The sequence below is a fragment of the Sturnira hondurensis genome, unplaced genomic scaffold, assembly GCF_014824575.4.
Source record: "Sturnira hondurensis isolate 20B ecotype Veracruz unplaced genomic scaffold, ASM1482457v3 Scaffold0004322, whole genome shotgun sequence".
Classification (NCBI taxonomy): domain Eukaryota; kingdom Metazoa; phylum Chordata; class Mammalia; order Chiroptera; family Phyllostomidae; genus Sturnira; species Sturnira hondurensis.
The window spans coordinates 3,939,540-4,065,461 of record NW_028076953.1 but is presented as its reverse complement, the minus strand read 5'-3'; the positions used below and the strand labels follow the sequence as shown (position 1 = coordinate 4,065,461).

Here is a 125,922-nt window from a genome sequence, read left to right as displayed (position 1 = left end):
CTAAGTGTTGGCCAGGAAACATGGGAGCCTAGGTAGCCCTCATACATAATCTGTAGGTGTGCAAAAACGCTACAATCACTCTGGCTGGAGAATGTGGCATCATCCTTTAAAACTGGATAGAAATACAACCCCAACCCAGCAATTCCACCCCTAGGTAGATCTCAGAGAAACTCTCCTGTCCACACTCACACGGATGTGCAGGGCCTTACTGTTTAAACAGCTGACCCTTGAGCAACACGGAGGTTAGGAGCACCCACCTCCCTTGCAGTCGCAAGTTTACACATAATTTTTGACTCCTCCTTGCAAGTGACTGGAAGCCTTACTGATGACATAAACTACAGAAAGAACATTATGAAAATCAGGAGAAAATACATTTACAGTACTGTACTACATTTATCAATAACTAAGTTCACATCATGTTTATGAGATGTGCATTGTCTTATATGATAAAAACACAGTAGATGGTATACTTATTACTAACACTAAATCAAAAATGAAAAGATAATGTGAAAAAGAAATTCATATTTATTTACAGGTACAGCAATTCATGCACTAATAATGAAGCAGCAGCAATATGGTTGCTTTACAGTAGTCCAGTATAATTCGCAGGAGGGCTTCATGGTAGCCTGGCCTATACCCTAATGACTGAATCATTATAAAACTTTTATGGTATACAGTATTACAGTCACATTCATAATACAGTATTGGAAACTGTTACTTAAAAAAAAAAAAAACGTGATGGTAGGCTAATGTGCAGTACCTCCAATTAGGAGACGGGCACATGGTAACCTAATTCTTTGAAAGCAAACTTAGGAAACTAGAAGAAAACTAATACATTATTAATTCTATATTAAATATTACTCACCTTATACATATATTAAGCTACCACTTGCAAAATGTATTGCACATGATATACTACACAATACTTAAGTGATCTGACACCAAAACATCTCGCCAGTTTTTGCCATGTAGTTATTAGATTGCCACGTGAAGACACACACAAACAAAACACGTAAGTTTATTGACTGTACAGCATGGTGATTATTTACTCTTCATTCAGTGGAAGTGGATCTCCATGAAGGTTTTCATCCTCATTGTCTCCACACGGAGTAGGCTGAGGGGGGAAGAGGTGGGTCTTGCTGTCTCAGGGGTGCAGAGGGGGAGGGGATGGAGTGGGTGGGAGGCAGACACACTCAGTGTAACTTTATGGGAATATATCATAATTTGTCTTTTTTTGCTTTTTCTATATGGTACAAAGTACTATACGGTACAAAGTTCTATATGGTACAAATATGGTACTATAGTACTATAGTACTATATGAAAAGTACTATATGGTACAAATCCCTTTTCTGTTTGCTTTAGCTTGTCTATATCACAGAAGGGTCCATGTCGTCAGAAAGTCAAAAGTAGCGTTGAATAACTAGAACCTTCTTCCAAATTGTCTAATGTCAATTTGTTTCCTGGCAGTGCTTCTTCTGTCTCCTCCCTCAACATTTGGCACAAGATGGGAAGCACTCATGTTCTGTTCATTTCTCCGGTGCGGTGCCATTAGCTCTTGCATATTTCCAAGACCCTCATCTTGAAACTCTTCACACACACACACACACACACATACCTTTTTTAGTTACTGTTTTGCCATATCCACAATCTTTCATGATTTCCCTAATTGGCTGTTGTAAATCCTGTGAAGTCGTGCACATCTGCATAGTTTTCTCCAACAAGGATTTGCTTCTTCAGGCTTGATGGCTTTCATAGCTTTTTCTGGAACTACAATGGCATCCTCAGTGGTGTAATCCTTCCTACTTTCATGATGTTCTATCGGTTCTCTTCTGTGGTGCTAACAATCTTTTCTGGAGTACCATGGGTAATGAACCTTAAAGGTCCCTATGACTCCCTATCTTGAAAAACTGAATAAAAACATTGTTTGAGGCCAAGCAGAGCACTTGGACATCTTTGGCGTTGAATTCATAAAATTCCGGGTAGCCAAGAGCACTGTCCAGTATCAAAAGAACTTGAAAAGGCAATCCCTTATTGGGAAGTACTTCCTGACTTCAGGGACAAAGTATTGATGGAACCAATCCAGGAAAAGGGTTCTCGTTGTTCAGGTCTTACTGTTTAGAACCAAAAGACTGGCAGCTGGTGTTTATCTTTTCCATTCAAGGCTCAGAGGTCTCCAGCTTATAGATAAGGGCAGTTCTGATTATAAACCAGACTGCATTTGCACAAAACAGTAGTGTTAGCCTATCCCTTCCTACCTTAGACCTTGGAGCTTGCTTCTTACTTACCAGTAATAAAATCCCTTTGTGTCTTCCCGCCCACCCACCCCCACCGCCCGAATAGGGCACTTCCACCCGCAATTAAAAACCTGTTCAGGCAGATAGTCTTTCTCCTTAATTACTTTCTTAATGGCATCTGGGAACTTTGCTCCCTGTTCATCAGCAGAAGCTTCTTCTTCTGTTACCTTGATGTTTTTGAAAGTCAAGCCTCTTTCTAAAATAATCAAACCATCGTTTGCTGGCATTAAATTCTTCAGCCTTAGATCCGACACCTTCCTTTCGTATCAGTTGCCATATAATGACTTCATTTTTTCACAAATAATACTAAAGTCCGAGCAGCTTGGTCTGCCCAGGTGAGTGAAGGGAAAGGTACACGGGTGGAGGTGAAGTGGACAACTTCGATACTCCCATCTGGAGACCAGCCAAGGGAAGAGGGTGGAGAACACAGTGGGAGTTGTGCCGTCACTTGCTGGAGAGCACACTCTGCTGAGTATTCAAACAGTCCTGGTAGGATCCTTCTCCTCACATCTCTTCAATGTACAAGACAGACCACCCTCAACCACAGAATAAGTTGCTAAATAAAGCAAAAGTTTAAAAAGCAGCTAAAAAGCCATTACTACACAGGGGGCTGTGTCCTCAAATACCTGTGTCTACCCACACCCTCTTCCAGCACCCCCTAGAGCAGGATAAGGCATTTATTTGGAGGATGAACAGGGGGTTCCCTCAGCTTGGTTACCCAGGTCCCTCTTCAACTCAAGGGCTTACAAAACCAAAGGCTGCTGAACCTGAAATACTAGCAAATCTCTAGTTAAGCCCTTCAGCTTTTGTCCTCAGTGCTCCAATGAGAACTGCATCGCAGGCTGTCACATGTGGATTCTGAGATAAACCATATGTATAAGAACTTATACATATGGTTTTACTACTTTCTGGATTCACTGTTCACCAACCAGTACGGAAATATTTCAATATTTAACATTACCTATGGCTGTATCACTGTGCACGGCTGAGTATCAGCCCTGTTCATACAGAGTATGACACAGTCTTTACTGAGCTCAAAAACATAGTAAGTTAACCAGGGTTAGGAAAAAATACCCATGTGGAAAAACTGATAAAACCAAAACAATAAAGATAAAATCCAGGATTAATGGTTATACTTGAAGGAGGAGATGGTAATTTTCTTTTTCTTAAGTTGGGTGATAGATTTATTTCATTATGGTGCATCACACACACACACACACACACACTCTCTCTCTCTCTCTCTCTCTCTCATTTTCCACAAAAAGTTCTCAGGGTGGACATCATGGGTTTACTAAACCAGCTTACTGCAACCCGCCTATTCTCTACAATGAGATCACCATTTTACTCACAAAAATGAGCAAGAAATCATGTCAAATATTAAAACTGTGCTGAAATCAAGACAATTATATCTGTAGTTTCTTGATTGTACTTAAAGAAATAAATAAACGAGGCTAATCTTATGTTACTTATTCTTAGAACCTAGGTCATTTGTCCATTACATTTCCTCCTAAACGCTGACAAAATTACCCAGTACTTTTAAGAGCTACTGAATTTACCTGAATGTACTCTTCAACCCCCAATCTTTCAGCATCTCTTATACTTGTTATAGTTTCTTAGGTTACTAACAGTGATTATACTTAGGAATATATTTGATTTCAAGTGTATGACCTTACTGAAATAGGTTTGGTGTTTATCCTTTTTCACCTAATACCTTTTTCACAAAGAAAATCTATCCTTTTCACCAATCCAAAGAGATTTTTGCTTTCATTAATATTATTGTGAGAGGACTTTAACAGGAAGTTAAACAACAAAACAAACAAGCAAGCAAAATACAACCAAAGACACTAAAATAGAGAACAGGTAGACAGGGACCAGAGGGGAGAGGGGAGGGAATTTCAGGGGGAAAGGGGAAGGATTTACAGGAACAAGTATAAAGGACACATGGACAACAACTAAGAGGAGTGGAAATGGGAGGGAGGTGGGGAGCACTGGCGGGGGGTGGGGGGGTGGGCTGGGATGGGAGTAAAAGTCAGAAAACTGTACTTGAACAACAATTAAATTAAAAAAATATTATTGTGAGGATGTTATCTTTCCTCAACAAGTAGGATCTGACTTCCCTGATCTTAGTTCAGATAGGAAAAGCCCTTTAGTTTGTTGACACTCTTTGCCTGCTGTTTTGTGTGTGTCCCCACATCCAGCTTGGCATGGACCTCTAAGCTTTCATCTTAACAGTCACAGTCCCTCATTGTCCAGGATCAAGTAGCTACTCATAGTTTTACACAAGCCCTTTTAAAAAGTTGAATCTTCTGAAATTAAGACTTGCTAAAATGACAGGTACGATACTACTTACGACAAACAGAAGACAAGGGTGCTCCCTCTAACTGATTAGAAATTCAGGCGGAAGCACAGGAAGTGCCGACCAGCGTGTGGCTAGATTAAACTACGTGCTCCAGGGAGAGTTCTCATGGACGCAGAGGATCAGGCAGTGCAAAAGGGAAGTCCCTGCAATGCAGCTACTGTAGAACAAAGGTTTTAAAATCCTAAAATGCAAAATTATTACACTCAACTTATATTCACAGTAAAGAAATACTAACTTTTTTCCTTCAGGAAAGCTTCAATGCAACGAAACACTAGAATAAAATTTCCAGAACTGCTTTTCAAAAAAGACTGCTCAAAACAGATGTCAAAACAGATGCTCCCACTTATGTAACTTGCCATCTACTTTGTATTATCTGGAACTTAGCACATTCAGGAACGAAATCTTTAATTTACATAGCAATAGCAATAAGAGATAACACACTGTATACCTTAACTGACCATGAAAAGATTGTTTTATTCCATGAAAATATTCTCACCAGAGAACACTATCTTAAACAAAGCATTTACCGTCAATAAATCAACATGTGCACAAAGAGCAAAAATTATTGAAAAAAACTGAAGTTTTGACAATTCACGTTTAAAATTTAAGAATGACATAAGAATGATTTAAACTGTGCACGTACAAGTGTCCCTCCTATGATAATAATCCATTTACAGGTTGCACTATTCCACATGAAGGAACTTGCCTCCTACGGAAGCAAATCCTGCTTTTAGAAAAACAAACAGTAGCTTGAAAAGAACAGTTAGTCCTTACAAGAAAACCTTAAACTTTGCCCTCTGTGGCAGCTGGCCAAAAAAACACAAGCACTTCAGGCTTTGTACAGAAGACAAACACAGCCAGATCACATTTCCTCCTCATAGCTAACCTTTAAAATACAAATAGCACTAGGATTTAAAACTACTTTATGTAGTCTGTCAGTATTGAATAATGTCACATTATATAAATAACCCTGTAACAAGATTCAAAATCTAAACTTTATAGTTTACTAGCCTCAAAAGTAACACACTACATGTCGGCTGTGTACAAGGGCATACTTGATCTTATGAAGGCATTAACTTTCACACAACTGTCATTTAGCTTTAGTATAACTGGTAGTACAATTCAAATAACACTGGGCAAAAGTTATTAAAGCAGTCAACACAACTTCTAAAATATTGCTTAAAATCCAACAATACACAGACCATTTCACATTCTCTTTCTTCCCTCAAAATAGTGAAGAACCAAATTAATGAAGCTTCCATTGTTAGAAATAACCTCCCACCCCCGCTCATTTCTCTATTAAACACCACTAAGAAATTAGTTCAGATACAAGTCATTAACAGAAGCACAAATTCGAGGCAGGACAACAGGAGCAATAGGGCACTAACGACAATTATATTTACAAGTATAAACATACAGAAATTTCCATTTTACAAGTAAAAGTGCACATAAATCATTACGAAGTTTCACTAACTTTTATCTGGTTCAAACAAAATCATCACTTGGAAACAGACAATCACTGTAATAATCAAATGAGAACATGGTAACCCCAAATTAAAAGACCATGGAGGGTCTATAAAACATCTCATAAAAACACCGAGTACAGTCAAATGGACTCGAACGCGTCTTTAGTCTGACGCGTAAAGGTGAAGATGCACCATCAAACATGGTAGAGCTCTAAAAGCCATGTACCGAGGCTGCGCCGGCAGCTGCAGCAGCCCCACAGAGTTAAAAGAGGTCACACTGAGCTGACACACAAGCCCTTTGTGGGATACTGTAGTGGTAGTGTTGGCAATCAACAGGTTTAGGCACTCTAGTTTAAGGCAGCATTTGAATGGAAGCAGCTGACTTCTGACAACAGTCCTTTGTCTTGAGGTGGTGAGTTATCTTCTGTGTTTATTATGCCAGGATTTCAGTGCTGACTATAGATTCTTCCCAGACTGAGGTGCTGAAGATGTATCACGCTTCAAAAAGTTCTTTCAACTGGGCTGTAGGCTAGAGCAGAGATGTTTTTCTTTTTCTTATCATAAATACTTCAGGTTCACAAACTACTTCTTCGTAATGCCAAAACTGGAATGTTTTGCAGTGGAGAAGTTATAGCAGCATACACAAACACTAGGATGGAAACATTAGTGCTGGAGATGTCTGACAAAGTGATTTGCACTACAAATGTAAGACAAAACTAAAGCTTTGACAAGAACAAGGGCTTATAACAACATGCCTGAAAAATCTAGCCCAATCACTCTAGACATGCGACAGGATGTTAAGCAAACACAGAAGTGGCGCAAGCTGACACTGACAAATGGTGAGAGCTCCGACAGACAACAGATCTAAAAGCCAATTAAAACAGAGCTGGGACAGAAACGGTCCTGATGGGACAGCCAAATGAAGACAAATTTAATGACAGCTCTGCATTCTTTCTGATATGGACATCAGTAAAATAAATGGAAAAATGTTAGCCACTGTTGCTTCCCCCACCCCTTCATGTGAATAACTGTGAATGAGGAATTTAAGGACTCACAATGATTTTTTAAAACAATGTATGGAAATGCTAATGAAGTTAGTAAAAATAACAATGTCTGCATGCAGTCATGCAACTTGCTTCTCTCACTCTCTGAGCCTGACAACTCTGACACCCTCCCCCCAAAAAAGCAGCTGCATGTAACCTCCTTCAACATCTTGCCCATTTCCTCAGAAACCCTCTTCAGGAACCTGCAGTCCAGGAGGAAAAAGAAAAGAACAATTACTGAAGACCTTTGGTAAGACCAAAAGGGGTGTTCAGTTTAAAGTGTCCGTCCCAAATGTCCCTAAGTTCATTTTATAGTCAGCTACTGAAAACACCAGAAAAATTTGGAACATGAGCAAAATTAATAACCAGTCTCGTAGCTGCGTCCTCACTTAATTGGAAAAAAATCTATCCTAATAATTGATGATTTAGCTAAAATGAGGAAATGCTCTAAATGGCGGTACAGATATCTTCCGCCAACCCAGTTAGTCGAAAAAACTGTTTTCCTCTTCAAAGTCAGATGTGCCAGCACATCTCCATTCAAGATTTCCCCTCTACCTTAGCTCATGTGAAGTCTATTTTCCTACTCAACTGCTAAATGCTAAATAATCACTAAAATGGTATTTCTTTCCCAAAGATATTTTCCAAATAAAAATACAAGCATTAGACTAATTTGGAAGGGAGCTTGTATATTACTAAAAATTACTAGTAAACCTGAAAATATTTTCAGGTCTCAAAAGAAAGCCATTTTGGGCTTTCTAGAGCTAGACCAGGTTATTTTGTAGGTCTCTTGATTAACCTACTACTAGGACAGATTTTGTGCTAAGCAGTTATTCCTTCTTTTAGGAAATCAAAGTTAAGAATAAGGAGGAAAGTGAAAATGGTTATATTCTTATTTTATCCAATTAGACAACTATCATTACTTGTCTTCCTGGAGACTATAGCTAAAGTCGAACTCCTACACCAAACCGCTCTTTTGGGAGGTAGCTTTCCACAGCACTTCAGAGCAGTTTCACATGTTTGGATTCACTACAGTCACTGTGTTTTCTGAAGCCAAGTGTGTGTATGTGTGTGCGCTGAGGGGAGCTTTTATTTATGGATTCCTGCCCAAGGTCAAAATCTATGATTTATAAGGCAGAAACACACAAATCCTTCACACAGACTCAAGCAGGACATAAAGCAAAAGGCACCAATTAAGCTTCACACCAACATCACTCAAATGGTAAAGCATCAACAAGAACAGCTTCTTGTGGTAATATTCACATCTTTAAGATCGAGCCTACATTCAGCTCACGTAGTGAACAATAAATCTTGGATGCCTTTAAGTTTTCTTATATTTTCCCACCCATTGAATGTGTTTTCATTTTAAGTTATCATTCCTAGTCATACATATCACAAAGCTGCCTGGTTAGTTTAGATGTAAGTTACTGCACCTTTACTGTTTTTCTCTAGAGTTACATCTATGTATGATGTAGGAACGTAGCCTTCTTCGCCGTTCTGTCGCCGAGCTCTTGTCCATCCATCACCTTTGTCCTCCTCAATAATGTATAGAACTTCACCTTCTTTCATTGCCAGAGTACCTTCATTATGTCCTAGATGAGAGTTTTCACAGTACAAGCATAATTTAAGCACAGTAATAATTTCAAATACAACTCACACAACAACATGATGAAGCCCTACTAGATTTCAATGCACCGAGGCCCACTGACTCTCATTAGCAACATCTCTTTGATACTTCGTAGTCTATCCAACACCTCCTTACACACTGTCTCATTTGCAAGCACGATAACCCCATGAGGCTGGCGTTAATATCCCCCCTAGTAACCGATGAAGTACCAGCCGCGATGATACTGATGATTTGCAAGGGTACTCTAACTCCTGTTTCACTACTCCAACAAACTCAAATGGTGTTGTTATGTAGAAAATCCATGAGATGTGGGTCAGGAAAATAATAACAAGATAGTGAGAGGGTGAAAAATATAGTTTGAAGAGAGAGCAGAGAGAAAAAACACAGGCTCAACTTTAGTGATCCTTCCCTATTCTCTAGATTACATTGTAGCAAGATCTTATTTAACATTATTTTCTCAGAATGAGGAGTAACTAAAGACTTTACTCAATTTTAAAACCAATATTATGGATGGTGCCTTAAATCATATACCATTTTACAACTGATTTGTAAAGGTGTTACTGTGCTCCTCTGTGATTTGAAGATTTTTCACAGTCCTTTTCCCAGAAGAAAGGGAAGGTGACTGAAAATCTGCAGGGGAGGACCACTGTGACTTCCTCCCCTCACCCAGTTTGTCACCCAACTATCACAGAGGAAAATGTGGCCAACTCGCAAGTCACCATATTGTCTCCTCCTCTCATCTGACAATGTGGCCTACAGAGTCAGGACACAGTGGTGGAAATTCAGGTATGCCATCTGCCTTGTACCCGTCTCCCACTGTTAGCAAGTTATAGGAAAAGCTTGAAGTGACATCTACCAGCCTTCCACTTTCTGGGTCGGGCTACATGCTCGAACTGCTTCAACTTTAATGAGTACATGTAGCATTAGTAAGACCTCTGGGGGAAATTCTGTACTAGGATGCTGATAACATAGATAATTTTCTTTCAAATGTATGCATGGAAGGTAAATCTCTGTATTTGTGATATGGTAGAATAAAAATATCCATACTACTGAACCAGGCAGATAACCATCTGACAATGTATTATTTAGCTGAGGACACTAAAGTACGTAACTCCTGTATGTAGACATTAAGGAACAGATTTTGTCATATACATTAGAAAAATCATACCATCAAAAGGGTAAATAGCTTTGCAGTGTCCGATAGCAGGCAAGGGGTCATCATCTTCAAATTCATCGTCAAACTCATTGTGGTGACCATGCTGTTCGGGTGGTCCACGAACTTCTTGGTTTGCATCATCAGTGTAACTCCCCTCAGGACTATAAAACATAAAATTAACCCTGATCAAGTATCACAAACATGGGAATTTTTGTACTATCTACAAGTTGATCTCAGGATCAATTCAGAAAATTAAGTATTAATTACATAGCTCCATATTAAACCTTTATTTTCTTAACTCTGGCTATGTATATGTATTTATTGCTTCTTCAATTTCCTAAATTTAAAAGACTACAATGTTCTAGAAACATAGCATTGTGTTAATAAATGTCTCACTATCGCCAGGTCCAGAGAAATTGTCAAGATGTACTCGATGCTTGTTTTTCCTCATCCTGGATTCATCACTCCCTCTTTCATCAAGAGGACCCTAAAATTCCTTACAGGACCTACCCAAATCCATGTTCAGTTAACAGGTTTCAGGTGGAATCTTTCTGTCCTGGCTCCAGAGGGCCTATTTTAGCACAGCAATCATATGGTCAGAGGGAAGAGTTCACAAGTAGGCCTGTAACCCAATCAGATATGAGAGATGCACAGAGCCCTTTTCTTGGAACTGTTGAAAGAAAAGCTCCCTTCCTTTTCCACTTGACTTGAATCTGAAAAGATATGAGCCTAAAGCTTTGAAAGATTACCATATGAAGCCTTAAAATTAAGCCCATACGGTGGAAGGCAGAACCATGAGGTGGAGAGAAACTGAGTCCTGAGATATATTATCTGAACTCCTAGATTAATTTAAGCTCTCCCTAAAGTCAGCTAATAATATCTTTTTAGTTTAAGCCAGTGTGGGTGGAATACTTTATTCTGTCACTAAAACCCAAAGACTCCTAGTAAAGTTAATTTCCAATTAATTATGTTATCTCCTAAATTAGTAACTTAGAAAATCCCCAAAAGTAGGTAATCCAAAGGCACTATTTCTTTAAAAGATTTTAAATCAGAGAGAAAAATGTTAATAATTTTTGCTGACAAATCAAATACTTAAGTATGATTTTAATAATGGGGAAATCTACATGATTAAATTAGGAGCATTTTCTGCATGTTCTTAAATAAGAAGATACGTTCTTAAATAACACAAGCAAAATAGACTGAATAATTAAAATCTAGGTTTTAACAAAACCCAGTGTATTTTAGGATACCTCTTGATATAATGAAGATATATACTCTTTCAAAAAATAATGGAGGAAAAAAAGGAATATTTGTTAAGATCATACCACTACCAGGTATTTTACTACTACGTGTTTTATGTAAATTACTTCATTTATTACTAATAATCCTGGTATAAGGGGTATTTTAACCTTTTTTTAATGTCTGAGGAAACAGACTCAGAACATTAAAAATGAACTTGCTCAAATTACTGTGTAAATTTAAGGAGTAAACCAAGATTTCTCTAAGGTGAGGTCCAATTTGTTGCACTTTATCATTAAAGAGAAAAAGATATATATATTACAAAGGAGAAAGTGCCAAACACGGTATGGAAACTTGGCAAAATGCCTTTTGGAAGCTCTGGTCCAAACTAACAATATACAGTTTTTTCCTTTACAAAACTTTGAGCAAGATGAGTTACATTTTTCTTTGGCATCAGCTACGGAATTCCACCTACTTTAAGGGAACCTCCCCAGGCCTAAGGAGCCTATGCCTCCAGACTGCAGCTCCAGCACTTGCCTATGCTCCTACCTCTGTTTCTACACACGTGACGAACTAGCACTGAGCAGCGATCTGAAATGTCCTACTTCACCTACAGCTATTGTAAAGAAACAGAAAATTACTTGAATTCAAGACTGATGTTATTAAAAGCCAAACTTGTTAAATGAGAGAAGAAGAAAAAATTTATATGAAGTTCAGAAAAAAAAAGTGAGAAAAGTTCGGGGGAAAAGAAGATACAAATAAAATATAAAAAATGACCTTTCTCGTCCCTGTGTTACAAGATGGTTTATGTCACTGCTATGTCTTCTGTCTCCTCTCCCACCTGTTTTGCCTTCAACTTCAGAGAGCCATGCCTTAGGGAAAAAATAGGTAAAACTGAGCTTAATAAAGATTTTTAAAAGCTCATAAAATAGTCTACATTTAAAATGTGCTTTCAGTTTTTATGATTATGTAATTCTTAGAGAAGGGAAATCTTTATTCCAATTTGGTCAATGATCTACTTTATGGCTAATAAAAAATAGTTTAAGCCCTGGCTGGTGTAGCTCAGTGGACTGAGCACGGGCCTGCAAACAGGACGATCGCGGCTCAATTCCCAGTCAGGGCACATGCCTGGGTTGCAGGCCACTTAGTTCCCAGCAGGGGACACACCAGAGGCAACCATACATTGATATTTCTCTCCCTCTCTCCTTCCCTTCCCCTCTAAAGATAAATAAATAAAATCTTTAAAAAATAGTTTAAATGTTTAGTTTTATATAATGTTTTAAATTAAAAAATCTTCAACAAAAACTAAACATTAGATACCATATGATGCCTTACTTTCAGATCATGAACCCTAAAATTAAATAAATATTTGAAGATAATTCTAGCAAAAACCAATCTATGATAATGAAGTTTATACACATGAATTTATCTCAGACAACTGCTAGATACCAAATCTACCTCATTCTTGTGGATTTCCATTCTCAGGCGGTCGATATTATTCATGGTCTCTGCTAATTTAGGCTGCAAACTCCCCGGATCCCCCATTTGTGGGTTTTTCTCATATACATCTTTCATTTTGTTGAGTGCCTCTCTGAAAACAAAAAGGAAACCACAACACTAAATATGCACTCTGTATGCTCCCAGATAAAAGAATTCCATGTACTCTTGGGGACTCACAGCCTAATCTGAAAAGATTCACATCTCTTTCAGTTAAATATTACCTGATTAAAGATAATCTGACAAAGTATATACAATTTGTAATTTATGTAGATAGTCCTTTAAATCATTTGAAATATCAAACACAAAATATTTAATTTCTCATTTCTTGCTTCCTAAATGAAAACATATATATTATATAAAATATGTTTCATCAAAGGCTGGGAAATACTTCTCAGTACTCTTAAATTCATCATATCCCAAATCCAACCCATCATGATCCCACCCAGACACATCACGCCACCTTTTCTTAGCTCACAGCATCACTGTCCTCCCACCCATCTTTGCTAGAAATAGAAGTGCAACTTTAACTTGCCCTTCTACCTCTAAATTCAGTTTTGGCTCAGTCAGCTCTCCTGACTCTAACTTCTGACATTATTGACTTATACTTCTTAATCCTCTTTTCCTTCTTGATCTCCTGAAGGATAATTTTCTTTTTGTTCCTCCTCATCTCTCCTGTTTCATAATCCTCTCTAGCTCCTTCACACACAATGACACAAGTTTCTTCTCATCACATCCTATACTCCTTCTTCAGAAGGATCTTGTTTTGTTTTTCCAGTTTTATTAAGATTTAATTGACTTGCTGCTTTAATATCACCTACCTTCAGATGATACTCAAATATATATCTTTAGCCCTTCTCTCCTAACTTCCAGATTTAATTCAAAATACAACTAGATCTCTCAACATCTCTCGCCTGGAGTATTATAAAGTCCTCCAATTGGTCTTCCTGCTGCCAATGTCTTTCCTATACAATCTACTCTTCATATAGTTTTCAATTATCTTTCTTTGAAATATAAAGGTGATAGTATCACCCACTCTCTCAACAACTTTTGGAGACTCTCCAATACCTACAGAATTCTACAAAAAAGCATTTAAGACTCTATATAATTCATCCTATACCTTTTCAGCCTCATCTTCTGCTATTACACTCCACACAACTTCTAATCAAGTCTCCCTGACCTAGAGCTAATTCCATGCCCTGCAAAAACATTTGCATTTCTGTGTTTTTATTCTTGTTTCCCCCTCTTCCTTAAATGCTCCTGCTCCCTGCTCCTTGTCTAATTTCTTGTCTAACTGACAAAATCCTATTCTCCCATCAAGGTCTAATTCCAGTGTTCTGGAAGCAAATCACTAGTGTTTGGATGCCAACTCCGACATTTACTAGGGACCTAATCTTAGACACACTATGAATTTGATACTCAGTTTCTCCATCTATATAACAGGAACAACTTCAAAGGGCTATTTTGAGGAATTCAATGACATATTCCACGTAAAATGCAGGACTCACTTCCTAACACATAATAATCCCCCAATAAACATTAGTTTCCTATACACCACCCTTCCTCTTCCCCCTAAATATCCCCAGTTAAGCTTTTATTAATTATTCCAGTAAGAAGTCATTATTTTTTTCCTCTCGTTTCCCCAAGAACTTTAAATCTCTGTTAGCAGCTATCATGTGCCAGCTTGTACAGAATCTGAATAGCTTGAGTCCTATCTTTCCCGACTAAAGTGTGAGTCTGTTATATCAGGAACTATGCTTCGTTCATTTTTATATCTTCTACAGTCCTGGCAGTCTATTACATATAGGAAGCCCTAAGTATTACATTATATGTTATAATTTCCCAGAGACCATTTATGTGTTCCTCTAGTAATATTTTAATATTTAAAAATTATTTTATATGAATATAATGTATAGAATGGTGACTACAGTTAATACTATACTGTATATCTGAAAGTTGCTAGGAGAGTAGATACTCATCATGAGAAAAAAATTTTTTTGTTAGTATGGACAGTGACAGACACTAAATAAACTTGTGGTGGGAATCGTTTTGTAGCATATACAAAGACAGTCATGCTGTATATAAGAAACTAACGATGTATATGTCAAATATACCTCAATTAAAAATTTATACTAATACAACTGATCCTCATTATTTGCAGATTCCATGTTTATGAATTGCGCATTTGCTAAAATTTATTTGTAACTTCAAAAGAAAGACTCATGGCACTTTCATGGTCATTAGACATGACGGAGTGGAGAAAAATTTGAGTTATTTGATGCATGTGCACATTCTCAGCTGAGGTCAAACAAGGAGATGCTCTAACTTCTTGTTTCTGCTCTAACACTCTAAACAAGTGACCGCTTTGTGCTCATCGTTGGTGATTTTTCTGTTTCAGATAGGCCGTAAGAGTAGTACTGAAGTGCTATCTAGTGTTTTTAAGAGCAAGAAGGGTGTGAGGTGCCTTATGAAGAAAATACATGTTATATAAACTTTGTTCAGGCATGAGCTACCATGCCATTAGCCCCGAGTTCAAAGTTAGTGAATCAATAATATACATTAAATAACGTGTCTTCAAACAGAAACATGTATAAAACAAGGTTATGAAGAGATCAGTTGATAAAAATGTTGTGACCAGAGGCCACAAATAATGAGAATCTGTTGTAATGCCATATTTAATTTATGATTAAGCATCCAATCACGTGTGCTGTACAATTCTTCACAATCTCTTTAATCACTCATTCCAGAACTTTAAGCTCCAATTTTATCTTCAGTATAAAGCACAGTCACCAAATCGTTGTAACAACCCTTTATTCATCAAAACTCTTTAATGCTCATTAAAGCAAGACTTAACTACAGGAGGATTTCTATAAAATTTTTAAAAATTAAAGCTTTGAGTGAATGAATCTGAAGCCATGAAGTAATCAAGCACTATTTGCCAACATATTTTGCTCCCAATGAAGTAAACAAACCTTGGTTTCTACTGAACTCAGTTTACATACCAAAGCAAAATGAAATTTATGTGAGTATAAGAGTGGTTAGCATTGGTGAAAGTACTCTTGATACTGAGTCATCAAGTGATTTTGTAAATTTGGGGAAGGCACAAATATATACTACTAGCTCCAATAAGTACTATGCAATCTAAGAAACTCTTAATGTTTCATTTTCACTTGTGACATGGCAACAATAAAGATTTCCGAAGTTTAGGAAGGTATTTTTCCCTCAAAAGATATTCTAATTAGGATGCATGATTCTTAAACTTTTTACACATGATATTTAAACACATCATCCAAGGCAGACCCAGAAAGGAATAATAATGGTAAAGAAAACTTAATGGAAAAATACTTCTGGTCTGATTCTTTTTGTAGTTCTCTGTTAAGTTCATCGATGCGCTGCTGTAGTTTTTTACGTCTCTGCTCTGGTGGCAGGTGACTGAAGTCTTCCAGTGCTGGGCCCTGAAAAGAAAACCCACATCAGTACAAAAGACATTTTCATGAAATTTTATCTTTTATATATATTTGCTATAAAGTAAGAATATCAATTTTAAGTCAGCCCCAAACAACCTCTTTTAAGAAAAAGAAATCTACATAGATATGTGTGCGTTAATTAAAACAACTACAGGGTTCGGCACAAGAAACACCTGCCTGAGGGTGGTTGGTAGGGTAATAATATGAGTGTATTAATTTACAGTTTTAATTTGAACATTTTACCTAAAATGTCATATGATGTGCTTGTGTATGATACTGTTATGTTACATCACATGCTTATGATTTGTAAAAGATTTTTTAATAAAAAAGTGACACTATTTGTGCTGGACCATGTATATTCACAAAGGGCTCAAATTCTAGTCAGTTTATAAAATCACAAAATAGAACAATAAAAATAACACCTGATACAGATCATTGGTAATGACCAGTATCACATTATCTCCAGGTCTTGGTAGGGTTACAGTAAGTATATACGGATCTTCTTACAGCAACAACAACATAATGGAAACACGTAACATTTCCCACCTATACAAATTATAGTTTTATATATGGCCTGTCACCACATTTCCAGTCAGAATATTACAGATATTCAGACTGAAACTATAAAGCATAGATAAATGAATTAAGTAAGCAAATTACCTCATAAAGATAATCTAATTAATAAAATGTTAATACTGCATATAGTCTTTGAATTAATACATTATTAAACCACTCTATTCTTCAGAACTAAAACATACCTGATCATTAAAAAACAAAAGATTCGCTAAGTGAAATATAAACAGAAATCATATTCCAATAGGAATCTAGTCTCAGTTAGCCTTTCCTATGACCGAACAGCGTGCCTCTGTTGCTCCTGAAAGAATGCTACCCTCCAGAGAGAGACATAAGCCCTCTTTTGGAAGTATGTTTGAAAATTTTTTAATGCTTTAATATTAAAAAAATGTATACCATTTAAAAAAAAGTGCTAGTATTTAAATATAAATTTCTGATTCAAATGTCTTTTCCCCTCTTAAATGTTAATTATGCCACTGTTACTCTAGTTATATTATTAGACATTATACAACAGAACCAATGTTAGCAACTACTTATTCCATTTCATATCAACCCATATTTACATAGTTTTATACATTCCCAAGATTGACAACACCTATCTTGCTCTTCTTTTTTGTTTTTAAAATGATTTTATGAATATACAAGTTCAGTCATTAAAGTGTTACTGAAGTGAGCTCCCAAAATAAATGCATACTTGCTCTTTGGGCCACTTACGCCTATAATATGAGTCAAATGGCTTTGTTTCACTACATATAAGAATGGCTCCCTTACTTTTAAAAATGAGAAAATTCACTTTTAGGATAAGCCATGATCAAATATACATTTAATAACAGAATCTCTAGAATTTTCCCAAGTGGTCTGCAAATTATGGACATTTAACAAGCTTGCCTAAAAAGTAGGACATCTTGTCTAAGTGGTTTTTGTGCTTTAATCTACCAGTCACCATACCTGAGAATCTGTCAACCAGCCAAATTTGACCTAAATGAATAAATGCAAAACTTCCTATCCTTGAGATGTAGTGGTCAATGAGCAATGTAACTTGTCAGTTTTAATTTATGGCACAGCTTTTCAAAACTATTATATATGTGCCAAAGAGAAGACTTTCTACTTTATATATTTTTTACATTTCTTAAAATTTTGAAAAACTATTTAATAAAATTAAGAAATATATTCCAATGTGGTTTATTTGGTAATAACAATAAAAAATAAAAGCCATCTGTAAGTAAATCTACCAAATTTCCACTTATCCCTAATTAAAACTTGTTCTCAAATTTATTCACAGTAGATACCTAGGCACTTGCATATCTAATATTCCATTTTGACATTATAACCTGTTCTCTTATAGGATGTGAACAGGAACTCCACTTCGTTTCCTATGGATGTAAAGAAGTCCTCTGTTGTATTTAACAACTGCCCCCCCCAAGGAAATTCAGAAAAGGCTACATACATCGCAGGAGTCTGAAAAACAGTGGTTCATTTTCTTAAAATGAGAAACTTTGTAAGAACCCAATAATTTGGGGGTTAGATCTTTGCAACATACTCCCAATATTCTTCTGAAATATATGTGTAAAGGAACACTCTCTCCCTCCCTCTCTCTCTCTCACAGACACACACACACACACACACTATTTCGATTATTTGTGCTTTTATTTCTTTTCAATGATGCAGAAGAAGCACTGCCTTGATAGTAAAATTAGTAGGAAATTCTTCCTTCTTATTTTTGAAAAATCTAATGATTCTTACAATAAACTACGAATCAAATTTATATGACCTTGTAAAAATGTGTTAAGAAAAATCATTTCATTTTCACCCTATTAAAACAACCTTTTGTCCCACCATGTAACTTTCAAAATAATGTTTAACTATAATCTTATTCTCTGTGACATGACAAGGACTATACCCAATAACATGTAAAAACTTAATGGGTTGATTACAGTTTAACCACATTATTTTTGAATTTTTATGACATCAAGAAGTACTGGCACTTGCTGGACTATGTATTAAATCATAAAAAGAAAAAACACGCACAAGATGGAAGTGTGAAGATGTACCTTACCACTTGTTTTGGTTCTAAACAAAACAATGTTTTGAGATTACTTAATGTTGGCACAGTATATAGATCAGCACATAAGGCTTACCATCTTCATCGACCACTGAATAGTTCAATGGAAAACAGAAAGAAATGGCAAATTATTCACATGAAACCATAATAGAGAAGATGCAATAACCTATATATATATATATTTTACAATAAGAAAATAAATCATGTACATTTCACAATCCAAACAATTATGCCAGAAAAACCATTTTAAGCACATTTTTTGGAATGTAAATTACTTGCAAAAAAAATCACATTGATGATAATGGGCAGATATTTTGTATAGGCAACTAAAACTCAAAAGTAAATAGTAATTATTCTCAATAGTCATGTATTTCTTCTTTAAAGGAGAAGTTTTACTTATGTGGATTTCACTTATAGAGTTCTTCATTCTCAAAATACTAATATGTGAAAAGTTGAATATAAAAGATCTAAAAGCCATTTTAAAAGGAATCTTAAAAGTATTATTATAAAATGGAATGCTCTTTCTGATGCATTAAACAAAATACTATTATCTGAATTTTTATAGTTCGAAATACTGTGTTGAATTTAAAGACAGTAGGTAGGGTAGGTAACATTCCTACTTCAGTTTTAGGGTGCTTTTAAAAAATGTACAGACACATTTAAAACATATTAGAATCAAAATAATAAATGAGTCACATAGATTTAAGTTTCCTATAGGTATTTCCTGATAGACACAAGTATATGGGCTGAACTTTGTTTTGAAAATATGACTTCTATTTTTCATTTTATACCAAAACCCATATGCTCAAAAAGGAACATTAAAAATATAACTTCAATTTTTAGAAAATTGGTTAAAATGTATTTTTTTCTGAAAATATAAAATGACACAGCCAGAAAACTCTCATACAGTTATATATACTGCATGTGTATATATAACACACATTCTGTGGGTTAGCAGGTTCTGTAACTGGTACTGCATCTATCCAGCATCCCAACTAAACATGTGAACGCGTGCACGCATGCAAGCACACACACACCCACAAGTACACACACAAACACACAGCCCTGTGACCCAGAATACACAGGAGAGCTTTACAAAGTTAACCTTCACATTTATTACATTTGGTTAGCAGCCTCTAAAATTTTTACCTTGCCTTGCTTTTTAAATCATAATGTTTTAAAGAAGTTTAGGGAATGTCAGATAGAATTTCACATAAAAATATGAATTTTAATAGCTGACAAAAATATCTACCCCTTATCTCTGATGAATTGGCCATATATATTAATGGTTATAATGATAAAAAAAAGATGACATATGCTATCCATTATCTTCCCAAGTTAAGCTTAACATTCTTTAGACTGTCAGTAGTTTCAGGGACCAAAACCACAACTTACTTGTGACAAAATGTCTGATGAGATTTAATGGTTTAAACTTTAAAAAGATATTCATGCTCTTCTTTAAATGTTATTAAAACAAAATTTTATGTAGGACAGGAAGCAAAATACCTAAGATATTTATCATTTATAATTTTCACTAGTTGCTATATTAACATTTTAGAAAAAGCAAGTGTTTTTTTAAAAAAACATCATAATTGATGTTTCAATTATAACTGAAACATCAGATGTTTCTGTGTTTACCTAATGAAATTTTAGGGATACAGAAATCTCAAGTTCTTGTAAAAATATTAGAAATACATAATTCATGTTTAATACAGAAACACCTTACTCTTGTGTAATTATCATACACTTATAACTAGAAAATTCCACATACCCACTATACCTTAATAAATACATAAGAGAGTTAAAAAGGAAATCGGGCAATTAATACTATTAATTGTATTTCATTTAAAGATAGAGAAATTCTGAAAACTACTCTGGATAGATAAATGCCTACAAAAAGGTCTCTGGACATCTGTAAGATACTGAATCACTTAGAAAACACGGCTCAAATGAAGTAGTTATTCGTTTCTATATTAAGCAGTTAAGTTTGGGTGTGTATCGAACATCTATTAACAGTTAAATCTTGATGTCACAGAAAGAAATTACAGGCCCTCATCTCTCAGAAAAGGTTTACTGGTATTGTGGTCAAATTAAAAAACACTAGTCCAATATAACATTTCTTATATCCTTAAAGATATTGGGAACTGTATATACTAGCTTTTCCTTAGGAAAAAGAAATTATTTTTAGAAAAGCCAAAAAGCAAGTATTTAGGAAAAGTGATGTAAAACAAACATAGCTCAAAACAAGAGTTTCTGATTTGAATGGTACAATTCCATAGTTTTAAGGAAACTGAAGACTAATCATTTCACAATATACATAGATCAAACCATCATGCCGCACGCCTTAAACTTATACAGTGATGTATGTCAATTATTTCTCAATAAAACTAGAAAGAAATGATGACTATAAAACTATTGTTTTTATAACACCTGGGAATCAAGTTTATCTTAGGAAATTTACTTTGTTGGCTATTTTTATGGAAAAATAAAAAGTACCTAGAAGTGATATAGTATAAAGAGTATTGAGTTCTCTCCTGCACAATATACAGGAAAGTTCTAAAGAGAATAGATATTAAGAGCTGTCATCATAAGGACAAATTACTTTTTCCTTTTCTTTTTACTGTATTTTTATAATGAGAGGATAAATATTTAATTAGGAAAAAAGCCGTAAGTCTTACTTTGTAAGCCTAACGGACTTACATGGAAGTCCATGTAAAAACATGTAATGTGGCTTCTTGTTAAAGCTTATCTTCTTGGATTTTTCTATTTTGAGAAAATTCTTCAGTGGAAGAAAAACATCTCTATGTGTTACTTTTAAAATATACCTAAATTATCAAGTACCCATCAAAAAGAAGAAATTTCTCAACACCAAAATTGAAATAAACTTTCCTTCCTGCTCTGTCCCTCAGTCCCCTGTTGGTTTGTCTGTCATATTTTCAATAATATACATTATTTCAAATCATATACTTAAAATTAAAGCAATATGTGGACATAAATAATGAACAAGTAGACACTTCTAAGTTCTATAACAATAAAAATTAACCTATAAACTTTTTCCAGTAAGAATGAATATGTCACATATTTAAGTTTGTCTCTCTAGGGCTCACAGTTCTAACTGCCTAAACTCTTTTCCACAGAATTACACTAACCTCATATTTCATGACTATCCTATGTAGAGTACTGTAATTGGGCCTGGGAGACTGTGTAGGATAAACAGTTACACAAAAACATGGCTACTCAATCTACTATTTAATGTAGTCTCAGTCACCATAGAGAAGAAAGGAATTAATTCAACCCTCAAACTCAGCCAATGAAAATCCCATATGATTTCTATTGCCTATTACCTATTGCCTGTAAGTATAATGCACACTCATTCACAGGGACTTTACAAAATGTCATTACCTATAATATCATCCACATACAGAATTAGTAAGGTAAATGGAAAGTTTGTTTCATTATAGGAAAAAGAGAAGTCCAAAAAGGGACACAATACACTAAGACATTGCTCCTTCTTTTTTAAAGATTTTACTTATTTTGAGAGAGACAGAAAGGGAAGGAGAAAGACATGGAGAGAAACATCAATGCGCTAGAGAAACATCTACAGGCTGCCTCTCCCATGCCCACAACTGGGGACCCGACCCACACCCCATGCATGTGCCCTGATTGGGACTCCAACCAGCAACCTTTCAGTCTGCAGGCCAGTGTGCAATCCACTGAGCCACACCAACCAGGGCACACTAAGACATTTCTGCTTCATTACTGACATCAGTTAAGTGTTTTAATGGGAATGCAGATAATAATGTAATCCTGCCCAAAAGGGAAACTGAATTAAAGCAATTTGAAGATAGAACTACAAAAAGTAAGAAAAACAGCCAGGCTAAACAAAGAAAATAAAGAAATAAGAGAAAACGAAGAAAAGTGGAGAGGAACAGGGGAATAGGGAAGACCGAGAGAGTGCTAGCAACAGGGAACCCAACTACAATGTATCGCTGTTAATCAGTGACTAGACTTCACGTGGCATAGATTCTAAGTTCTCATCTGTGGGTTATCGCATCTTCGGTTTTCATACGTGAAAACAAATCTCATAAATGAATCTACAATGTGAGTATGACTATTATAAACATGCTCTTTTAAAAATAAGAATAAGAAAAATTAGCCTAATAAAAGGAATAACACTAATTTATTTATCAGTAGTATAATAGTTATTGATAAGAAACAGTTTAGTATTTGCTTTGTACTATTCTACATTTTTATATTTGCTGAGTATCTTTAGTTATAAATAAATGCCAAAGGCTGGCCAATTTTAGAAAAGAAATAAATTCTGGTAAAAAAAAAAACCCACCTTACTTTTAGTTCAAGAAAACAAATTCCATGTAAACATTACTCAATAATATCTACTATTTTCATAGGCTTTACAATTTAAAAACTATCCTCTAACATATTATCTTAATTGGATCTATAATCATCATATTTAACATGCCTATGTTTAATTTTCGATTTAGCTACTGGAAGTTGTACTTTATGCTTCTAGAAATCGGGCAATTAAAATTGAACTCGATTTTTTTGTCAACAAAATAATGCTTTATAAATTGGCAGAAGTCATCATCAGTCACAAATTATTACATGAATAATTCCAGTGACAAGTTACTGAAAGTCTTAAAAATGTAAATACATTACAAGACAATGGTGGACATATGATTTCACATAAACAAAAATATAGCTAGTATGATTGTACCCAGCACCCTCTTTATAATACCATTCTTTTATGGTTGAGCATTTCAAATGCTATAAAGAGGAGTTATTTTTAATTTGAGGGTAGCTATACTTAATTCTGTGCTGTTTTTAAACTATGTATTTATAGGAGAGCGAGCCTTATAATGAGGGTGGAGAGTATTAAAAGCCACAGTACACACACAATAGGCCATCATGCAGTTTAACCCATTATTAAACTTACCCCTCTTTTGAGGCTTCTGAAAGAAGGAATTCTGGGCTTCCCTGTTTTTATTTCATTCATGCAATAATGCACGGGCTCAATGGAGAATGTGAGAAACTGGGACCCATTAGGAGTACTGGATGTGAATAAACTAGTAGGGGTTAAGGGTGGGGACTGTGGCTAATATGGAAATAAAGAAAGGAATCAATAAGCCAAATGTGCAGTTTTTCTCTAAATGAAAATTCTACTTTTGGCAACATACTTTTCACAAAATATATCTCAAATAAAGTTTTCTATAAAAATATTATGAGAAAGTAAACATAGTTCTGCCAAAACTATCATTTAAAAGAGTCAAATTTACTTTTAAAAATGTATCATCCATTTTAATTTATCATTTTTTACAAACTGACAGGCTAGAAATACAGAGTATGCAAATTCTAATGTCAGAGAGAGCACTATGACCTAGAATCTAAAAACTACCTTCTGGTTTCTATAATATCAGCACTATATGTGCTTAACCTGCACCTGTCAGAGATGACAGCAGCAGCTACAGGTAAAGTTATCTATAATAAGCAATATCCATTAAAATAAAATATTAAAATGTTAGAAGTGTAATTGATTATTACCACTAACAGGCAAAAAATTTTCAATACATTTGTGGCTTTCCTATCAAAGTGTTTCTATTTCACCTCACTGTTTGTTTAATTTCAGTATTCCTGGTTTATCTAAACTCTTAGCTGTTCTGATCTGACTTACAGTCTCACCTTTCAACTTCTCAACTGGATGGTATTATGAAAAGCATGAATAAAGCTTGAGCTAATGTTAATTGTGCTTTTAAATATATAGATATATTATACTTTGAGTTAAATTTTATCTATGTTCACGTCAAGATCAGAAAAATATTAGAAAAATCATCTATGCTTTAATAAATACAGACATCAGATTAATTAATGCACATATCTATTCTCCTACTGATATTATACTATATAATCACTAAATTATTAAGAAAGAGTAAGCACTCTATTCTATTTGCTCATCTGCTGAGCTAGATTTACCTAATATAAAACAGCACATCAAAAGATAGGTTCTAACAAGACCGACGTTTTTTCTTAGTAAACTAGAGATTTTTTAAAGTTCAACTAACCACAAATGTTGAACCCTTCCCATTAAATATTCACATGGATGATAAAAAATGACTTTATTAGTGTGATCTAGCAAGACTAATATGACATTTATTATTGCTGTGGTCAATCATTCATTCCAACTGAGAATTGTAATTGTAGTGTTCATATAAGTAGATGATGTTTCTTTAGAAATTCTGACTAAAACTGTATACAAATGAAATTCCAAAAGCATATAATTTAAGAGATACTTAACAACTTGGTATTTTATAGTTATTAAGTTGCACTCAAATGTTAAATCCAGAAATAAGTTTTACTTTTAGGTATAAAATTCTATGTTTCTAATAAGTGAAATGTAATTAAATCATTCAAAGTATTTACTTTCTATTAATAGTAAGACATTATCCATTCAATACCTACATTGATTTAAATGACACTGAAACAGAATTATTAGCATAGAGGAACTTTATGACTTTTACCTTGGGCTTCTTTCCAAAGAGCCACAACTTGCCCTTGGCCTTTCCTACTGTGGTTTTGGCATCCACCTTCCCACTTTCCTGTTTGGATGCACTGATGGTCCCATCAGAAATGGTTCTATAAATATGCTGACTGTAATCTTCAAACGGAAAGTCTCCTGGAGGCTCAAATCCAGACTTGAAGGAGTCTACTACCATTTGAGAGTCCTACGCACAAGAAACATGCTTTAAAAACCATTCCATTTGCTCATAATAACACATTAGCTTTCAAAACTTTAAATCATTAAAGAAAATAAAAAATTTAAATAATTCTACAGTAATGATTTACAAACTAAAGTACATAATCTCTTCCTGTGAATTTGTAATTAACCTTATTTTAACCCCAACAGAAAAAACACTAATTTACAAATCACCACTTTATTAATTTGTAATATGCATGAATGTTTTCACTCCACAGCTTTAACCCACTGAAACTCATTTGAGGACTAGTTAGCTGATAAGAAAGATCTAATTATAAGAAGTTTCAAAGGAAAAAGGCCTTTTGCTTTGGGATGTCTACAAAGAAGTTGACCTTTGGAACATATAAAAGGGTATCTAATTGTGAGAGAGTATAAGACAAATAGAAACGCTTTCATTCACCCAATGAAGATAAATAAAATACTATATTAAATACATACTCAGGAATGTTAACAGAGCAATGGAAAAAGATCTCACAAACAGTACTGAGTGCAAACAGCAACTCCGAAAATATGAAATTCAGTACCACTTACCTAAAAAATATTTTTAAAGACTCTATTTATTTTTAGACAGAGGAGAAGGGAGGGAGAAAGAGAGAGGGAAACATTAATGTGTGGTTGCCTATCATGCACCCCCTACTGGGGACTGGCCCTGCAACCCAAGCATGAGCCCTGACTAGGAATCAAACATTCAACCCTTTGGAGTGCAGGCTGGTGCTCAATCCACTGAGCCACACCAGCCAGGGTCATTTACCTAAAGTAAGTATTATATACATAAGCATTATATAGTGGTTTTTTGACATACATATTCTATATAATATTCTAATGACACCTTAAACTCATTTTTTTCAAAACAGAATACTTTATCCCGATAAATTCCTCCCCACCCTTAACCACCTCTCCTCTTTTATTTCCTATTTCTCATAATACTGTATTTTTTCTGTCATACAGTCAAAAGTCACCCTTAAAGGATACCTACTCTTGGCACTAATGCCACAATCACCAATCATTTGCTAAAGGGTAAGAGGAGTGAAAGTGGAGGAGGGACCTAGCTGTATCTATAACTTGGGTCCAGCCATATCAAAATACAAATGTGCCTTTGAATTCCCAATTAAAGAAACCTAAAATACTGTTCTTTAAAAAAAAATTTTAATATATTTTATTGATTATACCATTACAGTTGTTCTATTCCCCCCTTCATTCCCCTCCCCCCGCACATTCCCCCCCCACCATTCTCCCCCCTTAGTTTATAACCATGTGTCTCAAGTTCTTTCGATTCTTTATTTCCCCCACTATTCTTGCCCTCCCCCCTATCTATTTTCTACCTACCATCTATGCTATTTTCTGTGCCTTCTCTCCCCTTCTCCTCCTCCCACCCTTAACCACCTCTCCTCTTTTATTTCCTATTTCTCATAATACTGTATTTTTTCTGTCATATAGTCAAAAGTCACCCTTAAAGGATACCTACTCTTGGCACTAATGCCACAATCACCAATCATTTGCTAAAGGGTAAGAGGAGTGAAAGTGGAGGAGGGACCTAGCTGTATCTATAACTTGGGTCCAGCCATATCAAAATACAAATGTGCCTTTGAATTCCCAATTAAAGAAACCTAAAATACTGTTCTTTAAAAAAAAATTTTAATATATTTTATTGATTATACCATTACAGTTGTTCTATTCCCCCCTTCATTCCCCTCCCCCCGCACATTCCCCCCCCACCATTCTCCCCCCTTAGTTTATAACCATGTGTCTCAAGTTCTTTCGATTCTTTATTTCCCCCACTATTCTTGCCCTCCCCCTATCTATTTTCTACCTACCATCTATGCTATTTTCTGTGCCTTCTCCCCCCTTCTCCTCCTCCCACCCCCCTGTTTCTAACCCTCCATGTGTTCTTCATTTCTATGGTTCCACTCCTGATCTAGCTGTCCTCTTGGTTTGCTTTTGTTTTAGGTGTGGTTGTTAATAACTGTGTGTTTGCTGTCCTTTCACTGTTCATATTTTTCATCTTCTTTTTCTTATATAAGTCCCTTTAGCATTTCATATAATAAGGGCTTGGTGATGATGAACTCCTTGAACTTGACCTTATCTGAGAAGCACTTTATCTGTCCTTCCATTCTAAATGAAAGTTTTGCTGGATAAAGCAATCTTGGCTGTAGGTCTTTGGATTTCATGACTTGGAATACTTCTTTCCAGCCCCTTCTTGCCTGTAAGGTCTCTTTTGAGAAATCCGCTGACAGTCTGATGGGTACTCCTTTGTAGGTGACTGTCCCCTTATCTCTTGCTGCTTCCAGGATTCTCTCCTTCATTTTAATCTTGGCTAATGTAATTATAATGTGCCTTGGTGTGTTCCTTCTTGGGTCCACCTTCTTTGGGACTCTCTGAGCTGCCTGGATTTCCTGGAAGTCTATTTCCTTTGCCAGAATGGGGAAGTACTCCTTTATTATTTGTTCAAATAAGTTTTCCACTTGTAGCTGTTTCTTTCCCCCTTCTGGTACCCCTATAATCCGGATGTTGGAACGTTTAGAGATGTCCTGGAGGTTCCTAAGCCTCTCCTCATTTTTTTGAATTCTCCTTTCTTCATTCTTTTCTGGTTGGATGTTTCGTTCTTCCTTCTGATCCATTCCATTGATTTGAGTCCCAGTTTTCTTTCCATCATTATTGGTTTCCTGTGCATCTCCCTTCATTTCAATTAGTTTAGCCTTCATATGTTCCTCTAATTTGTGACTATAATCAACCAGTTCTGTGAGCATCCTGATAAACAGTGTCTTGAACTGTGCATCTGAGAGGCAGGCAATCTCTTGGTCGCTTAGAGTTATGGGCTCTGGGACTTTGAGTTCTTTTTGCACCATCTTTTGGGCTGTTCGTGCCTGTTCTGTATCAGGATCGAAGCCCTAAGGTGTTCACCAGAGCAGGGCAACTCAGTAGCTGGGTTGTGATGCTATACGTGGGGGCGGGGTCAAAGAGGAGCAATGGCATCCCGTCTGCCGCCTCCCGCCGTGGCCCCCACAGGTGCCGCAGCTGCCACCGTCACCAGAGCCCACGCATTTCGTCCCACTGCACGCGAGTGTGCCACTGCCGTCAGCCCTCCACCACTGGGTTCGCCCACTGGAGCCTGCACGGTCCGTCTGACTGTGCGCGAATGTGCGACCGCAGTCAGTCTGCCCCACACCCTGACTGTGTCCGGGCTGCCTGCGTGCCTGGGGTTCCTGGGTCGGGCCATCTTTCCTGCCCGACTCTGCTCCGCTGCTGGCTCCGCCCCTCTTACCGTCCTGGTTGAATGGTTCGTTGTTGTCGGACTTCTGTATAATTCAATTTTCTGTTCTTTGGCTGTGTCTTTGTTCTCCAAACCTTTGTTGTATTCAAACTTGGTTGTGGGAGAAGGCACAGTATTTCCACCTATGCCTCCATCTTGGTGGAAGTCTCTAAAAATTTTAAGTCAGAATTCTTTAGCTACAGGAAGGATTCTCATTAATATTAATATAATACCAACATGCTGCGAAGCCTCAAGTATGTGGTACATATATATCTTCAGTTTCTGCCCACAATCCTTTTTGGTCACTCAATCAATCTTTACTGGGAAATGACTGGGTACAAGACTCTGCTAGACCTTAATCAAGATATAACATGATTTAGACGTATTTCCTGAAGAAGAGCAGGACTATGGCATTCCTTCTACTCATAATGCCCTCCCCTTCCTTCGTCTTTCTCATGGGCCATCATTCCATACACTATCCATGCTTCAAAGCCAAGTTCAACTCGTGTTAAAAGCAACTCTTGATCAATCTGAGCATTTCCTACTCTAAACTCTATGTTAATACAGTTTGTAACATGGTCACAGCTTAGTTACACTCTTATAGTATAACTGAAAAATTAGCGGGTACAGGAGAGGGAACAGGAGAAGGCATGGTTAGAACTCTTTATTGAAACAGACACAGACAACAGTAAGGTGGTTACCAGAGAGAAAGGGGATTGGGGGAAGAGGGTATAGGAGGGATAAATGGTGATAAAAGAAGACTTGACTTGGGGTGGTGAACACAATATAACATACAAGTGATGTATTATACAGCTGTACACCTGAAAGCTGTAATTCTATTAACCAGTCATCCCAATACATTCAATAAAAAGAAAAAAGAAACAATTTTAGTATTTTAGAATTTATAATGGCCCTCAGAGCCCAAAGGAATCCAATATACTCCCAGCCTTTCTTCTACAGAATATAATTTAGAATCTAAGTACTTACCAGTATCTTCACCCCTTTTCCAATTTATTTCACTAACTTAACTGCACACCTAAACCAAGTACATTTATTCAAATATAATTATATTGCACTTACTCTTCTTTCATCAACTGATTTTGCTGCAAGAATCATTCCTTCCAAACATTTTGAAATGATAGGAATAACTTTGCGTTCTGAGTCTGCAAATCCTCTGTAACATTCACTGAGTTTAACAGTCCTTCGTTCATCCATTTCCTGTAGTTGCTAATAATTGGAAATTGGGGGGGGGAGGAAAATAGATCTTTTCATTCTGAAGCAACCACCCTAAAAAAAAAACAAACCCTAAAGTTCTACCCTAACAGTTGTAAGTTGTCAACGCCTTTTAACAAGTGCCACAGACCTGTAATACTTAAAGCTTGAGCCTGTTAAATGGAGGAAAATAAAATAACACTGGTTTAAAATCTTCTAAATAGACACCCTACAGGCTACCTACTCCTTGACTCACACTTTCCTTCACCTGTTTCATTTTTCAGCCAGAGCAGTTGTTGCTGCTAATACTTCTAGGAAAAAGTTTCACTTGAAGACAGAATTTTGATGCTTCTTTTTCCCTTTTTAAGCAAGTAGCCTAAAATATACACAAGTCTGAGATTTCTAAGCCCTTAATTTAGTTCAGAATACTCTGGAACGGGCACAAGAGGTAGAACAGAAAGCCTCAGGTCAAAGTGGTACATGAGTAGAGTCCCCACAATTCAAAAAGTCATTGGCACATGCCACTAAGGATTATGCTGGTACACACGAAGCCAAGCAACTCAGACACTTCATGAGACTTCCTACTTGCCGGCACTGACTTTTCTTTGTGCTAAGAAGCAGCTACACTGATCAGATCCCCAAACTCCAACAGCCTTCATGTAGTGTTTCTTTACTTCCCAGAGCCTGGGAATTTATTTTGAGACTGCATTTCACAGAACTGTTCCCACCATCAAAAAAAAAAAAGACAAAACTGCTCCGCAGCAAGGTCTAAACAAAAGGTTCAAGTCCCAAAACACAAAAAGTAGTTGATCTCCAAGTTAAGGTCTCCCAAGAATATGAAGCATTGACTAGTAAGCCCAGAAAAGTATCACAGGACAAAGAGTGGCAGGACAGACACCCCGCATTCAAAGACCAGAATCTGATACCCACTCTAGCCCACCACCTCTCATTATACTTTCTTTGTACTTCTAGCTTGCCTTTCAAAAAGAACATTATATTTGCGCTGATACTCTTTCCACATAAGCACTGCTCTCCTGGACCACAACACTTCTTTCAACGGTTTTGCTAAATCCCTTTTCTCTAATTTCTCTTCTTTCTAGATTAGGCAGTAACATAATTTAACCCCCATGGAAATTCTGTTGTCTTTACCTTAGGCTGTTTGGAAACTGCCATCATCAAGTGATGATGGATGGGATTTAAGCAGGCTCATTTCTAAATTATTTTTATGACCTGGCAGCTAGGAAGACAAGCAGGCAAAAATCAGGCTAGTAAACACCTTTTACAAGATTTATCACTGCCACCTGAACTAATGCCAATATTGATTCTGGTATAGTGTCAAAAAGCTACATCCCATTTCTAGGTGAGATTACAGTACACAATTCCAGTGAATTACCCCTATGTCATAACACTTAGTGCTATAGCATTAAAGTTTATCTAAAAAATGTCATTGTTTTAATGTACTCTTTATTGCACTAATAATAAATCTATAGGAAAATATGTGATTTCAAAGTGAGAAAAAAATTAGTTTTTAACACTATCATCATAACAAAATTTATCACCAATCTTAACTAGTGAATCTAAAAACACTGACTGATGTCTAAAATTTAAGTTTTACATTTAAAAAGTAACTCTTCCAACTCTAATAAAACAAGATTAATTTCATATATTTAAATTTTACCTTGTATATCTGAGGAATCACTACGTAGAAATGTTTGTGTTGTTCTCCATTAAAGTTTTGTAATTGTGCAGCATATTCATTTTTATTTTCATCAGCCATATGTGTACGCAGATTCAACTGCTGTTTAGCCTAAAGGTAAATTGGTCCAAATCATTACCCACAAGAACAACAAAATAACTGCCACCTGGACTAATGCCAATGATGCTGGCATACTGTCAAAAAGCTACATTCTAATTCTAGGTGAGCAGATTACAATATACAATTCCAATGAAGTTAAGAGCTAACGTATTTTTCTAAAAGTTAAGCTGAAACTAGGTTTCCCCTATTATTGCCATCATCTGAAATTTAAGGAGACGTCTGCAGACATCACAGGCACAACAGAGTCTCCCTACTACGATGTTCCCTCCCGTTCTTCACTGTAATAGTGCCCCCTGACCTTTGCAATAAGCCATTCAAATAAAGTTTCTCCTTATCAATTTGAGACTGTTAAAAAATTAAATAAATGAAAACATTATGGCTTGAAACAGTAAGCTTTTAATCAGAAGAGAAATACAGCAACAGAATGACATTTAACTGTTTTAATTTTAAAACAGTTAAAAAGTTAGTAAAACATTTCTTTAAATGCAATACACTTATAACCAACTCAAAGCCATAGTAAAAACAAGATGTACTAGAAGATCTTTAAGGAAATGTAAACTGGAATTTATGTGATTTTCGGGTTCTTTAAGTGTAAAGAAAATGGAAGGCAAAATATAAATTATAGTTAACCCTTGAACAACACATTTTTTGAACTGCACAGGTCCACTTATACATGATATTTTAAAAATAAATACTGTAAATATATTTTCTCTTCCTAATGATTTTAATAACATCTTCTTTTCTCTAGCTTACTTTATTGTAAGCTACACAAATGCAGACTAAGGTTTATCTGTATTTGAGTATCCCAACATTTCAGCAGTATCACTTTGTCAAATGTTCTAAGACAGAGAGCATGTAACAGTGGGGAAGGCAAAGCAGCAGCAGTCACAGGGGTAAACCTACCAATTATGTTACAGGACATCTGGCCCAGAATCAATTAGTAAGTGACAAGAGAGGGTTCCGTTTCCCAAAATTAGTGAGTGAATAAACAAGCAAACAGCTAATATCACATCTGACAGTTTTACCGTGTTTTCCTTCGGTAAAGTTGGGGAAGCACACTACCCAATCCCCATCTGAATACCCCATCAACACACCTTAGATTTTCTAGCCTAGTTTGGAATAGGAAAGAAGCCCATTCCAAATGGGCGTTGGATTTCCTTACGCATTTTGAAAGCAGTTAAGACATTAGAATAAAATAAATTAACACATATTAATTACTTTCTCAGAGCAATATGTATAATTTAAAGTATATAAATATTTGTATATTTTAAATTTAGATATAATGTATCTCTTGGGGAAACTCTAATACCAATATCAATACTGAAACTATTTTCCACATGCAAGTAATAATATTTGGGTAACAAAGTCAGTTTGTATTATTTCTTACCTTTTCAACATCTGCCTTGGTTGCATTAGTATCATTATCCAATCTTTCATAACTCTGTTGCGCCTTTTCTGCCTCTCTACATTCTCTTTCAAATTTCCTTTTACTCTGTTAAGATAATCAAAATATCACACTGAGAAGTAAAATTAGATTTATCTCATTAAAGAAAACTTTAAAATGTTGTCACTATGTATTGTATAGAGTTGCACACTAAAAGGAATTTTTTTCTAAATTACAAAAGAAATTTTACTGTTGTAATCAATCTAGGAGCTTAAATATCAAACATTATAGACTATGAAGTAAAAAATCACAAGCATGACTAGTTAATATTATATATCTCATCTCTTCTCAATAAGAAAAAATCATGTATTTAAAAATTTTTAATTACAGGCTCATCTTCAGCAGATTTTTTGGTTTGGTGGTTTTTGCTTGTTTTGTACGTTTGTTTGGTTAGCTGGTTGGCTTTGCAGCTTGCTTGTTTTTATTTTTATTTTTATTTTTATTTATTTGGTGGTATCTCAGTGTTGCTTAGATGTGGAAATATCCCTCCCAACTGGTTTTATGCTCTTTCTTACAGGTATCCCAGGAAATACTATCAGCCCAGAATCAGGCTCTGTTAAAATTTTGTTTTCAATTCAAATTCCTATGACTTTGTAAAAGCTATTCACAACTGAGCCATATGATAAATTCCATATAACCTTTCCTGCACACTTTTCAATCCTATACTTAATGGCTTTTTTTAAAAAAATTTGCTCAGTTTCGATTCACATTTCTCTTATTCAGCCTTAGTTTCCCCGGTTCTTTAAATCTTTCCTCTACTTATTCAAACACAATGAGAATTCTACTGATTTTATTTTCCTGATGAAATCTTTCCTAAAGGCTTTTGACTTGCTGGACTGGTTACCAAACTAGGTCTATTGCATAGCTGTCGTCTTGACATTTCCCTTCACCTTTATCCTGGGGATTCCTTTCACTTCTCCCTTGATTAGAACTTCCTACATTTCCAAGTTCCAAGCCTCCCTCCCTGTTTTTGGTTCATTTCCTTATTTCACTGAAACACATTCAGCAGTAGCTTCCTAGAAGAAGGTTCGTGGAAGATAATTTTCTAAGTCTCCATGGCTGAAAAATGCCTTTAATGTTACCTTCAACTGATAAAATTTGGCTGGGAATGAATTCTTGAGTAGAAAATTGTCTTCCTTCAGAAATGTGAAAAAGTACTGCTCCACTCTTTTCTAGCTTCCTGATCCTTTGCATAAAACATGTTTATTATGTTTTATTTTTCCCCCTCTGGAGACTAATAAGATCTCTTCCCTCTCATAACTGTTCTGAAATTTCATAAAGATATTGTTTGGTTGTGACTCCACTGTGCTGGGCACCTTTCATGTGTTACTGCTCTGGTGAAATTTTCTTGAATTACTTTTGCCTTTCTATTTTCTGTGTTTTCTTCTCTTTCTTTATTATTTTGGAAATGAACCTACAGGATGAGTCCTCCTATTTTCTTATATTTTCAATCTGTCATTTTCCTCTCCTTTCTGAAAGATTTCTTCAATTTTGTTGTTTCAAGTGAGTTTTTCATTTCTGCCATAAAAGTTCTTTTATGTTCTTTGTACATTCCTTTTAAATAGTATTGTTCCTTAGTTCATGGATATAATATCTTCTCTAATTTTTTGAGAATATTAATAAAAGTTTTGGGCATTTTATTTTTGGTTTTTGATTCCTATTTCCTCTCATAATCACTGTCTCAGAGTTGCTTTTTTATCTGCAGATTACCTTTGGTGTTACATTAGATGTTTTCTTTAAAAGTCTATCTGCTGTTATTTAAAAAGCCAATGAAAGCTCAACAGGTGGGGTCTTTGCCTCTAGCAGGCGTGTCTGATCCTCAGCCCAACCAAGATCACAAATTTACTTAAAACCTTTTTCTGCTCATCAGGTTTTATTAGTGTTTGTGTAAAGGCAACTCTTCTTCATTCAGCGGGGTCCTGAGATGCCAAAAGGCTGGACACCCCTGCCTAGGGTGACAGGCTAGGCAGTTTTCTTGGAGAAACCCTGGTATCCATATGTACTGTGCTTTTCTCTCAAGCTGGTTAGATTCCCCAGACAAGATTCTTCCAGTTTCTTGCCTAAAAAATATATGCCTTGCTACCTGTATTCTGAGAATTGCTCAGAAGAAAGCAGAGAATGTCAATATTTTCTATTTACCTAACTCCTTTAAGTCAATTTCTTGTCTTGGAGGATATGAAACTATACAGACAGTGCAAATTTGAATTCCAAATCTAACTACAAGGAAGAAGGTTTAAATTTCTTATATAATATCTGTCTGCCTGCCTTTGACCTTCAAAAGAGACAAGTTTCTCTAATTTTTCCCTTAGTCAGCAGACAGGGTTCCACCTTTCATTAAAGGTTTAGTCCTTCCAAGTTTCAAATGTTATGCAGGAGTCTGAATTCCAACTCTCCCCAACATACAGAGCTAAAATCTAATCTGTTTCTGTGTGAGAGAATTAATATACAAGTCCTTAGCGAGGTCCTATAACCTACCATACCCAAAAACTTCTGCTCCCATTTTTCAAATGCCACTATATCACTCATACACCTATTGCTCTGGCTACATTTTAGTTTACCCTTAGTTTCTAGCAGTTAGAGGTTTAATTTTAGTGCAATTTGAGGCTACTTATATACAAAAGTAGTTTATTATTTTTCTAAAGATTTTACTTTATTTATTTTTAGAGGGGAAGAGAAGGAGAGAGAGAGAGAAATATCAATGTATGGTTGCCTCTCGTGCATCCCCTGCTGGGAACTGGCCTGCAACCCAGGTATGTGGCCTGACTGGGAATCAAATCCTGGTTGTTTGGCCTGCACTCAATCTACTGAGCTATACCAGCCAGGGCCAAAAGTATTTTTATATTAGTTCTTATTACTGATGGAAAAAAACCTACCTAAAAATTTCCTTGCAACAGCAAAAGAATCACTAGTACATTATTTACCATACTCCTTCCCTGAGACATACCATATCTTTACACAATACAGAAATATACCCCAGAAAAGATTCTCCCTTCTTTTTTTCTTTTTGTTTAAAAATTTTATTTATTTATTTTTAGGGAGAGGTGAAGGGAGGGAGAAAGACAGGGAGGAAGAAACATCAATCAGTTGCCTCCTGCATGCTGTTAAACGGGGGAGACCTGGCCTGTAACCGAGACATGTGCCCTGACTGAGAATTGAACCAGCAACCTTTTGGTTTGCAGGCCGGTGCCCAATCCACTGAGCCACACCAGCCAGGACAAGATCCTATTATTTTTCATCCTTTATTTGACAGACTAATTAACAGCTACATCTCCCCCATCCTTTCTTAGAGGAGCCCACCTTCCTGTACAGAGGCCAAAAATAGCAAATACTTTACCAGCCTCCCACAGCTGTAGTATAGTCAAGTTATTTAATCCTGGCAGAGACACCTATGAAGAAGTCTGCTGGGGGTTTTCTGAAAAAGTTTTCCTTCCTTGATAAAAAGAGACAGTTGAAAAAGATATGCTTACTTTTTCATGCTTCTGCATGTAGCTGAATGAGGATGTGGTGCCTAGCTGCTTGAGTCAACTACTGACCATAAGGGACAATCCTCAGGGAAAAACCCAACATGGTCAAGATGTCAAGGTGAACAGAAAGAAAAAAGCAGCAGCCTTTGTGGCAGCACGGAGCTACTGACCCCTCTGAAACTGCGCCATTGAAACTTACATGACCTATGTACTTGGAGCCGCCCAAGCTAACAGACCTAGCATCTCTGATGCTTCTATCCTTTTATATCAGATCACTCCTTCATGATCTTCACATGTTAGTCTCTCATGCACATGAACCTTAAATGCCTGTTTTGTTTTTCCTGGGGTTAATAGCTGTGTTTTAATTTTTTCCCAATTTTCAATACTCTGTCATTAATTCAACCTGTCTCTCCCAGTTCTTTCAATCTCCTCCATTACTTTAACACATTAAGAATTTTACAGTTTCATTTTCTTGATCAAGTAGGAAGACGTGTTACTAGGAAATGGGATCCTTACACACATTTCTACCTAATGCAGAGAAATTATACTTGTCTGCTTCCCTCACTAGATGCAGGCTCCATGAAAACAAGAACCACGTCACATATACTTTTGTGCTCCCGGACCCAGTACACATCAAGGATGCCTTCAATAAACATGAACTGAGTCAAACTTACCTTATTGCATGATATTGTTAATGCCTTAAAGAAATCTCGCCTACATCTTTTGATGCTTCTTTCTTACGGCTTAATAAATATCAATTGTTCTAAAGACAAGTCAGCACATACTAACAGGAATTATTTGAGCCAACACCAGTTTTTAAAAGGACCAATGACTCATAAGTGTAGGAATCTATTTTTTTTTTGTGCACATGAAAACACAAACACACATACTCACTGGGTGGCAGATACTAAGGATACTAGTCAAAGCAATTTAAAATTTAATAAAGGTACACACTCCCTAAAAGTCTTGCTGAAACCAATTAAAAAGAAGAGCAAAACAAAAATACAGACTATTAATATACCTAAGAATTCTAAATCAGCACTGTTGATTAGAATCTTACATCAATGACAGTTCTACAGATTTTTAGAAATTTAGAAATTTTATACAATTTTTTAAAAGGAAAAAAGGGCCCTGGCTGGCGTAGCTCAGTGGATTGAGCGCGGGCCTGCGAACCAGACGATCGCGGTTCGATTCCCAGTCAGGGCACATGCCTGGGTTGCAGGCCGGTTCCTTGCAGGCTAACTACCAGCAGGGGACGCACAAAAGGCAACCATACATTGATGTTTCTCTCCCTCTCTCCTTTCCCTCCAAAAGATAAATAAATAAATAAATCTTTAAAAAAAATAAAAGGAAAGGAAAAAAAGGCTCAAAACAGTATATATATATCCATGAGTTATTTTTAACCTCAGACTTAAAAGTCCTTTTTTGAATAACCACAAACTAAAGTGGTTAATTTAACATGAAAAAATTCCCTCCAGCTTAATTTTCAAGGAATAGAGTGTCCACCATAAAAATACGCAAGTAGAAGAGTAAACTGCTTACTAATCTGAGGGTTCAAAAACAGTAGTAATCTTATACTACACAACAGGATTTAGTAGAGCATTTTAAGTAAAGGAGACAATGTTCCATGTAGAATCTTGTTTATCAAATAACTGTATGCCAGAACATTTTTAGAAAAACCACATAGCAAGTATCCTTGGAAAAATTTTAAAGAAAATATCATTATACTATTATAATTCTAACCAACCTATGGAGTAGAGTATTTTATTTGCTACAAAAGGATAGTCTATGACTAGCAGCCTAGTACTAGGAACATTTACATTATTACAGAATCACTGAACTAGGAGAAACACTTCATATAATCTAGTCCACTTTTCATTTTTCATATATAGAAAAATAAAGTCAATAAAAATCAGGTGCTAAGTAAAAGACAGAACTAGAAATCTAAGTCTTCTCCGTATAAGTCAAATGGTCTTCTAAGACATATCACTGTTCCTTATTCCTTCTACCCTCTACCAATACTTTTACAGTACAATAACTAATGCAAAGTCAAAAAGAATCTTCCTAAATTGTTTACAATTATCTGAATATTACAGAGTTGGTACCAGTATAGCATCAAAATGATCTCATTCTCTAATTATACATGTCAAATTATGAATAATACACTAAGAAATATTAAACTCAAATAGATATAAAGTGTAAGAAAATGTAGGGCTAAATGAGTCTACAAAATTTTATGTTAACTGTAAAAATTGTAACTCACATTATCCATCTGTTTCCAGCACATGTCAAGATATTGTTGAGCTTTTCGTCCCTCTTGAAGATGCTGAAGATCATAACCAAAAACACAAAGGAAACCAAACAAAGATCAATTTAAATAAAGCCTAAAGTCTCAAAAAAGTTTTTTACTTTATTTCTTTCAAGATACTAATTATATAACCTTATCAAATTTAATAAGAGATTTTAGTAAAGCAAAACTCTCTAAAATATATTTTATAAAATATTTTTTGAATACTTTAAATATAACCTTTAAGACACATATAATCTTTTAGAAAATACATGACTGTCTTGAATAGGGGTTGACAACCATTTTCTAAAAAGGATCGCATAAATATTTTAGGCCTTGCAAGCCATGTGATCTCTGTTGCAAATATTCAACTATTCAACTCTGTAATGTAATACAAAAGCAGCTAAAGGCAAAACATAAATGAATGAGCGTAGCTGTTCCCAAAAAACTGAAATTTGAATTTCACATAATTTTCACATTATAAAACATCTTCTTCTTTTGATTTCCATTTCAATGATCTAAAAATGTATAAACCAGTCTTAGCACATAAGAACTACAAAACAAAAACAGGCAGGAGACTAGATTTAGCCTGTACAGTTTACCAAAAGGATCACTAATTAACAAGAGTATCTAGAGGTAATTTTAGCTAGAAGAAATATAGTGAAATAGAAACCCATTTATATTGAATATGCATTATTTTTAAAAACAATATAATTACTTTGTGTTAACATGTTTCATATATCATTGTAACTAAATAAAAATGATAATTACCAGTTTTCTTTCGGTTTTCAGATCATGAGCATATCTCATTAATTCACCATAAACTCTGTGCGCCATTTCTTCTGCTACTACTTCTCGCTGTCCTGCATAGTCGTTTAACTCATTAAGGATGTTAAAAAAGGCTACACATGAGGTAAACCTGACAAAAGCATATTTAGAAACAGTGAAATTTATTTTCATTTTCATTACAAATATGTTTTGTGAAGATAGACTGAGCCAGACACTTGACAAATTTTAACATAGTCAACCTAATCTTAGCTACTATCTCTAAATTAACTTTGTAAGGAAACAATCCTGCATTAAGTTCAAGTTGTAGATGTTTGTGTATCTACATTTGTGTATTCTACATTGTAGAACATTTGTAGATGTTCATGTAGTCTTAATTTATAAATAAAGGGATATTTGGGGTAAAAAAGTAGTAAGAATACTACCTGCAGGCTCTTAGGGCATACTGAAATCTCTTAAATTGCCAATTGGCTGGCCTGAGCTTGAGAAGGAATCCAATTGGATTCCTAGACTTGGCAGCTGAACCTGCTGCAGAGATAATGTGCTTGTTCCAGGACAAAACCTGCCAGTTACACCCAGCAAATGCATCTTGAGGGCTGACCTACAGAACAACTTTGCTATCAGCTCTGGACACAGCTGCCTGTATGCCTGCCCACATCCTGAATGGAAGTGAAGTACCATTATGGTTGGCACCAGAAAGGGGGAAGAAGGAGCAAAAATAAGGGCAAGTGTATGTGTAGAGAAGGAGAGAAACAAAGAGAATCACTGTATTAAAACATATAGATCTGCCCTGGCTGGTGTAGCTCAGTGGATTGAGTGCGGGCCTGCGAACCAAAGGATCACAGTTTGATTCCCAGTCAGGGCACATGCCTGGGTTGCAGGCCAGTTCCCAGCAGGGGACACATGAGAGGCAACCATACATTGATATTTCTCTCCCTCTCTCCTTCCCTTCCCCTCTAAAGATAAATAAATAAAATCTTAAAAAAAAAAACCATATAGATCTACTTTGAATATACTGCCTGAGCACTCTTAAACAACTGAAGGCAAACAGCTCTGACAAGACTGCATTAACACCAAATGTGAGTAACCTAATAACTGATATTATACACAAAGTTGTTTGGTTTAAGTCTAGTCTCTTTTTTGTTTCTACATTTTACAGCCACATATCCATCCCTGTTTAAGACTGTTACAAGCTCATAGGCAATTCCTTTTACCTCGAAGTTCCAAAATTACGCTCCTTTTCATTATCCCTTTAAACCAGCCAGCCAAATTGTTTTACTATCTGGAAGAGTAAAAGCAGGAAGCTAACAAACTGACAACTACAAAATAAAGTATGAAAAAAAATTCTTGTCTTCTAGATATTAAATTCCTCAAGTGGGGTCCTAGTCCACACCTTACTTAGAAATCCACACATCAACTATTCTAGAAAACTATTATCCAGTTTCAGTATTAAAGTATTCATTCGTATAAGAATAAAAACAGTAGTTACCTCTCAGAAACACTGATTTTTTTATTAAGACAAACTTTTAAAAAATCTTTATGAAAAGCTAACTGCATAATTATTTACTTTACTAAACAGAAAATTTTTAAAAATTTAAAATGCAATAATAAACAGATATATAATTTACCTTGGCTCTTCATCCTTGGAGGAACGTTTGGGACAGTACTTCTTAACCAAATTTCTATAGAAAAAAGATTTGTAAAAATTTATAAGAAATATTGTTGTTGAAATTGAATATTCTAAAACATTACAATTTCATTAAATCAAGAATTTAATAATATAAAATAATGAAGAGCAATATGATCATCTACTACCATTAACATAATATAGGTTCATTACTAACATTTTTAAAAAATACTGACACTAAAGAAAACAATCTAAAATCATCAAAAATTCAAATCAAGGTTTGAAGAGCTAAATTGTATCTACAAATCCCTGCTTTACATTTTCAATAAAGTATGCTTACTAGGTAAAATAAATTTCAGACTAGCTTGTCTTAAATACAAGGTGGGACAAAAGTAGGTTTATAGTTTACAGTAGGAAAGAAATGTTATTTTTTGTTTTTATTATATAAGTATAATCATAACAATATGGTTGATCATGCTATCAAATTTAAAAGGAGGTAATCGTTTTTTTTCCCTGCTTAGAGGAAATGGAAAAAGGGAGGGAGAGGGGAGAGGAAAGTGGGGAGGGGAGGGCAGGGGAGGGGAGGGGAGGGGAGAAATTATCCCTGCTTTCCTAACAACGTTTTCCAGAATTGTACTTACACAGCATATTCAAGTGAACATAACCCTCATATTCACAAAAATTTACCAATCATCCTATACTTTGTCAATTCTCCCACCATAAGATGTTCAAGTCCTATGGATTCTATTTCCTAATTAACTCTTTTCATGATAATTTTATAAATAAAAAGGGGGAAAAGTACACAAAAAGAAGTCTCATCTTCACACTTTTTTATTGCTTTGGATACAGATGTGTGAGGACAGGATAACTGAAGCTAATGCAACATCTTCCAATCATGAATGAAAAGGAAGACCAAGAAATTCACAAGAATGCTTACAGTCACTAAGCTCTAGATCCTGTTTCCAAATTTCTTGGTGAAATTTGGAAGGGCAGTTCTCCTATATAACAGCTAAACAAAAATATACAATAGAAAATTGTAGCAAAAACAGGGACTCTGAAGAAACTTCTACAATCAAGATACACATGTAAATAAGAGTCAACATGTATGAGGACAATTTACAAAAAAAAGCTACCGGTGACCCTGAGAATAAAGGTACCTCAGAAGGGCTCCTGGTGGCTTTCTGAGCTCAAATTTAGAAACGGATCCCAGCAGCCACTGCTCAACAGGGGCTTCTCATGAAAACTGAACTTCAGGAAGAAGACTGCACTGGGTTCCTGATGGCTGAGCCAACCCTTATAGAGTTCCTAGAATCCTATTTCAACCAATAGCATTAAGACTTTCCTCATTCAGCCAGAACTGTGCATCCTCAGTGACCAATCAGAGAGGTTCCATTCCAACCAATCAGAACAGTGTGCTTTCTGGACTAAACTGTGAGAATTTAGAGTCCTCACTGCATGAAAATGAATCAATCAGAGACCAGGACCAATAAAAGTCAACCCCAATATTTGTGTTGTAATTCTTTGGAAGATAATTCTCTTTCTGCTGAAGTTAAATTGATAGGCATAGTCCTAGCCACCATATGGGGAAAGGCTACTTCAAAATTTAATCAACAGAAAAGAAAGCAAAATCGAGAAAAAACTTTCTTCCTCTTAAATTTTTAAAAAAGATTTCATATATTTATTTTTAGAAAGAGGGGAAAGGAGGGAGAAGAGGGAAAGAAACATCAATGTGTGGTTGCCTCTCATACGCCCCTCTACTGGGGACCTGGCCCACAGGCCAGGCACATGCCCTGACTGGGAATCAAATTAGCAACCCTTTGGTTTGCAGGCTGGCACTCAATCCACTAGGCCATACCAGCTAGGGCTCTCACCACTTTAATATCCAGACCCCTGGACTTGATAGTCACTCAAGCCAATAAATTTCTTTGCTTAAACCAATCAAAGTTGAGATTCTGACACTTGAAAAAAATCATGACTACCAAACAGATTAACCAAAAGTCATAACATAGCTTAAATATGACATAAACAACACTAATTTAAACTCTAACTTCTAGGAGGAAAAAGACATTTATTGCAAAAGGAAAAGAAAAAAAAGTAATTTTACCTTTACCTTTTTAACATGCAGTCAGTACTCAACAATTTTTTTAAAAATCACTCTTGCCTCTCTTTATGTAAAAGTCACCTAGCTATTAACAACTCTTTACAAACACAAAGTCTCCAGAGCCCTCAGAAACCATATATAAGCCACTCAAGACTCCATCCAAGCCAATCCTGACACTAGAAAATTACAGCACATTCTAAAATGTTCTTCTGGTATTCCACACGAAATCAAAATTTCTACCTCAGAAAATTATTAATTACTAATTATTTCTAGCGACAGAATCTGGGAAGGGACTTGAATTTAAACAACTTGGCCAGGTAGCTCATTTGATTGGAGTGTTGCTCTATATACCAGAGGGTTGAGGTTCCGTCCCTAGCTGGGGATTTTAAGAGTGGCAACTGATTGATGTTTCTCTCTTACATCAATGTTTATCATGTTTATCCTGTGCTCTCTCTCCCCCCAATCCTTCCTCTCTCTCTCTCTAAAATCAAACATATTCTCAGCGAGGACTGAATAAATTCTAAAAAAAAGAATGCTTTAAACCGTTACAATGATAATACAAGGTCTGCCCAGAAAAAGTCCGGCCAATGTTAATATAACAAGAACAGTTTGCACAATATCGATGTCACCTGGCATCCAAGGAGAGTGGACTGGAATACGCAGGTATGAACAATGACAACTTCATTATACTACTAGTCTGTAGGGGACATAGACTCCATTGAGTGAGCCATGTGTATTGTGTGGTTGTCACATTTAAAATGACTCCGTAGAGCAACGGATCTGCACCAAATTTTGCATTAAGCTTAAACATTGCTCCACAAAAACCATTCAGATGATTCAAAAGGCTGCAGCTATGGGCACCTGGTGTCTGGCAGCTTCATCACAACAATGTGCCTGCTCATGCCATCACATCTCGTGCAGTTTTTTGGTGAAACATCAAATCTCACACAGGTGACTCAGCCCTGCTACCGCCCAGATTTGGAGCCCTGTGACTTCAGGCTTTCCCCAAAACTAAAATTGCCTTTGAAATGGAATAGATTTCAGCCTTTGATGAGATTCAGGAAAATAAAACAAGACAGCTGATGGCAACTGGGAGAACTGTGTGAGGTCCCAAAGTGCCCACCTTAAAGGGGACTGAGGCGCCACCATCCCATGTACAATGTTTCTTGTAACTTCTTTATAAATGTCTCTATTTTTCATATCACATGGCTGAATACCCCATCTGGACAGACCTCATATACTATTTTAGTATTGGGCGGTGAAAGGGGTTGATAAAAATGATAAAAACATACAAAAAGAATTTATCTCCTCAAAGCAGCCAATCTCAGTTGGGCCTTCTAAGAAAACAGCCTAAAGTCATCAAAAATTCTTATTAAGGTTTGAATGGTTAATTCACCCACAAATCCCTGCTTTGTATTGTTTATATAATATGCTTAATAGATCAAATAAATCTCAGATTGGCTTGTCTCAAATACAGGGTTCAGCAAAAGTAGGTTTACAGTTGTGAGTACAGGAAACAGTTTACTCTTGTATTATTATTTATTTATTATTTTTATCATTATACAAACAACTGTAAACCTACATTTGCTCCACCCTGTACATACATGTAAATCATTTAGGTTCTTCCAGAACTAAAAATATGTTAGACAATTCATCTCTCTCAAAAAAACCTGTTCTTAGTATTATTTACCCTAGGCTATTCTTTCTTCAAAATCTTTTCCTCTCTTCTAAGTCCAAAGACTTTCCAAGTAACCAATTATATTAGCAGTTTATATGTAAAGTGTGCTTTTTAATAGGGAGTTATAAATCAGGAATTAATTGAAACAGTTTTATACACATACAATGTATACATTGTAGAAATTATAATAGATGGCATAGATATACTAGTACTTTATTTTTATTTACTTATTTTTTTTAATCCTCACCCAACAATATTTTTTCATTGTTTTTAGAGAGAGGAAGGGGGATAGAAAGGGAGAGAGACTAACATCGATGTGAGAGAGAAACATCAATTTGTTGCCTCCTATATGTGCCCCAACCAGAGAATGAACTGCAACCTAGATATGTGCCCTGATGGGGAATCAAACCCACAACCTTTCAGTTATGGGATGACACTAAAACCAACTGAGTTAACACCGGCTAGAGAATGATGGTACCTTATTTTGATGTGTGTGTTTCATCCACTTTTCCTAAGTATCTTAGGATCATACACCCTGGACATGAAAAATTAACATTGTGTCTTAAGTGGTCTGAGAGGCTCCTAAACGTAATGGGCTTCTCCAAAGACTACAGTATTCTGCATGTACAACCATTATACTTGTATGTGTGATATTAAATATACCACACTACTTAATTTACACTTAAATTGATTTTAATCTTTTTATTCAGTCTAGTTTTGTCATATTTATATTTTTTTATTTTTTATTGTTGTTCTATTACAGTTGTCCCTATTCCCCCCCATTACTCTCCCCTGCCCTGCCCACCCCCATCTCCCACATTCAGTCCTCCCCCACCCCACTGTCTTTGTCCATGGGTTATATTTATTTTTGGTTTTAGTAAAATTATTCAATATAAAATATTTCAAAAATATCTTAATATTTTAATTTGCTTTTTTAAAAACTACATTTTTAGAGTTAAATAATGGAGTATAAGACCTCAAAATATTTTAAGGCTGAAAATCACCTCCATATATTTTTAACCTGTCATCATTTGAGGAGCTCTTAGTTCTAATTACTGTTTAACAAGTGATCAACATCATATTTATTTGTAAAATGGAATACAAATCATACTTTCTTCTGGCAAAAGGGTAATATTAGATACCTAAGACTGGATATTATCCCTTTTCTTAACTGTCCTCCCTATATACAACAGTTAACAGGAATGGCCAGATTAGTACAAATGGCCTTATTTGTGCAGCTCAGTTAAGTGATCCAGAGGTAGAAAACAATCTAGTGGGCCAAGGAGTTTTCTTCCTGGAATTTTTAAGTCTTTGGACCCAATACAGCTTTGAGGCCAGTATGAGAGCTGAATCTGAGACATAAATCTGGCACTGTGGGTGACTGTGCTTTTCTGCCATATGAAGAAAGCAGCCTGCACTGAAAGAACAAAGCCAATCCACCAAAAGAAGCCAAAAGAAAGACAACAGCAAAGGGCTCTGTGTTTCAGACACTGACTTTTCTCCCAGTGACCCAGATACATCAGTGCCTCAGGCTTTCCAGCAGCACAACTATTCAACTTCTTTAGCTCAATTAAAAAATCAAATCCATAAAAAATTTAACACATCAATTTCTCTTGCTAATAAATTTCCCATTATACTTAAACTACCTCAAAGTAGGTTTTCAATCACTTACAGCCATGAACCTTTTCTCATATAGTGGAAAATTAAATGTAAAAGATATCCATATACAGGCACCACTGCCCGCTCACAGACTCCACACCTCACTCCACGTGTTGCATCAAGTCTCCGACTGCTGTTTTCCAGAACTATGCTGAATAGGATGGTAACAGTGGCAAACCTTCCAAGACTGAGCTCCTAACCGACACAAATACAAACCTGGCTGCCTTCACAAAGAACAAGAAGAACCTGTGTCCTGGATAGCATGCTGAAGAAACTGGACCTCAAATGTGATAGGCAGCTAGATTTGCAAGAATTTCTTAATCTTACAAGCAGCATGGTGATACTCACCATGACTCCGTTACCAGTTCTCAGAAGTATACCTGAGGAGCTCTTGGAGCTGACCTCCAGACCCAACCCCCTTCCTTCCAGCCTCCCGATCATCATTTTCTCAGACCACGCATAACCTGAACCCAGCACACTCACCATCCCATGCAGAACCCTCATGCTGGTAGTAATAAAACATTATTGTTTCATAAACACATACATGCAAGCTATCTACATACAAAAGAATGAAGTGGCACCCTTCCTTATCTTACACCACATACAAAGATTAACTCAAAACATAACAACAATATAAAAACTCTCAAAAGAAAACGGGAAAAGCTTCATGACATACAGGACTTATTGATGATTTTTTTAATATGACACCAAGAGCACAGGCAACAAAAGAAAAACTAAATAAATTAGACATCAAAATTTAAAACTTTTGAGTATTAAAGTCCGTAATTAACAGAATGACAAGGCAAGCAAACAAATGGGAGAATGGATTTGCAAATGACACATATGATAAGGGGTAAAAATCTGAAATACATATATAGAACACAGTGACTTTGAGTAGCATTTCTCCAAAGATATACATTAGGCAAACAATCTTTCCAGAGAAAGATCAACCATTGTTAATTTAACAAGAACAGTTTGCACAACACTGATGTAACCAGGCAGCCAAGGAGAGTGGACATGCATGGACAATGATGACTTCACTGTTGTAGTCAGTGGGGGCGGTAGATGCAATTGAGTGAGCATGTGTGCTGTGCAGCCATCACATTCACAATGACTGACTCAGTACAGCAACGAATCTGCATCAAATTTTACATTAAGCTTGAACATTCCTCTGCAGAAACCATTGAGATGATTCAGAAGGCTGCAGCTATGGGCAACTGGTGACTGGCAGCTTCTTCACGACAATGCACCTGCTCATGCATCACGTCTTGTGCAGAAACTTTTGGTGAAACATCAAACAGCCCAAGTGACTCAGCCCCCTACAGCCCAGATTTGGTACCCTGTGACTTCTGGCTTTTCCCAAAACTAGAATCACCTTTGAAAAAAGAGATTTCAGACCACTGAGGAGATTCAGAAAAATATGACAGAACAGTTGATGGTGATTTGGAGAACTGTGTGAGGTCCCAACGTGCCTATTTTGAAAGGGACTGAGGTGATGTCATTGTCCTATGTACAATGCATCCTGTATCTTGTATGTTCTTCAATAAATACCTCTATTTTTCATATTACATGGCTGGATACCTCCTGGACAGACCTCATATGAAAAAAATTGTTCCAGTATCACTAATCCTTAGAGAAATACCTCCTGGACAGACCTCATATGAAAAAAATTGTTCCAGTATCACTAATCCTTAGAGAAATGCAAATCAGAACCACAATGAGATCACTTACAACCATCAGAATGGCTACTACTAAAATAAAACAGAAAATGAGTGTTGGCAGGGATGTGGAAAAATCGAAACCCTTGTATATTACTAACAGGAATGTAAAACAGCTCAGCCACTGCAGAAAACAGTATCTACCGGTAGTTCTTCAAATAATTAAAATATAATTTACCATATGATGCAGCAAGTCCTCTCCTACGTATAGACCCAAAAGGGTTGAAAGCAGATATTCAAATAGATATTTGTACACTCATGCTCACAGCATCATTATCCACAACTGCCAAAAGGCAGGAAAAACCCAAATGTCCATCAACAGACAAATAAACAAAAAGCAGTATATAGATTCAATGAAATGAAATGGAAGGAGATTCTAATACATGTCCCAACATGGATAAACTCTTACATCATTCTGCTTGGTGAAATAAGCCAGTCACCAAAAAAAAGTGTAAGATTTCACTTATGAGGTATAGCTAGAGTAGACAAATTCTTAGAAACACTAAGTAGAATTTCTGGGAGCTGGAGGAAGGGGAAAATGGCAGGTTATTATTTAACAGGTACAAAGTTTCTGGGTTTTTCCAAGATGAATTAAGTCCTGGAGATTGGCTGTGTAACAGTATATATACACTTACCATGGCTGAACTGCACACTTAAAAATGATTTTGGGTAAAGTCAGTGTTGGGTCTATTTTACCACAATTTAAAAAAATTAAATGTTGAAAAGAGGGATTACCACAGATAATACTAGAACAAATTCAGAACATTTTATTTGTTTTCTACAAGGACATAGTTCATACTCAATTACTGTATTTCTACCAGTGGCAGATGCTGAAATAGGTAGATGATAAGAAGAAATAAGAGGACCTAGATGAAGAAAACCAACAAACTTCTGTGAACACGAAGGTAAACAAAGTTACTAACTATTCTTATATTTTAAATGTCAGTTCCTAGTTTTGCCTACTTTAGCATGTCAAAGGTGCAATGTTTCTAAAAGATACATGGGACAATGTATGTATAAGTACCAGCTTCCCAGTCTATAAACAAAGAATATATGAAATATGCATAACAATTTGGTTTCTAGGAAACTGCAGATCTTCCAGAAGAATATTTTCAGATATGTTCAAAATAGGAAACAGAAATTTTGTTCTGTAAGTTAACTTTTATTTTCTTTCTAAATACTAGAGTCTTAGAATTATATAATACCTTCACAGTCCTCAATTCAAATAAGCATCTGTATCTATCCGATTTGCCCATATTTTACATATAAAATGATGAAATACACATTTTATCTCACTTTACTAACTGCTTCACAATTCAAACACCTACAAAAATAAATAATTTGGAAATAAAACCATTGAAAGTTTTATGAAAGGGCTAAGAAATTAAGTGATCTATACAACCAACACCATTTATCAACCAAATCACTTAGATGTTTAAACAATATGGTCTTTAAGTCCTTTTCACTGGACTTAAAGTTTTTCCAGCTTTCACTGGAAAGCTCATTATCAAAATATTTAACACAACTGGTAAGAAATCATTTTCTATAACAAGGGGGAGAAGGGGAAGGGGCAAGCAAAGAAACATGAACAGAGGACTCATGAGCACGGACAATGCGGGTGAATTGACTGTGGGAATCATGGGACTGGGGTAGGGGAGAGCAATGGAAAAAAAGGCGAGACAACTGTAACTGAACAACAATAAATAAAGGAAAAAATCATTTTCTTTCTTAAGACTTTATATTTTACTTGTTAGGTTCTGCTTCATCATTTCACCTAAGAAAACATTTTAATACAAAAATCAGGAACAGGCTTTGCAGTTCTTGTTAAGGTGATAGGCTTGAATGTCTTTACTAGTAAAGTGATAGGAGTTCATTGACTGAATCATTCCACAAAGTTTACTGTTGGAAATTTACCACAAGACAAGTACTGCACTCCACAGGTCCAAGAAATACAATGGTGACAAAGATCATCAAACTGTTGGGAAGATTAACTCAAACAGTACCATATATAAAATGAAAAGGACACCCAAAATCCCAGTTGTTGCAAATGTAGGTTAGCAGTTTGGTGCGAGGTAGGTACTTAAACTATCAGAAGGATCAGTTTATAAAGTATAAAACTGTCTAGCCACTATGCTGTACCCCTGAAACTAATATAAAATAATGAATGTCAACTGTAATTGAAAATAATTTTTTTAAATTGAGTAAAAATAAAAATTATTTTTTTTGCAAAAAATACTGACATCTAATTGGGTTTTATAAAATGAAATGTATTAATATGTGTAAAAGAACTCACATAGTACTGACATACTAAATTCTAAACAAATGTTAAGTAAATACCAAAAAAATAAGTGCTTGCTTTGTGTCAAGCATTGCTCTAGAAGCTAGGAATAAGCAGTGCCCAGTTTGGGAACCACTCTGCCTGGTTTCAGGAGTTGTAACTGCCCCGCCCCCCCTGCCATGGCTATGACTGAGTGAGGGGCCTCCAGAATGTCAAGCTTGTCTCTGGTAGCAAACGCTGCTTCTGCTTCATCCCCCTGCCCCCAATGCATGGTCAGATAGTCAGAGACGGGTAAGACCCCTCAGAGGAGGGGCAACCTAAGCCAGACATGATTACTTGGGAGGCCATCCTGGAAGGACTCGGGGGGGCTGCAACAAAGAGGGAGTGATTGACCTTTGCCCCCCAGCTATTCTGACATAAGCCCGAGTCCCCATTTCCATCTGGGAGAAGCGCTTCCTGGCTCTAATCCACTTAAGCCTAAACACCTATGATGGGGAAGGTGGTTCGTCCCTTGCCAGCTAGAGTGGGATCCGGGGTGATTGGGCATAAGAAAGAGTTCCTAAAAGTCCTGTGAAGCCTGCTTTGCTAAGAGTGCTGTCATTCATATGATAAGGGTTCAAGTAGGAAATGAGTATGTCTCCCAAAGTTTCTACAAACCCCCTTTCCTGATAGACACTGACTCAGACTAAGCCCTCAGATTTCTTTGAAATGTTATCTACTGTTTGATCCTTGCCGCGTGTATTCCTGTGTATTACAACCCAATAAAAGCCGCGGAGGTAGGGGCTCCTGGCCCTTCTCCTCTGAGAGATTGGCCACCTCTACTCCCCAAGTAGATCATGTCTTGGTAATGTTGCTTTCATCCATGGCGGATGGGGGAACTCGCTGGCAAAGTTGCCCCTACAACCCAGAATAAAGAAAAACCTCTTACCTCTCTGTGGGGTTTACATTTTAGTAGAGGAATTATATTCCAGAATTAGGAAGCAAAAGTTATTTAGCTAACAAAGCATATGATTTGGTCACCTTGTACAACACATATATATACCCAGGCGGGCTCAGTAATACTGTAACAGGGACTAGTAGGAACAAAAGTTTCCCTGGAATCCAACTCTGTGAAGAAATTTAATCTAAACCCCCAAATATGGGGAAGAGTTCCTCCTGCCTGTACCCAGATGCCACTACTAAGGCTTACTACATTTAGCAGCTGATCAAAAACTCAGTGGAGGCCATAGCAGTTAAACAATGGCCAACCAAAGAATAAAAGTAATCTCCATTTTCAGAAAGTCAGTACAAAGATGAGCTCCCTGGGTTCCTCTGAGACCAGAGTGACACAGAAACAGAAAATTCTGATAAAGAAGCATGAGAAAGAAAGGCTAGAATATAAAGACTCGTATTATTTGAATTATTCTATATCTAAGCCTACGCTAAATATCTGGGACAGCTTTTAGTAGAACAGCAAATTCATCACAATGATGTACCATTAACCCCTGAACAATGGAAGTTTGAACTGCGGGGGTCAACTGAAAAAAAATCTTCATATAAGTAAACTGGCACAACAAAGGATCAATGTGTATGACACAGATGCTAGTCCATAGAAAGCAGTACTCGATAAAAAATACAGCATATGGGCAGTGATCCTAATTTCTTTTTTTAATTATTTTATTGTTCAATTATGGTTGTTTGCACTAATTTCTAAACTAAACCAAAACACAAATCGTTCAATTATTTACTCACTCAATTTATATTCACTCAGCTCTAGAGGTACTAGCTATGCTGCCAAGCCTGGCAAGGGTACAGAATTGAATTTAAGATCCAAAGTATTTGGAGAGATTTTAGCTATGGTTAAGAGGAGCCTATCAGCTTCCTATCATCCAGTCTATTTCTCTTCCAGTATACCACAGTGTGACATTTGAATCAAATACAAATGATCTTGGCAGGGGAAGCAGGGTAATATAATTTCACATAAAAATCTCTATGAGAGAACTTAATACTATAATTATTTTTACTAGGAAAAAAATTCACATCTATCATGTATAGAGAGCTGCTTTTTTTTTTAACTTAGAAATTTTAGCCCTGGCTGGTGTAGCTCAGTGGATTGAGCACAGGCCTGTGAAGCAAAGGGTTGCAGGTTCGATTCCCAGTCAGGGCACATGCCTAAGTTGCAGGCCAAGTCCCCACTAGGGGATACATAAGAGGCAACCACACACTGATGTTTCTCTCCCACTTTCTCCTTCCCTTCCCCTCTCTCTAAAAATAAATAAAATATTTTTTAAAAAAGAAATTTTAGTTAATCTCTGCCATACAAAGTCAAAATTATAAGTTATTAAAAGAATGACTTGCCCTGGCTGGCATGGCTCAGTTGGTTGGAGCACTGTTCTATAAACTGGAGGGTTGTGGGTTCAATCCCCCATTACAGCACATACTAGAGGCAACCAATGAATGTTTTTCTCCTTTCCTTCCCCCCTCTCTCTGAATCAGTAAGAATGTCCTTGGGTGAGGATTTTTAAAAAAGAATAAATGCTGTGTTTTGCTTACTCACAAATGTAAGCCTACTTTCGTCACACCTTGTATGTTTAAAATGTAGTGTTTAACATTGTGAATACAATTATTATTTAGGAGAGGAGAAAGCTGCCTACTATGAAAGTAATTGTCCTCTGCAGTAGCATAAACAAGAGGGAGTTAACCAAAAGATTTTTTCCTATGAGAGAAGAGGAAGTACACAAGGATAACCTCTTCCCTTTGGATAAAACAGATATTATAAAGAGCAGCTGATAATCTAATCATTTACTAAGTGTTCATCTGAAGTAGCAGATCTCAATATAGAGGGGAGAGAATAGGTGGTTGGAAGTTATATTTGACATGCCTCTTCCCAATTAGTCCTTATTGGAATTCCTCAACATCTTCCAATAGACCCTGCCCTTGTTAAGAATAACTGCAAGTGAGAGCCATTATTAGGATGCTGGGACAGAAAAAGATGTAAATTGCTGTTCTAGAGCATCGGTACATAATGAACTCTACTTTCTCACTGCAAAATTATATTCTTCATATCATATAATTATGGGTTCTTGCCACTTTTGCTTCAATGAAGTAGTGTTCAAATCTCCTTTTGCAAGTAAGTAAAAATTATAAAGATTATATCAGTCACAAAACAGAAAGGCAAACATGCCTGCCATTTAATTACAGTGCTCTTACTTTGGTAAAACCTTGGCCATTCTGAAGCTCTTGAGGCCCAAGTTATTCTGAACAGTTAAATATTCCAGACTGCTGAATTTACCTTAAAAATTACCAATTTCTATTTTATAATTTGTTACAAGTTCTCTGTTAAAGTATACCACATTCTTTGCTTAAAAATGTTTTAAACTATAAAAAGAATATTTAATTGCTGAAAAGACTTTAATAAATTTGAAAGTGTAAGTAAAAAAGTTCCTTCCCTTGCCACCCCCCACCCCATTCCCCAGGGGTAATTGCTGTAAAACAGTTTGGGTTTATCTTTCTGGACCTCTTCAGAATACATACAAATTTGATACATAGTTGTATACACAAACTAGGGTAAGCAAGGAGATTTGCTATACATTTAGTTCTACAACTTGCTTTTTACACGAATGGAATAAATGGCCTTTTAAATTTAAATACACTGGTACACCTGATTTATCTAAACTGCATATTCCATAGTATTTTTTATCATTCCCTTAGTGACAAGAAACTTAGTGACTAGAAACTTTTTAAAATGTTTTTTTGTAGTATTTTAGTCTTTTCCTTTATTGTTTGCCATTTTCCTGCCATCACTGTATTGTCTATAGCATTTCTGTTCTCATTTCTATTGGAAAACTTGTAATTCAAAGAATTTAATGTTCTAGAATTGAGACCAAATTTAAAAATAAATGAGAAAAATTTTTTGTTGTTCACATATGAATACAATTTTGATTGCTATTTTAAGTTCACAGAGGTCCTTAGTGCTTCTAGATTTCTTAAGGGGTAAAGTTTGCAGATTGTAACTTCTGGACAAATGAAATCTCATCACTATTATTAATACACTAGTAAGTTCTCATTTATATTCTCAAGTGGAAAATAACAGCTTAAAAAAGATGACAAATGGTTGAGAAAATTAGCATGATGCCATTCTTTCAGTAAATGTCATAATAACAGTATGTGCATCATTACAAAAAAATTATAAATAACCTAGCCATCATACTTATCTAATTCCATCCCTGTACCCAGTCAACCGATTGTACAAACCACTACTACTGTAGTGGGCACATGCGGTTTATCATTCAACTAAACCAGCCCTTTCTTCTGCAATCCACTACCTTAAATTTCATTTGGATAACTACTCCTTCCCAATCATCAGCTCTAAGGCATTCTAATTCTTCTCACGTTGGTGAACTGTTCAAGATAAGCATGTAACCTAAACAGGGTCATCACAACAAAGAGACTTTTCGGGGGATTTCTGGAGAAAAGCTGATACAAGCTTGCACTCTGCTTTCCTTTTGTCCCCTTCCTCTCCCTTCTTTCACTTTTTTCCTTCCCCTTCCCTATCCTCTTTCCCCCGGCCCCAAATGCACAATAGATAAAACCATCATTCTTCCCCAGGATGTGAGAGTATAAAAATATGAAATCTAGAGCTAAGAGATCAGAAAGGATGCTACTGAATGGAAGAATCCTGAGGGAAAAGGCAACAAGGAGAAGCAGAATCCAGAAATGGAGCTTGGACACATCTGCCCCCAGAATCAAAATATGCCTGGAGTTTTTAGTCACCTGGGCCTGTTTAGGGTGGATTCTGTGTCATCTGCAATATAAAGAAAACTAACCCTATCCCCAGAACCTTAGCTTGACTGATGTCCAGGCTTCAAACATTAAGTACCACTTGCATTGAATAAGTTCCAGCAAAACTACTTGTCAAGTTGTAGTCTAACAATGATTTTCTGCTTGAACAAAATCTTAAGACTAATTCCATTTAAGACTAAAATTTTCCTTTTCAAACCTTTCAAACTTTTCTAACACATATTGCAAAATCACTTTCATCAAAAACATACAATTTTATTAGTTTAACACACTCAATTTATAAGTCATAGAAGAAATGAGAAACTGAGAAATCTTTAAAGATACTAAAGCAAAAAACTACAGAGGAATAAAATGTAAAGTATAGAATTTATACCCAGGTATTTCTTTTTCCTGGCATTTTGCTTTCTGATTTTAGTATTTTCAGTATCTTTCTGGAATGAAAGCTACTTGTAATTTAATGAAACAGAATTTAACCTATAGTATATCAACATTTACCTAACATCCAAATATTTATTTAAACATGTCATTTCATTTCTGAGAATTAGAAAAAAAAAAATAACTTACCTCAATTGTTTCGCATAGTTCTGTTCGATTTCTATTCTCTCTTTAACAAATTTGGCATATCTTTCCAAGAAGTCAATTCCCCACTGTGTATGCTTGTCTAAGCTGTCGAACTGATCCTAAAAAAGGAAATAAAAGTACACTGAAAAGTCAAATTATATCCACAAATGCTTTAACCTATTTCTGATATTTGTCCAGAGAGGTAATGAAGTATGAAAGAAAAAACCTAGGCTCTTCTGCTGGTCCCCACCCACAGCATCCTTTAAGACCTACACAGAAATACACTCATTGGCATAAATTAGGTTACTTTACACCTGTAGTTCTCCTTGGCTGCAACACCCTTCTCTAGTTACCTTTTTCCAATTAACTCTTAACCCACCTTTGAGATCCAGTTCAGATCATTGGTCCTCCAGAAAATGGCCCTCCAAAAAAATGGCCTTAAGCTCACAGACTGGAAGAAATGGTCTCTGTCCAGGTGCCCAATGCTCTCTAAAAATTATGATCTTATTCACTTGCCATACTATATTGAGGGCCATACTATATTGAACCATACATTATTCAACTCTGAATTGCCAAGGCATAAGCACCATGTATGCCTGGCATCACAGCAAGCACTCAATGAAGATTTGTTTGGCTAAACAGAATCAAATATAACTGGACTGATATTCTGGGTTCTGCATTTTCCCAATGTCTGACCTTGGGCAAGTTACCAAGGCTGTTTGAACTTTTTTCATCTTAAAATGGGAATCCCATCACCCACCTATATAGGACTATGGTAACATCATTAAGTGTTCTGAAATGCAGTACACAAAATACGAACATACTGTCCAACAAGGCTCTTTCAATTCTCAAAGATATATATATTTCGCTCTACCTGTTGCCTGAGAAACCATCATTTCCTATCCCTTAAGTTTAAATTAATCACTTTTCAAATTAAATTACTGATACATTGCTCCAAATTCACATAATCCCCCCAAAGAAAAAATTAAATTATCTGAAGAATTTTATATAAAACACCTGTACTGGGCTGTTTTAAAAACTTAAATGTCATTCCTATTATTTCAGTACTCAAAATCATCCACGGCCCTGGGTGGACAGCTCAGTTAATTGGAGCATCATCCAGTACACCAAAGGGTTGCAGGTTTAATTCCAGACCAGGGCACATACTGACTGGCATTTTGGGTTTGATCCCCAGTCAGGTGCATATGGGAGACAACCAATCGATGTTTCCCCGTCACATCAATGTCTGTCTCTCTGTCTGTCTCTCTCTCTCACACACACACATGCGCGCGCGTGCGTATTAATGGAAACATAACCTAGGATGAGGCTTAAAAAAAAAATCCATGGTATAAACCCACTGAATAGACCCTGGGACTGTATCTATATACTAACTGTCCAAAAACTATTTTTAGAATTGGTCACCGTAACAAATAAATAAAAGCTCAACTAAGCTGGACCCAAGGAAGTACACACCAAGGCACAACATAATTACATTACCCAACATCAAAGATAAGGAGAGAATCTTAAAAGCAGCAAGAGAAAAGAAGACAGTTACAAAGGAGTTCCCGTAAGACTATCAGCTGATTTCTCCAAAGAAACCTTGCAGACAAGAAGGGGCTGGAAAGAAGTATTCAAAGTCAGGAAAGGTAGGGACCTACATCCAAGATTGCTCTACCCAGCAAAGCTATCATGTGCAATGAAAGGGCAGATAAATTGCTTCCCAGGTAAGGTTGTTAAAGGAGTTCATCATCACCAAGCCCTTATTATATGAAATGTTAAAGGGACTTATCCAAGAAAAAGAAGATCAAAACTATGAACAGTAAAATGACAACAAGCTCACAACTACCAACAACTGAACCTAAAAATAACAACAATAACAACAAAAAACAAGCAAAGCAAACAACTAGAACAGGAACAGAATCACAGAAATGGAGATCACATGGATGGTTATCATTGGGGAAGGGGCGGGGGAGAATGGGAGGAAAAGGTACAGTGAATAAGAAGCATAAACTTCAGGTACAAAATAGACAGTGGGTGATTGAGAACAGTATAGGAAATGGAGACGTCAAAGAACTTATATGTGTGACCCATGAATATGAACTAAGGGGGGTGGGGAATGCTGGAAGCAGGGGGGTTCAGGGTATAGGGGAATAAAGGAGAGAAAAAATAGAACTGTAATAGCATAATCAATAAAATATACTTAAAAAACAAATAAATTACATTAAGTCATCAAAATAGGAAACTTTATCCTCACTTCCCTGTTCTCTCTCTGCCTTTCACACTGCTCTTATTTCTATGGATTTATTCTAGATTACTATCTGAGTCCAACTTCTTCCATTTCCTTGCCTTAATCATCCCCTTCCTTCCTTTTTCAACACATTAATTCTTAACACAGCTTCTGTGAAATACAAAGTATGTCCGGAAAAAGTCCAGCCACTGTTAACATAACGAGAACAGTTTGCACCACACAGATGTAACCTGGCAGCCAAGGAGAATGGACTGGAATGAGCAAGCATGAACAATGAAGACTTCACTGTACTAATCGGTGGGGGAGGTAGACACCATTGAGCAAGCATGTGTGCTGTGCAGCCATCACATTCACAATGACTGACTCAGTACAGCAACGAATCTGCATCAAATTTTACATTAAGCTTGAACATTCCTCTGCAGAAACCATTGAGATGATTCAGAAGGCTGCAGCTATGGGCAACTGGTGACTGGCAGCTTCTTCACGACAATGCACCTGCTCATGCATCACGTCTTGTGCAGAAACTTTTGGTGAAACATCAAACAGCCCAAGTGACTCAGCCCCCTACAGCCCAGATTTGGTACCCTGTGACTTCTGGCTTTTCCCAAAACTAGAATCACCTTTGAAAAAAGAGATTTCAGACCACTGAGGAGATTCAGAAAAATATGACAGAACAGTTGATGGTGATTTGGAGAACTGTGTGAGGTCCCAACGTGCCTATTTTGAAAGGGACTGAGGTGATGTCATTGTCCTATGTACAATGCATCCTGTATCTTGTATCTTCTTCAATAAATACCTCTATTTTTCATACTACATGGCTGGATATCTTCTGGATAGACCTTGTATATCCTCCATTTTATCATCACATATTTAAATTTAATAAAGCCCTTTTGTTTCCTTAACATTTTTTTAAATTTGCAAAATGTTTAAAATTATTTTACCTTATTCATTTGGGATCACAAGAAAAACATTTAAATTAAAGTTGGCATAAAAACAACTATTTTATGCAGCATAAAATGTAACTTTTTAAGAAGTCACTATTTAATATTCAACCCTTGTGTTTCTAATTACTTTGACAACAGCCTTGCATCCAAATGAAGTCCCAATAAAGTATTTTTGGTAAAGCACCAAGGGTCACAATTGCTTAAAAAAAGACTTTCTTCACTAAAAGGCAGAATAGTGACTTTGCTGTCCTAGTTTGGTCTTAATCTATGGCTCTGCTTTTCTGCCTAAGTTTCTCCAGCACTTCTGAATACCAAAGACCTGCTAAAAATATTTTTAAGATGTAACACAAATTACTTTTCTCATTCTTTGATTCATATGGAACTGTAGAAACTTGTTTGTGTTTTAATCTCAAGAAGCTAAGAAATCAATTTATAACTCAAGGTCAGTAACATCCTTCTCCAAAGTAAATCGAGGAAATTTTAAGTTTTAAAAAATCAACTTAGCCCTCGCTGGTGTAGCTCAGTGGATTGAGCGCGGGTCTGCGAGCCAGACGATCGCAGTTCGATTCCCAGTCAGGGCACATGCCTGGGTTGCAGGCCAGTTCCTGGCAGGAGACTCACAAGAGGCAACCATACACTGATATTTCTCTCCTTCTCTCCTTCCCTTTCCCTCTAAAGATAAATAAATAAAATCTTTAAAAAAAAATCAACTTAATTATTTGCATGTTTCCTCATGGTTTTATTTTTAAGGCAGATGAAAACCTGTATATTTAAGAAACTCACTTGAATATTAATTTTTAATTAAAATTTTAATTAAGTTCCAAATTAAGCTTTTAGTGACTTCAAATTCTTTCCAGATGACACTTCCAATACTGCATATTCTTTTGCTTCCCTTCCCATAACTTTCTCTACTCTACCCCTCAGCAATTCACTCCTATGGTCATTCCCACGGTCATTATTAGCAACAACTACAAGACTCCCTCCTCCCAATAAATTTCAAGAATCTCATTCTCAGATGGCTAGCCCCATCTGTCAACTCACTCCAATACCCGAAGGCCAAAAATTTTTTGACCCCCACACAGACCTCAATTCATTGATCCTGACACATTATTACTATCCCTCACTCCTGTCTTCATTTCCATCTTTACACAGGTTGGACTCCATGAGGCATCACTGCAATCACTTCCTGCAAACAGCCTCACTGTCCTTGCCTTCTCTTGCTTTGCCAAATTTCAACCCTACTTTTACATTCACCAACTACTTCCCATGCTGCTGACAGTGAAAAGAAAAAAAGGAGGGAGGGATGAAGGAAGAAAAAACAGAAGGACAGATGAACCACAATGACTGTTCATATTTTGAAATCTGTGCCTATTAATCTAATAGGTTTTATTACTACTTAGCCCGAAGCCCTTTACTCTCCCAATATCCTAGCCAACTATCTCATAACTTCTTTCATTTTAAACTTTCACCACCTTCTATCTCACTCTCAACTAACAGTCTAGTTCTCCTACTTCACTAAAGGAGAAGCAATCAAGAGGTTAATTTCTCATTCTCCAACTCTCGTTTTACCATAAACATCTATGTACTTTTATTCTGCTTTCCTATTACTTTTGATAACCTGTCTACACTCCTAGGGCACCTGCTTACCTGAAGAACTAGTGCAGTTTCAGGTTTAGCTGTTTAAAAAATGTTTAAGATCCTGAGTCTGCATATGCTTGATGTATTCCAGGAAGTCCAAGAAGCTCACTAGCAAGCTACTAGCCAGCAGAAGGAAAGAGTACTAGAAGTTGACATGGAGGTGTGTGGCATCAGAAAGAAAATCACACATGCCTCATCTTTCACCATAAGGACCAAGGACCTTGGCTTTAACCCTGAGTGAGATGAAAACACAATGGAGGATTTTGAGTCTGACATAATTTGACTTAAATCTTTAAACAGATCTCTGGCTTCTATGATGATTAAGGGGGGGGACCCCAATTCAAAGCAAGGAAGTCTTTTTGGGAAGGCTACTACTTACTGCAATTTTCCAGAGCAAGTATCAGGTTGGCCTGGTCCAGGGTGGCGGGAGCAGAGTGGTAAAAAGTGGTAAGATTTTGGACATATTCTGAAAGAAGTATCAACATTTTCTGATGTTTTGAGTATGGAATGTGAAAGAAGGACATAAATTTTGTGTACCACTGACTAGAATAAAGTTGCTCTGAACTAATATGGGGCAATTAAGTGAACAAGTTTGAAGGGAGGACAATAGTTTCGGTTTTAGACAGTTAAGTTTCAGATATGCTTAGACATCCAGGTAGATGTTGAGTAGGCAGTTAAATAAATAAGTCTGGAATTTATTGGAAGTAGTGTTGCTGAAGATCTATCGTTAAGACATGATCCTGGATGCAATCTCAGTTACCACTCTGTAGAGGTCAAGGAATTGAGGTGGATTCTGAGAATAGAGAATAGGATTCTGAGAACTGAGAATAGGATTCTGACAAGGAGTGACCAATGAGTGATAAGTAAAACCAGAAAAGTGGCATCTTGGAAACCAAATGAATACATATTCTTTCAAACAGAAAAACAGTGATCCACTTAGTCAAGTGCCACTGAAAGTAAGATGAGGACTAAAGTCTGACCACTGGATTTAGCAATAGGCAAGTCATTAACAACATCTCATAACCTTCTTTCATAACAAGAAGTTTTGTTGAAGTAATAAGGTCAAAAGCCTGACTGAAGTAGGTTAAAATTAGGAGAAAAATTAGACACAGTGATTATAGACACCACTTCCAAGGAGTTCTGCTTTAAAGGAGAGAAAAAAAAATGAATGATAGCTAAAAAGAGTAGTGGAATCAAGTGTAGGTGGGCTTTATGTAGAAAAAACAATGATTATATGCTAATAAAAATGATACAAAAGATGGAAAATAATAATGAAGAAAGAGGGAGAACTGAAGCAATAAGCACTGAAGAGACAAGATGCATAAATGAAGGGGTTGACCCTTCATTTATGCTAAGAGCATGCGCAGTTCAGTTATAGTAACAGGAGAGACAGCTTGGTAGTCGGGGTAGTGGTAGCTGTGGAAATTCTCTTGTGAACACTTGTATTCTTTTTAGTAAAATATGGGGCAAGGCCATTAGTTCGGAATACAGATATAGGAGGTGTTAGACATTTAGAGGTTGGGGGAAGAGGTCCCCCTTCCCTCTTTTGCATTTGTAACTTAAATCAATAAGTGTCAAATACATGACAACACAAAAATAAGACAATTCTTCAAGTTCTCCAAGGACAGTTTATAAATGAATACATAAAAGATTTAGTTAATAGAGCCATGTCTTGTGAAGGCAATGATTTAGCAGGTCATAAAAGAGTCCATATAAAGAATAAAAAATGACTTATAAGAAGGTGAGGCTATGAGAATGTGCCTCTCAAATTTCTAACCACGGGGAGCATAGTTGGGAGAGCTCTGGCTGCTCCCACACAATGACTGAGAAGAGCAGGGATTCAAAGAAAGATACGGTTCAGGGAGTCCAAGGATTCTACTGAAACACGAAGATGGCTCAAGGACTCCCCAAAAGTCTTGCAAAATTTTCCTTAAAATTTCACTGCAAACTAGGCTGCTCCTATTCAATCTTCCTTCTTCCTCCCTCCCTCCCTCCTCAAGGTCAGCCTTGGCTTGTGGTCTCATAGGTTTTTCTGCCTCTGGCACCCTCTTCATTTCCTTTCACAGGTATTCCCTCTAAAGCAGAGGTCCCCAACCTTTTTGGTACCAGGGACTGGTTTGTGGAAGACAATTTTTCCACAGATGGGGGGAGGGTAGGTTTCGTGATGACTCAAGTTCATCACATTCAAGCTCACCTCCTGTTGTGCAGCCAGTTTCTAACTGGCTCCAGTCTGTAACCACCCTTGGCCCTAAGTTGGGGACACCTGCTCTAAAGCATTTATTGCATGTTCAATCCCATTTGAGTGGCTAATTCTTAAAGAACCCAAATTAACACAACTAAAATTTCATAAATGCAACTAATCTTTGGGAACAAAACCCCATCTCTGAAAATCAAAAGGATATTTTTACATCATGTTTTTAACGAAGCTAACAAGCAAAGTCACTGAACTAAAAAAGCAAAGGTGCAAGAGAGAGGTTACACAAATTTGATTATCACATAATTGTTTTCTGTCCTCAGCCTTCCTCTCCTCAAAAAAGCAACAAGCTAATGTCCTTCAGAGATTAAGACAGGAAATGAATAAACACAAGATCATTTGGGACATTCCATCTTCAGTGAAGTGTTAGGTACAATTCTTCACCATCTCTACCTTTGTGCTTTTTCTGACAGTACAACAAACTAAGCAACATTTTCACAAAGCTTACACTGTATTTTATGGGATAAAATTTTGGGGGTCTCACTTGTCACATTACAGCAGGGGTTTCACTGAATATGCTAAAAAAGGAATGTAAAGTCAAGATTAGAGTTTTACTGTAGGTGTGTAAAGTTATATTTTAATTCATTAAAAATAACCTAAAACTCTGAAATCAAAAAATTAAACTTGTGCCCTGGCTGGTATGGGTAAGTGAACTGAGTGCCAGCCTGCAAACCAAAGGGTCCCAGGTTTGATTCCCAGTCAGGACAGGTGCCTGGGCTGCATACAAGCCAGGTTCCCAGTAGGGGGTGTGTGAGAGGCAATCACACATTGATGTTTCTCTCCATCTCTCTCCCTCCTTTCCCCCTCTCTAAAAATAAAAATAAACAAAAACTCTGTTCTATTCCATTGGTCTATGTGCCTGTTTTTCTGCCAGTACCAGGCTGTTTTGATTACAGTGGCCTTGTAATACAGTTTGATACCAGGTATTGTGATCCCCCCTACTTTGTTCTTCTTTCTCAAAATTGCAGCAGCTATTCGGGGTCTTTTATGGTTCCATATAAATTTTTGAAGTGTTTGTTCTATGTCTGTGAAATATGCCATTGGTACTTTAATAGGTACTGCATTGAATCTGTAAATTGCTTTGGGTAAAAGGGAATGGACTCACATGAACAAGTATAAAGGACACATGGACAACAACTAAGGGTGAGGGGCAGAAAGGGGAGGGAGGCGGGGAGCATGGGGTGGGGGGCGGGCAGGGTTGGGAATATAAGACAGAAACCTGTACTTGAACAAGAATTAAATAAAAAAATTATATAAGGACTTCCGCCAAGATGGAAGCATAGGTGGAAACACTGTGCCTTCTCCCACAACCAAGTTCGACTACAACAAAAGTTTTGGAGAACTAGGACACACCCAAAGACCAGAAAACGGAATTATACGGAAGTCTGACAGCTACGAACCGTTCAACGGGGACAGCACGAACAGCCTAAAAGATGGCGCAAGAGGAACTCAAAGTCCCAGAGCCAATAACTCTACGCGACCAACAGATTGCCAGCCTCTCAGAAGCCCAATTTAAAACACTATTTATCAGGATGCTCACAGAACTGGTAGATTACAGCCACAAATTAGAGGAACATATGAAGGCTAAACTAACTGAAATGAAGGGAGATGTCCAGGAAACCAATGGCTATGGAAAGGAAACTGGGACTCAAATCAATGGAATGGACCAGAAGGAAGAACGAAACATCCCACCAGAAAGGAATGAAGAAATGAGAATTCAAAACAATGAGGAGAGGCTTAGGAACCTCCAGGACATCTTTAAACATTCCAACATCCGGATTATAGGGGTACCAGAAGGGGGAAAGAAACAGCCACAAGTGCAACACTTATTTGAACAAATAATAAAGGAGAACTTCCCCAGTCTGGCAAAGGAAATAGACTTCCAGGAAATCCAGGAAGCTCAGAGAGTCCCAAAGAAGTTGGACCCAAGAAAAAACACACCAAGGCACATCATAATTACATTAGCCAAGACCAAAATGAAGGAGAGAATCCTAGAAGCAGCAAGGGATAAGGGGACAGTCACCTACAAAGGACTTCCCATCAGAGTGTCAGCGGATTTCTCAAAAGAGACCTTCCAGGCCAGAAGGGTCTGGAAAGAAGTATTCCAAGTCATGAAATCCAAAGACCTACAGCCAAGATTGCTTTATCCAGCAAAACTTTCATTTAGAATGGAAGGACAGATAAAGTGCTTCTCAGATAAGGTCAAGTTCAAGGAGTTCATCTTCACCAANTTCAGACAGAAATAGGGGGGGTGGGAGGGGGAGAAGGGGGGAGAAGGCACAGAAAATAGCATAGATGGTAGGTAGAAAATAGATAGGGGGGAGGGCGAGAATAGGGGGGGAAATATAGAATCCAAAGAACTTGAGACACGTGGTTATAAACTAAGGGGGGGAGAATGGTGGGGGAGGGAGGGTGTGGGTGGAGGGGAATGAAGGGGGGGAATAGAACAACTGTAATGGTATAATCAATAAAATATATTTTTAAAAAATTATATAAAAAATAAACAAAAACTCTTTAAAAATATTTAAACTTGCTATTCAAAGTTAAGCGCTCCTTCATAACATAGAAATTAAGTGGACATATGAATCCAAATCTTAAGCTACAATAAAACAGACATTTTTTAAGTATATTTTATCAATTATACTATTACAGTTGTCCCATTTTTTTCTCCCCTTTACTCCCTTCCGCCCTACACCCCTCCTCCCACCAGCATTCCCCCCACCTTAGTTCATGTCCATGGGTCATACATATAAGTTCTATGGCTTCCCCATTTCCTGTACTATTCTTTTTTTAAAATATTTTATTTATTTATCTTTTTAGAGGGGAAGGGAAGGGGAGAGGAAAGAAACATCAATGTATGGTTGCTTCTTCTGCATCCCCTGCAGAGAACTGGCCCCCTGCCGGAAACTGGCCTGCAACCCAGACATGTGCCCTGACTGGGAATCGAACCGTGATTGTGTGGTTCGCAGGCCTGAGCTCAATCCACTGAGCTACACCAGCCAGGGGTCATTTCCTGTACTATTTTTAGCCTCACCCTATTTTGTCCCTACCAATTACTCTTATTCTCTGTACCTTTTCCCCCATTCTTTCCCCACCCCCCTCCCCACTGATAACCCTCCATGTGATCTTCATTTCTGCGATTCTGTTCCAGTTCTAGTTGTTTGCTTAGTTAAAACAAAGACATTTCTAAACATGGTATTACACAGTTAGTGAGGCTGATTAGTTATGTGAACATATGACCAAGATTTTTTCCCTTAAAATTTTAAACTGTAGAGGTTTTACTAATTCCTTGCAATATCAGTTTTAATTATAATGAAATATATATAACATTAACCATCTTAGCCATTTTCAAGAGTACAGTTCAGTGACATTAAATATATTCACTGCTGTGCAACTATAATGAGTATCCATCTCCATAATCCTTTTCATCTTATAAAACTGAATCTCTGTACCTAATGAAAAAACTCCCCATGCTCTCCTCCCTTCAGCCCCTGGCAAACCAGTCTACTTTCTGTCTATAATTTTGACTAAAGTAATGTGTTGTTTAACCACAGCGATACAATCTGAGAAATGTGTCATTAGGTGACTTCATTGTCATATAAATGTCAAATACTGTACTTTGACAAACCTAGATGAGATAGCCTAGGTAACACGGTATAGCGTGCTGCTCCCAGGCTCCAAGCCTGTGCAACAGTTACTGTACTGAATACTTCAGGCAATTATAACACAATGGTAAGTATTATATATCTAAACATATCTTAAAATAGAAAATGTGCAATAAAAGTACAGCATAAAAGATAAAAAATGCTACACCTATATACGGCACTTACCATGAATGGAACTTGCAGGACTGGAAGTTGCTCTGGGTAAGTCAATGAGTGGTGAGTGAACGTGAAGGCCTAGGACATCAGTTTATAAACACTGTCCCATGAGCCCTACCCCTGCTTCCTTCCAACAGGATCAGAAATAGAGCACTAAAGCTGTCAACAATGCTCCACGAACAAGAATGTGCGCTAGATTAATCGGAAACAGCGAGGAGACACTGGCTGGGTAAGGCACAGATCACTATAGTAACTGTCAGGATTAGTGAAAATAAGAAATCAAGATGGAGACATAAAGGAACATGGGATTGTCATGGCAATATGGTTTTGGCTACTACATGCTGGAGCAGTAATCAGATTAAGGAATTTATGTGGTGTTCATAAAAAGGGGGAGGAGTATTCAACATGGAGAGGGTACAGAATTAAGGATTCAATTATTTTGACTTTGGAAATTTGGTTTTGGTTCCACTAATCTTATCGAGCACAAAGGGCTCTCTCTGGCATTGAATTGATGGTGAGGGAGGGGGCGAGCTCAAGATTTTACCATGAACATGAACATGGATGTCTTTCCATTTATTGTGTCTTCTTTCACCAGTGTTCTGTACATTTTTTTGATGGACTGTTTCACCTATCCATCAAAATCAGTTATTTATCACAAGTATTTTGTTCTCTTTGATGCTATTATAAACAGGACTTTCTTGAATTATTCATTGTTAGTATATAAAGGCCCAACTGATTTTTACATGTTGATTTTGTACCCTACAGTTTTACTGAATTTGTTTATTAGTTCTAAAAGGTTTTTTGGTAGAATCTTTGGTGCTTCTTACCTATAAGATTGCATCATCTTCAAACAGAGATCATTTTACTTCTTCTATTTGAGGAAAGACTTAAGAAATAAAATAGAATCATTACAGTCAAGCTACTAAATTACAAAATTAAGTAGGCTGAGCCCTGAGAAAACAATTCCATTCTTGCTTTAACTAGCCTAAGAACCTAAAGTTTTTAACTTCAGTTGTTGTCAGGAGATATATAGATATATATATAAATACTACAGATAATCCTCTGAAAACCCTCTGAAGAACTTAGAAAAGAAAGTTCAGTAGCCAGATCATCTGATATCCATTATCCAGACCACTCAATAGCTGGTTGATTACCATTTTAAACTAATCCAGGGGCTAAGAAAAAAATGAAGGCTACACTAAGTGAAATGAAGGAAAATGCATGGGAAACCAACTGTGATGGAAAAAAACTGGGACTCAAATCAATGGAGTGGACCAGAAGGAAGAAAGAAACAACCAAACAGAAAAGAATGAAGTAGAAACAAGAATTCAAAAAAATGAGGAGAGGCTTAGGAACCTCCAGGACATCTTTAAACGTTCCAACATCTGAATGATAGGGGTACCAAAAGGGAAAGAGGAAGAGCAACAAGTGGAAAAGTTATCTGAACAAATAATAAAGGAGAACTTCCCCAATCTGGCAAAGGAAATAGACTTCCAGGAAGTCCAGGAAGCTCAGAGTCCCAAAGAAGTTGGACCCAAGAAAAAACACACCAAGGCACACCATAATTGCATTAGCCAAGATTAAAATGAAGGAGAGAATCCTAGAAGCAGCAAGAGATAAGGGGACAGTCACCTACAAAGGAGTACCCATCAGAGTGTCAGCGGATTTCTCAAAAGAGACCTTCCAGGCAAGAAGGGGCTGGAAAGAAGTATTCCAAGTCATGAAATCCAAAGACCTACAACCAAGATTGCTCTATCCAGCAAAACTTTTATTTAGAATGGAAGGACAGATAAAGGGCTTCTCAGATAAGGTCAAGTTCAAGGAGTTCATCATCACCAAGCCCTTATTATATGAAATGCTAAAGGGACTTATATAAGAAAAAGAAGATAAAAAATATGACCAGTGAAAGGACGGCAAACTCACAGTTGTTAACAACCACACCTAAAACAAAAGCAAACTAAGAGGACAGCTAGATCAGGGCTGGAACCATAGAAATGAAGTTCACATGGAGGGTTAGCAACAGGGGAGTGGGAGGAGAAGAAGGGGGGAGAAAGTACAGAAAATAAGTAGTATAGACAGTAGGTAGAAAATAGACAGGGGGGAGGGCAAAAATAGTAGGGGAAATATAGAATCTAAAGAACTTGAGACATGGGGACATAAACTAAAGGGGAGGAATGGTGGGGGAGGGGGTGTGCAGGGTGGAGGGGAATGAAGGAGGGAATCAGAACAGCTATAATGGCATAATCAAGAAAATTTATTTTAAAAAAAGAAAATAATTTTCTAACACTTCCATTAAAATCAGCCAAGATTAAAAGGGACAGTATCACCTAAGTCCATACTATTCACTATCTAAAACATAACGGAAGTGGCTACTAAAAATAATTATATTATCCAAATTCTCTCTATCCTTGTCAATCAAATTATATGATACATAAAGATACAGAAATACTGTGTGTTGCCAATCTATGAAGTCCATTGAAGATGTATATACTACCTAGTGATAAAACCCCATGGGATGCAAGAGCATGAACTCTTCTGCTATTAGCAAATGCCCTTCTAAGTTCAATAGAAAGACTATCTTTTTAAAAAGTGGTCACCTTCTTAGAAAGAAAATCATCCAGTTAATTTCTGAAATACTTTCACTATGTAATTCTTTAATAAATCACACTTGAAAGATTTTTTTAAGCTATACATTTCTAAAGAACAAATCATACATAAAGCTTGATACGAAATATTTTCAGAAAGGTGACAAATTTTTAAAACTCTTATTCCATAGCCTTCTAAAATAACTGAATTCACTAAAGTTCTCTTCTCTCTGAATATTCAAATCTAAAGCATAGTTTAGAGTGTATTTATTTTTATTTATTCCAAAACAGTCAAGTCTGTAAGAGTGTATACAATAAATACGTACGTTTCTATTACAAAACTGTTTTCTGTATTTATTTCATTTAATGCTAAAATGGTAATTTTAATATCAATTTATCTATTTTGGCATTTATTTAATATTGAAAAATCAGTTTCAATAACAGTATTTTAAAATGTTCAGAATTCAGTAACTTTTTTTTTCATTTTATTTATTTATCTTTAGAGGGGAAGGGAAGGAGAGAAGGAGAGAAATATCAATGTATGGTTGCCTCTGATGTGTCCCTTGCTGGGAACCGGCCTGCAACCCAGGCATGTGCCCTGACTGGGAATCGAACCATGATGGTCTGGTTCGCAGGCCCGCACTCAATCCACTGAGCTACACCAGCCAGGACTAGTAACTACTTTTAAAAACTCAACAAAATTAAAGCATTAAAATATAGATTATACTATAAATATAAAATTAAATATATTTTAGAATTGCAAATACAAATTTATAAAATATGAATAAGAAACACACATGGCTACTTTAATATAATCTAGCACACGTAATATTCTAAACTAAATTAAATTGATGTCATTTAGTTACATAACCTGAAAATAAAAGTTCATTTGATTGTTTTTTACAAGTAATCTTCCACTGAAAGACATAATACCATCATTTTTATTGTATATATTCTTATACAAAGTTTTCCAGTATATGCTGATATGCTCTCTGTATGAAGAGAGCAGTTAGGAGAAGCTACAACCTAACACCACATATTTTCCTCTGATGCTTTACCCTTCAAGTAATCTGATAACTTACAAATTTTTGAAAAAAATGTTTGACTACTCATTTATTTTCATAAAGGAACTAAAATCTCTTTTATTGATAAGAGTTTTTAGTTCAAAATAGAATTTTTGGTTTAGTCTTTATCTCCTTTAGTTTCAGCATGGAGAGACAGGGGTTCCAACACAGTGACCTATATCATTTTCAGTAGTTTCATGTTCATATTTTACTTATTCAGAAAGTCTGTGAATTAAATTACAATTACTCTTGCTACAGAGCATGCTTTATTATTTTCTTCTTCTTCCTCTTTAAAATTACAGAGTTATTAAAGAGTGTCCCTTGGCCCTAAACAGGCAGCTCAGTTGGCTGGAACGTCCTCCCCATAAGCCAAGGTTTCAGGTTCATTCCCTGGCCAGGGCACCTGCAAGAATCAACTAATCAATGCATAAACCAGTGGAACAACAAATTGATGTTTCTCTCTCTCTGAAATCAGTTTTGTTTTTTTTTATATCTAATGTAGCATATATAACTAGCTACACACCTAGAAAGATGCAAATGATTCAGATTTTTTAAATTCTAAAATAACTGCATTATACCAACAAAAATGGTGGTACATCAGTACATTAAAACAGTACATGATAAATTAGATCAAACATCAAATCTGCAATATCTATGCATGAAGAGTATGTCAACATTTTCTGTGTTTACTTAGAGTATATATTCAGCTTTTAGTGGACAATAAACTCTTAAGTATAGGATCTATTTATAATTCCTTGTATCCTCACCTACCTCAGTATCATTTACTAGCTCTTAATCTCTAAGCCTCAGGTTCCACAGCTGTAAAACTGAACTCTAATGTGAGAGGATGAAACAAAATTAAAATAAAGCATTCAATGCAATACTTGTCCTGGTGGCTGTTATTCATTCATTTAATTAAGTGAATGCATGTTGAGCTTCGCGCTTGGAATACAATGTAAGGAAAAATAGTAAGACGGTTCTTTATTTTTTTTCCCAGAGGTTGTAGGTATACTTTTTTTAGTGCATTTTATTGACTATGCTATTACAGCTGTCTTATTTTTTTCTCTTCTTTATGCCCCTCTGCCCAGCACCTCCCTCCCACCAGCATTTCCCTACCTTAATTCATGTCCCTGGGTTGTACAGATAAGTTCTTTGGCTTCTCCATTTTCTCCTACACTACTCTTAACCCCCCACTGTCTATTTTGTATCTACCATTTATGCTTATTTCACACACCTTCCCCCCTCCACTATTCTTCCCCCAAACCCCAGCTAAACTTCCATGTGATCTCCATTTTTGTGATTCTGTTCCTGTTCTATCTGTTCACTTAGTTTCTTTTTCTAGGTTCAATTGTTGATAGTTGTGAGTTTGCTGTCATTTTACTGTTCATAGTTTTGATCTTTTTCTTAGGTAAGTCCCTTTAACATTTCATATAATAAGGGCTTGGTGATGACAAACTCCTTTAATTTGACCTCATCTGGGAAGCAATTTATCTGCCCTTCCATTCCAAATGATAGCTTGCTGGATAGAGCGATCTTGGATGTAAGTCCTTGCCTTTCCTGACTTTGAATACTTCTTCCCAGCCCCTTCTTGCCTGCAAGTTTCCTTCAGTTGATAGTCTTATGGGAACTCCTCTAGTCTTATGGTTAACTGTCTCCTTTCCTCTTTCAGCTTTTAACAGTCTCTCCTTATCTTTAATCTCAGGTAATGTAATTATAATGTGCCTTGGGTTCCTTGGGTTCAACTTCTTTGGGACTCTGAGCTTCCTGAACTTCCTGGAAGTCTATTTTCTTTGCCAGAATGGGAAAGTTCTCCATTATTTTTTTAAAGAAGTTTTTTATTTCTTGCTGTTCTTCTTCTGGCACCCCTTAGGACTTTGAGATGTTTAAAGTTGTCCCAGAAGTTCCTGAGCTTCTCTTCATTTTTTAAAATTCTTATATCTTCACTCTGTTCTGGTAGAATGTTTCTTTCTTCCTTCTGCTCCAAATTGTTGATTTAAGTCCCAGTTTTCTTCCCGTCACGGTTGGTCCCCTGTACATTTTCCTTTATTTCACTTTGCTAGCCTTCACTTTTTCCTCAATTTTGCAACCATACTCAACCTATCTGTGAGCACCCTGATTACCAGTGGTTTAAACTCTGCATCTGATAGGTTGGCTATCTCTTTATTTGCTTATTTGTATTTTTCCTGGAGCTCTGATCTACTCTTCCATTTGGGCCATATTTTTTGGCTTAGAGTACCTGTTACACAGTAAAAGGTGGAGCTTTAGAAATTCACCAGGGCAGGGCAACCCACCATCACCACATTGTGGTACTGTATGTGGGGGAGGGGTCCAAGAGGGAACAATGTTGCCTGCTTGGCTGGCTTTCAGTCACTTCCCCTGCTACCCACAAGCAAACTGGGTCCTTCTGGTGCTGATTCCCAGGTGGGTGGGTTTGTGTACATTCTAGGACCCTATGGGTCTCTCCAACAAACTCTCCTACGAGGCTGAGAGTTTCTCCTGCTGCCACAACCCCCACAGGTTTTTACAGTCAGAGGTTTTGAGACTTTACTTCCCCACACTGGAACCCTGGGATGTGCAGTCTGTCTCACTCCCCGGTTGTTCCTCCTGGTATATCCACACACAAATATGGGACCGCCCAGTTCACCAGTCACAGGAGAAGACAATTCTTTAATCAAGTAATAAAAATTTCTCTTTAATTTCATTGGCTAGTACTCCCAGAATAATATTAAATACAGTAATGATAGTTAACAATATTTAATGGTCAGGTTCATATATCTGAACCTGGAACAACACAGGTTATCTTCAAGCAATGTCAATATATGAATGCTATATTGCAAAGAAAATGAAAGAATAATTGTTCTCTGTAGGACTCTTTTAAAATAGTATGCGCTCTTAGCACAATTAAGGTGATTTTACTGATCCAAAATAAATTCACATACTATCAGAACATAGCTGTTGTGATATGTTCTATACAAGGTACATATACCCAGTATATTATCTAACATCTTCTTTATTTAATTCTATAATTTCTGATAACATGATAGCATCCATATCACTGTTCTACTTTTCCACTTATCCCTCACATGTCACACACAGTTTTTCATAACTTGGGGATCTTACTGAACTTGATTTCTGTCTCACATTACCCTCTCTATTGTTTAGCACTGCTCTGCTTCCCAAATCTCAAACTTGAGTACAGGATCATTTAGTGGTTACTTAAGGATAAAGACAGGACTATATTTGGTGATTAACTACTTTAAATCTAGTTTTCTTTATATTATACTCTTTTGCCCTGGCTCAGATTCCATCGTCATCTGCTTTCATTGTAGTCCTTGGACTATTCTGGACCACTTCATGCCACTGTTCCCTTGTCCTCACAACAACAACACAGTATCACTCTCCTGGAGCTGACATTTTATCCTGTCCTGAGACCAAACAACATAATCATAGCAAAAAGCAGAGTCAAAGCCCTGGCTGGCGTAGCTCAGTGGATTGAGCGTGGGCCTGCGAACCAGACAATTATGGTTCGATTCCCAGTCAGGGCACATGCCTGGGTTGCAGGCCATTTCCTTGCAGGCTAACTACCAGCAGGGGACACACAAAAGGCAACCATACATTGATGTTTCTCTCCCTCTCTTCTTCCCCTCTAAAGATAAATAAATAAATAAATAATCTTTTTTAAAAAATGAATTTTTTTTTTAAAAAAAAGGAGAGTCAAGAACATAGCCAGTCTTTACATATATGTATTCACATTTTAACATGAAAATTACCTGGAACAGAGCTAAACATTGCTTCGCACAGTTTCTCTTTGACTTCCTAATTTTCTAACTTACCTGAGCTTGTTTTCCTTCCTACTATAGTATCTTTCCCTTTCCCCTGTTTTAGACTCTAATCTACTCTGTGATCACAATTTTAAGTATGAAATCTAATCATAGGTCTTTAGGGTTAGAAGGGACTTCAAAGATTAGCATCTCTATTTACAGATGAGGAAACTGAAGCCTGGAGAGTATTTAGATGACCTAGTTAGTTTTTCCTGTGCTGCTCCTTCAACTCAGTACACTTAGTTAAGTAAATGCTCTCACACTGTATTTATTATTAAGAAACCAAATGGACTTCCTGGCTCTAATCTAATCTGAAAAGATACTTAGTTATTGGCATATTCATGGGAGTAACTCCAAAGAGTGACCTCATATTACATAGCATATAATTACGATATAAACACTGAGATTATTTAGCTATATCTCTATACACTCTATTATATTTTGGAAGAAGCAGAACAGGTGCAGACAGAACTTTTGTGGTTCATTTTCAGAAGTATCGTGGGGAAATCTTAATATTTAGAATTAAGGAATTATAATTAATGTTGGCATTTAAAGTGAATTTTTTAGCCCTGGCTGGTGTAGCTCAGTGGATTGAGCGTGGGCCTGCGAACCAGAGGATCGAGGTTCGATTCCCAGTCAGGGCACATGCCTGGGTTGCAGGCCAGTTCCCTGCAGGCCAACTCCCAGCAGGGGACGCACGAAAGGCAACCATACATTGATGTTTCTCTCCCTCTCCTTCCCCTCTAAAGGTAAATAAATAAATAAATAATCTTTAAAAAAAAAAAAGAATACTTACAATTGTCTAAAAAAAAAATAAAGTGAATTTTTTAAAAAAGATTTCATTTATTTATTTTTAGAGGGGAAGGGAAGGAGAGAAGGAGAGAAATATCAATGTATGGTTGCCTCTCATGCGTCCCCCGCTGGGAACCAGCCCACAACCCAGGCATGTGCTCTGACTGGGAATCGAACCGCGATACTCTGGTTCGCAGGCCTGCGCTAAATCCACTGAACCACACCAGCCAGGGCAGTAAAGTGAATTTTTATATGACAGACACAAAAGTACGTATGTTAATCTAATCAGAAGAGTCTCTAAGATTCAAAGTAGTGATATTCAGAAAATATGTACATGACTTAGCTGTTTATTCTTCCTTGTAAATAATATAATTATAATATTGGTGAAAAGCATTGAAATGGTCAAGTAAATGAATTCTCTTGCACATTAGCTTAAACTAGGCACTATTAATACACTGCTTTTTCATGGCCACTTTGTCCTTTACAAATTGGGTCTATGTCATTCTTATAAAAATTTCATAAACTAGCTTGTGAGGAGGTGGGATGGCTGCTACTAGCTTTCATTTCCATTTACCATTACTGTTCATAGTACTCTGAATGAATACAATTTCAGACTTTAAAAAAAAAACTTCTACCCTAGCTGGTGTGGCTCAGTGGGTTGAGTGCTAGCCTGAGAAGCAAAGGATTATGGGGTTGGATTCCCAGTCAGGCCACACACGTAGGTTGTGGGCCAGGTCCCCAGTAGGGGGTGCACGAGAGGCAACCATACATTGATGTTTCTCTCCCTCTCTTTCCTTCTCTCTAAAGATAAGTAAATAAAATATTTTTTAAAGATATACTCAGGGGAAAGTACATATATGGAGGAAGTTTAGCAGCTAAGAAAAAAATGGAAAAAAGGAAAACAAAAATGTTCAGGTTAGTAATGTGTTTTTCTGGTAGATTTATGTGAAATAAACTGACAATTTACATATAGAGCAACATTTTGCTTTTTTTCATATATTTCTGTGTATTTCCAAAAGAGATTGAGGAGAATTACTAATAATTACACCAAATTAAACCATTTAATTTGATATAGGGTAGCCGAACGGATAAACAAGAACCCTAGGTATGCTGTCTGCAGGATACCCACCTCAGAACAAAAGATACACACAGACTAAAAGCAAAAGGATGGAAAAAGGTATTTCCTGCAAATGGAAAGGGGAAAAATGCTGGGGTAACAATACTTACAGTGGGGAACAGAGACCCCCAAACCCCAAAATTTAGTTATAAAAAATTGTGTACTTATTCTTACATGTTTAAACTTCAGTTACCTTCGAAGTATTCTCCATTTGATGCAATACACCTACCGAGAATTTTTTCCCCACTGCTCAAAACAGTTTTGAACTGTTTTTGATGCTTTGTGAACTAAATTTTGATGACCTTTAGTGTTTTTGCTTTTTTTTTTCATCTCTTCCTCATTGGCAAAATGTTTCCCTTTGAGGACCCATTGGGAAACAGTGTGTCCAGGGAAACAATAAAAAAAAAGTACTCAGAGCAAAGCTAGCTGAATGGTGGGGGAGGGGGGGCAGCACAGGGGTGATACAGTTCTTGGTCAAAAACTGTGTAACACTCAGCATGGTGTGGGCAGGTGTGCTAATAAAATCACCCATCATGAAATGGGCAAATGCACTGAAAGATTCTCACACCACCACCAGCTGGTTCACTAATACAGGTGGGTTCCTAGAATACTCACCTAGTGGGGGAAGCCTGTACTACAAGGGCCTGCCCTCCAGAAGATAATTCTGGTTCTGGCTCCCTCTCCCTGTATATCTGACAAAACAGCCTTTAAAACAAAAGCTACAGTAACAGACAATGAAGGACACTACACATAATAATAAAGGGAGCAATCCAATAAGAGTATATAACCCTTCTAAACATTTATGTGACCAATACAGAAGCACCTAAGTATGTAAAGCAAATCTTGATGGACATAAAGGGAGAGATCAACTGAAATACAGTCATAGTCAGGGATTTTAAAACCCCACTGACATAAATGTACATCTTCCAGACAGAAAATCACATAAAAATGGTGGCCTTACATGACACACTAGATCAGATGAATTCAATGGATATCTTCAGAGCACTGCAAACCCACAGCAAGAATATACCCTTTTCAAGTGTACATGGAACATTTTCTAGGTCAGACCACCGGTTAAGGCATGCAACAAGTCTCAATAAATTTAAGAAGACTGAAATCATATCAAACATCTTCTCCAAAGACAATGGCTTGAAACTAGAAATCAATCACAAGAAAAAAACTGAAAAACACTCAAAGATATGGAAGCTAAATAACATGTTACTAACCAATGAATGGGTTAAAAATTATATAAAGGAAGAAATCAAAAGATACCTTTAAACAAATGAAAATGAGATCCCTAGCTCATGTCATTCAGTAGATTGAGTGGAAGCCTGAAAACCAAAGGGTTACCAGTTCAATTCCTAGCCAGGGCACATACCTAGGTTGCGCGCCAGGTCGCCAGTGGAGAGTGTGAGAGGAAACCACACATTGATGATTCCCTCCTTCTCTTTCTCCTTCCCTTCCCCTCTCTCTAAAAATAAATACATAGAATTAAAAAAAAAAGAAAATGAGAAAATCTATAGGACACAACAAAAGAACCCTAAGAGGAAAATTCATAGCATTACAGGCCTATCTCAAGAAACAAAAAAAGCTCAAATAAACAATCTAACTTCATACTTAAAGGAACTCAAAAGAGCAATATAGCCCAGAGTGAGAAGGAAAGAAATAAAAATCTAATAAAAATCAGAAAAGAAATAAACAAAATAAGTCAAAAAATATAAAAGATCAATGAAACCAAGAGCTGGTTTGAAAAGATAAACAAAATTGACAAAACTTAATCAAACCCATCAAGAGAAAGGACCCAAATAAAAAAGAGTATAAATGGAAGAGAAGTAACAACTGACACTAAAAAAATACAGATTATAAAACATTACAAACTATATGCCCACAAATCGAACATTTTGGAAGATATGAATAAATTTCTAGAAACATACAATCTTCCAAAACTGAATTAGGAAGAATCAGAGAATTTGAATAGACAGATTACACCTAGTGAGACTGAAGCAAAAATCAACCCCCAACAAACCAAAGTCCTAGACCAGATTGTTTCACAGGTGAATTTTACCAAACATTCAAAGAAGAACTAACACCTATTCTTCTCAAACTGTTCCAAAAATGCAAGAGGAGGGAAGACTCTCAAGCTCATTTTAGGACAGCATTGTCCTAATTCCAAAACCACATAATGCACTACAAAGAAAGAAAATTATAGGCCAATATCCCTGATGAACATAGATGCTAAAATTATGAACAAAATGCAAACCAGATCCAGCAATACATTTAAAAGATAATATGCCATGGTCAAGTAATATTTATTCTGGGGATGCAAGGTTGGTAAAATATCTGCAAATCAATAAATGTGATGTACTACATAAATAAAGTGAACAATAAAAATACACAATCATAGCAAAAGATGCAGAAAAGGCATTTGATAAAATCCAGTACCCATTTATGATAAAAAATAAAACCTTAGCAAAGCAGGAATAGAAGGAACATACCTCAATGTAATATAGGCCATATATGACAAACCCACAGCCAACATCATACTTAACGGGCGAAACTACCAGCATTTCCCTTAAGATCAGGAACAGACAGAGAAATCCACTTTCACCACTTTTATTCAACATGGTACTGGAAGCAACCAGACAAGAAAAAGAAATAAAAGGCATTCAAATTGGAAAGGAAAAAGAAAATCTGTCATTTTTTGCAGATGACATGCTGCTGTATAAAGAGAACTCTAAAGATTCCACCAAAACACTAATACAGCTGATCAATGAATTCAGTAAAGTAGCAGGATACAAAATAAATATCTAAAAACCAGTTGCATTTCCACACACCAATAGTGAACTATTAGGAAGGGATGAGAAAACAATCCCATTCACAATTGCTTTGAAAAATATCAAACAGCTAAGAATAAATTTAACCAAGGATATAAAATACATGTGCTCAGAAAATCATAAAGCACTGAAAAAAGAAAATGAAGATACAAGTAAGTGGAAGCACATACTATGTTGACAGATAGAATTAACATCATCAAAATATCCATACTACCCAAAGCAATCTATATGTTCAATATAATTCCTATCAAGATATCAATGACATATTTTACAGAAGTAGAACAAACATTTCAAAAACTTCTATGGGCCCTGGCTGGTGTAGCTCAGTGGATTGAGCAACGGGCCTGCGAACCACACAATCATGGTTCAATTCTCAGTCAGAGCACATGTCTGGGTTGCAGACCAGGTTCCCAGTAGGGGGCATGTAAGAGGCAACCACACATCAATGTTTCTCTCCATCTTTTCCCCTCCTTTCCCCTCTGTCTAAACATGAATAAATAAAAAATCTTCTTAAAAAATTTTAAAAGAATTTATAAAACTCAACACCAAAAAAACAAACAATCCAATTCAAAAAATGGTTAAGTGACCCAAAGAGGCACTTTTCCAAAGAGGACATATAGATAGCCATGACATAAAAATATGCTCAATGTAATTACTCATCAGAGAAAAGCAAATCAAAACTACAATGAAATATCATCTCACATCTGTGGTGCAACAACTGTAGAAAGCTGTATAAGTTATCTCAAAAAATTAAAAATTGAATTGCCTTATGACCCAATGATTCCATTTCTGGGAATTTATCTGAAGAAATCTGCAACACTAATTAGGAAGCATACGTGTGCACTTTTATGTTCACTGCAGCATTACTTACAATAGCCAAGATTTGGAAGCAGCCTAAGTGTCCAACAGTACATGAGTGGATAAAAACGCTGTGATGCATTTATACAATGGAATATCCCTCAGCATAAAAAAAAAGAGAAAATCTTACCTTTTGTGACAGTATGGATGGACTTAGAGAGGGTTGTGCCAAGTAAAATAAGCCAGTTAGAGAAAGATAAGTACCATGATTTCACCTATATATGAAATCTAATGAACAAAATGAACTAACAAGCAAAACAGAGACAGGCTGACAGCTATCATGGAAGGGGGGCTTATTAGAGAGAAGGTGAAGGGATTGAGCAAAAAAATCTCACGGACCAGGGACAACAGTGTGATAATTGCCAGAGGGAAATGGGGTGTGGAGAAGATATGAGAGATAAACGATGATGGACAGAAACTTGGGTGGTGAACACACAATATGGTGTACAGATGATGTGTTATGGAATTGTGCACCTGAAACCTGTACAGTTTTGTTAACCAGTATCATCCCAACAAATTCAACAAAATGAATAAAATAAAAATAATTAAAAACAATGAATCCTGAGCTTAATTCCAGATAGGCACATCAAATCAATCTCTGGGATGAGATATCCACAAATTTTGATGCAGTTACGTTTGGGGACAATGATCCATAGTATACATAAATGTTAAGTATGATTTAGGCAGTTCCTAGTAAGACTAATGTTGAATCTAGTCCATTGGGGATGGGGGGAATGCCAGGTACAAGTCCTTTTGGGGAATCAAGTGGAGCAGTGGTTGGGCTCAGGTATCTGTTTATTTGGCAGATGTACTGAGGCAGTAGTATGTGAATATCTGGAGGGCTGGCAGAAACTAGGAGAATAGTCGAGCCACAGTTCTCCAGGGGGATTAAAATACTAAACACAGGTAAAATGACCAGCTCAAAAACACTAAGGCAAAAACCTAGGTTTTTACCTGGGACCACCATGGCATTTACAGTGTTACTTAGAGTAACTATCACAGCATAAGTTTGGACAATTTAATTTATTTTAAAGCCCTGTGGTTTCAAACATCAATAAGAATAAACTAAGAAAGTTCTTGATACAGGAATTATGCATAGTAAATGCTCAATAAGTGTGTTGAATAAAGTCAATGTTTTACTTCAAAATGTTTTTTTAAGCATATTTTTCTTCTACTCTTCGAAAATGTTTTAAAATTCTGGGAAATAAATGTACACAGTTGAACACAGGCTAGGGTAATAGGTTTAATGTCACACTCATGATTTCAGCACAGAAGCCTTTTCCTTAGGGAAAAAAATTCAAAACAATACACATCTTTCTTTGTCATTAAGATCTGCAGAAGAGAATAGTATTGCATATTTTTTTAAGTCCCTAACATTTGACTCTAGAATACAGATGATGTTAAGTTTTCAACAGCAGATTTACTTTCCAAATGTTTTTCTTTAGCTGATTTATATATTAATGACTTTTTTCCAGTTTACGCCTGTTCATTCTGAGAGACCTCACTGGCAGATGAAGGTTAATTAGAGACTGAGTATTTGCCACCAGCAATAACTATAGGAGATAGAATACCAGAATACTCTAGAGCTCAGATCCTGGAGCTGGACTACCTGTGTTTGAATCCCTATCCCACCCTTACTGGCTCCTCTTAGACCTTGCCCAAACTACTTAGTCTATGTCTCTCACTTTCCTTTTCCATAAAGTAGGGGATAATAATATGTACATGATAAGAGTTTTTATCAAAAGTACATGAATATGACCCTGGCTGGTGTAGCTCAGTGGATTGAGTGCAGGCCTGTGAACCAAACAACCGCGATTCAATTCCCAGTCAGGGCACATGCCTGTTGCAGGCCAGTTGCAGGCCAGTTCCCAGCAGGGGCCAGTTCCCAGCAGGGGATGCACCAGAGGCAACCATACATTGATATTTCTCTCCTCTCCTTCCCTTCCCTTCTAAAGATAAATTAAATTAAATTTAAAAAAAAAAGAAACCCTGGCTGGTGTAGCTTAGTGAATTGAGTGCAGGCCTGTGAACCAGACAATCACGGTTCAATTCCCAGTCAGGGCATATTCCTGGGTTGCAGGACAGTTCCCGGCAGGGGTCAGTTCCCAGCAGGGGATGCACGAAAAGCAACCATACATTGATGTTTCTCTTCCTCTCTCCTTCCCTTCCCCTCTAAAGATAAATGAATAAAATATTAAAAAAAAAAAAAGAAACAAGTGGTCTAGTATATGGTTCTCGATCAGGGTCAATTTTGACCCCTTCCTACCCAAGGGACATTTGGCAATATCTAGAGATATTTTTGGATGGTACAACAGGGAGAACAGGGGGATTGCTACTAGCATCTAGTGGGAAGAGCAAGCTGCCATGGCCATAAACATCTATCCCTGCTCTTACCGGATATTCCAAAAATGCAAGGCCTTGACTGCTCTTTACCTGAGAACCTTCTGGTTTTTAACTTTTCAAAGGAGTTTTGTGTTGTCATCCATGAAATAAAATTTCTGAGAAGGAATGACTATCCTTAAAATTACGGATACAGATTACAGATTAGATGCTGCTAATCCTCTTAAAATGCACAGCTCAGCTCCCCATCTGTCTGAACAAAGAATTTCCTGCCCAAATATCAATATAGCCAGTGTTAAGAAACCCTGGACTACTCTTCTTCTGACAGTTCCATTGTAATGCAGAGACTGGAAGCCCAGAAATTATTTGAAAACTACTTAAGTGAACAAGAATGCTCTGACGAACTGACCTGAGTGGAAAAAGAAGGTGGGAGAAGCAGGGTGTGGCCTTTATGAGCCCTTATATGTTTAAAAGACACAAACATAATCAAGATGAAGGCAAGAGCGTTTTAAGATAAACTTTAAAGAATGGAAAATGGGGGTGATGAAATTCTGCATAACATACTAAAGAGGAAATGACAGCTGCCCAAACTTGAAATTAGAAATAAGCATTGAATGCTGAAAAACATTACTAAGGGAGACTCTTGACCTCCATGATGAACATTTTTGGTACAAGGAAATAGAACCTGAGAATTAATTTAATGGTTTTAAAACAGTAATATATCCCAGTAACATTTACCAAGTTATATTACATAATCTGAGGTTTCTGACTCAGATTAAGTTTATGGGGTCGGGGGTTGTTAAAAACCAGACAAAAGACCCAAAATAGAGTCACTTATGCTAAGCCCCACATCACCAAACTAAGACTTTCAGCTCTTCCAGAAATGGAATCTTAAACCAGTCAATCTGCAATTTCCTGATTAGCACTAGTTAGGTAACTAGTTAAGCCCTAAAGACCCTAGCCATCCCATGAAAGAACATAACCTTGCAATAAGAATCAGCCTTTTGTGTAACAATTTATTTGTTCCTGCTCTCTTCTGCCTATAAAGGTCTCATTTTATACAGCTCAGGGGAGCTTCTTTCCATCTGCTAGATTGGATGCTGCCTGACTCAAGAATCATTGAATAAAGCCAGTAAGATCTTTAAAATTTACTCAGCTTATTAAAAGGGAAAAAAACTCTTTGGTTTCCCAGGCATTCTTTCATGTACTGAATAAAAGAAATCTTAATACAGTTAGCACTTTGTAGGTAGGAAGTCTGATTACTTAGTTGCCACCAGGGAGCTAGTTACTTCTTATCATAAAAGTCTTAGAAATAAAAATAAGCTGCCCTGGCTAGTGTGGCTCTGTGCAGAGTGCTGGCCTGAGAACCAGAGGGTTGTCAGTATGGTATGGTTCTGGTCTGGAAGCATGCCTAGGTTGCAGGACAGGTCCCCCAGTGGAAGCGTGCATGAGAGGCAACCACAAGTTGGTATTTCTCTCCCTCTCTTCCCCTCTCTCTGAAAACAAATAAATAAATCTTTAAATAAAAATAAGCCAATAAGTCCCCGTTTCTGGTATCACATCAAAGGTGAGAGGTCAGTGTTGAGTGTCTCATTTAATCTATAATAATCACTTCCTTGCAAGCATCCTCAACTCCTTTGCCCCGCTCTTTGCTGTACTTCTGATAAAATCCCAGCCCCAGTTAAATCCAGTTTTCTACTTCTTCTATTTGCCCATAATCCAGTTAGTAAAGGTGGTTGGAGAAAAACAGCCATCCATGTTGACAGTGTTACTTTTAAATTATTCACCACAAACTTCAATGATGAAGGCTTTCAGCATTGCCCTTTGATCCTATTAAGGTTTTCCTGGCCTGCTCACTCTCCTACTCTCCTGCTCTTCGAAATGACTATTTTCCCACTTCCATCTTTCCTTTCCTTTCCTCTTTCTCAGCTGTTAATTTAGATTTTATTTCCACAATAAAACTGAAGCAATATATAGATAATTATATACATCCTCACATCATTAAACTATCAACCTGTATGTACTCCGTACCATTACTCCCTTCTGTACCATTACTCTCTCCCTGCTCCTAATATCAATTCCTCATATGTGCACTGATCCCATGCTGTCTGTCTCTTTAAGTACATTGCTTCTGAAATTATACCCCCTCCTGCATTATAGTTTTCCCTTTCCTCTAGAAATCTGTCATTCATAAACATACATCCTACGTAATTGATATTAAAAATAAAAAAAGACAAATCCAAGAAAGCCTCTTACTCCATGTCCCCATCCAGCCTTTTTCTGACTCCTTTTTAAGCAAATTTCTCCAAAGAATTGTTTCTGTATACTTGGTGTTTCTACTTTTCATACTTCCAATTTACTTTTTTTCTCACCCCCCAATGGTCTAGTGTGTATTTTCTACAAAGACATTCTCCTACATAATAAAAACGCAACCATCAAAATCAGCAAGTTAACATGATACAATAATATCATCCAATTCTCAGACCCCATTCAAGTTTTCTCAATGGTCCACAATGTCCTTTACAACAGGAACAAGTCTAGAATGATATACTACAATTATCATGTTTCTTTAGTCTCCTTCCATCTGTAAGTTTCTCAGTCTTTCCTTATCTTTTATGACTTTGACAGTTCGAAGATAAGCCAGTTATTTTGTAAAATGACCATCAATTTGAGTTTCTCTGATCTTTCCCCATGATTCAGATACAGTTCCTGCCAGCATCTTTGGCAAGAAGTGCAGTGTCCTCACTGCATCGAATCAAGTGGCAGGTGACGTCAATTAGTCCCATACTGCTGATGCTAACTGATCACTTGATTAAGGTAATAACTGGCAGGCCTCTCCAGTGTAAAGGTATTATTTCCCCTTTGTGATTAACTATGAGGCTCTGAAACAGGGGTGTCCAACCTGCAGTGCACAGGCCACATGCAGCTAAGGATGGCTATGAATGTGGCCAAACACAAAATCGTAAATTTACTTAAAATATTACAAAAAAATTTTTGTGAACACACGTTGCAATGTATTTAATGTGTGGTGCAAGACAACTCTTCTTCCAGTGTGGCCCAGACGCACCAAAAGGTTGGACGCCCCTACATCTTTTCCTCATCAAACACTCAATTTATTCATTTACTTACTTATACCAGTATGGACTCAAGGATTTCTATTTTATTCCATGGATTATCACTCATAATCATCATTATTTATTTTTATGCTGAAATTGTCCCACATTTGGCCAGTGGGAGCCCCTCTAAGCTGGTATGTTTCTCACACGTCCTCATCCTTCTCTGAATACTTCCACACTTGCTGGCACAAGACATTTCGGGCTCATCTGACCTTTTCTTACCCCAGCCCTGGAATCAGCTATTTATTGTCTTCAAGAAACTCGAGTTCCTTTTAGTGGAGAAAAATATTCAGAAGCCAAAATCTAGATACTAGGTACACTCATTGCTACTGGTATTATCACTACTCCAAGCCCTTCTCAATGAACAGATACAAAGAGTGCATGTGCATACACATACTTGATAGGAAGGAAGGGAATGAGGGAGAAAGGAAGACATATATATTTTCCTCTTTATTTCACTACAAATATATTGAAAACCATCAGCTCACACCTATATCCCCAATTCTAATCTAACATTTGCATTCCTTTCTCCAAAGTGAGAAACTTGACACCCTTTATCCTTAATATATTTATTTACTCATTTAAATGATTCCTAATATGCAACCAATCTCCCATTGCTGCTGCTGCTAATCCCCACCTCAGTACCTCCCTGGCTGTACTTAGTCATAAAACCATGTTTTACAACGCTGCTACTGCCCACTTCTCTGCCACTCTGCATTAGGCAGATGCCACTACGCTCACCCATTTACACAGATTCTTCCCCTCACTCCACCTGGGCTCCACTACCCTCAGCCTGGCTGCTCTCCTGCACGGATGCCTTCATCATTCCACTCGGGCTTCAATATACTGCAACAGGTTATAGCTGCCACTCTCCCTAACCCCCACACATTCATCCTCCTCCCTCATGCTCTGACCTCTGACACCCCACACTGAGCATGCCATCTCCTTAAGTGAAGACTCCTCGCCCCACTTAGGCTCTAACAACACTACAGGTCACCCTCCTGCGCTCAAGTCCTCCTGAAAACTCTGCTCTAATTCTTCTCTAACACTGTGCTCTAAACCATCACAGCTTCCAAACCAGTAAGGAAACTAATACCGTCTGGCCTCACCTGAATTGTCCAGAAGTTAAGAGTGAGAAGGAAAACATCCTGACATTCACCTTGGATTTCCTTTTATAATCCCCAACTATCACCTCCCCACTTACCCTTAACTGAAAAGACTCATAATTCATAGTTTCCTAATTCTAGAACCAAAGTGAATTTGTGTGTGTTCTAGACATTTTGAAAAATAAACTTTCTCATAATTAAATAACTAGGTAGTCTGTATCTATCAGTGCTACTTAGAATTATAAAAAGCATTAAAAGTGGTTAAAGAAATAAGAGGCAGAATATTAAAAACATGTTAATGTCTTATCACATACTTTAGCTTTCTATAATAAAAATGTTTTAACCACAAAATGCACTAATGTAGGATATGGTTACAGTAAGATGTCTGAAATAGAAATATGGATTTTTTAAAGTAGACCAAAGTATTTCTTCTCTGCCCATCTGCTTTCATTGCTCAGGCAGGCTATGATTCTCCATTTTAAAGTGCATATCTTCCTTTACATTCACTTATATTTATATTTAATATTTATATTTATATTTTTCCTTTGCTCTACTCCTGTATCTGAGAAACAATAATAGCTCTGCACTGATTTATTTTTGTGTTATAGAGCATTTCAAGATCTAATAAGAACTAGAAAAGCTTTATAGCATCAAGTGCTCAGGGGAGGTTATAGAATGAACATACACAACCTATTATCTTGTAGATTAACATCTTGTTCTATTATGTATTTTAAAATAAACATTTTAGATGGTAGTAAAATAAATCTAAAAAGGTTTATATTTTCTTCAGTTATTTTTTTTAATGATTTGAAAGTGAATTTTTTTTAATGAATTTGAAAGTGAGGAAGGGGAAGAGAAAGAGAGCGATTCATTGGTCTACTTATATATGGTCCACTCATTTCTTGCTTCTTGTATGTGCCCGGACTGGAGACCAAAGCCACAATCTTGGCATATTGGGAGATGCTCTAACCAAATGAGCTACCCGGACAGGGAGCTGCCTCAGTTTTTACTCCAACAGATAATTCAGCAGTGTTGCTTATAAATACTACATAGTAAGACAGAACACTGTCATATTTATACACACTTCAGACTTATTCATTTACTTTTCATTTATTCACCCGGGATACATTCCTACTGTATAACAGTAAACCATCTACTTCTTTGCATCTTTCTTACCTCTACTCCAAGTTAACAATTATCTTTCCTGGAATACTGCAGTAGCTTCATAACTGGACATCTCTCCATGTCCTTTCTAGTTGTCCTCTAATCTGTTTTTCACATTGTAGCTTGAATGATCTTTTCAAAATGCAAAAACGATCACATCAGACAATACAGTGCAATTAAGAGCACTGATTCTGGAGCCAGGTTACCTCGGCTGAAATCTAACCTCTGCCATATACTATCTGTGTCACTTTGAACAAAGCACTTAATCTACCTCAGTTTCTTCATCTGTAAAATGGAGATGTCAAGTACTCTGTGAATGGCAGCCTGCCTCATCAACCTCAACCAACGTATCTTTGTATTTTGTTTTGTTTCATTCATACCAGCAGGGTTTTGGGGTTTTTTTTTCGTTTTTCCCATTTGAAAAAGGGCCTCATGATGATATCTGAGGGCCTTTGCACATGCTATACTTGCTATCTAAACTCACCCTCTGTATTCTCACACACGCCTGTTGGCTATTAACTCCTAATTATTTTTCAGATCCATTAACATCCTTTCCAGGGAGACCCTCCCTGAACCTAGTGGTGGGTTAGGTTTTAGGTTAATATCATCTTAAAGAATTTTGTTCCTTCCTTTTATTCCTTTGTGTGACTAATCAATAGCTCTCCTTTCTACCATGCCTGTTTTTGCTCATGTCATATCCTTAGTGCTTAGCGTAACACTCAATCATTTACTGAATTAAATGAATGAATGGATAACTGCCATCTGTGCCAGGCATCAAGTTGAGTGCTTTATATATTATCTCATTTTGTCTCATCTACTGGGAAGTACAATTACTACTATTTTACAAATGTGAAAAGTAAAGCTCAGGGTTTAGGAGCTAGTAAATGACACTAGCCTATGTGGCAATACAAAGAATTGAAAGTAAATCTTGCACCAAGAACTTATAGTCTACTAAGAACTGAGTAAATGCCTAAGTGAACACTGAATAAGTTACATACTAATTTGTGCATTAGTATTGCAATATTGGTGTTTGATTGGTAGTCATGTGATTTGGGAGGGCTGTTTTATTTGTTCCTTTGTTTTGGCCGTCCATCTACAGGGAGACACCCTGCAGACTATAGGAAAACAATCTGTCCCTATTGCCCTCCCTTGTCTTCATCTACAGCAAACCAAACAGCTGGTTCCCCAACAAGGGCAATGGCAGTCCCATGTAGTCAAGACAACACTTGGAATGGGCTGAGGGGCCCTCAGTCCCACATGTCCATCAACAATTGTCTTCTTCCTCTACTTCTGCTGACTCAGACACACTCTCTAGCAACTCACCTCCCATCTGACTGAACTTCCCAGACTGTGCATCCCACATGTACTCGATGGTCACCTTGGATTCAGCCACCTCATATCCTAAAAGCTGCAGGACACAGGCCTGCTCTGGGATTAGCACATCGTTCTCCTTGCACACCTCAGAGTCGAACAGCAGGGTCACCATTCCTCTCACGGGTAGTGTGCAGGCCCAGCTGCCTCAGCTGTGGCTCCATGGGGAACTGCTCCAGGGGCCCCAGGTAGAGGTTCACATGAAAGTTGCTTTGTTTCCAGCACGGGGATAGCCCATTTCCTGGTATTTATTTCATGAACCACTCATTCACTTCCTCCTTAGTGTGATTCATGAAAAGAAGACCTACTTCACCCTTCAACTTCTTACAGACCTGACGCAGGCTGTCTTTGTTCTCATCAAATGGGCTTTGACCTAAGGCCACCCTCATCACTTTGTTTTTGCCAAAGAACACCTGACTGTGCCTGGCACATACCAAAATTCTTAGTTTCTCTCTTTTCCAAATTCAACTCTTTCAAAAAGACATTTGGCCACAATTATATAAAATGGCTCAAAATTACTTATTAACTTACAATACTTCGTAATACTTTTCTTTAAAATGACATATCACAATAAGATAATTTTAAAGGAATGAGGAAAATGACAGAAATAAGATACTTTAACTTGTCCTTTAACTTGCTGTTCCTTGTGTTCACCATGAAGAAGAGGAAAAGGTAAATACTTGTGTATGTCCACACATTTCTGAAGCTCTTCTATCAGGTTCTGTTTAAGTTCCAAGTGTTTCTTAGCAGTTTTGGTTAAGGAAACTTTTTTGTTGTACTTAGCTTTGGGCAACACTCTGCCTCAGGTGATATTTTAATGTACTAATTAATATACTAAAATTAAGTAAGAAAAAGAATTGAGGTATAAAAGTTACAAAAAGAGAAGGCAGAGTATCACTGCTTGCAGATCTGATATCTACAATACCTAGAAAACTCACGAAAATGACTGAAAAACTACTACAAAAAATAAAAATAAAACAGTAGAGTAGCTAGATAGAGAATAGGGGGAAAATCAATCACTTCAATATATACAACTACCAAGTGGAATTTCTTCATTAGCAAAGTAGTTTGGGCGCGGGGGTGGGGGGGTGGCGGAGATCCCCACTGTGTATCAACTACCTTAGAATAAACTCCAAAATCTTTACAAATGGCCTACAAGGCTCTACCCACCATCTTTCTAGCTTCGTCTCATGCCACTCTCCCTTCTCAAACTTTAAGAGCAAGGCATACTAAGAGGTAACTCTTAATAAACTGACAGAATTACCTGGGTAAGATTTCTGTTTTTAAACATATTCCCTGCCCTGGCCAGGTGGCTCAGTTGGTTGGAGCATCATCCCATACACCAAAAGGTTTCAGGTTCTATTCCCAGCCACAACACAAAACTAGTTGCGGGTTCATTTCCAAGTCAGGGTGCACGTGGAAGACAGCTGACCAATTTTCCCTCTCATATCGATGTTTTTCTCTCTAAAATCAATAAGCAAATCTTGGGTGAGAAATTAAAAAATAAAAACATATTCCCTACCCATCACTCCAGACCTATAAAATCAGAATCTCTGGAGGAGGGGACCAAAAATCTATTGATCTCTTTTAATAGAACAAGATGTGTGAACAACATTCCACAGAGAAGGTACATCTATTACACATTTCCACCGCACCCTGTACTTGGCACGCATAACATTTATAATATTGCTCAATACCTATCTTCCCAGCCGGATGGTAAGGTCCTTCAAAGCAGGGACCATGTCTGTGTCCCTTACTGTTTCCCTCTCCAGAATCACTCTCCACCTTGCATCATTATTTCTCTGGACCCAGTAGACTGAATCAATGGGTACCCTTGCCCTCTAACTTTTCCTTGGGTTCAGTCAAGAGGAGCCACAAGCAGGATCAAAGTGAGGTCAAGAGTTGTATTTCAACTCTTTCCCTGCCAAGTAACTGCAAATTCCCTAAGTTCCTCTATCAAAGGCCAGGGACCCTATCAGGCAATTCTATTTTAAAACTCTACTTAGGGGTGTGGTAACAATTCCTTCTCCTTGCTCATTCAGATTTAAGTAATAACACCTCCCAACTGTTATTAACTCCAGGGCAATGCACTGTCCACTTTGGTTCCACTGATCAGGCCCACACCTTTATATAAATGATATCTTTATTAAACTGTACCCATTTAACCCTTTTAAGTGTGCTATTTCCTGCCAGAGCACTGACTAATCCAATGTTCATTCAAAGACATGCTAAACTAAAGATATTATCAGTGCGACAATTTCTACAAAACAGCACTTTGCTGAATTTACAAATGACCCCAGTGAAGGGTTTAGAAATTGTTGGGTAAATTGGAGCAGGGGTGTCAGACTCATTTTCACAGGGGTCACATCAGCCTCAAGGTTGCCTTCAAAGGACTGAATGTAATTTCAATTCCTTTACAGTTAAGCAGTAGTTACATTTATACAGTCCTAAAATTATTTTGGCCCTTTGAAGGCAACCACGAGGCTGCTGTCGCTGCTGTGGCCCCCAGTGAAAATGAGTTTGACACCCCTGCATTAGAGGCACTTAAAAAAAAGGTTTTGGAGTCACAAAAACCTGGGTTCAAGTTAGTTTCGGGCAATTAAAGTTAAGCTTTCTTATTAATTTCATCTTCTATAAAATGGGATTATCACCACTTCACTGAGGTGGCATGAAAATAAAATAATACCAGAGTACCTGGCACATACCAAAATTCTTAGTTTCTCTCTTTTCCAAATTCAACTCTTTCAAAAAGACATTTGGCCACAATTATATAAAATGGCTCAAAATTACTTATTAACTTACGATACTTCATAATACTTTTCTTTAAAATGACATATCACAATAAGATAATTTTAAAGGAATGAGGAAAATGACAGAAATAAGATACTACCCAAGAACAAATTCGTAGAAAAAAATGCAGACAAAAAATCCTAGGTACTTACTAACAGTAAACCAGAAATCTGCCTGTAAATTTAACAAGTTCAAAATGGGAAATGCAAATAGTCATAGCAAAGTTTCTACACAATAAAAGAGCCGAAGAGCCCTGGATGGTGTAGCTCAGTGGATTGAGCACGGGCCTGTGAACCACACAACCACAGTTCAATTCCCAGTCAGGGCACATGCCTGGGTTGCAGACAAGTTCCCAACAGGGGATACAGAAGAGGCAACCATACATTGATATTTCCCTCCTTCTCTCCTTCTCTCCTTCTCTACCCCTCGAAAGATAAATAAAATCTTTTTTTAAAAATATATTTTATTGATTATACCACTACAGTTGTTCTATTCCCCCCCTTCATTCCCCTCCCTCCGCACACTCCCTCCCCCGCCATTCTCCCCTCCTTAGTTTATAACCACGTGTCTCAAGTTCTTTAGATTCTATATTTCCCCCACTATTCTCGCCCTCCCCCCTATCTATTTTCTACCTACCATCTATGCTATTTTCTGTGCCTTCTCCCCCCTTCTCCCCCTCCCACCCCCCTATTTCTAACCCTCCATGTGTTCTTCATTTCTATGGTTCCACTCCTGATCTAGCTGTCCTCTTGCTTTGCTTTTGTTTTAGGTGTGGTTGTGAACAACTGTGGGTTTGCTGTCCTTTCACTGTTCATATTTTTCATCTTCTTTTTCTTATATAAGTCCCTTTAGCATTTCATATAATAAGGGCTTGGTGAAGATGAACTCCTTGAACTTGACCTTACCTGAGAAGCACTTTATCTGTCCTTCCATTCTAAATGAAAGTTTTGCTGGATAAAGCAATCTTGGCTGTAGGTCTTTGGATTTCATGACTTGGAATACTTCTTTCCAGCCCCTTCTTGCCTGTAAGGTCTCTTTTGAGAAATCAGCTGACAGTCTGATGGGAAGTCCTTTGTAGGTGACTGTCCCCTTATCTCTTGCTGCTTCTAGGATTCTCTCCTTCATTTTAATCTTGGCTAATGTAATTATGATGTGCCTTGGTGTGTTCCTTCTTGGGTCCAACTTTTTGGGACTCTCTGAGCTTCCTGGATTTCCTGGAAGTCTATTTCCTTTGCCAGACTGGGGAAGTTCTCCTTTATTATTTGTTCAAATAAGTTTTCCACTCATGGCTGTTTCTTTCCCCCTTCTGGTACCCCTATAATCTGGATATTGGAACGTTTAAAGATGCCCTGGAGGTTCCTAAGCCTCTATTCCTAAGCCTCTCCTCATTTTTTTGAATTCTCATTTCTTCATTCCTTTCTGGTGGGATGTTTTGTTCTTCCTTCTGGTCCATTCCATTGATTTGAGTCCCAGTTTCCTTTCCATCACTGTTGGTTTCCTGTGCATCTCCCTTCATTCCAATTAGTTTAGCCTTCATATGTTCCTCTACTTTGTGACTATAATCAACCAGTTCTGTGAGCATCCTGATAAACAGTGTCTTGAATTGTGCTTCTGAGAGGCTGGCAATTTCTTGGTTGCTGAGAGTTATCGGCTCTGGGACTTTGAGTTCTTCTTGTGCCATCTTTTGGGCTGTTCGTGCCTGTTCTGTAGCAGGATCAGAGCCCTAGGCATTCACTACATCAGGGCAACCTGGTCGCTGGGTTGTGACGTTTATGTGGGGGCGGGGTCAAAGAGGAACAATGGTGTCCCATCTGCCACCTACTGCCTCCTGCCGCTGCAGCTACAGGTGCCGCAGCTGCCACCGTCACTGGGCCCACGTGTTTCGTCCCACTGCACGCGAGTGTGCCACCGCTGTCAGCCCTCGCCCCCTGGGCCTGCGTGGTCCATCTCACTGTGCGCGAATGTGCGACCTCGGTCAGTCTGCCCCACACCCCAACTGGTTCCAGGATGCCTGCACACCTAGGTCGGGGGATCTGTCCTACCCGACCCTGCTCGCTGCTGGCTCCGCCCCTCTTACCATCCCGGTTGCACGATTAGATGTAGTCAGACTTCCGTATAATTCAATTTTCTGTCCTTTGGGTGTGTCTTTGTTCTCCAAACCTTTGTTGTATTCAAACTTGGTTGTGGGACAAGGCACAGTGTTTCCACCTATGCCTCCATCTTGGCGGAAGTCCCCTAAATAAAATCTTTTAAAAAAATATTTTTTAAAAAGCTGAAGAGAACTTTCTCCTATGAGACTCAAAGAGAGCACACTATAATGCTGTGAACAATATTCTAAATAAAGTCCTTATGGTAAACTAACCAACTGTTAGTACCTTCAAAAAATACCATATTTTGCCATGTATAATGCACACCTTCTTGCCCATTTTTTTGAGGGAAAAGGGTGAACATTACACATGGGTAGTACTAATTCTGTATCTATATAAATGTTTTTAATCCTTTTATTTGTGCTTATACATTAAAAGTGTAACTCTAGAAAGCAATAGCAATATCCATATGCAAACTAATATCCTGAAATATGATAATCAGTTCTGTTTCTAAATAAAAATAAATAAGTAACTGAATTAAAAATCAAAGATTTTTTTCCTGAAAGTCTGGGTCAAAAACATGCATGCACATTATACACAGGAGCATATCACACATAGCAAAATATGGTAACCTCTTCATATACACTGATGGCTGGCTTCTCAACCAAAGCAGTTTGCTAAAGGCTCTCAGTACAAAAAGACCTGAATATATATCCTTGTTCTACCATTTACTATGAAGTAGTAAGATACACGACTCAAACACAGTAAGTATGCAATAATCTTCAGAATATTCCCAGTGGTATCACAAAAAGCAATTCAACAGAATGGAAAGAGAATATGATAAGGTTATATCATATTCTCTTACCAAGTACTGTACAAGGAGTTTTCTAATATCCTGGCTTAACATAAGTATATACAGATTTTAGAGCATGTACAGCAATGGTTCTCAAACCCTGGTCTTATCAGAATCATCTGGGGGTGTTTTTCAAAAACATCAGTCACTAGACTTCATTCCTGGGGATTCTGATTCAGAAGGTTAGAGTAGGGCTTAGGAGTTTGTTTTGTTCTTACTACCTTTCAATTCCTGAGATGATTCTAATGATCATCCACTTGATTTGAGGAATGCTGATTAACAGCAATGTTTTTCAGCTGGTGGTAAGAACCACAGTCACCAGTGAAGTCCTATAAAACTCCAAATGGCTGATCACCCAGCGGCCCCAGATTTAATGAATCAAAAAGAATATCCAGACGAAACTGGCCAAATGACCAAAAGCTGATTGAAATAAGAAAAGTTATGGTCCAATTAGAGCAGGGGTGTCAAACTCTTTTTCACTGGGGGGCCACATCAGCCTGGCCGAATGTACTTTTAGGACTGTATAAAGGTAACTATTCCTTAACTAGGGGGTAAGGAGCTCTCACTGCTGCCGGGTAGAAACAAGGTGCTGGGCAGATAAAACAAGGTGGAGGGCCACATTCAGCCCCCAGGCCTTGTGTTTACGACCTGTGAATTACAGGGCATAAAAAAACTACAAAGTCAATAACCTCTGGACCATCACAAGCTGAATGTAGGAATGATCAACATTTAACCTAATCAAGAAACAATTAGGATGGATAAAAAAGAACTAAGAGACTTCCGCCAAGATGGAGGCATAGGTGGAAACACTGTGCCTTGTCCCACAACCAAGTTTGAATATAACAAAGGTTTGGAGAACAAAGACACAGCCAAAGAACAGAAAACTGAATTATATGGAAGTCTGACAACAACGAACCGTTCAACCAGGATGGTAAGAGGGGTGGAGCCAGCAGCTGGGCAGGGTCCAGCAGGAAAGATTCCCCCGACCTAGGCACGAAGGCAGCCCGGACCCAGTCAGGGTGTGGGGCAGAATGACCGTGGTCGCACATTCGCGCACAGTCAGACGGACCGTGCAGGCTCCAGTGGGCGAACCCAGTGGTGGAGGGCTGACGGCAGTGGCACACTCGCGTGCAGTGGGATGACATGCATGGGCCCCGGTAACGGTGGCAGCTGCAGCACCTGTGGGGGCCACAGCGGGAGGCGGCAGACAAGTCGCTATTGCTCCTCTTTGACCCCACCCCCACGTACAGGGTCACAACCCAGCTACTGAGTTGCCCTGCTCTGGTGAACACCTAGAGCTCCGCTCCTGATACACTCCTGATATGTAACAGGCATGAACAGTCCAAAAGATGGCTCAAGAAGAACTCAGAGCCCCAGAGCCGATAACTCTAAGCAACCAAGAGATTGCCAGCCTCTCAGAAGCACAGTTCGAAACACTGGTCATCAGGATGCTCACAGAACTGGTTGATTATAGTCACAAAGTAGAGGAACATATGAAGGCTAAACTAATTGGAATTAAGGGAGTTGCACAGGAAACCAACAGTGATGGAAAGGAAACTGGGACTCAAATCAATGGAATGGACCAGAAGGAAGAACGAAACATCCAACCAGAAAAGAATAAAGAAACAAGGATTCAAAAAAATGAGGAGAGGCTTAGGAACCTCCAGGACATCTTTAAACGTTCCAACATCCGGATTATAGGGGTACCAGAAGGGGGAAAGAAACAGCCACGAGTGCAACACTTATTTGAACAAATAATAAAGGAGAACTTCCCCAGTCTGACAAAGGAAATAGACTTCCAGGAAATCCAGGAAGCTCAGAGAGTCCCAAAGAAGTTGGACCCAAGAAGGAACACACCAAGGCACATCATAATTACATTAGCCAAGACTAAAAGGAAGGAGAGAATCCTGGAAGCAGCAAGAGATAAGGGGACAGTCACCTACAAAGGACTTCCCATCAGAGTGTCAGCGGATTTCTCAAAAGAGACCTTACAGGCAAGAAGGGGCTGGAAAGAAGTATTCCAAGTCATGAAATCCAAAGACCTACAGCCAAGATTGCTTTATCCAGCAAAACTTTCATTTAGAATGGAAGGACAGATAAAGTGCTTCTCAGATAAGGTCAAGTTCAAGGAGTTCATCATCACCAAGCCCTTATTATATGAAATGCTAAAGGGACTTATATAAGAAAAAGAAGATGAAAAATATGAACAGTGAAAGGACAGCAAACACACAGTTATTAACAACCACACCTAAAACAAAAGCAAACCAAGAGGACAGCTAGATCAGGAGTGGAACCATAGAAATGAAGAACACATGGAGGGTTAGAAATAGGGGGGTGGGAAGGGGAGAAGGGGGGAGAAGGCACAGAAAATAGCATAGATGGTAGGTAGAAAATAGATAGGGGGGAGGGTGAGAATAGTGGGGGAAATATAGAATCCAAAGAACTTGAGACACGTGGTTATAAACTAAGGGGGGGAGAATGGTGGGGGAGGGAGGGTGCGGGTGGAGGGGAATGAAGGGGGGAATAGAACAACTGTAATGGTATAATCAATAAAATATATATATTAAAAAAGAGTATTACCATTATTATTCTTAGAATAAAACTGAAGAACCACCAAAATATCGTAATTACAAGCACTAACTAAATTTTGCAATAAAATTCAGAGTTCAAGAGGTTATGTATGAATTACACACAAAGCTTTCATTATTTTTAAATATCCCCTTTAGGAATATCCCCTCAACCTTCCTGGCCTTTCACAGCTGAAACTACTTACCTTTAGCAACACAAGAAAACTTTTTATTTATTTATTTATTTTTAGAGAGAGGGGAAGGGAAGGAGAAAGAGTGGGAAAGAAACATCAATGTGCCGTTGCCTCTCATGTGTCCCCCTAGGGGACACATGAGAGGCAACCCAGGCATGTGCCCTGACTGGGAATCGAACCAACGACCCTGTGCTCCACAGGCCTGTGCTCAATCCACTGAGCTACACCAGCCAGGGCAGAAAACTTTTTATTTAAACAACAAAAAGTGCTTCGATCATAGAGCAAAGGGAAGCAAGCCAAGTAGATAGCCAGTTTGCTGAAAAGTTTCTTGCAAAAGTAAAAGATAGCACAGCTAACAAATACTTTGAATTTCAAGTCTCCCAAATAAGATTCCAAAATCAAGCATTTCTTAGTTTGAAGGAGTGGCTGACAAGTTCAAGGATAAATATCAGATGTACACTATCTTCTTAGCATCACAATTACATTTCTCCTTCTCCTTTTGTCTATACAATAATGCCATCGATGGTTTTTATTTTTTAACTTTATTAATATTACCACCATGAGAAATTAAGACTATTTATATTTTAAAGTTAACTGAGGTGAAAAGACATTTCTCCAAAGATATATAAATGCACAAAAAGCTCATGAAAAAATGCTCAACATCATTTGTCATAAGGTACATGCAAATCAAAAACCACAATGAGGTATTACTTTATATCAGCTATGATGGCTATGATCAAAGTAAGATGATACCAAGTTCTGGCAAGGATATAAAGAAATCAAAACCATATATTGCTGGTAGAATAAAAAATGCAGAAAAGTTTGAGAGTTAGTTCCTCAGTTAAATATAGTTACCATATGACCCAGCAATTGCACTCTTAAATATATGCCCAAGAAAAACAAAAACATAGGTCCACACAAAACCTTACTCACTAATGTTCACAGCAGCAGTATTCACAATAGCCAATCACATAAACCCAAATGTCTATCAACTGATGAATGAGCTAATAAAATGTTGCATATGCATATGATGAAGTATTCAGTACAAAAAATAAAGAATAATATACACTATAACATGCATGAACCTTGAAAACATTATACTTATGAAAAATGCCAGTCACAAATGACCACATATTGTATGATTCTATTTATATAAAATTCCAGAATAAGCACATCTTTAGAGGAAGATCAGTAGTGGTTTCCTAAACTCATGTTGAGGAAGAAGGGGAAATAGAGTATGACTAGCTTTCTTTTTAGGGCAATAAAAAGTCACAGATGTCATGGCTGGTATGGCTCAGAGAACTGAGCGCTGGCTTGCTAACCAAGAAATCACCAGTTCAATTCATTATCAGGGAACATGGCCTGTGTTGTGGGCCGGGTTCCCCTTTTGGGGAACATGAGAGGCAACCAACTGATGTTTCTTTCCCTCTCTTTCTCCTTCCCTTCCCCTCTCTCTGAAAAGAAATAAAATCTCTAAAACAAAAGAAGTCACAGGAGAAAAAAAAACAGTGGTTAGGGGAGTTAGGATGAAGGAAGGAATAGGTAAAACAGTGGCTATTTGGGGCAGTGAAAACCTATATGATATTATCATGGTGACTTCATGTCATTATACATTTCTCTAAACTCATAGAATGTATAACACTAAGAGTGAACCCTAATGTAAACTATGGACTTTGGATGATAATGATGTGCCAGTGCAGGTTTATCAATTATAACTCTGGGGGAAGGTAGTGGTAATAGGGGAATCCATTCTGCATATATAGAAGCAGAAAATATAGGGGAAACCTCTACCTTCTGCCCAATTTGGCTGTGAACCTAAAATTGCTCTTTAAAAAGTCTATTTTTAAAAATCAGTGGTTGGGTAGTAAAGGATCAGCAGGTACAGGCAAGGGGAAGTAATATTTTTATCATAGTAAAATCATTTACACAAAACTTACCATCTTAACCATTTTCAGTGTACAATTCAAGGACATTAAGTACATTCATATTGTGCAACTATCAACCATCATCCATCACCAGAATTTTTAATGCTCAAAACTAAACTTTACGCCCATCAATCATAACTCACTTCCCAACCTACCCTCCTCGTAGCAACCGCCATTCTACTTCCTGTCTCTATGAATATGACTATGGGAGGTGCCGTCTACAAATGGAATCATACAATATTTGTTTTTTCGTGACTAGCTTAATTTCATTTAGCATAACGTCCATAAAGTTTATCTGTTTTGTAGCATATGCCAGTATTCCCTTCCTACATTTTTAAGGAGTAATAATACTTCATTTTATCTATACACCATTTTGATTATCCATTTATAAAAGTTAATGAATACTTGGGTTGCTTCTACTTTCTGGCTACTGTAAATAATGTTAAGAGGGAGATGTACAAGTATCTCTTCAAAACCCTGCTTTCAATTCTTCTGGGTATTTATACCCAAAACTGGAACTGCTGTATCATATGGTAATTCTATGGTTAATTTTTGTGGAACTGCCATTGGGTTTTTTTTTTACCATTCTACAGTCCCACCAAAAGTGCACATGGCTCTAATTTCTTCACATCTTCATTAATACTTGTTCTTTTCTTTTCTTTCTTTAGATTTTTACTTATTTATTTTTGGAGAGGGGAAGGGAGGGAAAAAGAGAGAGAGAAACATCAATGTGCAAGGGAATGACTGATCAGTTGCCTCTTGCATGCCCCCAATGGGCGACCCTGCCCACACCCAGGCGTGTGCTCTGACTGGGAATCTACCAGTGAACTTTCACTGTGTGCTATTTTCTATTTTGATAACAACCATCCTAATGGTATAAGATGGGCAACAGAGGACTAAGAGACTCAACTATTCTATATGATCTTGGGATGGTGGACACAGAACATTATACACGTCGATAAATACAGAACTTCACAGCACAAAGAATAAACCTTAGCCTGGCTGGGTTGCTCAGTTAGTTGGAGTGTCATCCTGTACACCAAAAGGGTGTGGGTTCAATTCAGTCAGGGCACAAGTCTAATTTGCAGGTACAATCCCAAGCAGGGGTGCACAGGAGGCAGTCAACTGATGTTTCTCTCACATCGATGTTTCTCTCTGTCTCTCTCTGCCCTCCTCTCTCTAAAATCAACAAACGGGGAAAATTCCAGTCATGATGGCAGCACAGGTAAACATGGCTTGCCTCCTCAAACAACAACATCAAAATAACAAATTATAAAACAGCCATCATTCAGAACTGTCAGAAATCAAGTTGAATAGAAGTCTAACAACTACAGAATCAAAGAAACCGCATCCATCCAGAATGCTAAGAGGACAAAAGACACAGAATGGACTAGATTTATATCCTCCACGTCCACGTGTGGTGGATATAATTTGGGAGGGGTATCTTGAGAGGGAGTAGTCCCAGCCCCACACCAAGTCCCCTACCCCAAGGTTCCAGTGCCAGGAAGGTAAGTCCCCACAACACCGGATGCAAAAACCAGCAGGGATTGAGTTAGTAGAAGAAACTGCTGGAGTCCCAAGCAGTTCATCTTAAAGAACCCACACAGGGACTTACTCAGACTCACTCCCTCTGAGCTCCCGCATTGGGCAAGGCAACTTGAAAGGCACCAACAGCATACAGGGAGGAAATGAAGTGTCTGGATCAAGGCAAGAATAGGGGATAGCTTTCTCCCAGACAGAAAGGTGGGCAGAGGCCACATCTCTTTTCTGGACCCTCCCCCTACAGAGCCACAGTGCTGGCAGAACAGGTGCCATACCTGAGACTCCATCAACCTGGCTAACACTGTTCGCTCCGCTCTGGAGATAGATCCCCTGAGACTCCATTCCATCTATCTACCAGCCCATCCAAGCTGTTAACAGCGGCTTTTCCATATGAATGCTAGTCTAGGCTCACATGCTTCACAACTTCCTAAATCCTCTCAAACAAGCAACAGCCAGCCTCAGTGAGCCCCCTACATCCCTACTTCTTGCTAAGTTGCCCTGGGTCCAATACTGGCAGCATTCAACCTAGACACACAGCTTGGCTTTTACTGGAAATCTCAATGCCCAACACAAGTAGCAAACATCTCAGATTGCTTTAGAGTCCAGGAAGGGTAGCCCCAGGCAAAACACAGGTGGTGGCTGACCTTGACCTGCACCACCTGGGAAACCCCAAGACCAGCACACCCAGTAGACAGCTACAGACCATGTTGGAGCACCACCACCTTGCCCCTGCACAGCTGATCCTCAACAGAGGGCAGAGGTTGGTGGTCAGTGGTCACAGCCAGTCTTTGCAGCTGACTGGCCTGGGTAAAGCCCTCACACTGACCTGCCAACAGCAATGAAGGCTCAACTACAAGAAGATGTACTCAGCCCACACAAAGTTCACATCTCGACGACCCACCTTAGGTCACAGGGGTGGCTGCACCACTGGACCCTACATAACCCTACAGGACTACATTAGGCCATGCTACCAAGACAGGGAGTCACAGCAGCTCTAATACATAGAAACAGACACAGGGAGGCTGCCAAAATGACCAAACAAAGAAACATGGACCAAAAAAAGAACAGATCAAAACTCCAGAAAAAGAACTAAAGAATATGTAGACAAGCAACCTAGCAGATGCAGATATCAAAACACTGATTATAAGGCTGCTCAAGGAACTTAGTGAAGACTTCAACAGCATAAAAAAGATCCAGTCAGAAATGAGGGATTCACTAATCGAAATAAAGAATAACTTACAGGGAAACAACAGTAAAGTGGATGAAGCCAAGAATCAAATCAATATTTGGAACATAAGGAAGCAAAAACCAACCCATCAGAACAACGAGAAGAAAAAAGAATACCAAAAAATGAGGACAGTGTAAGCAGCCTCTAGAACAACTTCAAGCATTCCAACATCTGCCTCATAAGGGTGCCAGAAGGAAAAGACCAAGAAATTGGAAATCTATCTGAAAAAAACTATGGAAGAAAACTTCCTTGATTTGGTGAAGCAAATAGATACACAAGTCCTGGAAGCACAGAAAGTCCCAAACAAGATGGATGCGAAGAGGCCCACTCCAAAACACATCATAATTAAAATACCAAAGGTTAAAGATAAAGAGAGAATCTTAAAAGCAGCAAGCAAAAAGCAGTTAGTTGCCTACAGGGGAGTTCCCATGATATTGTCAGTTGATTTCTCAAAAGAAACTCTGCAGGATTAAAAGGACTGGCCAGAAATGTTCAGAATCATGAAATGCAGGGACCTACAGCCAAGACTGCTGTACCCAGCAAAGCTATCATTTAGAATCAAAGGGCAGATAAAGAGCTTCCCAGGCAAGAAAAATTAATGAGTTCATCATCACCAAACCATTAGTATACTGTTAAAGGGACTTATTTAAGAAAAAGATAAAAACTATGAACAATAAAATGGCAACAAATACATATGTATCAACAACTGAATCTAAAAAACAAACTAAGCAAACAAGAAGGGCAGAGACAGAATCATGTATACAGAAACCATTCTAATGTTGCCAGATGGGAGGAGGGTGTAGGAGAATGGGTGAAGAGGTGAGGGGATCAAGAAGTACAAACAAATAGTTAAAGAATAGCCATGGGGATGTTAAGTACAGTATAGGAAATGGAGTAAAGAATTTATACAACATGACCCATGGACATGAACAATGGTGTAAGGATTACCTGAGGGAGTAGGCAGTGGAGGGGGGCAAAGGGAGAAAAATTAGGACAACTGTAATAGCATAATCAATAAAGTATATTTGTAAATAAAAAATAAAATCAACAAACATATCCTCAGATGAAGATTTATAAGAACAAATCTTTTTTTTTAAAGATTTTATTTATTTATTTTTTAGAGGGGAAGGAGAGAGGGAGAGAAACATCAATGCAATGTATGGTTGCCTTTTGTGCATCCCCTGCTGGTAGTTAGCCTGCAAGGAACTGGTCTGCAACCCAGGCATGTGCCCTGACTGGGAATCGAACCGCAATCGTCTGGTTCGCAGGCCTGCGCTCAATATAAGAACAAATCTTAACATATGCACATTTCTTTTTTAAAATATTTTATTTATTTATTTTTAGAGAGAGAGAGGTTGGAAGGAGAAAGAAAGGGAGAGAAACATCAATGTGTGGTTGCCTCTCACGTGCCCCCCTGGGGGCATGGCCCAAAATCCAGGCATGTGCCCTGACTGGGAATCAAACTGGCAACACTTTGGTTCACAGGCCAGCACTCAATCCACTGAGCCACACCAGCCATGGCAATATATGCAAAATTTTTAAAAATCATTGGTAAAGTCAGAGGATCCCATGTAAGAAAATATACTATAAATGTATTAAACAACCTTACTTAAGAGGATGGGGGAAAGTTGCTGACCTAACTAACTTTGAAAATGAGGAGTCTGTAAGTTAAAAATGGAAATGCAACTGCATTTAAGTACTGTACTCTAGTTGATAATGTTGTTCCTCATAGAAAGGGAAACAGCTAGAAGTTAACAACTCTGATATTGCTATAGTTATACAAGGGTCCAGCACAAATAAGGCCCCTTTTTATTAAAAAAACCTTTTAGCCCTCGCTGGTGTAGCTCAGTAGATTGAGTGTGGGCTGGCGAACCAGAGTATCATGGTTTGATTCCCAGTCAGGGCACAAGCCTGGGTTGCAGGCCAGTTCCCAGCAGGGGACGCATGAGAGGCAACCATACATTGATATTTCTCTCCCTCTCTCCTTCCCTTTCCCTCTAAAAATAAATAAACAAAATCTTTTTTAAAAATATAAATAAATATTTTATTACAAAATCATAAGCATGTAATTCTGTAACATAACAATATCACACTCAAACAAACCATATGACACGTTCAAGTTAAAACTATAAATTATTATGCCCATGTTATTACCTGACCAACCACACTCAAGCAAGTCTTACTTCTGCCAGACCCTGTATAGTGAAAAGGAACAATGAAGCAAATGACTATCAGCTGAAGGAAGTTAAAAGTGTGAATTTACAGAAAAGCAAGGAAGAGAGGCTGAAAGGATACATGTAGTGATTGAATAAAGTTGGCAACATCAGTAAGAACTAATTTAATTAGATACAGATGTTTACACATAGAAATAGAGGGTTACACATAAAATATTTGTAGATATGTGTATATATGCAGGTTAGTATACACAAATATATTTGTTTTATCAGCTGAAGGGGACTAAAAGAAATTTAGTACCAGTAGCACGAGCACATCTGGCACCCATATCTTGGTTTCTAATACCATGCTTCAATAAAAGAAATCAGGACTCTTTGAAAAAATTAATGATTCTGGAAATGAGGCAGGAAATATGCAAGATGAGACCATCTTGTATTCCCAGAAAGAAGAAAGTACTTTAAAATATCATTATTGATGGAGATATGTTATGGGACACAGCTGAAAAAACTTTCAGTGGCCAAAGCTGGAACAATTTGAGCAAAAAACTAAGTGAAGTAGTAATGGATTATAACCCAAAGTATGAAATAAATATCCAAATCCATACTAATATAAAGAAATTACTAAATAAATTAATAAATGGGGGAGGGAGACAAATACCCGACTCTTCTGAATTCCAAATAAATTATGTAGATAATCCACCCTAAAAGAGAGGACCATAACTTCCAAGGGTGGGCTGGCTGTACATAGTGACTTCTTCCCAGAGAATACACTTTACATAAGAGGAAAAAATAATTTTACAGTGGAATAACCCGACAAACACTATTTGGCCAATGACCAAGATCAGTATTAAGTGATAAATCCTGTTAACATGCACCTTAAAATGATGTGATAAAAATGACACATATTCCCCCCCCCAAAAGTCATAACCCTAGTCTGATCATGAGAAAAACATCAAATTCCAATACAGGGGCATCATACCTGACCAGTACTCCTCTAAACTCTGAAGGTCATCAAACACAAAGAAAGCTGGAGAAAATGGCACAGGCTAGAAGTGCCTACAGAGACATGACCACTACATGTAATGTGGAAACAGAAAAAGACATTAGATAATAACTAAGAAAATATAAGTAAACTGTAGACTTTAGTCAATAATAATGTATCACTATTGGTTCATTAATTATAATAAATGTACCGTTCTAATGTATCAATTTAAAGAGGGGAAATAGAGGTGGAAACAGGAGGGAGGTGGGGAGGGCTGGGATGGGGGTAAAGGCAGGAAACTGTACTTGAACAACAATTAAAATAAAATAAAATTAAAAAATAAATAACTTGCTAGTGAATGATAAAAAATTTAAAAAAATAAAGAGGGGAAACAAACAAAAAGAAAAAAAGTCCCAGGCGGATGGCTCATACTCTCTGGAGGCAATTTTATAGCTTAATATTATCTTAATTGACAGAAACTTGGGTAATTATAGGATATCTTTATTGTTTCCAACATTCAGGAAAACTTTCCACTCATGAAAACAATTCTGGACTTCTAATTTCAGGACCCTTTCCTTGGTCCCTGTAGTGCCTTCACATAGTCTGGGGGTCTGGTCAACTTCACACCCTGCCCATCAATTCTGTACATTTATTCAAAACACCATTCTGCTCTGGCAAGTGGTATCAGCACGGCATGATGTAGCAAGCAAGCAGCAGCCCACAGATTCCAGGTAAGACACATAAGCCTTCACTGTGAGGCCTCTTAAAACAATGATGGGCTGTATTAGACCCCTAAAAACCTCATCTCTAAAATATCTGCTTTGTCAGTTATAGCCTTTTCTTAACTCATGCACTATTTTTCATGTACACACATATATGCATGTACATGTATGTATATATATATCTTCCACAAAGCCATTAACTCATTGGGGACAGAGACCTTAAATGCTATGTTCTGGGGTGTCTCATACCTATCCCCCTTCTTCCTTTCTAATAGAACCCTAATTTTCTTCAAGTGACAATGTGCAGAACTTTGGACAGTGAGACCTAAGGGCATGTTTGTTGTAGAGCCCCGGAAAGCTTTAGCCTTCCCAATAAACAGGCAGATAAGTTGGTATTATTCCTTTTTTTATTCTTTCCTTAAATACAGACATAATGGTTGGAGCTGTACCATCTTGTAATCCTGAGGGAAATTTCCAAAACAGCTGCACAGATGCTGACCCTGATAGTGCTGAGTTTATGAACCCTTGCCAGTGACTGTCTACCTCCAAAGTTCTTGCTACATAAAACAAATAAACTATATAAGTACCTGTGTTTAAAAAAAAATCAAATGTGGCTCCCAATCCTATAAACAGCCAGGATAAATGTGACTTCAAAAGAACAACTACAGCACCCCTTAGAAAGAACAGTGCACCTCCTGGGCTTTCACAATAGGACTGGAAAAGAGGTAGAGGATCTGAACAATCCCAAGGCAAGGTATCATGCAAAATCCCTTAAAGGGATCAAAAACTTCACACAGCCTAAACCCTAAACTTACAGATTTGGTGTATAGAGCTCAGTAGGCCTTAATCTTGATAGATGTCTTTTTAGGGTTCTGAGATCACTAAATATTTAAGGAAAGTTTCCAACATGAAAGACAGGAACCAAAAGTCATAAAGAGAAAAAAAAGGCACCTTGGAGGCTATGGATATTATGCAAGAATAAAAAACCTAAACACAACAAAACAAAAACCTCTCTTTGATAAACACAAAGAACTAAAAGAAGATATTGCTCCAAAATGCAAGTAGCTATTAGAAATTAAAGTCAGCCCTGGCTAGTGTGGCTCAGTGGATTGAGCGCTGGCCTGCAAACAGGTCACTGGTTCATTCCTAGTCAGGGCACGTGCCTGGGTTGCAGGCCAATTCAACCAGTCGATGTATCTCATGCACATCAACATTTCTCTCCTCTTTCTCCCTCTCTTCCCACCTCTCTAAAATTAAATAAATAAATTTTTAAAAAAGGAAATTAAAGTTTTAAGTGAAACAAAAATGAAAACACAGAAAAGAAAAACAACATATAAGCACTTTTCCCCTGAGGATATTTGCTAATCCTGAAAATCAGGATCTTTGTTTTAATAACATATCAAGAGTTAAGGGGGCAGTATCAAAATCCAACAACCACACAATGGAATTTCAAGTCTTGAACTTGGTTTAAAGATGGTCCCAGACTAAAAGTGACCCCAGGCACATGGCAGAAGAAAATCCAAATCCTATACATACAATTGAATACTACAAACTAACCATAGGAGGCTGATTGTCACAGAAATCATGCTAAACGAAGTTAAGTTAGGGGAAAAAAAGAATATATAGTACCATATCATTATGTGATGTAAAAAAATACCTACAAAGCTAATCAATGGCAATCCAAGTCAAAACAGTGGTTACACTGAGGGAGCGTGTATTTACGAATGGCATAAAAGAGAATCTATCTTGATCTTTGTGGGACTTACATGAGTATATTCATTTAAAAAATGTTGCACATATGAGTAGAAAATTTGTACACTTAAGTGTTTGAATGTTGTTTTCAATAAAACTCTTTAAAAATAAAGGTAAAAACGAATTTTTCAGATTAAAAAGTTAACAAATATTAATTATATTTACCTTTGGCAAATATTAAAGGGTGCTAACTTAATTTAGGTCACAGTCTAAGTCCACAAGGTTGGTTCCAAAGTAATGGTTTCTGTGTTTCCTTACAAGCTATTTACCACTTCACTGGAAATCAAATTGAGCTGCGAGCAGTTTCAGGGGCATCTTTAGGAGTCAGCAACATGGCAGGAGACATCAAGACAAGAATCAGGAAGTACCACACTGGCCCTGCCTTTTGACAGCCTCTTCCCCAGTCAGAACCAGACCAGGAACTGATGGCAGAACTACCTGGACTTCCACCTCTGTGAAAAGGCAATGGTCACTAAAGTGGGTGATGTCTCTGTGTGCAGATGGTACCAAGTACACAAGCTTGTATACAAGTTCCTCCGCCCCATATCCTATAATCTGGGTGTTGGCCTGGGATGAGGCCGACACCCAGATGTGCCAAAATAGGAAAATTTGATCCTATACATTATGCTTTTTCAAACTATAACAAATACATAACATTTCACATATTTCATGAAGTACTGTTAAATTTTGATGATTAGTTCTCTAATAGGAACTTAAGGAAAAATTGCTCCTAAGTGCCAATTATTAATGACTAATTTGGATTCTATAAGGACATTTTACAAAAACCTTTACTTTTATTATTCTAGACTTCCTTCTCTTGGGCTTAATACAAATTCTAAATCTGAATCTCATATTACAAAAAAGAGTCAAATAACATATAAATGTTGAATCCCACATTACAAAAACCAGTCAGATATAATCTTACAAAGAGGTGGTTTCAAAGAACTATGAAAATTCTGTAAAAATAGTCACAGAAGTAACACAACTTATTGTAGAAAAAAGGAAAATGCTTAAAAGCACAGATGACAATATTAAAATTAATTGTAACACCAACAGATTATTTTAAGCATTAATTTTCAACTTTAAAGCATCTACCATTCTATCATTAATTAAGAAGTGATATCTCAAAATATCGTAACCTATTTTTATTATATGAGAAACAGTCCATAAACCAGCTAATAAAATTACAGTAATTAAAGCAAATGTGGAGAATGAAAACTTAACTGCATTCTCCCAATGAACACCTCTCATCCTCTGAAAAACACTAGAACGAAATTGATAAAGTAAAAATAGTAAGTCATAGATAAGAGACAAAGGGAAAAAAACAGTACAAAACAAATTGCAGAAATAATGTGTTAAAAAACACAACTGATTTCAGAACCAGTAACATATTATTAAAGGGATGAACAAAATGCTTCAGATATTCTTGCAGAACTAATTGAATCAGTACAACTCTCATGTCTTAAGACCCACTGGGATTCCTCCTACTACGGCCAAAGGATTCAGAAGAGATAATCCCTTCTATTTAACAAATGAAGATTTCCTCCCATGGGATTTTTAAATAGTCTAAAAATTGAGTTAATTATATGCTAATGCATAACTCTGTTCGCACATACACACTTAATTGATGAATTTGCATCAAGCATTCAGCCACGTGGACATTTTAGCCTGGTCCCATTCTACAATTCATCACTAATTTCAGGCATCCTACACTTAAATTCAAGCCAAACCTAACTAACCACTATACCCAGGTGAGTATAGCAAACATTTACTACAGATCCTGGTAGTGTCAGGCTCCATGCCAACCAGTGTGCTAAGCTAAGGGTACAGCAAAGAATCAGGCAATGAATAACTAATGAGTAAGACGTGATCTCTGCCCTCTGGGAACTTCTTAGGAATCCCCATATGCAAAACCCTCCTTATGGAGGGCGTGACCTGACCAAAAATGGCTCCAACAGAAGAACAAATCAAAGCCCCAGAGCCAATACTTTTAAGCAACCAAGAGATAGCCAACCTATCAGATGCACAGTTCAAAACGCTGGTGATCAGGATGCTCACAGAACTGGTTGATTCTGGTCACAAATTGAATGAAAAAAATGAAGGCTAAACTAAGTGAAATGAAGGAAAATGCACAGGAAACCAACTGTAACGGAAAGAAAACTGGGACTCAAATCAATGGAGTGGGTCAGAAGGAAGAAAGAAACAACCAAACAGAAAAGAATGAAGAAGAAACAAGAGTTAAAAAAAATGAGGAGAGGCTTAGGAACCTCCAGGACATCTTTAAACGTTCCAACATCTGAATTATAGGGGTACCAGATGGGAAAGAGGAAGAGCAACAAGTGGAAAAGTTATCTGAACAAATAATAAAGGAGAACTTCCCCAGTCTGGCAAAGGAAATAGACTTCCAGGAAGTCCAGGAAGCTCAGAGTCCCAAAGAAGGTGGACCCAAAGAGGAACACACCAAGGTACATCATAATTACATCAACCAAGATTAAAATGAAGGAGAGAATTCCAGAAGCAGCAGGAGATAAGGGGACAGTCACTTACAAAGAAGATCCCATCAGACTGTCAGCAGATTTCTCAAAAGAGACCTTACAGGCAAGAAGGGGCTGGAAAGAAGTATTCCAAGTCATGAAAGGCAAGGACCTACATCCAAGATTGCTCTATCCAGCAAAGCTTTCATTTAGAATGGAAGGACAGATAAAGTGCCCCTCAGATAAGGAGAAAGTCAAGTTCAAGGAGTTCATCATCACCAAGACCTTATTATATGAAATGTTAAAGGGACTTATCTAACAAAAAGAAGATAAAAAATATGAACAGTGAAAGGACAGCAAACTCAGTTATTACCAACCACACTTAAAACACAAGCAAACTAAGCAGACACCTCAAACAGGAGCAGAGCCACAGAAATGAAGATCACATGAAAGGTCAGCAACAGGGGAGTGGGAAGAAGTGGCGGGGGAAGGTACAGAGAATAAGTAGCATAGACCGTGGGGAGAAAATAGACAGGGAGAGGGCAAGAGTAGTGTGAGAAATATAGAAGCTAAAGAACTTATGACACATGGACATGAACTAAAGGGGGGAAATGTGGGGAGAGAGGGTGTAGGGGAATGAAAAGCAGGAAATGGGACAACTGTAATGGCATAATCAATAAAATATATATTTTTTAAAAAACCCTTATGCCAAATACCTTTTTGATATCTGATACACTGTACATAGTCTGAACTAATAATATGTATTGATAGAACAGCTTTTGATTCCTATAAAACAAAACCTTCATATAATCTTTTTGTACTAGTTTTTAAATGCCAGAGGTATGATTATGTCCCTCAAAACAGAATTTTTCACTTTTGCTATTCAGCCAAAAATGTTTAAGGACGGTAGATTATTAAATAAGATACCACTTGTAGGTACACATAGGTGTTCCATAATTATAAACTGTTGCTATTGTTTTGGCCTCTGTTCTGCCTGGAAACATGGGTTGATATATAGGAAACAATTGGTAGAATAGGGTTTTAAGTCTCCAGCCAAACCCACATTTTATAGATTAGGGGAAGGACAAAGCATAAATGTTTTAAGATAAAGGCAAGGAAGGGGAATGGAAATGAAAGTTTAAGGAAACAGCAATGCACAGGAGATCCTGCTCAGAGACAACTCTCCAGCTCCCACCTCGTCTTAGTCAGGTGAGAATGGTGGCATAAAAAGGTGTCTTAACTCTCACCCTCCTGAAGGAATAACAACATTTATAAAGCATCTGTAATATTAAACACGATAATTTCTAGCAACAAAATGGAATGTAAAATATAAGTATTTACCATGACCATTTTCCAAAGATTTGAATATATAAGAAATAACTATAACATAAGGTGGTAGTCCCATTAAGAAAGATAATATCCAGAGTGTATAGTCTGGAGGGAGGGAGTTGACAGGAACTGGTCAACACAGGACATTCTGAACAGTGCTATCAATGTAGGAAGAATTTGGAGTTAAAAAAGTAGTATCACGTCAAAGTAATTCTAAGGGCAAAGGGCTCCGGGCAAAGGGCTCCTTGCAAAGGGCTGATCTGATAAGTCCTCATAAACCTAAGCATACATTGCACAGTGCTTCTCTGTAATAGACACAAATAATTTTATTTTTTCTAAACTAAATTCCTACAGCAGTTTCATGGCACTTTGGAAAAACAACACAGTTTGCACTGATAAAAAAGTTTTCTTTGTCAACCTGCTCTAGATGAGCGCTTTCTAAAAAAATTTGAAGTAATACTAAAGTCAGTATTACAGATAGTGTCTAACCATTATAGACTACAATGGGACCGATTCCTTTGTCCTAGACAAATCTATTAACATGGCCTAATATTTCATCAACTACTGGCAGTCAAATCCCCAAGTTATCAGTGAGGTAAACTCACAAGAACTTCTAGATCAGTTCTTCCCCAATGTGTAAAAAACACCCAAGTACTAAAACTTAGCTTTATCATTTTTGGTTTCTTTCAGCTTGTTTAGACCTTCTTAAACTGTTATCTAGACCACCTAATCAATCACCATCTATAAAGGCCTTTACTTCCACAAAGACTTCCTCCAGAGTGCACTTGTTAATCAACAGCCAATACTCTGGATAATGCAAGGAACTGCCGTATTTTTCAGACCATAAAATGCACCTTGGTTTTAGAGGAAAATAGAAAAAAATTTTGAAGCAAAAAAAAAGGGTAAAATATTTAATAACATAAATAACATAATATTTCACTGATGTAAATGTAAAGCTACATTCGGACTATAAGACCCATCCTCCTTTTCTCCCAAATTTAGGGGAAGGTGCGTCTTATAGTTCAAATAACACAGTATTAATTCAACTGGAGAAAACATGCATGACCACCTACAGGCGTTGTACTGGTCAGTAAAAAAATTAACTCAATCCCTGCACACAAGAACTCAAAAAGTCTAGTACACTTACAATATAATTTTAAAAATAGAAGTGCTATATAAAGTGCTATGAGGACAAAGATAAGGAATAATCAAACTGTTGAGACTGGGGCTGTAACTTAAATAATCCACTGACTCTATTATCCAATCCAATCTACATTTTCAATTTCTACCCAAAAAGACATGAGCTTTGTCAAATACACTTAGCTAATAATATAATAAATATAACAATAGCATTTAAATTATATACTCTTAAAACGAAGGGCCAAAAATCATATAGACCAGGAAACTAAGGCATTAAGAAAGGGATATAAGCCCCTATAAATGAAGTCAGATATTGGAAACTATCCTATACATACATTCACAATCATATATGGATTTTTTTCCTGTTGAACTTTAACTGGCTCCTCAAAAAACTAAAATGCCATCTTAATAAAGCTTTCTGATTAAACAAAGAACTCCAATCATTAATTTCCTTATTTGTAAGAAGAGCTAATAATTACAAAAAGCTGTGCACTTTGTGAAATCATTCATATTTGGATTCTTTCTGATCCAATCATTCTTCCTGTGATAATAAGAAGTGAACACAATAAACAATGCCTAAGATTCTACCTAATAATTACATTGCATCCTGAAGAAAGACACTGTCCACTCTACATTTGACATTACCGAGAACATAGAACCCAGAACTGCATCTCTACCTTACTTAAAAAATATTCATTTGGAACACTAGAAATTCCCTAAAACACTGCTCAAATTTATAACTGTTTAATTCATATCCCCACACAACTACACATGAAAAGTCTGACACAACCCACTTAGCCTATCACTATTAGTTCTGTCCCACAGAATCAGTATTAGAGTGGCTCTCTATTACTTTATTTTCAATTTTAACATAACACATAAGAAATCATTAATAGCAATACAACTCCAATGAATATTATAAGAAATAAACTTAAATTTGACTGCATCACCATCAATACATATCATTTTTTGTAAAAACATGGTCTCAAGTAAAACTTCAGGACAGTAATGTGATTCTAAATGTGCAATAACATGAGAACTGGTTTCTAAATTCAAACTTTCAAGAGACTTTTCCCAACCTCAAATTTCTCAATGGCAAGAGCACATAGTATAGTATAGGAGTCTGCTACAATCCATTGGAAGCACAATATCCTTTTTCAAAACTGAAAACAGGAAGTCTAGTCAAATTTTTCTAAGGTCTCTTCTGATCCCAATAGTCCTCTACACCAACTCCTACTTATGTAACATTTAAGTACCTAGTTGATATTAGTTGATTCTATATTGTTTAGTTCCATGTTTCCCTCAAATCCTCAAACCACTAAAATATTTAAAACATGGAGATTAAATTCTAAGAGAAAATTTTTAATATTTTTTATAATTCCCCCAAAAAGATACTAGAACAGAAATTCGCATCTCTTCTACACTTTACCTTTTCAAATTGCTCTTCTATTACAATGCTGAAAGTAGCCCTGACCTGTGTGGCCCAGCTGGCTGGGTGATTCTGGGTGAAGGAAAGATTGCCAGTTCAAGCCTGGTCCCCAGCCCCTCAGGTAACCAAATGATTTTTCTCACATCCATTTTTCTCTCCCTCTTTCTCCCTCCCCTCCCTTCTAGTAATGAATGTTTTTTAAAAAATATATTTTATTTATTTTTAGAGTGAGGGGACGGGAAGGAGAAAGAGTGGGAGAGAAACATCAATGTGTGGTTGCCTCTCATGTGTCCCCTACTGGGGACCTGGCCTGCAACCCATGCATGTGCCCCGACTGGGAATCAAACCAGCAACCTTCTGGTTCACAGGCCTGTGCTCAATCCACTGAGCTACACCAGCCAGGTGAATAAGTTTTTTTAAATACTAAAAGTAAATAACCAAATTACAGGGGACAGTAGGGGGGCAGTAATTGCTTCTGAATATATTATATTCTCAGATTAAAATTCAAAAACATTAGGGTTTGGGGGTGGCCGGATCCAGCAAAAAAAAAGAAAAAGAACTCAAGGATGTCAACAACAGTGTGTTGATTGGGGCAGGTGGTGGCAGCGGAGTTTAGAAGAGGGTATATAACAAGGATGAATGGTAATAGGAAAAATTCAATAAGATAAACTATTTTAAAAATTAAAAATTGTATTTTAGTCTTCACTAAAATATTACATTCTCCTAAAAACTGTTTTTCTATAATGTGATAGAAAGTGACTTTTTTGAACCTAAATTAAGAGTTAATCTAAATAATATTCTTCCACTGTTTTCCTTTGTGTACTTTTAAAAATCTGACCCGTCATTTAATCACATAAAAATTTAAATACTAACTATAAAAGTGGAAAATAAAACTACACCCAACTCCTTTGATGGCACACTATAATTAAATATAGAAGGTACCAAACCACACACTACAATCAATTATAGAATATACAAAACCAAAGGGAAAAGACTAATAACACTTGAGAATCCAACCAAAGGGTTAAATTTTACATAATTCATCTATTCTATATTCCTCCCTAATATAAGAGGAGTTAATGCTATCTAAGAAACGAAATGAAGAGGCTCCTGAGGTATTTTCTTTTGGGTGGAATGTTTACAGACTAAGCAAACACTCTCCCCCAGTGTAACAGGAGAGTCCTAGGCCAGCTAAGTAGGTGTTCAACTCGACGAATTCTAGAGTCTCTTTCAGGTCTAAGATTCCCAATCTGTAAAATATGAAAAATAACAAAACGTTTTGCCCTTCAATTAACCGACCTGAAATCATTTAATTCCTACAAGCACGTACGAAGACTAAACAGTTCTTTCTCCCCTTTCTCTGCCGTGATTTCAAGAGATCCTCGTTAACAAAAGGCACGGAAAATATGCACAGGTGGGATAACAGGGGCGTGGCTAAGGCCCGGCGGCTCTCGGGCCAGCGCCCCCACGCCCCCTGTCTCTCCTCCGCACCTGTGTAATCACTGCCCTCACACCTCCACCCTTCCGTGGCGGCGTCGCGAGCGAATTCTGCGACCGAGTATAGTCCACCCTGCTCAGACACTGGGCATTGTCTGGAGCTTTCAGCGCCCAAAAAAGGCAAGGAAGGAAGGGGAAGAGGGAAAACGTGTGAGAATAAAGAACAACGGTAGAAGTAAAGCAAACGGGAAGCCTTACACTCCTTTTGGCAAAATTGGCTTCTCTATCTGTCACTCAATTTAATTCAGATCCCAAAAGCCACCGCCCCCCCACCCCCCAGCCCCAGGTAGCAGCCAGAGGTGGCCCAGCGGGAGTCCCCAAAGCTGCGGAGTCCGAAGCCCGGAGCAGAAGAGGGAAATGGGCGTGTAGGCTGGGCCTGACTGGCCGGAGGCCCGGCTCGGAACAAAGCCGCCGGACTCCCCTACCTGGAGCGAGAGTGGCGGACCTCACGGGGCTGCGCCTGGAGGCTCCCCGCGCAGCCCCGGCCCGGCGACGCCCTCGCCCCGGGGACCCCCGCCCGGGCAGGGGGCGTCGGGCCCCTCCCCGACCGCGAACAGCGCCCCTTCGGGACAATGGGCCCCCTCCCCCGCCTCCAGGCGGGGAGATACAAAGGCACAGAAGCGCGGCCCCGCGCGCAGCCAGACGCCGGGAAAGTAAGGGCGGAGGAGGGAGAGGGCTCGGGAGAGGACGGCGGCAGACTCGGGAGCCCGCGGGCCGCTCCTCTCACCCTCCAAGGCGCTGCCCTCAGCCCCACCGTGGCGGCAGAGGCGGGTGTGCACACCAGCAGCCCCTCCGCCCCCGGCCTCTGGAGAGGGTCTGCACACAAAGAGGTGCCGGACTCCAACCTCCGCCAGCGCCAGGGGCGGGGACCGCTCGATGCGCCGTGACCCACGACGGTCGGCGGCACCCACCTAGCCCGCACCCCTCGGGTGCCAGGATCCGCGCGGGGATCCCCTCGCCCGGACTCACCCACAGCTCGGTGCCCCAGCTCATGGCGGAACTTGAAGCGACTCGGCCGTCTGGCTGCCCCGCTCTCCGTCGGTCCGTTCTGCCAAGTCTGTACGACCTCCCACTGACTGGCCCACGGGCTCGCGTTCTGAAGCTCTGCCTCCGAAGGTGCCGCCACCGCCAGGCTCCCCAGTGAGTGAGAAAGAGTCGACCGGAGAAGCCTAAGCTACCGCCGGGTCCCCGCCTCCAGGAGCTGGCAGGGAGGGGGCCGGGGACTAGGGGAGGCGGGACGGGGAAAGGGGAGGGGGCGGAGCGCGGTGCACCCTGGGATCGGGGCGGACCCGCTCTCTCCCGGCCAGGGGTCGGCGGGGTCCTACAGCTAGAGGGTCTACCACCCGTCCGATTCCCGCGGGATCCCTTCTACCCCGCACCTCGGCCCTCAGACAGTCTCACCGCCGCTGCCACTCGGATCTCTGTCTCCAAAATGGAAAGACAGAGAAGGAAAAGACGCCCACTGCACTTATCCTGAGTCCCCTTAGATAAGCAACCCCAGTCACCTTCCTTCTTGCCTCTTCACCGGAGAAACCCTGACAAGGAAACCTCTTCCAAATCTTTGGGTTTAGACTTGGAGAGTTGTATTTATAAGGAAAACGTCTTGATGGTTAAAGTGATCTTGGGAATCACTAAAATGTGTAGAGGTTGAATATCAAATGTAAACGCAACGTGCCCCTGATTCTATTTTGTTTTTTAATTTTATTTTGTAAGTTCTGTAAACATTCATTTTGGGACGTTGCCAGGACGAGGTGGAAGACAAGAACAATCGTGTGCCGTGCTCTCACCTGCAGAAATGAGAATGGCGCTTACCTGTGTTCTGGAATAGGCAGGGGAGCCAGACTCCCCCCGCCCCCAGCTGTGCAAAGATCCTATTCAGACTTAAGATACCTCTCATTCAGAATGTAGGAACCTTGAAGAAAGGTCCACAATTTCTCTTTGTCTTCTGTAGAGTTACTTCCCAGTCTTTCTCGGCAATCATTAACTACAGACAGAAAGTGCTATTATAGATCAAGTAAACATAACAATTCCCTAACATATGCTGTAGCATTAATTGCTCATCTCCTAAACACACACTTTCAATCCAATCACTAGTAGAGTACTCCTCAGCCTGTCATGACAGCTGAGTGTCTTAAGAAGTTCTCCCTTAAAAGGAACCCTCATAAGCAGTTGGTGGGAATATAAACTGGTGCAGTATGGAGGGTCCTCCAAAAATTAAGAATAGATCTACCCTATGGCCCAGCAATTCCTCTTCTGGGTATTTATTCCTCCAAAGTGGAAACAGTTATTCATAAAGATATGTACCTCTATGTTTACGTCAGCATTATTTATGGTAGCCAAGTGCCCTTCAGTAGAGGTTTGGATAAAGATGTGGTACATATATATATTGGAATACTACTCAGTCATGAAAAGGATGAAACACTGCCATTTGTGACAACATGGATCTTGAGAATATCATGCTAGGACAAGAACCATATGATGACACTAAAGTGGAATATAAAACCTAAAGCAACAAACCAACAGACAAAAGAAACAAACTCATCAGTACAACAGTACAAAGGTTACCAGAAGGAAAGGAGAGGCAGGAGAGCATGAAGAGAACATGAAGAGAGTCTCTTAAAAGGGGTCAAATACATGGTGACAAGGGAGACTAGACTTTGGGTGGTAAGCATACAGTGCAATATACAGATATTACCGAATTGACACTTAAAACATGTTATAACCAATGTCATCCCAATAATATTTTTAAAATAAATAATAAAAATAAAAAGTATTCCCCACCAGTGTGTGTGCATTCGAAACTCTGCCCCTATAGGTGCCTGCTCAGGTGCCCGGATCTCTTCACTTCAATCATTGTCTATTCATAGCTGTGCTCCCTCTTCTGGTTAAGGCAAATAGCCAAGCCCTGCTGACAGTCCAGCTACCACTCTTGCTAAATTCTTTGCTGCCCTTCTAGAGACCAGCTTGAGCATACAAACACTCTCTACCAAATGGGTTATGGACAAATCTTAAATGCTTAAGTATGCCAATATTTTTCTTTGCTGATTCTATTTCAGATAGAATTTATTTAAAGTTATTTACATCACCTAACACTGCTATCAACCTCTCCACTCTCTTCCTCTCACTCCCTAGACATTATGAATGTATGATATCTGTCTGGAGAAAGTCCAGCCATTGTTAATATAATAAGAATGGTTTGTGCAACATCCATGTAATCTGGCAGCCAAGGCGAGTAGACTGGAATTCACATGCATGAACAAGGACAACTTCACTGTACTAGTCAGTGGGGGAAGTAGATGCCATTGAGTGAGCATGTGTGCTATGTGGCTGTTACATTCATAATGACTGAGTGAGCAATGAATCTGCATCAAATTTTGTGTTAAGCTTCAACTATTTGGTTGATTCTATGACTCCACAGAAACTATTTGGATGATTCATAAGGCCACAGCTATAGACAACTGGTATTGCCAGCTTCATCACGACACTGTGCCTGCTCATGTATCGCACCAGTCTCATGCAGTTTTTTGGCCAAACATCAAGTCATTCAGGTGACTCAGCCCCACTACCTCCCAGACTTGGTGCCCTGCAACTTCTGACTTTTCCCAAACTAAAATCACTTTAGAAAGCAAAGAGGTTTCAAACCACCAATGAGATTTGGGAAAATACAACAAGGCAGCTGATGGTGATTGGGAACACTGCGATGTCCCAAGGTGCCTACTTTGAAGAGGACTGAGTCCTATGTGTTTCTTGTATCTTGTATCTTCTTCAGTAAATGTCTTTATTTTTTATGTTGCATAGCTGGATACCTTCTGGGCAGGCCTCTATTCCAGATGATACCCCCAATCATATTTTGCATCATTAAGTGATACAAAATTCTGTCAAAGCAATTATCTCATACTTTTTGCTACTTGACCTATTTTGGCAATGACCTACCACATAGTTTCTATTTCATATAACCTATTTTATAAGGTAATCAACACTAAGAGAAAAATCGAGGAAATTTCTAGCTTTCTCCACATATTTTGACAACGGAGCCACTCTAGTGAGTACCTTGAAAGAACTCAAATCACACAGGTTGATTTGCAATTTTTTAAATTATTAAACTGTCTTTTTATTAGTAATGGAAAATAAACTTTTATTTAAATTTCCCTTAAACTTTTCCTTTAGGCTTATATTTGAATTCAGCTCTATGAAAAGCCATCAGAGTACCACATTTTCTTGATATTTTATCATATACTATTCCAAATGTAAAATTCCTTTTATAATTCCTTTGTTATAACCATTCGGCTAATGCTCCTTCCAGTCTCATTTTTTCCCTGCATGAATTCCCTTATGAAGTCAGACTGTGAAACATAGTTGTTCACTGCTGCACTCTGGAATATAAAATAATTTACTAGTCCAAATACCTCTACCTCCAACCATAAATCAATCCCTTAATATTAAATTTTTGCAAAGGCTTATTCCATATATAAAATTAGTAGTATCTGAAGCACTTTTTTGAAAAGTGATTCTGGAAAAAAATAAGGCTTTAGATAAGCTTCTTTGGAGTGTAGAAAACTTTTCTTAATATATGTGTTTCAATGTCTCATCCATATATGGTTACCAATCATATGGAATTTCTTTTCTTTTTAATATATTTTATTGATTATACCATTACAGTTGTTCTATTCCCCTCTTCATTCCCCTCCACCCACACACTCCCTCCCCCACCATTCTCCCCCCCTTAGTTTATAACCACGTCTCTCAAGTTCTTTAGATTCTATATTTCCCATACTATTCTTGCCCTCCCCCTATCTATTTTCTACCTACTGTCTATGCTATTTTCTGTACCTTCTCCCCCCTTCTCCTTCCACTTCCCTGTTGCTAACCCTCCACGTGTTCTTCATTTCTATGGTTCCGCTCCTGATCTAGCTACCCTCTTAGTTTGCTTTTGTTTTAGGTGTGGTTGTTAATAACTGTGTGTTTGCTGTCCTTTCACTGTTCATATTTTTAATCTTCTTTTTGTTAGATAAGTCCCTTTAACATTTCATATAATAAGGGCTTGGTGATGATGAACTCCTTGAATTTGATCTTATCTAAGAAGCACTTTATCTGTCCTTCCATTCTAAATGAAAGCTTTGCTGGGACTTCCGCCAAGATGGAGGCATAGGTGGAAACACTGTACCTTCTCCCACAACCAAGTTTGGGTACAACAAAAGTTTTGGAGAAGTAACACACACCCAGAGACCAGAAAACGGAATTATATGGAAGTCCGACAGCTACAAACCATTCAACAGGGACGGTAAGAGGTGGAGCCTGCAGCGGAGCTGGGTCGGGCAGGACACACCTAGGAGCGCAGGCAGCCCAGAACTAGTCGGGGTGCGGAACAGACTGACCAAGGTCGCACATTCACGCGCAGTGAGACGGACCACACAGGCCCCAGGGGGCGAACCCAGTGGTGGAGGGCTGACAGCGGTGGCACACTTGCGTGCCATGGAGCGAGGCGCGTGGGCCTGGTGACGGTGGTGGCTGCGGTGCTGGTGGGGGTCACGGCAGCAGACGGCAGAGGGAGCCATTGTCCCTCTTTGATCCCGCCACCACATACAACGTCACAACCCAGCGACTGAGTTGCCCTGCTCTGGTGAAAACCTAGGGCTCCGATCCGGCTACTTAACAGGCACGAACAGCCCAAAAGATGGCACAAGAAGAACTCAAAGTCCCAGAGCCAATAACTCTAAGCGACCAACAGATTGCCGGGCTCTCAGAAGCCCAATTTAAGACACTATTTATCAGGATGCTCACAGAATTGGTAGAGTACAGTCACAAATTGGAGGAACATATGAAGGCTAAACTAATTGAAATGAAGGGAGATGTCCAGGAAACCAATAGCGATGGAAAGGAAACTGGGACTCAAATCAATGGAATGGACCAGAAGGAAGAACAAAACATCCCACCAGAAAGGAATGAAGAAATGAGAATTCAAAACAATGAGGAGAGGCTTAGGAACCTCCAGGACATCTTTAAACGTTCCAACATCCGGATTATAGGGGTACCAGAAGGGGGAAAGAAACAGCCACGAGTGGAAAACTTATTTGAACAAATAATAAAGGAGAACTTCCCCAGTCTGGCAAAGGAAATAGACTTCCAGGAAATCCAGGAAGCTCAGAGAGTCCCAAAGAAGTTGGACCCAAGAAGGAACACACCAAGGCACATCATAATTACATTAGCCAAGACTAAAATGAAGGAGAGAATCCTAGAAGCAGCAAGGGATAAGGGGACAGTCACCTACAAAGGAGTACCCATCAGACTGTCAGCGGATTTCTCAAAAGAGACCTTACAGGCAAGAAGGGGCTGGAAAGAAGTATTCCAAGTCATGAAATCCAAAGACCTACAGCCAAGATTGCTTTATCCAGCAAAACTTTCATTTAGAATGGAAGGACAGATAAAGTGCTTCTCAGATAAGGTCAAGTTCAAGGAGTTCATCATCACCAAGCCCTTATTATATGAAATGCTAAAGGGACTTATATAAGAAAGAGATGATGAACAATATGAACAGTGAAAGGACAGCAAACACAGTTATTAACAACCACACCTAAAACAAAAGCAAAGCAAGAGGACAGCTAGATCAGGAGTGGAACCATAGAAATGAAGAACACATGGAGGGTTAGAAACAGGGGGGTGGGAGGAGGAGAAGGGGGGAGAAGGCACAGAAAATAGCATAGATGGTAGGTAGAAAATAGATAGGGGGGAGGGTGAGAATAGTGGGGGAAATATAGAACCTAAAGAACTTGAGACACATGGTTATAAACTAAGGGGGGAAAATAGTGGGGGAGGGAGTGTGCGGGTGGAGGAGAATGAAGGGGGGGAATAGAAAACTGTAATGGTATAATCAATAAAATATATTTTAAAAAAAAGAAAGCTTTGCTGGATAGAGCAATCTTGGATGTAGATGTTTGGATTTCATGACTTGGAATACTTCTTTTCAGCCCCTTCTTGCCTGGAAGGTCTTTTTTGAGAAATCCGCTGACAGTCTGATGGGAACTCCTTTGTAGGTGACTGTCCCCTTATCTCTTGCTTCTTCCAGGATTCTCTCCTTCATTTTAATCTTGGGCAATGTAATTATGATGTGCCTTAGTGTGTTCCTTCTTGGGTCCAACTTCTTTGGGACTCTCTGAGCTTCCTGGATTTCCTGGAAGTCTATTTCCTTTGCCAGACTGGGGAAGTTCTCCTTTATTATTTGTTCAAATAAGTTTTCCACTCATGGATGTTTCTTTTCCCCTTCTGGTACCCCTACAATTCAGATGTTGGAATGTTTAAAGATGTCCTGGAGGTTCCTAAGCCTCTCCTCATTTTTTTGAATTCTTGTTTCTTCATTCTTTTCTGGTCGGATGTTTTGTTCTTCCTTCTTGTCCACTTCATTGATTTGAGTCCCACTTTTCTTTTCATCACTATTGGTTTCCTGTGCATTTTTCTTCATTTCAATTAGTTTAGCCTTCATATGTTCCTCTAATTTGTGACTATAGTCAACCAGCTCTGTGAGCATCCTGATGACCGGTATTTTGAACTGTGCATCTGAGAGGTTCACTATTTCTTTTTTGCTTAGAGTTATCGGCTCTGGGGCTTTGAGTTCTTCTTGAGCCATATTTTGGACTGTTCGTTCCTGTTACGAAAGAGGAGTGGAGCCCTAGGTGTTCACCAGGGCGGGGCAACTCAGTTGCTGGGTTGTGACCTGTATGTGGGGGCGGGGCCAAAGGAAAGCAATGGCAGTCCCCTGCCGCCTCCCTCTGCCACCTCCCGCTGCTGCTTCCGGGGCCACGTGGTTTGTCTCACTGCCCGCGAATGTGCGACTGAGGTCAGCCCACCGCCTTGCCCTCACTGGGTTCCCGCTGGGGCCTGTGCGGTCCATCTCACTGCTCACTCCTCTGCTGGTTTATCAGTCCGATTGAACTATTCGTTGTTGTTGGACTTCCATATATTTCAACTTTCTGTTCTTTGGCTGTGTCTTTGTTCTCCAAACCTTTGTTGTATTCAAACTTGGTTGTGGGAGAAGGCACAGTGTTTCCACCTACGCCTCCATCTTGGCGGAAGTCTCTCATATGGAATTTCCACTATTGAAAGGAAACAATCTCTAGGATAAACAATAGCAACTCAATGTCATTCAAATATCTCAGGACTATTTTTTCAAAGATTCTATTTATTTCCTAGAGAGAAGAGGAGGGAGGGAGAAAGGGAGAGAAACATCCATCAGCTGCCTCTCACACATCCAACTGGGGACACGGCCAGCAACCCAGGTATGTGTCCTGGCTGGGACTGAACAGAGGGACCCTTTCCTTTGCAGGCTGGCACTCAATTCACTGAGCCACACTAGCCAGGGCCAAATATCTTAGGACTGTTAAAATAAAAACTATAACAGCACTGTCCACAAATAGAATTAACTACATAGGTAGGCCAGAAGAATCAAGCTAAAAATACTTTAAGAATATCAAACAAATGCACTTTGCGCCTTAATTTTAATGTTCCAAATGGAGCACTGCACCGGAAACAGGGTCGTACTAGACTAGGGATCCAGTCAGCCCTCGTCTGGCACTGGCTAGTTAACATCCATTGCTACTTTCTGCACTGCCAGTTTTCCTAACCAAGAATTGGAAAGAATTTAAAACTTCAAGAGCATACTTAAAGGTGGCTCACTGAAGAAAAGAAATAACAGAAAACCATCTACTATCTTGGTCTCCATTATTGAATCCAGTTAAAGCATTTTATATATTTGCTCGAATGAAACTTGGCAAGAAGTAAAATAAAATTCTATATAAATCAAATGGAGTAGATCTGTTTAAAGAGGTAACTCGTTCCCTGTCTGGTGTGGCTCCATGGATTGAACTCCCAGGGGTCACCAGTTCTGTTCCCTGTCGGTACACATGCAAGGTTTGATGGCCAGGTCAGGTCCCCAGTAGGGGGCGTGTGTGAGAAACCACACAGACGTTTCTGTCCCTCTTTTCTCTGTCTAAAATAAATAAATAGGGCTCTTAAAATAAAGAGGTAACTCATTTCCACTTCTCTATGATAATAGGTTCTTTCCCACTGGTTATTATAGAACTGTGCAGCTTTAAAAGCATTTAGGCATTTATTTAGGTTTAATTCTTTTTCGGATCAGGAGACTTGGTAAAATAAAACTTACAGATTCCTTCAGGTTTATTACATCTTCCCAAACCCATTCAAAATTTCTACTAATTAACATTTTTAAGTATTTTTCTTTGTTTTGTGTGTTTTTAGGGGGTGGCTGCGTTGACAAATTTCAAGATATGAACACCAGTTAACAGAAAGAACACCTAGTTCTTTATTTTATTTCTATGAAATCTAATCAGGTGTATCATACACACTTATAGAACTGGAACAAGCTTTTACAGGCTCACAAGAAACAACTGTTAAGTTTCCAGGAATTTTTCAAATAGTTTAAAAAATGTTAGTTTAATATGAGTCAGATCAGAGTATTCACCCCATGGAAAATGGCAAATGCTACCAATCAGGGCTTATTCCCTTGGAAAACTAATTGTTAAACGTCAGCACACCACTGTGTAAATCCTCTGCAGATTAACAGTGAAAGAAATGAAAATACGTCTTTAACTGCTAAAAGAGAACAATTCTAGAATAAAATAATAAATTTCAATTTCATTGAATTCATTTAGACATATTTGGGATATTTAGGATCTAAAAGGATCATAGTTTTTTCATTTCCAATGTAAGAGAATCATACTCCTTACGGTAATCTTTTCTTCTACTGTCTTCATATTAGGATTCTAATATTTGTAAGTCTTTGCCACATGATATTTATTATGATATTGATTTACTTTAAAAGCTACAAATCAAAATTTTTCATCTTCCATGCCAGGATGTTACACTAGCTGTAAGTCAATGCTTTATATTTTTTGTTAATAATAATGATGATTTAAATAATCTCAATAATGAAAACTTACCTCT

At 37.8% G+C, this 125,922-nt stretch overlaps 1 protein-coding gene and 1 pseudogene across 4 annotated transcripts; both read right to left on the bottom strand.

The window, feature by feature from the left end:
• Positions 1-5,110: 5,110 nt before the first annotated feature.
• On the bottom strand, positions 5,111-117,192 carry FNBP1L (formin binding protein 1 like). 4 transcript variants are annotated; one of them, XM_037045516.1, is made up of 16 exons: positions 116,938-117,192; positions 56,214-56,329; positions 41,438-41,491; positions 39,795-39,942; positions 39,000-39,062; positions 33,216-33,320; positions 31,691-31,819; positions 29,881-30,027; positions 25,315-25,518; positions 23,736-23,894; positions 18,858-18,872; positions 16,025-16,134; positions 12,641-12,773; positions 11,960-12,054; positions 9,956-10,104; positions 5,111-8,752 (listed from the first exon to the last, which is right to left on the bottom strand). In XM_037045516.1, the coding sequence occupies exons 1-16, from the start codon at positions 116,959-116,961 to the stop codon at positions 8,574-8,576; spliced, it is 1,830 nt and encodes a 609-aa protein (XP_036901411.1). In that variant the 5' UTR covers positions 116,962-117,192; the 3' UTR covers positions 5,111-8,573. The 4 variants fall into 4 exon arrangements, with proteins under 4 accessions (XP_036901411.1, XP_036901409.1, XP_036901408.1 ...); XM_037045514.1 differs by lacking the exons at positions 18,858-18,872; positions 23,736-23,894 and having other exon boundaries at positions 5,111-7,366; positions 8,594-8,752; positions 116,938-117,190; XM_037045513.1 differs by lacking the exons at positions 18,858-18,872; positions 23,736-23,894 and having other exon boundaries at positions 116,938-117,190.
• Positions 88,584-89,684, bottom strand: LOC118986540 (mRNA turnover protein 4 homolog; annotated as a pseudogene).
• Positions 117,193-125,922: the final 8,730 nt, after the last annotated feature.

Excerpts from the sequence above, each read along its gene's own strand:
- FNBP1L (XM_037045516.1), bottom strand. The coding sequence starts at position 116,961 with ATGAGCTGGGGCACCGAGCTGTGG. Across the intron at positions 39,063-39,794 it reads TGAAAACCGAAAGAAAACTG|CATCTTCAAGAGGGACGAAA; the intron begins GTAATTATCATT and ends TATGATCTTCAG. Across the intron at positions 12,774-16,024 it reads CAAAAAGAATCAGACCAGAA|AGAGGCACTCAACAAAATGA; the intron begins GTATTTTTCCAT and ends TTTTGTTTTCAG.